Raw genomic sequence first — 144,179 nt, 5'->3', positions numbered from 1 at the left:
TTCTTCATTAACTTCAGATAAATGGAAATCAAAGGAAAGATTTTAGATGTAACAAAGGAATCGTACTAAAGAAAATACGAAGCGAGCGAATAAAACTCCGAAATTCTTCCAGTAAAATAGGGCATTTGCCAGGGATGTGTTTTTATCAACATTCGTATACCAAGTTTGCATTAATAACCTTTTCACAAGAATTACATGAGTCAAAATTATGGCTACTCGTTGCGTCCACTCCATCTGGAAATCTAGCACTAGCCAGTGGATTGAACTGCATACAAACACACCAATCCATTTGCAAAGATGCTTGATATATGTAACAGATACACCCTGAAATTGAACTTCATCTTCAACGTTAATGAAAGCTTTGTATTAGTTTTCAGCCAGAATAGAAAAGCAAGATGGGAGAAGTTTAAGTGGAAAATCGGCTATCATACTAAAACCTATCTTAAATGAGTCAGAACATGATCAAATCCATGTTAGCTCCAGTACGAAATGTTTGACAAAAATAGACAGGCAGAAAATCATTTTATTCTCTTTTAAGGATTGGCAAATATGGAGTTAGAGCCAAACTTCTTGCCTACGTCATAAAAATAACAACATAATTGTAGTTAGTTACATCCCTTGCAAACAGTCCTATCACTGATCGAATTAATACCTCGCAAGCGCTGTGGCTATTGTAACAGAGATGTAATAATCCATGCATTTATTTGCCGTCTAAACATTATACGACAAAGATAAATATTTAGCACACATTTTAAAAATACATTTTAAAAATAATTTTGACATACGTCTTTTTGTGTTTCTTAATAATAGATGAGGAATTTATTCGACATCTCCTGGGTATGGGGAATTTCCCAACGGTATCGGCTTAGACGAGTTCAAAATACTACGAATTTTATAGTGTCTGCTTCTGTGTTCTCTACATCTTTATGACTTTGATTCTTTTCTTAGTACTAAGATCAATTTTTAAGTTATCAAGATTTGGAAGAGACGTGATTGTAAGAAAACTAAAAATCGTATTTCCCTGCACGCTATTTATGACATGACATAAAAAAAATATTATGTGCTGTACAAAATTAATGATAGTGTGTACTATAATTATTAGAAGGTTTTGCAGCGGTACACCTTACGTTATGATAAATATAGTGTTTTCATATGAGAATCCAGAAGGGAAGCTGTGCTTCTAAGAGATTTCTCTCGTGTTCATCTGTGTAAATTATATATAACCAACGCTTTTTTCCAGTTACTTTTTCCTTTGTTTTTATCTTTCCTGTGTTTTTATCATTATCTTTGTTTTTATCATTATCTTTGAAAAGAGGAAATAAAAATTGACGATGATGATAGCCCGATGATCTTAATTTCATTTGCAACGAGCCCCTGTGAGATAAACTGGTCATATTCAGACAGAAATAACTTTTTTTTTCCAATGTCCCTATCAGGTGAAAAGATGGCCGCCAAGTTAATGGTAGAAAAACTAAAACTAGGTTCCAGAAGGTAGGGAAAAGATAATTTAAACGGTTACATCAAATCAGTAGTTATAATACATGCAAAAAAGTTGAAATAAGTAAATTGAAGAGTTTTATGTCCAGTAAATACAAATATAAAACAATATGTTCTTTGTTCTCTTGTGTATTATTATCCATCCTCTTGACTTTAATTAATACCTTGAAGGATTTTGACGCGGGCTTGTATTTAGTCTTTTGCACTTTTATTACTACCCCTGGTCGAAATCTCTCTGTTGGTTATAAAGAAGCTATTTGGAAAAACTGTTTTAGTTGATGTCAACATCGACATCAGAAAATTAAAACAGTTATTGTTATGGGGAAATTTTCCTTAAAAATTCTCTCCTTTTCAAAGCTTTGCATGCTTTCTTATGAGCTAAGTTCATAATGGAAACAGAACCTTTATGAAAGCCTGGACCTTGACCGCCAACAATTTGAAGACTGGACAAGACAAGTCTCATAGACAAGTGAAACACATTAAAGCCTTATGTCCTTTTTAAGATAATAGGTGACGTTGTACCAGCTTCTGAAAACTGGCAATTTTTAAAAAAAAGAATTTTCCTTAGTAATTAAAAAAAATTATTTCAAAAAACATAATTTTTCACAAATTTGTCACTGAATGTCAATACAAATTCCATTCCCATAATGCTTTGCTCAGGCCCAAATAAAATACGAAATCTTTAAAAGGTCCAATAGTGTGCTCTCACAACTTACGTTTATATGATAAATTTAATCTTCTAGATGACTTTTTAAAAGATATTATGTCAAACACCTCATCATTAATGAAAATAATGACCACAAAACAACGATTTTGTATCGCACAAGGAAAAACTCCCCGATGCCGATTGCACGATCGGCAATTTCCGTTAAGACAAAGCGGAAGTGACGTGCTGTAGGGAACTGTGCATTTCTACTTTCGTTGTTAGTTGTATTCAGTAGATGGTACCATGCATTATCTGACCAGTGACAGGCGAGGTAGTCTGCAGTGACCATTTGAGAGACGACAATTTCGATAGAGTCAGTAAAATTAAAGAGTCACGTGATATTACGACCATTAGACGAATCCTGCCAAATGCAATACCAAGCGTGTTTTCTCGCCAGATAACCGAGTCCGTGAACACCAGATCAACAAAAACCAAGGGTTAAGGCAGAGCTAACAACATGTAGACCGTGTAAAGCTTGTACAGAAGCGAGGGTAAAAAATTTATACATCTTTATCTTGCTATATTATTGGTTGTCAGCTCCTACTCTCGCCACAAACATACCTAGCAAAAAGAATGATCAATGCGAGAGGGAGATTTAGTGGGAGGGTTTTTGCAAACCATAATAGCCCCACCCCTACCCCCCAAAAATGAATCCTGCTTTACCATGACGAGAGTATATGTGTGTGACCCATGAATGTTAGGGTTTCCCGCTCCCCCATTATTATTCTCTGACGTATATTTGAGTTAATTTATTTTTGATTTAATTTAATTGTCTGTGAGTTTTAAATTTTTTATTTTTAATTTCATTACATGTCAGTGTAATGTAATTTTTGTTACTAGGAACTTGATATCTTTTTCAGAAAATAGTTTGACCTTGACTCTTCATAAGTCAACACCTAAAGCTGACCTAGTTCCCGACCTTGATTTCAGAAATCACTGAGACAAGTAGACAACTTTTTATCTTATTCTTAGAGTAAAATGATTGGTTTTTGTCACGGTCATACTGGGACTACGTGCTTTTAGATGTAAATATTTCCTGAAAATTCTGGAGAGATGACCCTCATCCGGGAATCTGTTTTGCGTTTCAAGCTACTGTATCATCTTTGTTTATCGAGATATTTCTCAGTCGGAACTTTTTTTTTACGCTAGAAAGTGTCAGTTGGAGTTAGAATTTAATTTTTATTCGAATTATTTGGATTCTAAAGCATAATTCTTTTCCTGGAGAAATTTGAGTGCTCATACAGAATTCTTGGACAAAGACATTTCCTTACATTTTATTGGGAAATTCAAACACCGGATTATTGTTTGTAAATAACACAGAACTGTGGACACAACATCACAATAATAGCTACAGTCTACGTCATCACCTTCCATCTTGGATTCTTCATCGGGACTCGAATCTGAATTCATTAGAACATTTCATTATTAGGACATCTAAAATTTAATTCGTCGATTATTCTTGGATTATTTTTGGATTTGATTCTTAAAACCGTAAGTTTTTATTTTTTCATTTTTTACAGGGTTTTTTCTTCAGGGAAATACGTTATTTGTTAAATCTTTCAAAGCTTGTTGCTTTCACTCTTTCTTTTGTTACTGTTTATTCGAGCCTATACACGTAACATAAGAATTCCCCCCTCCCGAAAAAATCACTTGTATTTCCATGCTTATTTCATGCCTGTTCAGCAATAATAATAAAGACAAGTTTTCTGCTAGAGCCAAAATGTTGCGAATGCTTGATTCATTGATTGTGTTTAATTGTAGAGGCTAATTACCCCTTTGTGTTGAGGCACTGGGTGTAAACTACCTTGTTTGCCAGAATATACACAACTGTATCAATGGATAACGGTCTAGGTCAGAGTCAAACCAGCAACCCATTGCTTGTGAGTGTGAAATCTAATGTCCGTTCAATGTGGAGAGTATAGTATTATTATTCACAATATAAACAAAACCAAAGTTAAAAGGAATTTTTTTAAAAATACTTTAATGCTATCGGTGTAAAGATTTTACCTTCTAATGCTGATCTCTCTCTCTCTCTCTCTCTCTCTCTCTCTCTCTCTCTCTCTCTCTCTCTCTCTCTATATATATATATATATATATATATATATATATATATATATATATATATATATATATATATATATATATAGGTACTGAATGAGAATTTTGAGAACCAATGGTGTGACATATCATGTGGTACATTTTGATGTCGCAGTGAACTTTCCATTCATTTCCTGTTTACATGGTTTGTATAGCTTCATAGTTGATATGGATTCATAAGTTACATCAGCATATGAGTCAATAATTAAGTTATGTAATTTTTTTATTGCGGAAAAACTATGATATATTGGTAATATGTCAAACTTTATGGTCAACCTTTAGTTGTAAAAGTAAGCAAAAAGGTTTGGTGTATTTGTCAATTATTATTCAGACATGCAAAAGACTTCATGTGTGACTGTCATATCTACTGCTTGAAACATATTTTTCATACTCTTATTACAGGGACTACACACACCGTCATGCAGTATTGCTGTTCAATGTCAGACTGACAGGATACTTAAGAAAAAACAAACAAACAAATAAACGAAATATATAACATTGTATTAACTAAACTCAGTATGATTATGTAAGCATTTGACTCGGTAAACCAAGTACTTGTGAACTAATTATTATTTAGCCATGATGCACTTTAAATGATACACATATTCATGAGGAATCCTCATCTGTGTGAAAACTAATATCATCAGAATACACCTCTAAAATTTCACCTACTACACAGGTTGTAAAGTAAATGTCCAGCAAGTAAAGAGAAGGGGCAAAGGCATTGCAAATTTTCATGTTCCTGTCAGCATTCATACATGATGATCATACAAGAAAATGAGTTTGCTTTCTCGATGTTACTTATGCATAAGTCCATTTTTAAAATGTTGGTAAACACCTTTAAGTGTAAAGATGATATCACATTTCAAGAAACAGAAGTATTGTTAATTTTGCTCAACTTGTTTTTTTCTCTTTTCTTCAGATCAGTGAAGTGAAGAGTAGCTACCACATTGAAAAGAGGGACTTTCTAGAGCCATACAAAACTGCAGAACCACAGTGTGGAGGTGACACTATTATTACAGACAGGCATGTTCAGGTACAGTGTGGAGTAGGACACTATTATTACAGACAGGCATGTTCAGATACAGTGTGGAGTTGGACACTGTTATTACAGACAGGCATGTTCACATACAGAACTACAGTGTGGAGGTGGACACTATTATTACAGACAGGCATGTTCAGATACAGTGTGGAGTAGGACACTATTATTACAGACAGGCATGTTCAGATACAGTGTGGAGTTGGACACTGTTATTACAGACAGGCATGTTCACATACAGAACTACAGTGTGGAGGTGGACACTATTATTACAGACAGGCATATTCAGATACAGTGTAGAGATGGACACTATTATTACAGACAGGCATGTTCAGATACAGTGTGGAGGTGGACACTATTATTACAGACAGGCATGTTCAGATACAGTGTGGAGTAGGACACTATTATTACAGACAGGCATGTTCAGATACAGTGTGGAGTAGGACACTATTATTACAGACAGGCATGTTCAGATACAGAACCACAGTGTGGAGGTGGACACTATTATTACAGACAGGCATGTTCAGATACAGAACCACAGTGTGGAGTAGGACACTATTATTACAGACAGGCATGTTCAGATACAGAACCACAGTGTGGAGGTGGACACTATTATTACAGACAGGCATGTTCAGATACAGAACCACAGTGTGGAGGTGGACACTATTATTACAGACAGGCATATTCAGATACAGTGTAGAGATGGACACTATTATTACAGACAGGCATGTTCAGATACAGAACCACAGTGTGGAGGTGACACTATTATTACAGACAGGCATGTTCAGATACAGAACCACAGTGTGGAGGTGCACACTATTATTACAGACAGGCATGTTCAGATACAGAACCACAGTGTGGAGGTGCACACTATTATTACAGACAGGCATGTTCAGATACAGTGTGGAGTAGGACACTATACAGACAGGCATGTTCAGATACAGTGTGGAGTTGGACACTATTATTACAGACAGGCATGTTCACATACAGAACCACAGTGTGGAGATGGACAATATTGTTACAGACAGACATGTTTAAATACAGAACCACAGTGTGGAGGTGACACTATTATTACAGACAGGCATGTTCAGATACAGAACCACAGTGTGGAGGTGGACACTATTATTACAGACAGGCATGTTCAGATACAGTGTGGAGTAGGACACTATTATTACAGACAGGCATGTTCAGGTACAGAACCACAGTGTGGAGGTGACAATATTATTACAGACAGGCATGTTCAGATACAGTGTGGAGTAGGACACTATTATTACAGACAGGCATGTTCAGGTACAGAACCACAGTGTGGAGGTGACACTATTATTACAGACAGGCATGTTCAGATACAGAACCACAGTGTGGAGGTACACACTATTATTACAGACAGGCATGTTCAGATAGTGTGGAGTAGGACACTATTATTACAGACAGGCATGTTCAGATACAGAACCACAGTGTGGAGGTGGACACTATTATTGCAGACAGGCATGTTCAGATACAGAACCACAGTGTGGAGGTGACACTATTATTACAGACAGGCATGTTCAGATACAGAACCACAGTGTGGAGGTGACACTATTATTACAGACAGGCATGTTCAGATACAGAACCACAGTGTGGAGGTGACACTATTATTACAGACAGGCATGTTCAGATACAGAACCACAGTGTGGAGGTGGACACTATTATTGCAGACAGGCATGTTCAGATACAGTGTGGAGTTGGACACTATTATTACAGACAGGCATGTTCACATACAGAACTACAGTGTGGAGGTGGACACTATTATTACAGACAGGCATGTTCACATACAGAACCAGTGTGGAGATGGACACTGTTATTACAGACAGGCATGTTCACATACAGAACCACAGTATGGACGTGGACACTGTTATTACAGACAGGCATGTTCAGATACAGAACCACAGTGTGGAGATGGACACTATTATTACATACAGGCATGTTCAGATACAGAACCACAGTGTGGAGGTGACACTATTATTACAGACAGGCATGTTCAGATACAGTGTGGAGTAGGACACTATTATTACAGACAGGCATGTTCAGGTACAGAACCACAGTGTGGAGGTGACACTATTATTACAGACAGGCATGTTCAGATACAGAACCACAGTGTGGAGGTACACACTATTATTACAGACAGGCATGTTCAGATAGTGTGGAGTAGGACACTATTATTACAGACAGGCATGTTCAGATACAGAACCACAGTGTGGAGGTGGACACTATTATTGCAGACAGGCATGTTCAGATACAGAACCACAGTGTGGAGGTGACACTATTATTACAGACAGGCATGTTCAGATACAGAACCACAGTGTGGAGGTGACACTATTATTACAGACAGGCATGTTCAGATACAGAACCACAGTGTGGAGGTGACACTATTATTACAGACAGGCATGTTCAGATACAGAACCACAGTGTGGAGGTGGACACTATTATTGCAGACAGGCGTGTTCAGATACAGTGTGGAGTTGGACACTATTATTACAGACAGGCATGTTCACATACAGAACTACAGTGTGGAGGTGGACACTATTATTACAGACAGGCATGTTCACATACAGAACCAGTGTGGAGATGGACACTGTTATTACAGACAGGCATGTTCACATACAGAACCACAGTATGGACGTGGACACTGTTATTACAGACAGGCATGTTCAGATACAGAACCACAGTGTGGAGATGGACACTATTATTACAGACAGGCATGTTCAGATACAGAACCACACTGTGGAGATGGACACTATTATTACAGACAGGCATGTTCAGGTACAGAACCACACTGTGGAGGTGTACACCATTATTACAGACAGGCATTTTCAGGTACAGAACCAAAGTGTGGAGATGGACACTATTATTACAGACAGGCATGTTCAGATACAGAACCACAGTGTGGAGGTGGACACTTATTACAGACAGGCATGTTCACATACAGAATCACAGTATGGAGGTGGACACTATTATTACAGACAGGCATGTTCAGATACAGAACCACAGTGTGGAGATGGACACTATTATTACAGACAGGCATGTTCAGGTACAGAACCACACTGTGGAGGTGGACACCATTATTACAGACAGGCATTTTCAGGTACAGAACCACAGTGTGGAGATGGACACTATTATTACAGACAGGCATGTTCAGATACAGAACCACAGTGTGGAGGTGGACACTTATTACAGACAGGCATGTTCACATACAGAACCACAGTATGGACGTGGACACTGTTATTACAGACAGGCATGTTCAGATACAGAACCACAGTGTGGAGATGGACACTATTATTACAGACAGGCATGTTCAGATACAGAACCACACTGTGGAGATGGACACTATTATTACAGACAGGCATGTTCAGGTACAGAACCACACTGTGGAGGTGTACACCATTATTACAGACAGGCATTTTCAGGTACAGAACCAAAGTGTGGAGATGGACACTATTATTACAGACAGGCATGTTCAGATACAGAACCACAGTGTGGAGGTGGACACTTATTACAGACAGGCATGTTCACATACAGAATCACAGTATGGAGGTGGACACTATTATTACAGACAGGCATGTTCAGATACAGAACCACAGTGTGGAGATGGACACTATTATTACAGACAGGCATGTTCAGGTACAGAACCACACTGTGGAGGTGGACACCATTATTACAGACAGGCATTTTCAGGTACAGAACCACAGTGTGGAGATGGACACTATTATTACAGACAGGCATGTTCAGATACAGAACCACAGTGTGGAGGTGGACACTTATTACAGACAGGCATGTTCACATACAGAACCACAGTGTGGAGTTGGACAATATTGTTACAGACAGACATGTTTAAATACAGAACCACAGTGTGGAGGTGACACTATTATTACAGAGAGGCATGTTCAGATACAGAACCACAGTGTGGAGGTGGACACTATTATTACAGACAGGCATGTTCGGATACAGTGTGGAGTAGGACACTATTATTACAGACAGGCATGTTCAGATACAGTGTGGAGTTGGACACTGTTATTACAGACAGGCATGTTCAGATACAGAAAAGGATCAGAGAGAATATTATGATGTGTGACATGTAGCCAAGGGTATGTTGCAATTTTTACTACATTGAATAATTAAATTTGATAAAACTCGTATACAAGCACATTTAGTAATATAACAGTTCTATGTTTAAAGTTATATTAAAGGTGGAGTGAAATGTTACTAGGAATACAGTCAGCCCCCTCTTCCCCGGCCCTGTACATACACATACAAAGGGGAGAAACTAAAGAAAAGCAACTCGAACTTGAAAGATTTCAATCAAAACAAAGCTAACACAGATTCTTTTTTGTAGCTTCATATTCAAAATCATATATCGCAACAAAAATTATTATTATTATTATTATTCATTCATTCATTCATTCATTCACCAATAGTTTATATGTATGTTAAATTGAATACTAATTAAGTCTTGTTTCCTATTACATTAGTTCTCTTTGGTAAATTGACAGCATGAATATAAGCAGTGGATGACATTTTTGAGTTTCTTGAATTACTAGGGTAAAAAAAAATTCTTCAGACTAAGTTCAAGAATTGATGGCAGTGCTGGAGGACGTGGTCAGTTGATAGACAGTTATTACCACTTCTATGCAGCCATGTATCTATTCTGAAAATAAAATATACAGCAAATTTTTAAACTTGGATAAAGTTATGTTATTTCAGTATCCCGGTTTTCTGTTACTTATTTCATGCTTTCAGAGTCAATGCCTTTAGCATAAAATTAGATTTTACTACAACCAGTGTTAGGAAGCTAAATGAATCAAACGTGAACATGAACAGACAGTGTTTTTAATGTCATAGTACAGAATCGGTTCAAGAAATAAAATTACAGAAGATTAAAGAATTTTTCATGAGAATTTTGAAGATAATGAATGAATGACTTTAGCACGATCTATTATCAAAATAAAAGGTTTGGGTAAGAATTCCACACTCAAATAAAGTGATAGTACTGATACATTTTCTCAATAAAGGAAGGTATTTATGAAAAGGAATTTTAAGCATACTTTTTACATGCATATAAAGCAATCACTTGTCCCAAAAATGACCCTAATAGTGGTACCATAACTACTGTAAGAATATTTTGCCTACAAGTGTTCGTGTACAGGATTCCTTGCAATTTCCATATCGCTGAATGTTGGCACAGTATGCTGCTTCCAGGACATATTCATCCAAGCAAACTGTACAAAATCTTGGATGATCAATGATACAATCCACCCTGACCTCCTCAGTCTTATTCAAAATTATAATCTCTTCTCATATATTTATTTACTGCTGTAATTTCCACGGGTACATCAATATACATGGTAAATACCATCCATCATTCATTATTTTGTTAGAGAGCAAACTTGGAGGTTAGTGTTATGACTGGTCGGCCTGGTGTCAGGATAATGTGACTGGGTGGGACATGATGCTACATGTCTGCGGCATGATGCCCCGGTGCTAGACATCACTATAAACTGTCACACTGCAGACATCGTAGCGATATGACTGGAAAATTGTTAAAGCTACGTTAAAAATCTAAATCACACACTTTATTATTATTATTATTATTATTATTATTATTATTATTATCAAATTATTATTATTATTATTATTATCAAATTATTATTATTATTATTATTATTATTATTATTATCAAATTATTATTATTATTATTATTATTATCAAATTATTATTATTATTATTATTATTATTATCAAATTATTATTATTATTATTATTATTATCAAATTATTATTATTATTATTATTATTATTATTATCAAATTATTATTATTATTATTATTATTATTATTATTCACAAGATTTGTTTCCCCATAAATCTGTATACTTCCTTTGCCACTAGTATGATACACCGAGATCCACAGAGAAAATATATGCTTGCTAAACATCTGGATACACCAGGTCTATGCATCCATTTTTTAATATAAAAAATTCTTCAATTTTGCTATCTGTGGAGGGTATTATATAATCACACCCAAAGTACATTCGTGGTCTGCATTTCATCACCGTTTAAAAGAACCAACTTGAGTCATAAAGTTAGCAAAGTATTTATTTCTACACCTCTCACAGTCTGAGTCTTAAGTGTTTAACTTTTAACACCACTAGTTACCGATGAATCACGCCCACATGGCAATCTGCTCTGAAGACATGCAAGTTTCGCCCAAATTCGTGCCCTTCTCTTTTCATTATGAAATTGAAATAACATTAACGAAAGAAAAATAATAATAATTGCCATAATGATAGTAGTAATTACCAGAATGAATAACCCAGGCGTTGCTCAGCCTAATTATGCCCTGTGTCCTCTTTAGGGTCCTCGTCCACGTTCTCGCTTCGTTCGGGCTTAAATTGGTAAGGTCTAACCTCAGCGAGTAGAATTTTCTTAAGATTCGTTCTAGGAGTTCACCTTCCTCACACTACTATTATGAGCATGACAAATTTGCCGTAAACTCGCTTGAATCATCACTAAATTCAGCCATCATATACGCTAAATTTGAGGAACTTCCCAATAGTACGTCACTTCCAGAAATCCTATTATCACCGGAAGTATACAAATATTTCCGGAGCTTTTTTCCGTAAAACATCGATAAATGCACACATTATCTTTATGTTCTTCTCTGTGAGTTAAAATATGAATGTTTAATGCACATTTCTGAGTTATTTAGCGAAAATGAACATTCTGATATATAATGTGTATTACACTTTAGTAGACCTTTAAATGAAACCCCGACCTCAGCTATATATAATGTTCCCGTACTGACTTATTTCGGGTTTCAGTGGTTAAATAAAAAAAAAAATGCCTTGTTCAGTTAGTAACAAAAGCGTATCCAGAATCTGCAAGCACAAAGATAATTTATTTAAGTAATACGTGTAGCTTGCCGCACGCTTTAAGAGCAGCAGTACTAATGTTGGGCAGTTGCATGACATACAGGAATTAACATTAGCCCCCGTTATAACGACACACGGGAGTTACTAATATCAATACGTTCAACAATCCGATGATGAGTTTGATATGAACGATGGAAAAGCCACTCTTCACATGATCTGCTTTTAACCTCACAGAGATATCAGAATTGGACTGATCTGGCGAGCCCAGCGCTCACAGGCACCCTCCCCCCCCCCCCCCCCGCGTTAGTATTTTTTTTTATTATAAAAATATATATAGAGAGAAAGTAATTTTAAAGCAATGGAAGAAAATTTTAAGTTCAATATCATATGAAACTTGTTTAAAAGTTTATTTCCAAATGCCGTACTTGGGGGGCGGGGGGGGGGGCCGTGCGTAAATCTAGGGAGCCCCGCCAAAATGATCCAAATTGGGTCCGGCTTTTGCTACGACCGGTGCTGTTTGTGATCCAAGTGTATGGACAGGTCTAATTTGATTCGAATGTGCTAATGTGCCAGTAATCTGAAATGTGGAGATGTGTCAACAGTCTTTTGATGTATTACAATAATATAATCCAAAATGCCCTCTGCTGAGCTCACTTTAATTCCATCTTAATGTTCCAGTCCAAGAATATTTTTTTTACAAAAAATCAAAACACACTTTATTTAAATAATATAGGCCTCCGACCCATAATACAAAATTCTGTTTATAATATACACAATTGGAACGCCACATTTTCTTTACTACAGGTAAGGTTTAAATTCTTGAATAACTTCTACACTTAGTTCTAACATCTTCACATGATTTTATTCAGACGGAAATAACACAGCCTCTCTTACAGCAAATTATCAGTACAAGTACAAGTAGTGTGATAAATTATACAACGTCACGACATCACTGCTAGACATAAGCGAGATGAATTTTTCAACGCTTGGTTGTACATAGTATACATTTTGTTTTACATATTGTCTTCTAATAAAATCATATTATGGTCAAATGCAAACAAAATGAAATTCATGCTCTGTCATATAAATATTTCTTCTCCTGCACAATTCAAAAAATCTAAATGTTTTATGATTTTTTTCCGTTCTTCCTTTTTCAATCATTAGTATATAGCTTAAACATCCAAGTTGCACTCAAAGTTTTCTTAAATCAAAAGGTATATTGCATGAAAAGGTATTTCTCACATTGTTGTGGAGATTCAAATTTGACTATGGTCGTAATATTTTGAGGAATTAGTAATATGCTCTGACCAATTTTGAAATTCCATGTCTCTAATCCTCTGTGTAAACTCCGAAATAAATACCCTTTCATCGCCAACCTCTTGTGTTATCCATGCATATCCAAAACAACATGGCTAGAGCATATTTTTAATCTTCGTAGCACATCCATGTGACTCGACCATATCTGTCTAACATTTTCAACATAATACAACTCACTGATGTGGATAGCTATCATCCGATAATAGCATAATTTCAATCCAGTATTTTATACGTATTGCCATATATGAGGAAAAGAGAGGGGACCTAATGCATACCCCTATAGACACCCAATTATTGCAGTATTTGAAACAGACAGATACCTATTACAAAGCTGCATTTTCCTCAATACCTTTCGAGTATTCAGATCCGTAAAATAATATTTGTTTAATCACTGAGTCAAATATTTGTTTCAAGCATACCTGTTACATGAAATTGCACGAACCGCCTTTGAAGGCAATAAAATCTTGTCTTTTAATTTTGGATAACTACTTTTCCACTGAGGTTTGTAAATTAAACATGTTATCAATAGTGTTTTATGTTTTTCTAAAACCCGCTTGTAACTTATCGATGAGACTATTTTCCTCTGCCCATGAGTAATTCTTTAGATTAAAACATTTGTAAAAACCTTGCAAGAATATTATTGAGCACTTTGTAATTCCGGTGAATAAAAATTTTAATAGATAAATCAACCCAAATTAAAAACTGAATACAACAATTAGACTGACTCCTCTTCGGATGTTAAGGCAAAAATGAAGAATCCTTAAGTACACAAATTTCCATACCCCTCCACTTGAACTAAGTCGCAATTTTCATTTATTGTAAGTACTCTATCAACTTAATGGAAAGATAACGAAGTGTATAAATGACCGATCGTTTGCATTTGGACATGCGGTTGCAAAATGTTGTTAAATGGAACGGATGTATACTTGCGACTGAATCGAAGTAGCAAAGTGTTCTATTGGATGGTCTATGCTAACGAGTACAAAACGAACATCAAGAAGTCAGACTTTACGTGCGCCATGAGGAAATCCTGCCTTGAACGGGAAATGACATAAGTAAAATAATGATCAGAACGACAGTCAAATAACATCTACGAATGAAGTGAAAACCTTCACTATTGCATCTGGAATCCGACACAAGATAGAAGACATTTCTTTTCGAGGACAGCTGCCAAAACGTTTGCTCACTGGCATTAGCAGAAATGCGAACCTTCAGGGACCCATCGATCAAAATCTTTTAGAGTTCCAGCGCTCTAACGTGCTATAGATAGCAGTCACCCGAGATGGCCAGTCGTTGTGTCCCAGATCCTTTGAACCTAACTTTGCCCTGAAAAAGATTAGGCCTACGCAAGATCTTACATGACACTGTTTGGAGCCAGAGGACGATTAGGTACCAATAGCAGTCCGGCATTTCGTACAACCATTTTGCAGGAGGGTCTCTTATTTCACTCCAGACCCAGGCAATCAACGAGGGAAGTTTCAATTAACAGTAGTTCTTGCAAACGCTGTGAACGTTATCTTGTTTTCAGAATTTCAAAATACTCTGGAAATCAATTTGAGAGTAGTGATACTGGCCTGATAAAAGATGGAACACGAAGAATCCATGGCGATAGGCGATGGCGTTTTTAATACAGCACAAGAACAACTGTCACAAATCACAAGTGAAGAAGAAACATATAAAATCATGATGTTATGATGGCCAGAACAAGAAGTACATTTTAGTAACCTCTTTTACTGGTGTCTTGGCTGAAAGAGTCAAAACCAAATAGGAAACATTGTTATGGATGTCAAATTGACCATCATAGGCATAAGCATCACGAAAAATGTTGGATTATGAGACCAGAAGAAAAGTTTGAAGAGTATATAGAAGAAGCGACAACAACAACAAGGAAGAGAAAATGTGGAGCAGTGGAGGACGGAGACCGAGACCTTACTGTTCTCCTTCTTACTGAGACGCTCCTCTGTCATATTGAGGCCTACGGCAAGAGGTAACCTTGCTGAAAATAACCGTTAAAATTCAAAACCACCAACAAGCAACCAGATTCAGATCCAATCAGATCTGCTATAAAGAAAAAACGATTCACCCATTGTAAATTGTAAATTTGTATGTTTATGTGTTCCCTTATAAAATGTTTATTTGTGTGCATAGAGTGTTTTGAAGTAGTGTGTGTGTGTGTGTGTGTGTGTGTGTGTTAAAACACGAAAAGAGCCTAATTTTTAGTTGTGCCTCCTTAAATAAACTTGGCTTAAAACTTCTGAGGTAAGTGGTGCTCGACCGAGATGGTGTATTGGCCATCAAAGGAGAATTGTGGAAGAAAAAGCAGTGGGGCATTTCAGGCTATACATATCTTTGGATAAGAGATACTTCTCAACGTTACTGCCTTTTTTATGTTTTTGTATGTTTTATGCATGCCTATGTAAATGTTTATAACTTAAACTTAAAACCCTCACCCCTTCTCGCTTATGTTTGACAACATGTTTGCTAAACACTGCTACCCTTGTTGGACAGTACATTATGTTTATGTCAGAATGTGTGTATAAATCATGCTTCGTCTTTTGCATCCTACCCTCCCCCCTCTGGTGTGATCGTATCTTGGTGTGCTTGTAAGTATAACGTGTGCTTGTGTATAAACACTCCTTTCATTTACGTTAGATAGTACGGGTGTTGGATTGTAACCAAACAGCAGGCTATTCAATAGTCGGATGGGTGTTGAATTGTATAATAAAAAATTTAATATTACATTTCCCGTACGACCACATTCAAGTTTCAGTATGAAAACAGCATATAACTAAATATTTTAACACACGATTTCCCTAAGTCTCGTAATTACGCCCTGGATAATTTTAACACACGATTTCTCGTCTGTCCCGATAAAGGTCCATCTATCCCTACATTTCTGGATCAGTTTGAGGACAATATATATCCTAATTTTAATCTCCCTTTTCCCTTTAGAAGCCCATCATAGTTAATACTTGAGCGTCCCAACACCGTTCCGATGGCCTAGTGGTTACAGCATCCGCCTCGGATGCGGGACTTCGTGGGTTCGATCCCCGGCCGAGTCATACCAAAGACTTACAAAAATGGTACTAACAGCTGCCTCGCTTGGCGTTCAGCATTAATACGTTAGTGTTATGACTAGTCGGCTTGGTGTCAGGATAATGTAACTGGGTGGGACACCATGTTACATGTCTGCGGTATGATGCCCTGGTGCTAGACATCACTATAAACTGCCACTCTGCAGACATCGTAGCGATATGACTGAAAAATTGGTAAAGCTACTTTAAAAATCCAAGTCACACACACACACATATATGAGCGTCCCCAATGCGCCCATTACTACTGCTAACAAAGCGTCAGACATTGTACGTAAAGACAAATGGACAAGGTAGGAGTCTGTATAGTGAGTGATACGTAATATATCGTCACTCCTGTATCGAAATACGTATTGCATCACCTTCTAATCTAACTGAATGATAACTGTTGTTACTCTAGTATGGTGACCAAGCTGGAGATGCCCAGCTCTAGAAGATAGGAAGGTATCAAATTAAACAGAGAGCCAAACATCACAAATACGTAGAGTTCCATTCCTTAAGACATTTTTAAATTAATATCATTATTAATTATTTTGTTTCCATCGATAAAACAAATTCAAAATGAAACTATACATAAGTGTAAAGAACGTTTTGAGATTGTCACAAGATTTTTTTTTTAAAAAAACAAATCACATGTAACATGCTATTTGACAACACTTCTGTGATTCTTCGTTGAAAGAAAGTTAGAACGAGCCAAAGTACCTAATTCTTGGTATGTAAAAGAAAACATTGGTTTTAGTGGTTCATCTTTGGGCTGTCCAAATACTGCGTTTGGATTTGTTAATATGATCTTTTAACAACCTGCCGATGTATATTCCTTTTATCTCGTCCATCAACAACTTGCTGGTGTATATTACTTTTATCTCATCCATCAACAACTTGCTGGTGTATGTTCCTTTTATCTCATCCATCAACCACTTGCTGGTGTATCTTCTTTTTATCTCATCCATCAACAACTTGCTGGTGTATGTTCCTTTTATCTCATCCATCAACAACTTGCTGGTGTATGTTAACATTTTTGCATCCGCACGAACGGATTTAGGACTCATTAACTCATTGCTGGGAAATGTTAATGCCTTCATTTCAGTCTCATATTAATCATCGTTGTCGTTCATCATTATAATCATCGTCATCGTTCATGTCATCGTCGTCATCTTCATCATCGCCTTGATGGCAATAACGATTATTGTGGTGATGATGTTAGTAAAGTAAATAGCCTTGTTAGATTAATTAACACGCATTTCGACCAATGAAATCTTTTAACTAATTCTCAGATTTGCCAAGATATTTACCTTGAGTCCAACTTGATGTTAAAAGCTGAAAATAAATGTATGCTTTTTATTTGATTGGATTTAATGATATTTTGCTTTTAAGTCATTTCAGTAGAAAACAATGAAGCATTGTAGTGCAACGTTCCTAAAGTGCCATAGGTCAACCTAGTTAAGAGAACTAAGTGATATTACTACAAACATAGAAGAACACATTCTGTCATTGTCAAATTTAATACAATCATACAATCAGCCCGGAAATAACCAGATAGGAACTGCTTATAGACAGTGATATTACATATCATATGCAAATTCAATTAGTTCTAGTATATTTTTATTTATAAAAAAAAAAGATTTTCATGAAATTTCCAGTGTTGTTTAAAATAATTAAACTAATTCACATAAAGTAACCAACAACATAACATTATTTTATTTTATATGATGTTTTAAGCCAGTGTGTATTGCGTGGCTGTCACTATTCTGGTGATAGGTTAAAAAAAATGGGATGGGGAGGGGGGAGGGAGACTAATTCCTTTTTGCTGTATAAAAAATGCAGATTATACAACTGTGTAAAACAAATGATGATAGGGTTTAATTTTCTTCTATTTTGGGATCATTGGAATTAATAATCAGTTTTACTTGCAATTACAATGTTCTCCCACAACAAATATTGCTTGAACCATAACTTTGTTTATAAGAAACGTTCGAATACACGACACATATTTTAAGAATAAACTTAGCGTATATTTCCACTTTGCATCTCGGATGAAAAATATTAGTACTTCAATAAAGAAAACTCTCTGGGCAACAAATACATCAAGGAATTTAAACTGTACGGAAAGGAAGAAAAGTATATGTAAAGGTTAGATAGCGACACTGGTAATAGATTTTACTAGGTTATTGACGTAACTTGCAGGAAATTAAGTATGTGTTGCAGTAACGGGTTAGAAACATCCACTAGGAGACAGACACAGAAAGACAAAGAGAGACAAAGAGACAGAGACAGAGAAAAAAGTGCAACTGTGCTTGCGAAAGGCTTAGTATGTATGTATGTATGTATGTATGTATGTATGTATGTAAAAAAAACGCCTGCTTTTCTGTAACTTTGCATCATTTTCATTGTTGAATTTTTAATACAGGATGATATTTTATGTTTTATATATGTTAATGTTTTCTCAGATGCCTGTGTATATGTTCCATGCTTGATACTTTAATTTTTAAAATCACTTAATTATCTAGTGTCAAGCCAGGTTCTTCACATCATGTTGTATATACTCTTGATATTGTACATAACATATAGAAGGCCTCAAGGTAGATTAGTTCTTTAACTAACTGAGTTACCTTCTCTAAATAATAAAGTTTTTATTATGTACGTACTTACCGACGGACGGATATATCAGTGCGTGCGTGCATATATATACTTTCCATTGGAATGGTTTATCATGGTTGATATTTCATATTGCATATTTAAAAACAAAACACATAACACACAATTATTCCTATCTCAAATTACCTAACACATATACTTGAGAATGACCAAAAAAGTCCTTTATGTTAAGTAGTTTTATATGTGACCAATTATAAGCGACTAATCCAAGCAACCATAAAGTCCCGTGAGACAGGTTCGGTGTGAATGAGGTACATACGTACTAACTGGCTAATTATTCGGTTTGAGAATTATCTTCCCCATACTTATTCCTCACAATCAACAATTATTCACTAAAATCTAATTTATTAACGGAGACGAAAGTACAAATATCATGTACCCCATGTCTGTTACATAAAACACTGGAAGAACGGTTGATTCAGTTTTAGTAGATTGTACCATTAGTGTTTAGAATTTACAAGACTTTTTCACCGCTCCGGTGGCCTAGTGGTTAGAGCGTCCGCCTAGGATGCGGCAGGTCGCGGGTTTGAACCCTGTCCGATTCATACCAAGACTTATAAAAATGGTACTAGCAGCATTAAGAGGTTAGTGGTAGGACTGGTCGGTCTGGTGTCAGGATAATGTGACTGGGTGGGGCATGGTGCTTAATGTCTGCGGCATGATACCCCAGTGCAAGAAATCACTATAAACTGTCACACTGCAGATATCGAAGCGATATGACTGAAAAATTGTTAAAAAATAGGAGTTATCCTATAATTTCTTTGAAATTTAAAATTAAAGGACATTTGGCGTCTTTTGTGATGATGGTTTCCTCCTGGAGTGGCGTCGAGAAGAGTTATCTCCCTTTCATTCCAACTTTATCATCAGGAGCACTCGCGGTGCTATTTGTATGGAAAAATAGGAACCAGTCTGGAAATGGGTGAAGATAAAATAGAGAATAGATGTATTTTTTTCTGGCCATGATTGGTTGATAATGAAAGTTAGGTTTTAGTAAAAATCCTTTATTATTCGAATGGTATAATAACTCTCGTAGCGCGCGCGCGCGTGTGTGTGTGTGTGTGTGTGTGTGTGTGTCTGTGTGTGTGTGCGTGCGTGTGTGTGATTTGGAATATTAATGTAGCTTTAAAAAAAATTCAGTCATATCGCCATGATGTTTGCAGGCAGTTTATTGTCATGTCAAGTACTGGGGCATCATGCCGCGGACGTGTAACATCATGTCCCACCCAGCCACATTATCCTGACACCAGACCGACCACTCCTAACACTAACCTCTTAATGTTTAGCACAAAATGAGGCAGCTGCAAGTTTTACATAGCGACTGACGAAAGAACAATTTATGAAACCAAATTGTTAAAGATCATTAACTAATATGCAAGCTCTGTTTCAATGGTTTACAAGGTCTTGTGCATTAAAAGCAAAAATTCCAAAGTCATCACTACTATTAGAAAGAAGATATCTACCCCCACCCCAACACTTACCGCCACAACTACCACTTTATACAAATTAATATCACAACAACATGTGCATGTATTTTCAACATACACCTACAGTAACAAATTACTTTAAATTATATATATATATATATATATATATATATATATATATATATATATATATATATATATATATATATATATATATATATATATATATATATATATATATATATGTGTGTGTGTGTGTGTGTGTGTGTGTGTGTGTGTGTGTACAAAATAAGATCATCCATATTGGCTATGGTTTTGTATCAATACACCCGATGGTAAATACTCCATGCATAATCCCCCTTTCCAGTCCCATCCTTTGCAATACTGGAACAGGAGCTTCATACCTTGAGTTTATGCTGGCTCGACCAGCATGATGTATCAAATATTGTTTTTTTTACGAGTCCAACGGTACGCTAATACTTATTAATGGACTAATGGCAAAAGAACACTCTGATAACTGTTGGGAGACCTGACCTCCTACATTATGAATGTATTAATAGTCCGAAAGGAATAAAACGCTTGATAACAGAAATCTAATTAGGGCCTGATGTACAGAATTGGCAATCGTTGGTAACCTTATTATCAAAGGCAAAATTTAACCATTTTTTAAAAGGAGACCTACATATAGAAAAGTAATTATTACTGTTACCTAAGAATCAGTATTTAAGACAGATACAGTTTAGGACTTCTAATCACAGGTTTCCGGTTTAAACCGGTCATTGAGACAAAACACTGTGTCAGGAACGGAAATGTAATCATCGTGGAAAAAAATTCCGTTATTTGTTTAGCTGTCCCAAATTTCGCAAAGAAGGGAGTGTTTCTAAAACCGTTCTATTACTGCAAACCATATTTGAGAAAGTTATAAACCATATTTGCCGCCAATAATATTCCAAGATCTTGCCAAGTTTGTTACTGTAATAATGAAAATAATAAACTTTGTGATGTATGTGGAAGCGTAAATTTTTAATACTTCACAATAATATAATATTTTCCCTCTCTTATAACCTTTGTATACCTCAACTCTACAATTTACCCAAATGATCTCGCATTACGTCCGAATGTTTATTCTTGTTATGATTGTCAATTTTGACCAGTGATGAGATTTGTATCTCCATATGTTAGTGACGTCGCCTTATCATATTGCAGCAGTAGAGGAAATCTGGCTAATCAACGTAAATAGCAAAATATCGGAATATTTTTCATTTCTTAATAGCGAGCACTGCTACTTTTTGGCGTGAAGTGAGATCTGTACCACATATAAATATACAAATTTTGAACAGTTTCTTGTGTGAAAACTTTTAACCGAAAATTTTGTAGTAATGTCGCAACTGAGTTAAGCATTGGAGTTAAGCCGAAGATCTTGAATCATATAAAGTAGACTGATCCCGATCTGTGATCATTAAGACGCTCTATCATGTTGTATTAGTGACAAACCAGTCAAACGGGAATTTAATGGGAGTAGGAGTACAATAATTGAAGAGTAAAAAAAAGATGTATATAACGTTAAATGTAGTAACGGTACTTTTATTCAGACTAAGAAAGCTCTTCAACCACCATACACATGTCAACATGAAAGGAAGGTCAGCTGCTAAGCGTAAGAAACCAGCTTTATTTCCAGCAGTTTGGTTTCTAATAATTTTACCAAGCTGAAATTGTCCAAAAACGATTCTGAAAATACGCATGTGGAAGATTCCCTCCGCCTCAGAAAAGTACATCACCTTGCAAACCGTACGTCTCGTTCTACCAGCGGAACCTTCAAACATGCTCATACTAGTTCCAGTTTCCTGCCCCCCCCCCCCGGAAGTGGAATAAATAGCTCGTTCTAATAAACATACATGTAAATCTAGTGACAGTAGGACAAAAATACCTGGGTTTTTTTCCACCGCACATGCCGTTTTATAATTGAAATCTATCACTTTTGAAAATTAAGAGACATTTGTTTTGAAAACAAAAGCTATTTTTAAGTGCCACATCCAAGCACTACATGAACGAGCCACAACCGTCTACAGGGGACTGGAAATACCCTAACAATGGTGCGTGCTGAATAATCCGATTAAGAACCGTTACACAACGACTGACGTGTATACGATAACCTTTATTGTTGTGTCAATTTGCAGAGTTTAAGTAAAAGTCGAAATATTTATTGAAGTGTTATATATATATATAATAACGTGACCAAAGATGGTCAACAGCAGATTGTGAATCTTTGATTAAAAATCGGCTCAGAGGTGAGATAAAAAGAAGAAACTGTCCAAAATTTATTTTTTATCAGAAATACTTCCGTATTGTATCTTTTGCTATTGTTTAATTGTTATCGTGGGTTTTTTTCCAGAATGTTTTCACAGGATTATTTAAAGGTACCTCTAATCTTTTATGGTCGATTCATGTCAAAAAATGCTTAAATGATAAAATAGCACCAACTAAGAACTGCAACGTGAACAACTTCAACAGTTCTTGGAAATCAGAGTTTAGATTTTTGCAGGATTGTAGCAAAGGTCGTGCGTTTGTATACCGTGTTTCATGAAAAGTGGATTTTAAGACCGTATATGGGGGGAAAAAATGATGTCACCAACATATGTAGACGCGATATCATGAGAGTCCATTAACTGTGAAGCTTAATAATTACCATGAATGTGATCAGCGACCACGGGGCAGGGAACTTATAAAGGAGACTAAAAATACCTGTAGATTTTATACAAATAAAATCTTTCTACTGAACTATGAGATATTCAGTTATTTCTTATTTCTTCATGTAATTGACAATATCCTGACTCATGTTGTTTAATTATTATTGTAACTTTCCCAGCAGTATCCGACTAATGTTCAAAAATTGCTGTTCTTTTATAATAAGAGGAGAATACATTAAATACACATTATTTTTTATCCACTCAAAATCTGTACCATTTATCTCGATTAAAAAAATATAGCTGATTTAGAAACCAATCTACTGATAACTATTTTGAAATCTACTGATCTGATGTCCTGGTTCTGTCACATATATGAATAAAATTAACTTTAATTTTACGATACTCATCCGGATAATACCATAAATTGATTTTCGTCCTTAATGCTGCTTAAATGGGCATATTCAATATTAAGTTTATTAAAGGTTTGCCATGTAAGTATGTCTAATTTTATGTAAGAACTCAACTTCCCATCAAATAAGCTTACATACATCATGGAATCTAATATTTTTTTTGGAAATCAATATTTAATTAAGAATAATTTTGTAAGCGATTTTTAATTTGATACTTATGAAAATTATATATATATATATATATATATATATATATATATATATATATATATATATATATATATATATATATATATATATATATATATATAATGTAGTATCGAGTCCAAGAAAGCATTGATTTTCGCCACGCATAGTTTCCATCCTTTGTACTCAACTTGGAAATAGATGAAGACAAGTTGAATTCTCCTCTCCGTACGATAAACATGTAATTACATAGACCGTCCCACCTTTGATCATTGTTATAAAATTGTTCAAATCTGACAAAAACACAAAATAGATATGTACTTTGCTCATTGTAACGCCGTTTTCAGCTGTTTCTATTTGTTTTCCCGTCTATTATTTAAATCTTCTTTTAGTTAAGTTTTGTTCTCGACTTTTTTGTTTAGTGTATGTTTGTAGATGTAAGTAGTTTCTTTTCTCGAGGAAGACTTTGTTTTGTTCAAAAAGTTGGGAAACGGTTTTGTATTGCGCTCTTAAATATACTACATGATAAACATCATTTGAACGCAAGGCATGATTTTTCTTTTATTTCATATAATCCCTGATAACTGACCCTGAAAATACGCTTTGCTGCGCTCCTTTAATAAACTTCTCTAATTTTTATATAACCTTTGCGTCCAATGTTTCTCAGTGTAGAGGTTAATACGGCAGGTTTATTAATATAGTGGTCAATACGGCAAGGTTTATCAATGTAGTGGTCAATACGGCAAGGTTTACCAATGTAGTGGTCAATACGGCAAGGTTTATCAATGTAGTGGTTAATACGGCAAGGTTTATCAATGTAGTGGTCAATACGGCAAGGTTTACCAATGTAGTGGTCAATACGGCAAGGTTTACCAATGTAGTGGTCAATACGGCAAGGTTTACCAATGTAGTGGTCAATACGGCAAGGTTTATTAATATAGTGGTCAATACGGCAAGGTTTATCAATGTAGTGGTTAATACGGCAAGGTTTATCAATGTAGTGGTCAATACGGCAAGGTTTACCAATGTAGTGGTCAATACGGCAAGGTTTACCAATGTAGTGGTCAATACGGCAAGGTTTATCAATGTAGTGGTTAATACGGCAAGGTTTATTAATATAGTGGTCAATACGGCAAGGTTTATCAATGTAGTGGTTAATACGGCAGGGTTTATCAATGTAGTGGTCAATACGGCAAGGTTTAACAATGTAGTGGTCAATACGGCAAGGTTTATTAATATAGTGGTCAATACGGCAAGGTTTATCAATGTAGTGGTCAATACGGCAAGGTTTACCAATGTAGTAGTCAATACGGCAAGGTTTATCAATGTAGTGGTTAATACGGCAAGGTTTATCAATGTAGTGGTCAATACGGCAAGGTTTATCAATGTAGTGGTCAATACGGCAAGGTTTACCAATGTAGTGGTCAATACGGCAAGGTTTATCAATGTAGTGGTTAATACGGCAAGGTTTACCAATGTAGTGGTCAATACGGCAAGGTTTATCAATGTAGTGGTCAATACGGCAAGGTTTACCAATGTAGTGGTCAATACGGCAAGGTTTATCAATGTAGTGGTTAATACGGCAAGGTTTATCAATGTAGTGGTTAATACGGCAAGGTTTACCAATGTAGTGGTCAATACGGCAAGGTTTACCAATGTAGTGGTCAATACGGCAGGTTTATTAATATAGTGGTCAATACGGCAAGGTTTATCAATGTAGTGGTCAATACGGCAAGGTTTATCAATGTAGTGGTTAATACGGCAAGGTTTATCAATGTAGTGGTCAATACGGCAAGGTTTATCAATGTAGTGGTTAATACGGCAAGGTTTATCAATGTAGTGGTTAATACGGCAAGGTTTACCAATGTAGTGGTTAATACGGCATGGTTTATCAATGTAGTGGTTAATACGGCAAGGTTTATCAATGTAGTGGTTAATACGGCACGGTTTATCAATGTAGTGGTTAATACGGCAAGGTTTATCAATGTAGTGGTTAATACGGCAAGGTTTACCAATGTAGTGGTTAATACGGCAAGGTTTACCAATGTAGTGGTTAATACGGCATGGTTTATCAATGTAGTGGTTAATACGGCATGGTTTATCAATGTAGTGGTTAATACGGCATGGTTTATCAATGTAGTGGTCAATACGGCAAGGTTTATCAATGTAGTGGTCAATATTCCAAATTATTATATTGAAATTTACGTGCAACAGCAACATCATTGCTGTGAATGTAGTGGTCAATACGGCAGGGTTTATCAATGTAGTGGTCAATACGGCAAGGTTTATCAATGTAGTGGTTAATACGGCATGGTTTATCAATGTAGTGGTTAATACGGCAAGGTTTACCAATGTAGTGGTCAATACGGCAAGGTTTATCAATGTAGTGGTCAATACGGCAGGTTTATTAATATAGTGGTCAATACGGCAAGGTTTATCAATGTAGTGGTCAATACGGCAAGGTTTATCAATGTAGTGGTTAATACGGCAAGGTTTATCAATGTAGTGGTTAATACGGCATGGTTTATCAATGTAGTGGTCAATACGGCAAGGTTTATCAATGTAGTGGTCAATACGGCAAGGTTTATCAATGTAGTGGTTAATACGGCAAGGTTTACCAATGTAGTGGTTAATACGGCATGGTTTATCAATGTAGTGGTCAATACGGCAAGGTTTATCAATGTAGTGGTCAATATTCCAAATTATTATATTGAAATTTACGTGCAACAGCAACATCATTGCTGTGAATATAGTGGTCAATACGGCAAGGTTTATCAATGTAGTGGTCAATACGGCAAGGTTTACCAATGTAGTGGTCAATACGGCAAGGTTTATCAATGTAGTGGTCAATACGGCAAGGTGTATAAATGTAGTGGTCAATACGGCAAGGTTTACCAATGTAGTGGTCAATACGGCAAGGTTTATCAATGTAGTGGTCAATACGGCAAGGTTTACCAATGTAGTGGTCAATACGGCAAGGTTTATCAATGTAGTGGTTAATACGGCAAGGTTTATCAATGTAGTGGTTAATACGGCAAGGTTTACCAATGTAGTGGTTAATACGGCAAGGTTTACCAATGTAGTGGTTAATACGGCAAGGTTTACCGATGTAGTGGTTAATAAGGCAAGGTTTATCAATGTAGTGGTTAATACGGCAAGGTTTATCAATGCAGTGGTCAATACGGCAAGGTTTACCAATGTAGTGGTTAATACGGCAAGGTTTATCAATGTAGTGGTTAGTACGGCAAGGTTTATCAATGTAGTGGTCAATACGGCAAGGTTTATCAATGTAGTGGTCAATACGGCAAGGTTTACCAATGTAGTGGTCAATACGGCATGGTTTATTAATATAGTGGTCAATACGGCAAGGTTTATCAGTGTAGTGGTCAATACGGCAGGTTTATTAATATAGTGGTCAATACGGCAAGGTTTATCAATCTAGTGGTCAATACGGCAAGGTTTATCAATGTAGTGGTCAATACGGCAAGGTTTAACAATGTAGTGGTCAATACGGCAAGGTTTATCAATGTAGTGGTCAATACGGCAAGGTTTATCAGTGTAGTGGTCAATACGGCAGGTTTATTAATATAGTGGTCAATACGGCAAGGTTTATCAATGTAGTGGTCAATACGGCAAGGTTTATCAATGTAGTGGTTAATACGGCAAGGTTTGCCAATGTAGTGGTTAATACGGCAAGGTTTATCAATGTAGTGGTCAATACGGCAAGGTTTATCAATGTAGTGGTCAATATTCCAAATTATTATATTGAAATTTACGTGCAACAGCAACATCATTGCTGTGTTCCATCATGGTACAAAGAGGTCATTCTTTAATGTGCAAACTCCAATTATCGCATCCATCCATCCATCTATACATACATACTCACGTAGATACCTCCATCCATGCATCCAAACATACATATCTTCATGTATGTAAACATATAAAACGTACCTTCGTTTGCAAGTACATTTACAAAAATCATATTTAACTAATGTATTTTCATTCCGTACCAGATAAATGTTTTAAATTCTTCCATCCATATATATATCCAATATCAACTCTATCAGATATTGCTCGTATGTTCTTTCTTTGAATTAATTATTTGATGTGATATGCAACTGTGGTTTTGATATTCTAGCAGGAAACCATTTCAGATCAATATTAATATGGTATTTCACGTACCCAGGAGTTAACTCAAATAACATGTTTCTTTCAATATTGTACGCATGGATGAGTTCCATCCTAAGTCCACTTGTCATTTTGTAGCTGTAATAGCTTGTCTATTTGAAGAGCCTGTTTTATCATCCAGCCTAAATCTGGCAACCAGCTTATAGTAATGTATGTCCTAAACGATCCAGGTAATTTAGTGTATGATAACTGAGTTGCATAGATGCTCACTACTTGTAGTGCTAATATTGACAAATTGCGCTCAACTATGCTATAATTATCATTCTCTCGTATTGATTCCGACGCTTCGGTGTTTAAGAGTTAAGGATGAATCATCCATCGACAATCTAGCAGTATTTATAAACAAGTCAGGCGGATTGATACAAATTGCCAGCTTCTTTTGATTGACCGATTCCACCCCCGCCAAAATTCTATTTGCCAATATTGGCGCCCTGCGCATGGATCTCGAACACGTGGTTCTGCACTACCATAAAAGGCCTTTAAACTTTAATACGGCATTCTGTTCATCAATTTGTATAGGGATCTTAAAGTTTTAGGTTGAAGCAATAATTATTTTGTAAAACTTATTCCACAAGAAAGGCATTTGTAAACAGATTTTTCAATTTTAGTCATTGGGTTTCCATATAAGAGGACGCGTTGAAAATTCCGTTATTTTCAATCAAAATGAAAACAAATAAAACTTGTGAAAGTCACTAAGACACCATCTCCAGATGCAAACAAGGAGACTACTCTGGATTATCATATCAAATTCTGGAAAACCTGCCCAACGTTTAAAGGTAAGCATATATTTTTGTTTGACTAATAAATCTTTAATTGCATATTTAAATAATTTGCATGCCAAATTAAAACAATATGTTTTCTTATAGTTATTATAAAAAATCGCAAATAGGTAAACGATAATTTCTCTAAATTATATTACTTACACTGGTAATTGCTACGAGTTTAATATATAAAAAAATATTTTTTTAAAAGAGCGGCATGACACGGATTTTAGTTTTGGTTGCCTTTATTATACTGTATACTTTTCAGCGCAGCGATTCTCTCTCTCTCTCTCTCTCTCTCTCTCTCTTTCATATACAACTTCAGGCATTTCCAACTAACACTGTGATAGATAAATATTTTGCAGTGTTAACTCGTATATGATGTTTGTGCAAGATATACATAAAGTCGATGGACCGCTTCCAATCTCACGAGAAACGTGAGAAATATTTTAAATGCCTGCTCCACTTTCCCAGTTAATGATGGCGGCGTTATTAATAAACCAGTATATTACATACTTGCGAGATCACGACGTTATTAAAACATTCATAAAAGAAAAGAGGAGTATCCAAATGGTGATGACTCGTTCAACGTATGCTATACTTTTGTGTAATTTAATCATTTTTGTGATTTAAATTCGTTGAATCAAGAAATTATTGAACAGTTGTCGAGCTGGACAAACTGCTTAGCGCGTGGTACCCATTCATTGCGAAATGGCCATTGACCTTTCAGCAGTGTCATCGCCAATAGCATCCCTATCCATGCCATAAGTTCTTAGGACAGTATGTGTATCTTGGCATGAAATATTATAGATGTAGCACAGTACATGTATGTATATCCATAGCAAAGGAGCGGCCAAGTGGTTTGATGCGCTCTCCTTTGCAGCTCACTTACAATTCACCTCTGTCCCTGTGGGATCGAGTCATGCATGGTTCGACCAGCGTGGGTAAATGAGAAAGCTTGAATATAGCTTCCCGTTGGTCGGTGTTACTTCCCGAACTCATCCTTCACCAAATACACTATGCTACCGTTGTGCTGAAAAATGGCGTTAAACCCAACACTACCAAAGATCCCATTGAACTCTTGTGATCTCTGTGTGGCATTTTTTCCCCTCAATCTATCATCAAATAACAGGGATTCCAATGGAACGCTAACCAATCTATCATCAAATAATAGGGATTCCAATGAAACGCTAACCAATTTTATCATCAAATAATAGGGATTCCAATGAAACGCTAACCAATCTATCATCAAATAATAGGGATTCTAATGAAACGCTAACCAATTTTATCATCAAATAACAGGGATTCCAATGAAACGCTAACCAATTTTATCATCAAATAATAGGGATTCCAATGGAACGCTAACCAATCTATCATCAAATAACAGGGATTCCAATGGAACGCTAACCAATCTATCATCAAATAACAGGGATTCCAATGGAACGCTAACCAATTTTATCATCAAATAATAGGGATTCCAATGAAACGCTAACCAATCTATCATCAATAGGCGGGAATCTGTGAAGTCAGTAGCCCGAAAAAAACACAAATTAAACAATCAAATAGGGCAAATGGAAATAACGTACCCAATCGGGCACGGCAAACAGAAATATTGTATTAACAACATATACAAATTCAACTGTATATAACTTCTTCATAATTCAATTTTCATTTAATTTATGGAAGGTAATTAAGAGTCGGGCATCAATTACTCCCATCATTTTCAAAATGGAAAACTCACGTTTTTAAGAAATTGCTATGGAACTAAGTAGGCAGATCATTTTCTGTTTTGCAGAGGGAGAAATTACCATTGCAAGTTTATGTGTGTCTCGTAGTATTTGATTTGTTGTTCATTTGCCGAGTAGCGTCCTTGAGAATAGACCAATACGTACGGGAGTCTGGTGCATAGCTTGCAATACTATATTATTGTCCAAAATATGAATATACGTGCCAACTACAATTACTGACTGTACGACACCAGGCGCCTATATCAAAGACTAACTTCACGTATACAATATATCATCTATTTATGACACTGCACTGAAATTACTAATGGTACCACGAAGCAATATAAGACCAATTTATTGGCCATATAAGCGCTATCGGGCTTGTATATTGGTCTGATGGGAACTGTGGGCGTGTTGGTATTCTTGGAAAATACAATTTACCGTATCTTCCTGTTGTGATTACTGGTCTGCTATTTATTCTCCATATATTTTTTTCAATTTCTAGTTCTTAAGATGTATTAGTCTTTAATTTTTTGGGAAAGCAAAGAGATTATTAACGCTAGTAATACTTTGCACAGAAGCTACTTTCTGCAACTTTTAAAGTATCATACGACTTTTAATATATTCCCTATGAGTCGATTTATCTATTTATTATTTCATTTAATTCTTTCTTTAACGGAACTTTCAACGCAATTATTGGTTTCATTCTGTGGAGGAAATAGGAGAAAAGTGCCTTTTTCAAGGATATACAGCAGCTGCCGACCTGAGCTGACCTGGGTGGGTATCGAACAAGTAACCATTGGTTTACGAGTCTGACACCCTACTAAGTTATCGCTCATTACTTCTTCTGGGTTGAACATGAATGCCAAGATATAGCACCCATTTGTAGTGAAATGATCCCATAATGTACTAATGGTACCGCGAAGCAACACAAGACCAATTTATTGGCCGTATACGCGCTATCGGGCTTGTTTATTGGTCTGATGGGATCTGTGGGCGTGTTGGTATTCTTGGAAAAGAATAGACATTCGTTTGACCGCTAGATCTGATGTCACTGGTTTCTTCAGATAGGCAAAATGAGGAAACCGTCGAGAACATGTTATAAAATCTCGAAAATAAACTGCGGATTTTTTCGATAGATGACGATTGGAATATATATATATATATATATATATATATATATATATATATATATATATATATATATATATATATATATATATATATATATATAGTATTATTGTTTAAACTCATACTTTTCAATTCAAGTTTAATAAACAATGTGCTACATCTATCGACAATGATGCAATGTTTTACAGTTAGATTTTTGCATACAGAATATCTGTGTTTCTTCGATGAAGATCTCCACGTGTAAACGTATATGCATACACAATACGCATGAACGATGTTATGTTTATTTTCGTGGTCAAAACGTAATTATTAATTAGATAGCTTATTTTCTGACAACATTTGGATTGTGTTGAATATTGGCCTCATCTACATCCAGGTATTATTGAATTATAATTTTACTAAAATCAGTACTTTTACGACATCAAGAAGTTAGTGCTACCTTACAATCAGAATCGTTCTCTGCAAGAACTGGTCAGGTTAAGGATAGATGGGAAATCGGGCTTGTAAAACGAGCTTAATTCCCATTAAACCATTCATTTCATTCACCGTTCTAAATCGGTGCACTTTATCTTCTAGTTTTGTCTTTATATTTGGTTTTTGGTTTTGTTTTACTCTGCTTTAATACAATTGACCGTATCTTCCTGTTGTGATTACTGGTCTGCTATTTATTCTCCATATATTTTTTTCAATTTCTATTTCTTAAGATGTATTAGTCTTTAATTTTTTGGGATAACAAAGGGATCATTAACGCTAGTAATACTTTGCACAGAAGCGACTTTCTGCAACTTTGAAGGTATCATACGACTTTTAATATATTCCCTATGGGTCGATTTATCTATGTATTATTTCATTTAATTCTTTCTTTAACGGAACTTTCAACGGAATTATTGGTTTTATTATATGGAGGAAATGGGAGAAAGCGCCTTCTCCAAGGACATACAGAGGCTGCCGACCTGAGCTGACCTGGGTGGGTATCGAACAAGTGACCATTGGTTTACGAATCTGATACCCTACTGAGTTATCGCTCTTTACTTCTTCTGGGTTGAACATGAATGCCAAGATATAGCACCCATTTGTAGTGAAATGATTCCAAAATGTACCTTTACAATTTAGATGAAATTTGTCTACATATTTGTATAGATCCATAAATGTTACTAAAATGATATATAAGACTTGACTGATGTCAGATCTGGTGAATGAATACATGTCAGGTTCAAAGTTTTTCCAGCACTTCCGGAACCAAGCATGAAGTTTTCACTGTGCTTCACTTCAAAATGATCTACACTCTTATCACTGAGTGAACGTATATTATTAACTACCTTTTTGTTTGCTATGGATGCGTCCACAACCAGAAGTTTGTCTCGTATTCTTTGAATCAGTGCATATATTTAAAATGATCATATATAGCCAAACATAGCAAAATAATAATCGAAGGTATCTCGGCTGCCATCATGGGAAGCAGTTTAGGTCACGGAAAGAATCAGTTACTTCCCTTTGGGATTGAATTGTGTTAATGTGTTTTTCCTCTTTTTCCCATAATTAAATCGATTTTTTTCAACAATAAAATTAAAAGATCCAACTTTCAATATGCGCTCAATAAAAGATCTGTAAAAGTGACCTACATATTCAATGAAACTTACGATGTTTTCTAACGTTTTTTTTTTCCCAACGAGTAGCAATGACTTTTTGACGTGACTTTGCTTAACACTCCTTTCCGAATTTAATACCCGGCCCGACTTTCACATACCGAACATAAGTTTATACTTAAGCTTAAGTTTAGAATCTAGCGATCCTATTTGCTGAAATTTAAGTTTCACTTAAAACTGACCGAGAAAATATTAAAAGGCGAGAGTTAACATTTTGACTTATGCTGGTGAAATTTGGACAACCGTTTTTTCTAAAATATATGTTGGTATACATTGAAGCTAAGAAATACAATATCAGTCAAAATTTCGAGAGAAAGAAGGACCGGACAGCTTATCGTCAACGTCATTCGGAAAATGTCATTGATTAACTACGTATTTACGATGATGTCTCTTGCCAAAAGGAATTTTTAAATAACGGTGGCGTTTAGTTATTTAGGATTTTCATTCTCGAGGCCCTGGATTTCACCAACAGAATTTGAACTGAACTAAAGCTTACATAACAAAAAAAATCTGAGAGGTTGAAAATTTAAGTCTGAGTTAAGACTGGCTTAGGATTAAAGGTAATGACATATTGGTGATAATAGGAATTTGTTTCAAAGCGTTAACACGGCAACAAAAGATCTTTTCTTACACATCAGATCATTTATAGATTAACATTGTCAGTTATTTTCTATGGTGTGCTTGCATGTCTCGTGTTGCTTAAAATATGGTATATAATTATGTCTCATGTTGCCCAAAACTATGGTGTATTGTCATGTATCGTGTTGCTTAAATATGATGTATTTGCATGTTTCATGCTGCTTAAACTATGGTATATACTGATATTTTATGTTGCTTAAACTAGGGTATATTGGCATGTCTCGTGTTGTTTAATATTGATATGTTTCTCCTTGCTTAGAATATGGTTTATTGGCAAGCAAGTCTCGCGTTGCTTAGAATATGGTATATTGACAGTCTCATGTTGCTTAAACTATGGTATATTGACATTTTTCGTGTTGCTTAGAATATGGTATACTGGCATTTCTCATGTTATTTGGAAAAGGGTATGATTAGAAATGTCTCACGTCGCTTAGGCAATAGAATCATGGGTGCACCAATAGTGTCTATGAATCAACTATTCGAGTTTAATTTCCTGGCAATTATTGCTACTGTCTCAGATAAAGGGAATAATGGGCTTCTGTTTGATTAATGAGATTTCACCTTGTGTTATGTATTTGTTAATGTATAAATGAGAGAGAGAGAGAGAGTACTTATTTTTAGGAAGGGTGTCTTTCACTGGTTATTCAACAAAAAAAAAAATTTCTGACATCAAAATTACGAATGATGACCCACGTAGGCATTTTTATCAAGAATAGTGTTTTGAAATGTATTGTTACTGACATATTTTGAAGATGGGTTTTTTTTTTGTAACTCAAAAGGTGTTTTTTTATCCTAAAGTTAATTACCATTTTGAGCCGTGCTATGTATTGATAAGTTATAAAGGAATGACTAGTAAACAAACAGCAATAGATACAGGAAAATATTGTAATTACTCGTATATTTCGAGCTGTACACTGTACAAAGTTCAAGGCTGAATGCCAATACATTAGTCCTCTCACAAGAACCGTTACTCTAGCATGGCTTTTAGCTGAATTGATTTTACGACATAGGATCCAGAGCAAGAGTATCCGAATAAGAGCAGTATTAGACTCGAACTATTCACAGTTTGCAGTTGTTGTACCAATGAAAAGTGTGCTATCTGTTGTGGTTTTGTTTGTTGCATTATCTTATTGCTCTTTGCAAATATATTAAAGTTTTAGTTATATGTTCCTAAAACCTTTAAAATACGCAGTACCAGGGCCCTTAGTCACGAGTTATGTGCTAGAGAAGTCTGTAGAATAGAGTACCATATGTCTTTGTCACGATCAAGCCTTATAGTCACAAAACTGTCTAAAATATAGTACCGGACACTTAGTCACCAAACTGCATAGAATACAGCGTCAGGCCCATTAATCACCAAACTGTTTCGAATACAGCACCAGGCCCAATAGTCACCAAACTGTTTCGAATACAGCACCAGCCCCATTAGTCACCAAATTCTATAGAATACAGCACCAGGCCATTGGTCATCAAACTTCTAGAATACAGCACTAGGCCCATTAGTCACCAATATCTATCAAATACAGCACCAGGCCCATTAGTCACCAAATTCTATAAAATACAGCACCAGGCCCATTATTCACCAAATTCTATAAAATACAGCACCAGGCCATTAGTCATCAAACTTCTAGAATACAGCACCAGGCCCATTAGTCACCAAACTATATAAAATAAAGCACAAGTCCCGTTAGTCACCAAAACTGTCTAGAATACACCACCGGGCCCATTAGTCACCAAAATTGTATAGAATACAGCACCAAGCCCATTAGTCACCAAATTCTATAAAATACAGCACCAGGCCCATTAGTAAAACAAATATATAGAATACAGCACCAGGTCCATTAGTCACCAAACTATATAAAATAAAGCACAAGTCCTATTAGTCACTAAACCTTTCTAGAATACACCACCAAGCCCATCAGTCACCAAATTCTATAAAATACAGCACCAGGCCCATCACATTAGCCACCAAATTGTATAGAATACAGCACCAAGTCCATTAGTCACCAAATTATATTGAATACAGCACAAGGCCCATTAGTCACCAAACTGTTTCGAATACAGCACCGGGCTTATCAGTCAACAAATTCTATAGAATACAGCACCAGGTCCATTAGTCACCAAACTATATAAAATAAAGTACAAGCCCCATTAGTCACCAAATTGTATAGAATACAGCGCCAGTCCCATGAGTCACTAAACTGCCTACGGATCAAAATTAAACAGCCTCAAAGATTTAAAAAAATCACACTCTGAGTTTAAGCCTACTTGAAGTTTTTGTTATGTAGTGATGCCAATAATTAGAGACTCTTGAAATATGTGTGAGTCTAGGTTATGTCAGACTAAAGTAATAGAAAATCAAAATAATTGAACATTTAGCAGAAGCTAAATTCTGTGTTAATCGGATTGATTGTTTAATCTTGCAAGAGAATTGGGAATAATCATTCAAGCCTCTGTATCGACGATACTTTATGTTTATAAGTTTATGCAAGTTATATATCTGACCAATGACGATCAGTCACATCATGCAGATCATACTGGAAGCCGATTGGTAGTTGACTTGTCTCAGTTTTGAGGGGGTTCTTTTTAAGTGGTTTGTTAAACTAACCATTTTGATACACAGAAGACATACATTTGTTCGACATATTTTCATTTTCCTACAAAATGTGAATAAGTGGCTAGGAATATTTGAAGATGAGCCCCTCATTCCTTGTTATCTGACGCTATTTAATTTTCCATGTTTATAGCGCATGAGCAGATACGCTTAACTTTGATAAAATGGATTTTATTCTTTCAATTTGATTGTTAGTAAATAATTCCCAGATTGAAAACTATGAAACATATTCATTTCTGACTAGAAAAACTATATATCTACTTTTTTATGAGGACCTTTGAATATTCCAAAGAGATCATAGCCGAAACTATTACAGTTACAAAGTAGTTCCCCATTGAGTTTATACAGAAATAAAGAGAAAATGGGTTCATCAACTTTTTCTTGATCATGTAGCAACATGCTATTAGTGAATGATTATGGAGCTTTTAAAAATACAGCTTTCGGTATACGATCACGGTGCACGATTGACTGAGATGTAAAATATGCACACAGTACACACATTTGCTCATAAATACCAATTTTCCTTTTTAATTGACTTTTGACTGAACACGTATAATTAATTATCTTATATAATGATATCAAGCTAAGTAAATATATTTAAAATGTGAAAAAGATCAGTCATTGAAAACAATAAACATTAACCTTTGGAGGGTGGTAGTAATTGGTTTTAAATCTCCAATTTGGCTATTAATTGATTCATTTAGCAACTCTCACTTTATTCGTGCTTTCACGACTTTGAGGAAAGTGGTGAAAATTGAAAAATGTACGCATAAAGAAGTGTCAGCTTTAATAGGTTTTACAAGTACGGTGTACGCGATTGAATACTCTTCACTGTTTGAGTCATTTTTCGTGCAGTCTTTCACCGAAAACAGAAGCAATATAAAAATACATTATGCTATTCTTAAAGTTATTGTTAACATTGACATGCAGTCAATTGTTTCCGATTGCATGGAAATATTTTCTACCATCTTTATCAATATTGTATACTCCGTGTTGCCTATACATTCTGACACGAACGGCAGCAATAACTCACAGTTAAAACATATAAATAAATTAATAAAGCTGCTAGCAGCAAAGACACTAATGGATTACGGAAACTTTAAAAACCTCTTGACAAACTGAATTCCATGTATTCATTTGTTAAACATCACGCGCCAGATGACTCCATATGGATTAGACAATTATTGCCGGTGATGATGGTGTTGGTGGTGGGTTAAATATACATAATTCTGCGGTTGGCATCGTGTGATAATATATATTTTCCAAGCAAAAATTACTGCGCCAAAATTGGCCATTTTTTCATTTTTTATTTTAGTTTGCTGATGGTTGAACTATAACATTTCAAAGCGGTTTCTTGCTAACCATCCATTTATTTGTCTGGTGTGTGTGTGTGTGTGTGTGTGTGTGTGTGTGATACGTTTTCCAAAGCCCAACTATTTCCGATATCTCTTCATATACAAGTGCTGTAAAATGAATCTTCTGCGCAAACAATTTGTACATTAAACGGTCACTGAATAACTCTTCAGACTTGAAGTATATTGTTTACCAGTTTATATACATGTATTTGCACTGCCAGTAATTTACACACCATTTTAGTGACGCTCTTTTCTCATAAGGGATCGGTTACTATATTCCGGGTGGTGGCGGGCGTTGTAAATTAGGGGAAAGGATGTTGAGGCGCAAAATGTCACCTAACGCAAATTTATAACCAGCTGCAAGAAATGTAATAACCAACGTAAAAAGTAAATTCGTACCAGAAAATTTAACAGAATACATTTTGTTTTCGCTCAAAGTGAAATTCATAATGAGACGCAAATTGGAGATATTTATGCAAAGTACTAACACCTTCAGCAAAATATACTGTGACATGTTAGAGGGTGTGCGTAAATAAATATTTATAACCTTGGAAGCGAATCTTCCCCCTTGCTGTTTGTGCTCTGTTTTGACTAACAGATTGGTATCGGCGCCTGAAAAATCTTCTCGAGCCCTGGGGCTATTCTTATTTAATACTGCACTTCCCCTATAGCCTATTTATAGCAATAATTACCTCACGCTTATCTTCCTTAACTACTTCCTCCCCATTCTTCTTTCACTGAATACGATACACGTAAGAATCCATAATTCAGGTCACTGCCGGTCTTTATATACACTGTTACCACGTAACCGATCACGTTACCCGACAAGTCTATTCCTAACTAGACCATCCCATTCTCAATACGGGGATACCTATACGGCCGACTTATGATGCAAAAAGAAACTCGATGCAATAGATGTGCACATGTAATATGTGCATCAGTATTTTTATTATTTGACTATCCCATAATTTGATACATCTAAAGAGTCAAAATGTAAGGCATGAGTAATTTTATTACTACCAGTTGGTAAACGTCTGGTCTACTGAGGTACCTCATAGAATATTGTGTAAGAGACCAACCAGACGTTAGAAATATCAATATCATTGCATATAATCGGAAGGTCCTAAAGTAGTTCAAAATGGTCAAGCATGTACATCCTTCTAGTTTTATTAGAAATTGCTTCAACAAGTTTAATAACTGAAACTTTGATAACAAGAAGGTTCAGTTTATTTTGAGTAAAGGAATTCAATTTTAAGTCAAAAGTGCGACATTTAACAAACGACGGCCATCCCAGAAAGTCCAGGTCAAATTGCCGCCATCTTTACAGATCATGAGAGTAATTTTCTTTAATATATTATGGATATGGCCGGTATCATTTTCAGAAATTTTAATTGATGAAAGAGTGAACTAGTTAAAACATAATATTATACCATTTTTGCCCACAATGCCTCATGGACAATTACTCAGTATGAATTGCAAAAATGGCCGTACTGGAATTCATTCGTCTGCTGTTGTCTGTTACAAATCAGCCTTATAAACGAAGTTGAAATTCATTCCCCTGCCCATAATCATTTAGCTCTTGTGTTATCAAGGTTTCTAGTTTTCACGAATAATTTGGTAAATTTCTTTTCCCAGAAACTGAAAGAGTATACCCAGCTGACATTGTAAATATAGATTTTAGATTTCTTCTAGCTAAACCAGAGAAAGAATTCGAACCTTAACTTTAGTCAAAGCGAAATGTCAAGCGCTTCGCAGCTCTGCGGGTCTAGTGCTGTCAAGTATAATTTGCCATTCGTGGATAACTCATCTTTGTCTCTGAGCGCTTTTGTTTCTTTACGCATACTTAGTGCTTACACTTTTCACTTTAATAAAAGATAAAACTTATCATAGTCACTGTCATTATTATTATCATTATTATTATTATTATTATTATTATTAATTATTTGCATCAAATCTGCCGCAAAATAAAGGAAACTTCATAGTAATGGCCTTATTTCAGTCTTGACATTCGCGTTCTTGTTAAATCTTGCATCACTCTGATCTTATCTCAGCAGCTTTTTTCCACTTTAAATTGACAGATGCAAAAGTTAACTCATATGTATGTATGTATGTACGTACGTACGTACGTATGTATGTATGTATGTATGTATGTATGTATGTATGTATGTATGTATGTACGTACGTACGTACGTATGTATGTACGTACATACGTATGTATATACGTACGTACGTGTGTATGTGTGTATGTATGTATGTATGTATGTATGTATGTATGTACGTACGTATGTATGTATGTATGTATGTATGTATGTATGTATGTATGTATGTATGTATGTACAGACATACAGTATTATGCACGTGAAATTAAAACATTTCCTATTGAAGAACATCAATGCCTTCAAACAAGAAAGGTGTGCTTTAACATGATATTTGCAAAAAAAACACAGAGATTACATTTTGATAACAAGGAAGGACACATGAATTTTATAAAAGCTATTCAGATGATTTCAGACAGAATTTTTTTTTTTAAATCGCAGATTTTATTCAGACTCATTTTGACAACCTTAAGCCTATTCGTCACGACGACCAATCATAATAATATACATACAGTTCTGTTACATATGAGTTTGGTATGAAAACGCTTAAATAATCTTCAGGCGTGTTGAATAGAAAGCGTTTAAAAAATAACGACGATGACGACAGTTAACAAAGACAACAAAGAAACCTGTAGCGAGCAACTCATCGCACTGCAAAACGTGTCTTAAACGACTTCTAATTTCCAAAATAGATGTTCGTTCTTATATTCAGTATGCGTACAACGACAAAGTTCAATATAAAGTTCAGGTTCATTTGCCTTTTCGCGATAGAAAATTACTTTTACTTCAACGTTCCTTTGATGAGATTTAATTCCCCCTACGCTCTAGTTACTGCCATTTTATCAAATTTACATAGATAATGTGCGTTTTAGCATGATAAATCTGTCGCGAACATTTCTTAACATGGTTCAAAAGAAGTTAACCCGTGCTTCAACAAGTAGAGTAATTTTGTGTAAATAACGATTTTAATGTACCTCTTATTTATTCGATAAAATAATTAGTCCAATTCTGTGTATTTGATGATTTTAATGTACCTGTATTTATCCAAAGAAATCATTACCTGCTTAATAATAAACCAGCTCCGTTTTTCAAAATGATGAAAAATATTTACGATGGCTGTTTGATAATAGGCCCAGTTCCTAATTTTTGACAAATTTAATGGACTGGTTCTCTGGTCTTATTTCGGGAATAATATTGTAAATGAAGGACGTTATGTAATCTCTAACAGAAAATACAAACGTTGAATTTCACGAGAAAATATTGTAATATATGCATGTTTGTCGTAATATCAGAGTAGCAGAGAGTGTTTTCATAAAATATTAAATGTATATTTACCTGCAACTGTTGTTTCAAATAGGCTTCGAGCGCTTAAGTCGTCACTGATTAACGTAGAACACATGTTTGAGCTTTTCTTGCACAAATTTCTAAGAAAGGACGTCATTTTCAGTGAATCTGTTTGTATATAAAGCAAAGTTTATTTCCTTCTTATTTAAGACCAAGCCAAGAACAAAAGCTTCATAAAGTTAGCATTTTAATTAACAATTTTTACTGGTGTTTAACTGTATTTAAAAAAAAGATCTTAGCTATTTGATTTAATGTTTTTAAAAACAGTTTAACGGAAAAATTACCTTGCATGTTAGGCTGATTAGGGAATCGTTTCGTACTGGGTAATGTGCGTCAGTAGTTATTGATTGACTGAGGCTTTTTGTCACATTGCTCCAAAAGGGCCAAAAATGGATGTGTAACCTGCCCAATGGGAGTTTCATCAAAGTCTTGGCTACATCAGTAATTGAGAGTTGGCTAAATATACCGTTACAGATAGCATAAAATATGTTATACTGAACGAAGGTATCGAAAGTCACAAATAATTTACGCGATTGTTTTGTCGCTTTATGTCTGCATGCTTTTAAAGCACGGTGTACGCTAATTTAAAGACGATATATATCTTTCAGATCTAACTCATTGGCAGATATACTGCTAGTGGGTATTCGTGTTTTATTCCGAATGTGAGGATGTTTTAGAATGTAATAATGTAATAACGACGCAAACAAAACCATCAACGCATTAGAGTTAATTGTTAAGAAATTATTTCCATTCGCAAACTCAAGATGCGGTGGAATTTTGATCAGCTCCATGGTTTATTGGGGGAGGGGATGTATCTGAATCACAAGTCTGAAACGTTCAAGTTTAGCACTTAATGGTCATGTAGAGATCTACCGAGCACAAACTGATTGTGTGTAATAAAAGGGTCAGCAAATTCCATGATTTCCATAGCTTTACCGGTTTCTAAGGAACTCGCTTAGAGAATCATTAAATTTTCTCGCGCAGGATTTTGATATAAATATTTAACGGTTATCCTTAATTACATGTTGACAAACTTTGTATTTAATTTATGTTCTATAAAACACCAGAATCTTATTAGAATATATGTCTCACAAATAACCACGTTATCATAAATAGATCTCAGACATAACCACGTTATCACAAGTAGAACTTTGACATAACCACGTTATCAGAAGTAGATCTCGCATATAACCACGTTATCATAAGTAGATCTCCGACATTACCACGTTATCACAAATAGAACTTTGACATTACCACGTTATCACAAATAGAACTTTGACATAACCACGTTATCAGAAGTAGATCTCACATATAACCACGTTATCATAAGTAGAACCCAGACATATTCACGTCATCATAAACAGATCTCACATATAACCACGTTATCATAAGTAGAACCCAGACATATTCACGTTATCATAAGTAGATCTCACATATAACCACGTTATCATAAGTAGAACCCAGACAAAGCCACATTATCATAAGTAGATCTCACATATAACCACGTTATCATAAGTAGAACTCAGACATAACCACGTTATCACAAGTAGAAATCAGACAGTCACGTTATCATAAGTAGATCTCACATATAACCACGTCACCACAAGTAGAACTCAGCCATAACCACTTTATCATAAGTAGATCTCACATATAACCATGTTATGACAAGTAGAACTCAGACATAACCACGTTATCATCAGTAGATCTCACATATAACCACTTTATCACAAGTAGAACCCAGACAAAGCCACGTTAGCGTAAGTCGATCTCACATATAAGCACGTTATCACAAGTAGAACTCAGACATAACCACGTTTTCACAAGTAGAACTCAGATATATCCACGTTATCATAAGTAGATCTCACATATAACCATGTTATCACAAGTAGAACTCAGACATAACCACGTTATGACAAGTAGAACTCAGAAATAGCCACGTTATCACAAGTAGATCTCAGACATAGCCACGTTATCACAAGTAGAACTCAGACATAACCACGTCATTGTAAGTAGATCCCAATTTTAATCAGATTGTAAAAGAGTTAAACATTGTTTAACAGAAATGAATATCGTTTCAAATCATTATGAGAATGATATAGAAAGATGAAAAGCTATGACATCCTTCATTTGAGTTCCTTTCGAGCTTCTTTCTTGCTATTCGTTTAAATATAGCGGATCGTTAAACCCCTTTTTAATGCCTTTATTGAGGGAAATAAACTTGTGTACCTCCATTACTGCTATTTAAAGACACATGTCTTCTGAGTTATTCTAATGTGTGACATAATCCTGATACAGGTGTAAAAAATTTATAAGGCTATCCGCGTAATAATTTTCAGAAAGTTTCCTATCATGACAGACATAAAGGGTTTTTGTTGGGAATCTGACTGAGTATTGAAAGGTTCCCGTCTGACTCGTTATTTTGAAGTGTATATGACGAACGTTCCAGTCTGCTACGCTAAAATACATAGTACAGACAGTATATGCACATTAACCTGATTATTATACACTCTGAGTTATAATTAACATCAGTTAGTAGACCTCTCAACATCTATATAAGGAAACAAAAAAAGAATATTCAAATAAATAAGCTATTTTTTTTCATTTACTTAATTCCTAATATTTTTAATTTCAATTATGATGCTCATGAATATATCAGGCAAAAAGTATGACCACAATAATGAAAAAGGTTGCATAACGTCATAATGACATAACGCGCGTCGTTTTCAACGTCAAAAAGCGCATGATGAGATATATGGGAACGTATTGCATATTGTTCACTTAAGAGAATATAGAACATAACTGGAATATGTAATAATAAATATTACAGTGGGACGATGACACACACATACACTATATATATATATATATATATATATATATATATATATATATATATATATATATATATATATATATATATATATATATATATATATATATATATATATATATATATATATACCGTGGCAAACATGGTACGATTACTTAAAGCTATATACTTAAATTGTCAAAATCATATAGGAAATGTTACCATAGTTATGAATTTTAACATTTTTTCGTGTCCAGTGGCATCCTGTGTCCGCCTCGAGTGGCATCCAGTATCCATGTTGAGTGACAACCGCTGTCATGGCCAATACAAGTTTCAAAGTCAATATAAGTTTTGTAAAGACACAATAAATGATACAGAAACCAATAAATTTATGTAAAACCATACAATATTTTTTCTCATTTAAGCATCAGATATTATATTTATGAATGTGCAAAGAACTACACATTCCACACATTCCATGCATTCTACACATTCCATGCATTCTACACATTCCACACATTCCATGCATTCTACACATTCCACACATTCCATGCATTCTACACATTCCACACATTCCATGCATTCTACACATTCCACACATCGGATACTGTGATTACCGTAAGATCTTATGCAGATATTCCTTGAACAATAAAATGCACCGACATTGATACCTTTCTCTTTCCATCGCTTTGAGCATCATTCCATCCTAACACACACACACGCACGCACGCACGCATGCACACACAGATACACATGCATACATACATACATACATACATACATACATACATACATACGCTGTATAATGCATACACTGTATAATGTACACAGCTGTTATAATAAGCGTGTTGTCAGATTCCTTATTGGCCGAGGTTTGGATTTGTGTTACAACGAACTCGCGCAGGAAGAAGAGAGAGTCTAACGGAACTTACAAAACTGTATTTATCTGGTTTTGTTTCATTAACCAGACAAATGTCTTATTATGAAATATGAATCATCCAGACTATTCAAAACCAAAACAAACAAGAAGATGAGCAATTGGAAAAGTTTAATCGATCACCAAGCCTTTGTCGGCCTTTGAAGAATCCCGGTAGTGTTAACAGAGATCAAACATTGCCCAAACTTCACGTCATATCCCATTAAGAATCAGCTGATATTAAATAAACCACCGTTATGGAAGGCGACTCACTGTTCTTTTTATTAGCCAACCCGGTCAAAGTAGTATTGTGGAACATCAAAGTTCCGAAATTCCGTTTAAATACCATTATAAGAATAGCTGTTGTTATTGAATCAGCATCGATTCCGCCCATTAGAGTGAGTGTTCATCAATTTCGTTTGTCAAGCTTTTAAAAACTCTGAGTGCGTTCCCGGTGATATTGTGATACATGTATGGGGCTCGTTGCATTTAGTGGCTTCAAAGGCCTTTTCAAGCACAATTTCGGATTGGGATGAATCAAGGATTTAAATGTGTTTCTGTCCACGCATACCGTGCTTTTTTGTGGGTTTTTTGTTTTGTTTTTTGTTTTTGTTTTTGTTCTCACTCCTATATTCAGTACACTGATGTGTGACGAGGGGAAAAGTGACGACGACTTTATGGTTAAATCCAAACTGAGTTTGAATCTAAATAATTTTACAATACAACTAATGTTGGTCACAATGTTTTGGAAGAAACATGCTTGACCTAACCTGTAAAATATGAATGCATAAACGGCTTCAATTTATGTCACAACTGACCGCTAAATCCTGGTTCTCTTCCTGCGTTCACTTTTACATTGGTTTATTGGACCTATATAGGTAGTTAGGTTGATATGTGCATGCATAAATGTATGTATGTATGTATGTATGTATGTATGTATGTATGTATGTGTGTGTGTGTGTGTGTGTGTGTGTGTGTGTATGTATGTATGTATGTGTGCGTGTGTGTGTCTGTGTCTGTGTGTTCGTATGTGTGTTTTTATGTATATATATATATATATATATATATATATATATATATATATATATATATATATGTATGTATGTATGTATGTATGTATGCCAAAGTCTTTTTAAACTCTGGCATTGAATTCAATAAAAATTCGTTCGGGTATTGACTAAGTAATATTCTGCATATCACCGTGCTGTATAATTGTTTTCTTCAACATTTGTTTTTAACCATTACCCGAAATATAAAAAATTTACAGTATACTCTTCGATTTACACTTCTGCTCTGGGGAAAAAAATTCTCTATCTAAAATAAGAAAGAAACTGCGTTCATAATATCGTTGTTTTGAGTGGCCATTTGACCGCTAAAAATGCTTGCTGAATTAACTATAAAGTTAGCGAATAATGATAAACAGTTGATCCATTGTTATTTTTATGTGATAAGCCGATTCAATACAGTACCACTTTTTAATTTGGGAAGTGTGGGATATTACAAAATATAACTGTTTACAATTATGCACCAAACTTAAAGATTTCTTATTGTTAATAGTAATAACAATGTTAATTAAAAACAAACTACTTAAATAGTAGTGGCCGAGTGGTCTAAAGCGCTCTCCGTTACGGATCACTGCCATCTCACCTCTGTCTGCGTGGGTTCGAGTCTCGGTTTCGGCCAATGTGGGTATGTGAGAAAGCTTGCCAGTAGCTTATCGAGGGTCGGTGGTTCTTTCCGGGGATTTCCCGGGTTCTTCCTCCACCATTAATACTGGCCGCCATGTATAGCCTATCGTGTGCTGAAAAATGGCGTTAAACCCTACAACAACAACAACAATAACTTAAATAGTAAGCACGGAAGAGCAGGAAAGGTTTTCACGTTAAATGGTTGTGTGGATCAGAAATCTGTCTTTATCAACTGTTATTTGCATGTGTTACGACTCTATGATCTTAAAATAAGTAACAAGAAAGAGCGAAAACCAAATTTTGTATAATTGAAAATGTAATTTATTTCCTTAAAATACAATGTGAATAAGCAGAAATAACTTACAGTGAGGTGAATGAAATCCTAACGGTCTTAAATGGAGTAATCCGAATGAGTTTCAATGGTATTCCGATATGATATTCACTAGTGTACTGATGTATAAACAGTACAAAAGATTCCGTATGATATAATCCCAAAATTTCTCTAAATGAATTCACAGCAATTCCGTAACAGCTATTAAATATCCAAATAGTCTCTAGATGAATTTAAAGTATTGCCGTGGCAGCATTTTTCCAAAAAATCCCAATTCTTCGAGGACTGTAATTCCTACGAATAGTTAAATAAAATAAATAAATTCTCTCAATAACTGAATAACTTCCAAGACTGGTGTTTACTTCTAAGAGTGCCTAATTCTACACAATAATTATCTTATATACAAAGCTAAGACGCAATACTGATTCAAACAAAAGACCTATATTCTTTCCAGATAGTTCAGAACTAGCAAACAATATCAAATGTTAACCAATCAGAAACTCGGTGAACCTGAACTTTCTGAACTCATGTCCTGAAATCGGATCACGTGATGGTTAGCTTGACTCAATAGCACTACTCAGCCTTGAAACCAGTGAATGGAGTTTACGCACTTAGCACACGAATGACCTCTTCTAAGAGTAGAGATCCAATCATAAAGAAAAGTAGTATATAAAATACTATTAACTACATAAGCAGGGATTTAATGCTGTGGGAACGCGTCGAAACGACGTTACCTTACTTTTTATTGTGCGTTCCATCACTTTTTTTTTTACTCCTCCTCTGCCGGCATCTGAGTAAAATGCGTTCCTCGCTTCTTTATTGCGTTCTCTCACTTCTTTGCTTAGCACTAAACCACTGTAAATAACCCTAACTAACTATAATCATGATTGATAGTACACATTATATAGATATAAACAACATATGTACATATTTGTATTCATCAAAGAGCATCTAAATATTGTAGTTGTACAAAATATACGCAGTTGTCATCTGTTAGTTTAAATAATGCGCGGTCCATTGAAATTTGTAGGAGAAAAACGATTTTCTGGCAGCTGGTGTTAGATAGGTGGAGTCTGACGCTAAATCGATTGAAAGGTATAGTATGCAGAAAGTACAATTCTACTGAACGGCATAGTATGCAGAAAGTACAATTCTACTGAACGGCATAATATGCAGAAAGTACAATTCTAATGTTGCCAGCATTAAATTGGCATACAAATGCATTTGTTATTTTTAGGCTCTGAAAACATATGTATGTATGTATGTATGTATGTATGTATGTATGTATGGATGGATGGATGGATGGATGGATGGATAGATGGACGGATGTGTGTGTGTGTGTGTATGTATGCATGCATGCATGCATGCCTGCATGCATGCATGCATGTATGTATGCATGTATGTATGTATGTATGTTAATGATGGATCTTGGAGGCATCATGGGAAGGAATGAAGGAAAATCTTATTCCATATTTTTCTGTTCAACAAGGAATATCTACAATTCCATATAATTAGTGGCATGGGGTGTGTCGGTCTTGGCACTTATATTACGATACCTATTGATTTGAAAATGTGAAAAGATTAAACAGCTGCACGTACATTGACATGTTTCTGCATGAATCTTTATTTATACTGAACGGTAAGTTTTCAACACTTATGGTATATTCTCTGGACTAATTTGATGTGGATTTATGTGAGACCTAGCAACGCGGGAAGCCGGGGAAAATCTAAGAAAAGCTATCGATCTCCGGCCCCAGCACCTGCGAGGGGAAAGTAGTAACACACCCAATGCGGGCATTTTTGTGGATTCCGTGGAAGTATAGAGCTGGTGTCGTCATGTTGAAGTATTTCTCAAAGACGACTTTGTGGTTGCAGCGCGTTGACACGATGATGTAGACATAATGATAGATTGATATTATGTTATCTTATATGGAAAGAATTACTGCAATAATTTTATATTAATACGATGCATGATCTGTTTGGCATTATTCCATAGTTACATTTTTAATGCATGATACACACGCTGAATCGCAGCTTTATCTCGCCGCGTTTTCAATCGATGTGTTTGATATTAGCATACTGTAATTATCAAATTCCGTTACAATCAATCTGTGCACATTTTGATGTTGCATATGTAAACAGTATAAACTGCATAATCCCATCTCTAGATTTAATCTGTGCATTCCAACAATTCATCAGACTGTGTATGTTAAGTACCATAAGAGTAAAACATAAAATCATGGAAGTTACAATTGGAGCACGGTGCAAGCGGCAAGAAGATTCTAGTATCGTGTAAGTCTGAACAGTGCATACGTCCGGTCTGTTGGTGGGATATTAGGATATTGGCGTATTGCGATAACAAATGGCGCTGTTATATCTCTCAATGAAAACTAAATGCCGCCAGGTCGGTCCATTACTTACTGTATGCATGGAAGACATAACAACGGATTCCTGATTTGACCCATAAATATATCAAAATCGCTTAAATTGTCAACGACTGAAAGTAAATAAACGGAGAATTGAGCGAGGAGTATGTTACAGTGTACAAATTACTACGACTTTAGATAAAATGGACATAATGATTTAGCCTTCGTGAAAATTTATATATGTTATACCCTCCGTCGTTGCTATGTCTGACTGAAACCCCAAAGACAGATTATTTTGTGTCTGACTTGTGTAAAATGTTTAGTGAAGGGCTGAATTCTCACTAGAAAGCTTCTTTAGTAAATCAACATTGATTATTGAACTTATTGTTTCAGATAAATCAACTTTTAAAACTTGATAATTGAAGAAAATTTGTGTAAGGTTATAAGTCTGTATGGTTGTCAAATCACCGAGTAAAATTTTGTTTAGTTTAATTTATTACATTTTGATGTTAGATCTAAGACACAAAATGAAAAATATACGAATAATATTACCTGTCAATTTACTTGTGTCATACATGTTTACCAAATGTTTGCTTATGAACTTAACAAAGTAATCAGCACAGTTGTTCTTTTCACGAGAGAGAGAGAGAGAGAGAGAGAGATCATTAGAAAGGGTGTTCAACGTTTGATAAAGTTTTAATCATTTTCAGTTCCCTGATAACTAATTTTCAGTTTGATCGTCAATTCGAAAGATTAGTGTTAAAACAAAGAATAAAAATGATTACGATGTAGCAATTCTAGAGCTATTGAGGAATCACGTATTCACTCACTTCTTAGTGCCACAACTTGTTTGATTACTGAAACAGCGCTTTTCATCTGTTTATGTTGGCAGACTGTGGGTTTAGACAGAAAAGAACAACGTCCCATTGTAGAACACCATTTTAGGCGGAATATCTTTTTCCAGGATGTCCTCAGCCACGTGTAGCTTGTTTGAGGGATGTTCTTTCGCTTCCAGATGTTTCTGAGTTCACCGAAAGCAACATCTGCTATTTCAGTTTTAACGATGAGATCTTTTTCATCTGACCCATTGTTGGTGCTGTAACGGCGCAGATAGAGGAAACAGGAACTATTTTCATCTACTTCATTATACAAGGATACTAACTGGGGTGATGAGCCTTCACCTGGCATGACTTTTGCCGTTAGTCTGCTGATACTGAGCTCAGCTCGTCACTGGGGTTTGTTCACTTTATATATAGGACACTATAGTTCCCATCCATTGTTTTCCAATTTTGCGAGGTCATCACGAAAGGCAAGGTTGGGTAGTAACTACTTCTTCTTGGCGATAGGATTAGTCAATAAACTGTCTTGTTTAATGCATTGGCATTACCCAGTGTCAGCATTGAAATAGTTTTTATTCTTACGCTCAATTCTCAAACAGTAAAAGAACCATCACGCATTTTTCTTATCATGAAATATTCGTATGGTATGCCATATTTTTCATGATACATAAAATACATTTTCTATTAACTATCAGACGCAGCTTTGAAATAAATACAACTTTGACGACATAGAGTGGTGGGTCGTTGATTGTGTACTTTTCAGTTATTGATATAGTGAAAATATTTTGGTGGTCGGTCCATGATCTACCTGGGCGGAATGTAGTCTGGTTCTCTCACAGTTGTTCGCGTATACGAACGGGCAAATCGTTATAGAAGACGTTGCCGCCAGTTGATAACAATGTGACGTATCCCTTGTTCTTATAGTATGAAGCGCCTCCATTTGAGGGAGGTGCAGCATTTCACCATTCCACAAATTATGTGGTGGATTGTGCATCAGCCGCTTGAGAATGGGGTATTTCTGTTGTGATGATGTCCATTCAATGTGCTTTACCTCTTTTAAGGCGTCATGCTGCTGTTTCTAAATCTTCCAATGTTGGTTGTTTCAAATCAGTTTCAATATTTTTGGTTGTTCTTCAAATGGATCGTCTGGTGCATCTCCGTATAGTAATTCATATAAATATTATGCCCTTCTTTTCAGCCTGCCTTCTTCATTTGCTATCAGTTTTGTCTTCTTCTCTTATGCAGATGGCGTTTAATATCCATTTTCTTGATATCCTCAGTTTGATTCTGTTTATTTCTTTTTAATAGCCGTTTCTCTTGCTGCTTCTTCTAAGATGGTAACCTGCTCATCCATCCAATCTAACAATTCTTGGTGAAGTTTCTTTTCACTTCTTTGCCTAGCACCTTGCAGCCCTTTTTTCACAGGCAGGAAATTAATCTTTTACACTCATGATTTGCTTTAACAGCTCATTAGTCCGACATGACGCCCACAAGTCAACCTTTGACCTTATACAGCCCAGTACGTTTACACAGTCGTTTTATTTTTCTACTTCTTTAAATTTATTTCACTTAACCTTTGTATTATTTTCACTATCAATGTCTTCCGGCTTAATTTCAAATTGAATCCCGACTGCATTGTTAGCACCTTTAGGAGACTTGGTCTTCACTTTGCGAATAACTAGCTTGCGGTCACTACATACGTCCGCGGTTCTATATAATCTAACGTCTTGCAGTTTGCGGCTCTACTTCTCTTGATAATGATGTAATGTATTTGTTTATGGATGGTTCTATTTCGGGAGTGCCATATTGTTTATATAGATGTTCTTGAGAGGAAATATGGTACCTCTAATAATAAATTCATGTCTCTCGTAGCTTTGTGCCACTTATTTCTGTGTTTAATCCAATACTGTACCGGCAGCAACTCTGGGCTACTGCTCTGTCTTATTGGCTACGTTTGTACTGAAATCTCCTGACATGAGATTGACACAGTGCGACTGTACAATTGATAATATAGCATCCAGTTTGGTGCAAATATTCATATTATCTTCTTCTGGTGTATCTTTGGTTCATGCGTACACAACAATGGCCATGAGTTTGGCATGAAGAAGGAAGAGGGCTTTAATAATTCTGTATTCAACAAAACCACGAACAATTGTATCCTTAAATGCAGGGAGGACAAGCCTTACACGTCTTGTGTGTCAGCTATCCGTTTGTTCTGACAAGATTATATTGCATCCCTTTTCCTCATATTTCTCTTCACCCGGAATCCTAGTCTACTGTTAGTCAGCACCATAATTGTATACTTCCAAGTGATGTTAAAAGTTATTTCGTTTTCTCTTGTCTATTGTAATAGTTTTAGAGCATACATACATCCCAGATGCGAACCCAATATGTGCTTTTGATATAGCTATGGTCTTTAACCTTAGACGTTGCTCTGGACTTGTTGATTAACTGCTTCATTACTTTCCCCCCCTTGGGGTCTGACTGGTGGCTGTTATGGTAGCTCCATGGGGCCGTGGTCTTTGCTTGGTCTCATTGTTTCAAGATTTTGATTGTTTAGTTTTCCGAACTGGATCTTTTTCTGTGATTTTTGAGCTTCATGGTCTCAGGGGTAGGGTTATTTGCCCTACTCGTAACCCTCTTCTTCTTTCTGCTAATGAATGGTGAAGAAAACAAAATCGTCTCTTCTCCTCAAGAGGTACATATTCATTAATAAATGAATTTCTGGAAGAAAGAATCATTGATATTTTCGAATTTGAAAGTGAATTTGTTATTTTTTTTATTATATTCTACGATCTTAACGAGAAGCAGATCTACGATTCTCATGCACTTCTGATCATATCCATAGATCAGTGCTACATTTTGCATATAAGTAATTGTCATCGACACGAAGAGATGTTTCTATCGCAGGTGATCATTACGACGTCTTGTACTTCAACAGAACGATTTACCGATTGCAATTTGTTGACGTGATGTCAAACTGGAATATCGCTGTTGTCAATACCGTTATGTTGATAGCAGCGTAATCTTACAATATGCATGCCATCAAATAAATTATGTTACGTACTATCAGGTAAATTATGTTATGTGCAAAGAGGAATATTAGAGTTGGAAAGTTGCAGATGAGAATGCTGGTGTGTATAAAAATGTATAATAAAAATATGCACACTGTATCGCACACACGGAATTTGAAGACATTAAAGTGTAGCATATGTATTCCAGGATCACTTCTATTAAATTTAGTCTGAAATATTTGCAAATGTAAATATGAAACTCAGAATATGAATCCAACATAAACAGAAAGTACAAACGTGAAAAAATGCAAATTAGAATATATGGGGAATGCTTATTTTTAATTGAAAACTTGAAAACCCCACCCTAATTCGCTGCACACATGGCAATAATATGTTTGAACCAAGAATATGTATCATTAATATCAAATACATGCAAATAATTAACGCGGTCATTAGCTTCTTTAGTTTTACTGCAGGGAAGCTGGCACGCTGCCACATTAAAACTAGCCAAGTTTCTTGCATGACGGCGACTGTCGTGTTTGATCTATTTTCGTGTACAACATTCTGATATCCCACCGCAAGGTCGCGCTCCTAGTTTACCTGGTATTCCACGGACGAGTGTTACTAAACCTGATATTCATTAAAGCGGCAGACGTTGTCTCCAGGCTCGTATCAAATAAATCAAGAGCGACAAAGAGGTACAAAAGAGGGTGAGTTAATTTTCGAACCTTAACGTAGCTAAAATAATTTTAAAAAAATAATATTAAAGGTTGATCATACTCATCATGCCATCCTGTACATAAATTATGTAAGAAAACATAAAACTGCAAAAAATAAAGATTAAAAGGACAACACAACAACAACAACCCTACCCACCCTATCTGATCACTGCAATGCAAAATCTTGATTATAAAACTTACCAAGAAATTAAACCAATGAACTACTTCCAGGCAATTTGATTGTAACAACGTTTTGCGTTTTCAAGGCAGTTTTCCTTCAGCAGCGGTAATTATCAAAACTTTGTAACAAATCCATGTCAATCTGACCGAAAATTATTCTTAGATACAACGAGAACTTAAATTACATTCCTTCCTTAGATACGACGTGGACTTCCAGTACGTCCCTTCCTTAGATACGGCATGCACTTCCAGTATGTCACTTCCTTGATACGACGTGCACTTCCAGTATGTCCCTTCCTTAGATAAAACGTGCACTTCCAGTATGTTGGTTCTTTAGATACGACGTGCATTTCCAGCATGTTAGTTCCTTAGATACGACGTGCACTTCCATTACGTCCCTTCCTAAAACGATATACACTTCCATTATGTCGATTCCTTATATACGACGTACACTTCCAGTCTGCCCCTACCTTAGATACGGTGTGCACTTCCAGTATGCTGGTACCTTAGATATGACTTACATTTCCAGTATGTTGGTTTCTTAGATACGGCGTGCACTTCCAGTCTGTCCCTTATGTCTTCTTAAGTACATCCAGAGGAACGAGATAACTACTAAGAAAATCTAGAACTAATCTATTAACATATGCATAAACAAATGAAATTTGTGATAAAATGCATAAATATCTGTTTTAAGAGCTTATCCTGGTAAATACCACTACACAGAGATTGGATATGTGCCCTTAATCGAGGCTACTGGATCTCCGAAACTCGTCTGACCGACAAATTTTATATAGATTAAATTGCATGTAACTTTTGTTTTATCGAATACCTTATTGTTTTCTTAAAATTTATGTAACAACTTCTTCAGTTGATAGCACAATGAAAATAGAGGGTGCGTCAAGTAAAACATTTTAAAGGTCCCAGTCACTGGATGCACACATTTGTGACATTCATCATTAAAACAAAATGTTAGGAAAAATACAATCGAAATAGTTGCTTATATATCTTGACCAGATATTACGTGTAAGCGAACTGTGTATGCGGAAGTGAACTGTGTATGCGGAATTGAACTGTGTATGTGGAAGTGAACTGTGTATGTGTAAGTGAACTGTGTATGCGAAAGTGAACTGTGTATGTGGAAGTGGAAGTGAACTGTGTATGTAGAAGTGAACTGTGTATGTGGAAGTGAATTGTGTATGTGGAAGTGAACTGTGTATGTGGAAGTGAATTGCGTATGTGAAAGCGAACTGTGTATGTGGAAGTGAACTGTGTATGGGGAAGTGAACTGTGTATGTGAAAGTGAACTGTGTATGTGGAAATGAACTGTGTATAGGGAAGTGAACTGTGTATGTGAAAGTGAGCTGTGTATGTGTAAGTGAACTGTGTATGTGTAAGTGAACTGTGTTTGTGCAAGTGAACTGTGTATGTGGAAGTGGAAGTGAACTGTGTATGTGGAAGTGGAAGTCAACTGTGTATGCGTAAGTGAACTGTGTATGTGGAAGTGAACTGTGTATGCGTAAGTGAACTGTGTATGTGGAAGTCAACTGTTTATGCGTAAGTGAACTGTGTATGTGGAAGTGAACTGTGTATGTGGAAGTGAACTGTGTATGTGTAAGTGAATTGTGTATGTGGAAGTGAACTGTGTATGTGGAAGTGAAATGTGTATGTGGAAGTGAATTGTGTATGTGTAAGTGAACTGTGTATGTGTAAGTGAACTGTGTATGTGGAAGTGAACTGTGTATGTGGAAGTGAATTGTGTATGTGGAAGTGAATTGTGTATGGGTAAGTGAACTGTGTATGTGGAAGTGAATTGTGTATGCGAAAGTGAATGTGCAAGAACACTGATAATGAAATTGGTGATGTTTGATTTTGGCGTTAATATGGAAAATATAGATAAATTATTTGAGAGTCGAAAATGATCCAAGTGAAAAACAAATGATATCTTTGACTGACCTGTAATTAAAAAGAAATGAAACTGCTTGCAATAAACCGGTTTTTATTAAAAGTAAGGTCTTAATATATTTACCGAAGGTTTGCTTTGTAGAACTTTTCAAGGAGTAATTTGTCACTTCATTTTCCGCGCTCGGCGAAATTCCTCATGCATAGGATGCTGCCATATTTTATTATAGCTCTTCGCCTGTGAAATTATGGATGGACCGTAACGCACCGTTGGTTGGTCAATTCCTGCTATCTTACAAGTTGTCGGTCATTAGAATGTGAAGTAATGCTTTGGCGGATGTTAATTAGTTTGGAGATCATTTGAAAACTACTTTACTTTGGTACCATAATATACAAGCCTTTTTGTGCCATAACGTAAGTGTCTTGGAAATATTTTAGAAGTATCTTGAGAAATAGGTTTTCGTAACGAATCAAATACAGTTATCTCAGTGCAATGAAAAGTAATACGGTAACTTCAGGGGGTAGTTTGTACATTTGACAGACATATTAACTGATTAGTCGTAGATCAACATGGTTGGTATAGTTGTTTTCTGATATTGGTTTGCAGGAGTTCCCATATAAACTTTATAGCAAAAGCAAATAGGCAGATCTATGTATCGGCCATAGACCGTATATGACATTTTGGCATCACAACGATATCTATTTTGGCGAATTTCGTAGCCCAAACTATTCACGCAAATGCTTCAAATTAATCGGCAACATCTTTTAAACAGGTTGCTGAATTTAAATAAGATTAAGGTATGCAATGAAAATTCATGTTTTCTTTAAGCGTAAGTGAATATTTTAGTTTAATATCCTGTTGTGATACATAATGGTGTCACCATTGACGTAAACATTGCATTTTAAAAATTCCGTTTACAACGAGCACTCTTGTTAAATTCCAGTTCTATGTATTCTCAAATTTTGTGGAAAAAATTATATACCGAAAGGTTTAGCTGCAATATGACGTCCCCCTGATGATTCGTGTGTAGCGGAGCCATTCAAATCCTATTTCACTGAGTGACTAAAGCAGACACAACTGACAGATAAGTGTTTATCGCATTAAAAAGAGCATCCCATCCTCAAATTTACTTTTATGAAGTCATTACCTGATATAGCGAACAAAAATACTTAAAGAAAATATTTAGCTTTGTTCGTTGGTTTTTAACGGCACTCTCGCCACTTTACTGATCATCGGCATGGGAGCTTCGTCCTTTTACAAGGGTTTACCGAGATTATAATCGGTTGATGCCACATCCAGATATTATCTTTATTAATGTTACAGCACGGTATATGTTACTTTCTTCCCCATGTGAACACATTTAGGCAATGGAAAAGTGTGTTGTTATATTTAATCCCGCATAATAAAATGATGTGTCTTTTTCTGTTTTATAATCACATTTTTACTGTGTCATTGGCCTAAATGCTTGTGTTTTACTGCGCGTTTTGTATGATTTTATCAAATCTCTGGCCATGTTTCATAATGGTATTTAGGTGAGTGGTATACATTGTAGCCATGTAACACACACACACACACACACACACACACACACACACACACACACATTTTAACTTCGTGGTGGCGACTCAAGCTGCGGTTTTCTTTTTCGTGGCTGTCAGACTGATCTCGTTGATATCAAATAGAAAAATAAGAAATCTAGATCACGTGGTCTGTAATGGAAAGGAGGGATATGGTATTTCTATTAAACAAACTGCGGTGATGAATCCATAGTCAATAACGATACACCCACCCACCCACGCCAAAGCAAGAGAGAATAGATTGAAACCATTAATCCCAATCCAGTACATTTTCCGCTCTGTCGATATCATTTTGGACTGAATATTATTAAACAGAAGCCTTTACAAATATAATTAGGGAAGTAATCTTAACATGGTGATAACCTTTACAGATTTGTGTATATCTCTTCTGTAAGCTTCATAAAGCTTTCAGCTTAAGTAATGACATGTGTATTAATATTATCAGAAGGAAATGCGTTACATTTAAATACGACGCTGATCGGGACGCACATAATTCCACAGGGATGAGATATTTAAATTGTAAACCAAGTCTAATCTTTGTATTGATTCAGTATTAACCCTAGGGCCGCTGACGGGGTGGGACAACTTAGACAAAATTCAGGGAGCCCACAACGATCAGGAGGCCACCTACCGTCACATTTCATAGGGGCCTAATCGATAAGTTTGTCCTAGGACCCACAATTCCTGTCTTCTAGTATTATTGTGTATATATCGAAAACGTCTTCATACGTGATAGACCTTAGTGCTGTCTTTAGGGTTAATGCTTTTGTGTAATGCTTTGACAAATATCCTATATTCGTCAAATAAATGGGGGAGAGGGGTAGCAACCCACAACATTGAATTGCTATATTTTGTTTTATTGTAGTGACCTCCCTCCCCGAGAGAAACGGTTTTGTCCTCTAAAAAGGAAGGAAACACGATGAAAAGTTGTTGTGTTTTTTTTTTTTTTTTTTTTTTTTCACAGCAAAATAACATATTGTAGTTAATGTTCAGGCATACTATATTATCTCGATTCGGATAACCTTTGTGTCCATGCAACGATTAGAAATGTTGCGACTAAGATGTGGAGTAGTAGATCAGCGTAAAAGAATAATCTGCAAGTTAAATGGGTCTGAGAAGAGCAGGCTACTATCTATGATGTTGAAAGCAACAGAGAGAACTAAATCGATCACGAGTACACTCTTTGACATAGTTCTGAGATACCGTAATATTTGTAAAAGGTTTGCTCGTAAATTCATGACAGAAGACGCACGCGACGTGAAATAAATCATGTGGTTTGATCTGCATCATTTGCATTTGTAGAAGTATCGTATAATAAATTGCAATTTGTTTTATAAATTTATGTACGGCTAAGTTAACACTGCTTTTAAAATTCAAATGATAATTGCGGTTTTTCTAACACAGAGATACTATTTAATCTTATTTGTATAATGCAATATCACAAGAATTATTCGGATTGACAGCGAACCGAACGACATTTCACAATATAAAGATTCCAGAAGCAATATGACGAGATATAATTAACTACATCTCTACAGATGGTTTCCTTCACTTCATTTCTTACTAAGTTTTAATTTAACTGTAAACATATTGTAGACACGTACAATTGTCATCTCTTTGAAGAATGCGCACAAAATGATATCACATGGCAGCAGTCTCGAGTGGGCATTCATTTTGTACCAAACTACTCATTATCCCACGCACCAACATACTAACTTACTTATGAATGAGCTAAAGTCCCTCATCTTCACAAATGTGCTAATTATACACTTATATTCTGCAAAATGCAAACTCTTTAGGTGTTTCATTAGGATCCATGTTTTGCTTTTCGTATGAAATCAATAGTCCCATTCTTAGCATCGACAGCCGTTCCAGTGAATAAACTTAAACTTGTCGCAGTGGCAGCCATATTGAATTTCATTTGTAAAAGCAAATCCTTCATGTGACAAGATACAATGCCACTGCGTATATGAAAACTAAATTATAGATATAATCTATTAAATATTTACATCGATGATGTGTTTATGCAGTAAGGATACTGCAATGTTGGCCTTTTCTGTCAAGCCAGAAGAAACTTCTGACATATAAGGCGGATTAATTTCCCCATCCATAGGGAAAAATAAAACGAAACAGCACACAATTCTTGCACAAGAGAGTGGTACACAGTCTACAACTTATTTCATGAAATATATGGTTTAAAAAGCCCGTCAGTTAGGCATACTCAAGTCAATAGCAGCTTTGGAATCATGTTTCATTTAATCAATGCTTCAGTTTCCATACACACTGTTCCGATACGCTAAATGAATGGATTTATCTATGAATGTATACATTCCTGCTCGTCTATGCGATATTATACCTGGCAAGGTCATTACACCTGCTTCCAGTCGGCTCCTTTGCCAGGTGTCGACGTCATATTTAGAAGATATCTCCGCCTTGTTTAGTAGATATACACGATTGAAGTGGAAACAGTGTATCGCCATGAGTCTCGAAGCCACAAGTGATAATACAAATTGTTTTCACTTCAGGAATGAAATAATTCCGTATGTCTAATATATTTTCTATTAGTTATATATTTTGAAGTATTTTCAAAATGTATCATTCTTTAATGAAGTACTTATGCGCAGCAAATCATGAAAGAAACTGGAAATAGAAAACTGGAAACAGATTTTTTTTTTCTTAGGTAAGAATACTCTATCTTTTAAAATATGATGTTTAGGCTTCGAAGAACCCTACAGTGATCCACTTTCCAAAATTATAAATCTTAACCAGTGAATAGACTTACAAAAAAGCAAATTTAATATAAAAAGATGAAAGAAGTGACTATATACATCGGTGAAGAGATGTGCCATTTTAAAACCGTGAGACCAATTTTTGCTGATTGGGAGCATTTAGTAAATACAGTATACCCCTTGAATAGTTTCTTGGTTAAACATCAGCATTTAGCCTAGTGATATAAAGCAGGTGGATGAACAACCGAGTAGTAGGCAAAAGACGAGGGTAAAGATATAAAAGGTTAAAAGGACAACTTGTCAATTAAAATATGTCAAATACTGTGTAGAAACATGAGAAAAAAGAGAGAAAATAACGGGGAGGGGGGACATAAATAAATAAGCGAGATTAAATGTGAACAGTGCTTCTTTCTAGAGCGAGTCGTTGCGGAGGCGATTGCAAATCATTTGGGAAAATACGATAAATGGCTGTTTCCAGTTGTCCATGACCAGTGGACGCATGCTTGATAGTAGCATGTGCTCTTAAGTAAATCTTTTTGACTTTTAGAGTATATTGTTGAGGAGGCGATTGCGAATCATTCGTAAAAATAGGATCAGTTGTTTCTTGCAGCTGTTCATGACCCGTGTAAGCGCATGCGTGATAGTAACATGTGAGCATAAGTAAATACTTTCTACTTTTCTATAAATTTATGAACGACATCGACAATACGAATGTTTACTTCATACGGAAGCATTGTATGACCACAGAAAATGTATTTCAAGTTAAATTACCATATGTTGTGAAAGACTGAAACAGTTCGATGCGTTGTTCTTGGCAACAAACATAAGAAAAGAGGCAATGTTTACTTTCAACAAATCCACATCTACAAAGCAGTGATCAGATTATATTCTTTGTAAGAAATTTTGATCAAGTGAATTGAAATTTTGTTCTAAGTCTGGTATGAAGAATTTAAAATTTTCTTCTACCCAGATAAAATTATACGGGATTTAAAGTGTCGCGAGCATTTAACGTGTTTTTGAAGCTGTCAACGGGGCCTGTTTTACGAATCTGAATAGATACTGGATCCCATTCTCCAATGTGGAAGAAAGAAAAGAGTTGTAATAAAGACTGGTTCTAGCCTGCACTAATTAGAAACTGTTTACATTTTTCATAAGTCAAAGCCAAAAATATAACTAACAGGTGGTAGAATCAGAGATGTGAGAGCGGGAGGTCTTGAACCAGTTGTAATTTCATAACAGAGTGTAATTTCGTGGTATTGTCGTCTGGATTCAAGACTTTTCCATCCCATTGCTCAGTGCAGCGCGTCAACAGTTACTAATTTTGTTGCACCAGTCACAATTCTGTCGGCGTCATTTTGGATTTTTTCGAGTTCTTTTCTCTAGAGTAATGCACAGTTGTCGCAAACCACTCTACCATATTCCGGAATGGGTCCTATAACAAATGTGAACATAATTTCTAAAGATTTCCTGTCAGGATGGAATCTGAGTTTACGCATTACGTTAATTCTTGATCATGTTTTTTCCTTTTCATAGTCTATTTGTGCCAAGAGCAGTTATTTGAGAGAAAAACTCCAATATTTTTGTGAATCCTTTGGTTCAGCATGTATAGTAGTGGTTGAAAGGGTTTAATAATTTTCCTAGAAATTATCAGGGATTCGGTTTTAGGTTTTTGAAAGATACAAGCCAATTATTGACCCACTGAGAATTGAATTCTAAATCGCAGTTTATGTTATGATCGGTTGCATAGGGATTATCTATGATTAGAAAGAGACTTTTATCATCTACTAATAAATTTATAATGGATTGTATATCATACACAATATAATTCATGTAGATCAAGAAAAATAAAGAAACCTTGGGGCACACCAGATCAAACACACTTTCACTCTGAAAGTCCTCCCCGAAGTATCACTCATTGTCTTCTGCTTCTGACATAGTTAGAGAACCATTTTATAAGGCTTTCAGTGATACCAGTAGCTTTTATCTTTGTAAACAAGTCATTTATACCACACCCAATCAAAAGTATCGACAACTCTAATTTCCTTACCGAATATATTGCTTTGAGAAAGTGTGTGTGTGTGTGTGTGTGTGTGTGTGATTTTTTTTAAAAAGTAGCTTTAACAATTTTCAGTCATATCCTTACAATGTCTGCAGCGTGACATTTTATAATGAGGTCTAGCATTAGGGCATCATGACGCAGACATGTAGCATGATGTCCCACCTAGTCACATTATCCTGACACCAGGCCGACCAGTTCTAACTCTGACCTCTTAATGCTGAGTGCCAAGCGAGGCAGCTGTTAGTACCATTTTTATGTCTTTGGTATGACTCGGCTGGGGGCTTTGCAGAAAGTATCAAAGATGTATATTAATAGATTAACTGTAGAATCACCAGGAATAAAACCGGACTGGAAAGGTGTAATAATGTTATTTCCATTGAAGTAATTACATATTTCTGTTTAAACCTGTCTTTCAAAACCTTTTCCAATATTATTAGGAAGCGACATTGGTTTGTAATTGTATACGATGGAAGGGTATCCCTTCTTTACAAGACCTTACCAAGAGGAGGGCTTTTGAGAACATTTTGTCTTTCGTCGAGCGTTTGTCCAATAGAATGTAAGCTTACATGCGTATGTAAAGGTATATCTAGAATATTAACGTATGTTTCGTCTAAAACATTGTTAAATAATTCAGCTTCGTTAACTTGATACGTAACTATAGAACCCTTTTGTTAAAGGCTTGGAATAGAATGTACATACTCGTGGCTGATGAATACCTTAAGGAGTGACCACTAGCCCTTGGATGACGTAGTCTATAATTTCATTTTTTTAGTGCTAATTTGTCAATATATAACTATTTGTCTGCATAGAGATTGTTTTGTTTCACAGGAAACGAAAATGAGTCCAATGAGAAGATAGGTTAGATTGATTGGATTTTCGATAGACTCTCTTACGTTGCATATTGACTTTTTGATTAGCGATGTGATCCATGTAGGTTCTGGTTTAGCTTTAACAGTTTTCTTTGGAATACATTGGCCAGATATTAATTTTTTTATCAGGTGCTGGTGATTTTCACTAATTCGGTTAAACGGATCGCGTTAATTTAGAACACGTATACTACAAATTCATTTGGTCGAAGTACATTTTCGAAAATGATCAGATTTTCTTTCTGGTCTATATAGTTTTTGACATTCCATTCTTCAAAAAAGTACTTACTATCGAACATTGTTTTCTGGCAGCTTGAAGTAGTCAAAACGAATATTTCCATATTTCATATTATTGGGAAACCGAAAGATAACAAGTATCAAATCCTCACTAATTTCATCAGTAGCAGAGTGCAATAACTGGTGTTAGCAACGATGAAAAATCTGTAAATCAGCCCAGTGATAGATTTTAAGTATGTAGGATCTGACGGGCTACCAACACAAGATGATATAGTTGCTTCTGATATTCAAACTGGGTGAGACAAAAGAGTACTTCTGGGCGAGGAAGGGATAAGCATTTTACAAAAGAGACGAAACTTTTATGAAAATGCTCTTTAAGACAAAGAAAGAGCTTCACGGAAAACTCATCGCTATTTTGGAGCAAGAGGAAAACAGAAACATGAACAGTCCGACGATCTCGAAATTATTGATACATCGTGAAAGAAACTATCAACACCATCTTGATGGATCGTGAAAAAGGGCTATATTCATTATATACATGATAATCCTCAATCCTTATTTCTGTAGCTAACACGACGGAATAGGTAAGTTTGTAAGGACCCTCATGTGCGTCTTGATGACTTAAAATTAGGAGATCCGCCTTCTATCACAGTTTTCATGGGCGTCCACATACATACATACATACATACATACGTACATACATACATACATACATACGTACATACGTACATACATACATACGTACTTACATACATACATACGTACATACATACATACGTACATACATACATACATACGTACATACATACATACATACATACGTACTTACATACATACATACATACATGCATACATCATACATACGTACTTACATACGTATTTACATACATACATACATACATGCATACATCATACATACATACATACATACATACATACGTACATACATACATACATACATACATACATACATACGTACGTACGTACATACGTACACGCACACACACATACATACATACATCAGTACATGCATACACACATACATACATACATACACGCACACACGCATTAAAATTAGGAGATCCGCCTTCTATCACAATTTTCATGGGCGTCCACATACATACATACATACATACGTACATACATACATACATACATACATACGTACATACGTACATACGTACTTACATACATACATACATACGTACATACATACATACGTACATACATACATACATACATACGTACATACATACATACATACATACGTACATACGTACATACATACATACATACGTACTTACATACATACATACGTACATACGTACATACATACATACATACATACGTACTTACTTACATACATACATACATACATACGTACATACATACATACGTACATACATACATACATACATACATACATACATACATACATGCATCATACATACATACATACATACGTACTTACATTCGTACATACATACATGCATACATACATACATACATACATACATACGTACACGCACACATACATACATACATATATACATACATCAGTACATGCATACACACATACATACATACATACATACATACATACATACACACACACACACATACATACATACATCAGTACATGCATACATACATGCATACATGCATACATACATACATATACAGAGCCGATTTCATTCGTATACTGTACACGTACTGTGTTATTTTCTATTATTCTCCGTTCCTATCAGACAAACCAATACTTATTTTACGTGACTAGTGTTTTACTGTAAGAATGAATCAATGAATATTAAACGGACACACACAAACGCACACGCATGCACACAAACGCACACGCATACGCACATATGCATACACATCACCATTCCTTACTGCAAATGTTGTAAGATGACTACATTAAACCTAGATATTTTCCAACTGAATATCTATAACTCATGGAATAACTATTATCTATTTTGGGATAATAATTTAAAAATTATGCCAATTCATCCGCCTGTTTTATTCTTGCATGTCTTTATAACGATATGTAAGCCAAGGCCTTTGAATATAATCTTCGACCGTCAACTTTGCTTCTGAGCCAAATATCTCTGACCATGTCAGCTCTATTGACCTTGAAATGGGTATTTTTTATAATCCATTTGAATAGTTTGGTAGGTACGTAATTAGTTTGATTATATCGAAAGGAATTAATGATTTCCATAGTATAATGTTAAGAAAATCACACATCAGCTCTGATATGCCCTGTGCTGACGTGATCATAATTGATGATAACAGAAACAAATTCAACAAGAGATGAATAGATATGAAATTATGGCCAAAATTTAAAAGAAAAATATATACATTAACGGTTCTGATCGTATATGGAGATGTTAAAGTTACGTGTTTAAATATCGGTTAAGTAAAGATGTTTTCTTTTCGCAAGAACTTACTGCTCCCTCTGAGAAAACCACGCATTTTAGGACAGTGTAGAAAGGCTGTATATGTGAATGAAAATATTATTCTTAGTTGCTCAAATGAGAACCAGCTCGATAACCATCTGAATGGCATATTAGCCATAAATATTATGCAAAGTATGCTTAGGAAATAGTCTTTGATCCTATAATAGTTTAAGATCCCCTTAGAGTTTAATAGTCTGGGGAATTAACTGTTGGTGAGGATATTAGTCACGATAGTACGACTTACATACTGAATGAAATGGAATTATTTAATTCAGACGAAAGGTCCATGAAGCAATATATTCAAGACTGCAGAGACCAAATGCACAACTATGTTAAGTAAAGGCATGATATTAAACTACAATTCCTAAGTGCAATTAACTTTTTCGTCAAAAATGAAACAGCTGACGATACCAATAATAAAATAAATCTCGACTCCCAGTATACACCGAACCCATAAAATTGCCTCCCTGCACGCCTCATACATTAATTTTACTCCCGGTATGGCCCTAACATATCAAAATGGACCCACACCCACCCCAAGTATGATCCAAGTACATTAAACTGACTCCATGTATACCCCTAGCACATCAAATTGATTTCCTGTATGCCCATAGCACATCAAGGTGACTCCAGGTATGCCCCTATAACATCAAAATTGACTTCCTGTAAGCCCATAGTAAATTAAATTGACTCCAGGTATGCCCCTATAACATCAAAATTGACTTCCTGTATGCCCATAGTAAAAGAAATTGACTCCAGGTATGCCCCTATAACATCAAAATTGACTTCCTGTATGCCCATAGTAAATGAAATTGACTCCAGGTATGCCCCTATAACATCAAAATTGACTTCCTGTATGCCCATAGTAAATGAAATAGACTCCAGGTATGCCCCTATAACATCAAAATTGACTTCCTGTATGCCCATAGTAAAAGAAATTGACTCCAGGTATGCCCCTTGTACATCAAGTTGACTTCATGTATACCCCTAGTGCATCAACTTGACTACTGATATACCAATAACACGTACAATTGCGAAAGTATAGATTTACAGGTTTGTGCTTAAGATCGAAACTTATGCATATTATCTGAATATACAGGGCCAGATTAGGGGGTGGGGGTCCAAACCCCAACCGCCAGGGAAAACCCCCAACATACACACAAATACAAATGTACAGTCACTTGTCACTTTAAATTTGACCGTGGTTGTATTCTTGTACACATTTATTGCATATTATGCACACTTTGAGTAAATAAACACACAGACTTTGCTTGGGTGCCCTTTCGAGGAAAGTCATGGCCCTTTTGAAATTTTAACCCACCCACGCCTAAACACTTGACCTGGTCCAGCTGTGAATATAAGTAACCGACGCCAAGACGATTCCGATGACTCGTTACTAGGCCACCCCTACGGCCAATAATAGACGCGTTGTTTACCAAGAAATCTTAAACATGTGGTAGTGCGTGCGCGATATGAGTGTACGGGTGGTACATCAAGACTACTTCTGGTAATATTCATCGGGATGTTGATATCAAGCGTGCTTTGAACGGTCTCATATTCATCGGGATGTTGATATCAAGCGTGCTTTAAACGGTCTCATATTCATCGGGATGTTGAAATCAAGCGTGCTTTGAACGGTCTCATATTCATGGGGATGTTGATATCAAGGGTGCTTTGAACGGTCTCATATTCATCGGGATGTTGATATCAAGCGTGCTTTAAACGGTCTCATATTCGTCGGGATGTTGAAATCAAGCGTGCTTTGAACGGTCTCATATTAATCGGTATGTTGATATCAAGCGTGCTTTGAACGGTCTCATATTCATCGGGATTTTGATATCAAGCGTGCTTTGAACGGTCTAATATTCATCGGGATGTTGATATCAAGCGTGCTTTGAACGGTCTAATATTCATCGGGATGTTGATATCAAGCGTGCTTTGAACGGTCTCATCATCCGTGTGTTACTGATTTTGTTAGACGATAACCATGGTTTTCGCTCTGAGCTTCAAAACAGCTCTCATAATAGGAGTGAATAAAGCAGTTAAAGGATGGGCTTTTTGTAATCCGACGAGTTTAAACCGATTTACTATCGGATTTTTTAAACATTGATTAAATGTACTCAAATCCCCGAATAATATACTTTTTGGTCCTTCTTTGGCTACTACCGTTTATAACCGGTTGTGACCAAAACGAACCGGAATCAGTCTTTTGCATAAAATTCGCAATTAAAAAATACTAAAAAAGAACTGTCTAGCACCTGCTTATAAAATTTATAATGTTCGTTATATAGCTTGTTTATTTGTTAGCGTTTTTTGAACCACAATCTGATCGAACCGATTATGTCCGAATTGTAGGTTGCCGCTCGACCGTTGTCTTCTGTACAAGCTGGCGCTCTATCGTTGTGTTCTGTACATGCTGTAGGTTATCACTCTATCGTTGTGTTCTGTACGAGCTTTCGGTTGCCGCTCCACTGTTGTGTTCTGTACAAGCTGACACTCTACTGTTGTGTTCCGTACAAGCTGTATGTTATCACTATATCGTTGTGTCCTGTACAAGCTTTCGGTTGCTTCTCTACTGTTGTGTTCTGTACAAGCTGACGCTCTACCGTTGTATTCTGTACAAGCTGTATGTTGACACTCTATCGTTGTGTTTATACAAACTGTAGGTTGCCGCTCTACCGTTGTGTTCTTTACAAGTTGACGCTCTACCGTTGTGTTCTTTACAAGTTGACGCTCTACCGTTGTGTTCTGTACAAACTGTAGGTTGTCACTCTATCGTTGCGTTCTGTACAAGCTTTCGGTTGCAGCCCTACCATTGTCCTGTACAAGTTGTAGGTTGCCTCTCAAACGCTGTGTTCTGAGCATGCTGTAGCTTGCAGCTCTACCGTTGTCTTCTGTACAAGCTGACGCTCTACCTTTGTGTTCTGTACAAGCTTTAGGTTGCCGCTCTACCATTGTGTTCTGTACAAGCTGTAGCTTGCCATTCTGTCGTTGTGTTCTGTACTGTTTTATTAACATGTTTTGGAAGTTGTAGTGGGTTCTTCTCTTCTGTCACTTCGTGGCTCTGGTATTGTCTTCAATTTTGATATCATGTACCCAACAGCACATAAGCAGCAAAATGTTGGATATAGGCAAATAATCAAGTAATACCTTTCCATCTTTTAGCTATTTATCATCTAAATCGATGTTTTTCATTTCGTTTAAGTCCTCCATTTGTTCAAGGTCTTCCTCTATTTATTCCCATTCTTTATCCTTGATTTCCTGTAACATCATAAACATGTTTAAAATTTCTTCTATCTCTCCTAGTTTATTTAATAAACTGTTAGTTTCCTCTCTGAAATTCAAACTTCTCTGTTAGCAGATCAATGCTTTTTCTGGCTGGGTTTTCAAAGCTTTCTTCGACATTTTTTTTCTTCTTCTTTCCATTTGTCAACTACTTCTCAAGCGGCGTGAATTGGTCATAATCTTATTAGTAGATTTGTATCCCTATAGGGCAGTGCTGTCCAACCCACGGGCTGGTTTTAAATGGCCGGCCAGAGCTCGAGCAACTATATAGTCGTTGCTTTTTAGTTTTCTGCTGCGGACCTCGGTTTCAAGAAAAACATTTTTCAGTGGCCCATGGTGTCAAAAAGGTTGGACAGCACTGCTATAGGGCGTTACGCTGTTGGCAATGAGTGCTAAATATATTTCTTTACGTCGTTGCTTTTGAGACGTTGTGTTGAATTTCACATTTCGAATAGGGACGATAACGGCACTGTTTAGGCATAAGACATTACTGTGTTTTAGTTTAAAGGTAACTAACTGAAAGTCACCAAAAATAACCGAGAATCACTAATAGTAACTAATTATGAAAACAATAACTAATTTTCGTTACAATTAACTAATACTTTAATTTATGCATATCAAATATCAGCAAAAATGTAGGAAGTACGGTATGTTAAAAGATGTTGGTGAAATTTAGAACAGAACCAATGGAAAGATTGTGCGTCTAATGCACTGATATCGCCAAATGTAAAAAAAATATCGCATTGAGAACATTTTACGCGTCATAAATCAATATTTTCCAACATGAAACAAAAATGCGTTGAAAAAGTTTACTCCTTAAATCAATATTTCGTAATGTTAAATAAATCGCGAAAAATAACGCATTGAAATATATTAACTTAATAAATAACTACTTTCAACGCCGAAAAATATCGTGCAAAAGAATCACATTAAAATCGTTCACACCTAATAAATCAAAGTCTTTCGGCGTTAAAAATTTAATACCATTAGATCTACCCCTGGGAGTCATTTCACGCAATTATGCTTGTTATTTATTTTTAACCCCATGAGGATTGCGATAGAAAAGGACGGGACTTTTGAGATGAAACTGGAAGAGGAAGTGTTATGCAGCAAGGTCGATGCGACAGATTTCATTGTTTGTAATGATACTGATAATGTGGATAAGCAAATAAAAGCTATAGAGATGAAAACTTAATAATCATTGAAACCATTCCAAAAAGTGGCATAGGAAACAGGGAAATCAACAAGATGACAAATATGACAAATAAATTATACCTAAAAATATATATATGTATAAGACAAGGAAAATTGGAGGAAGTTGTATTGATATGATGATATATATGAACGGTAAAAAGGCCTGAGCGACTATAATAGACACAATCGATTGAAAGTATTTTCACTACCTGTAATGCACATGTTTATCCTTAACCATAAGTTAGACAGGTAAGTCATTGGGTTAATAAATGCCCGATGTATCGATTGCAATAAAAGAAAAATTAGAATGACTATGACACATCGATTAGTAAAATCATGGAAAACTTATTTTCCTAGATATTAAACGTCCAAACAGGAGAATTAGAAAAACAAAATAATACAAAGACAGATATGTGAACATACTAAAAAGTTCAAACATTTGTAGCTATGAGGTAGTAAATAGCCATTATGCTAGAATACAAAATATCCAACGACTGAGGTGTAGATACAAAATATCCAACGACTGAGGTGTAGATGTAAGAACACATCCTGGAGGTGAAGATACTGGCGGAAAGAAGGAGTTCGATATGGCGTATGGATATTTCGATGCCCGTTAAACCGAGACGTATTCATACACAAAAGCAAATATAGGGATACTTCTATGTCCATCAAACCGAGAAGTATTCATACGTCATAGCAAATGACCTTTTTTCCCCTAATACGGGTTTGTATTTATTTCATTCCCTTTATTTTACGCTTTCTACATATTGATAGCTATACAGTACGAAATAAATTCTGAACGAATTGGATTTAATAAAAAGCACGAATATCTACATGCGCTCGTCAGAGAAGACACTAAAATAGTTCCAAACACGTGAGACTTAATGTGCATGTAATGAGTGTCTGGACTATTCTAGATCATTATATGCTTTTAATTTACGCATTAGACCTTTGAAACAGTGGAGTGGATGCTATCGACGTCATACTGTCTGAAATAATTAAATGTGTAAACTTGAAACAAAAGAGAAAATTTGACGTTGTTGCCTACCATGATTTCGAGGTATTAATTGTTCGTATTGATGAGGAACGAAATGTATTATATGTACTCAAAGAAAAGGTTAAAGCAAGCAGAATCAGTTAAGTACATAACAGTCACGCTACAGACCCATATAAATGAGATATGTCCATTAATGGACACCTAGCATCATTTTACAAACATCAATGCAAAAATTTAAGTGATTAATTGAAAACTTCATTTGATGACATTGATAAATATGAACATCAATCAAAATTGAGCAATGTAAAACTGGAGGATCTCATGCCATTTTGATCCTAATTTTGTTGAAAAGAACTAAATTTAATTCTTTCGAAAAATGATGGGAGCTAACTAATGACAGGAATTACAGTTGACAAGGAAAAACACACAGTGATACAGAAAATTGAACAAAAAGCTTGAAAAATTATTTTGCATTTATTTCTTATTATATCATTTGCAAGACAAATAGTTAACAAATCATGCAGAAATGTTTTGTGCAAAACACATAATTCCACATCCCCATCTCTGTTATTTTAATGGTCATTTCTTCTGTGAAAATGTGACGCAATTTAATTACAGACAAATATATAGCTAAAAGAATCAACTATTTTTTTCATTTATTGTTTATCTTCTTTTTTCTTTTGTATTCCTAAAGATTTAACCGGACCTACGTATTGCAAACTATTTCAAAATGGAATATTGAACAATTCACTCCGATCAGATTGTTATCCATTAATTTATTTTTCTCATAAGTAATTTATTCTAGAACAAATCGTCCATAACCGGTTCGATCATGTTTTGGCACAGACAACGCTAATAAATATGCGCACTATCAAAGCGGATGTATAATTTTGGAAAATAAGTACCAGACACTAATTGTTTTATTTTTTCTCTAATTCATTTTTTCTTTTCTTTTTCTATCCAACAATATATCGATTCTGGTTCGATATGGGTAGAAAAAAAGGACCGTTATTCCCATGCTGAAATCGATGCACGTAAATCACGGACAAGAAAAGACTTTTTATTACGGCATCTACTAGTAGGGAAAGGTGGACAAGCCAGCCAAGACATTTTATTGCTTAGAAACTTGGTTTTAGATTAATCTGATCACAAGCCTCCGTCTGCTACAAACAACTTAATAAAAAGGAGCATTGTGCGTGTCATTGTGAGTGTGTCACTGCGCGTGTGTCGCTGTGAGTGTGTCGCTGTGCATGTGTCATTTTGCATGTGCACCGTGCGTGTGTCGCTGTGAGTGTGTCGCTGTGCATGTGTCATTTTGCATGTGCACCGTGCGTGTGCACCGTGCGTGTGTCACTATGAATGCATATACTGCTGAAGATATATATCAAGATACACAATCATTCATCACGGTCTAGCTGAAAATACAGATTTTTTTAAAGTAATGTCAGCTATGGATTTTCCAAATTATTTTCTGATTGTACATGTCCCATATATTAACTCTGCAATTTGCCGTACACATTTTATCTAATGAGCCAAATAGCACTGTACATTGTAACCTGTTTGACCAATGCCTAATATTACGGTTCCCTAAATTTACTACTTACAGAATATAATGGCAAACAAACAGACTGTCAATCATGTTTGACTGACACAATTTCGACTTTTCTTCCACCTCTTTCTTCCATCATTCTACGATACATTATAGATTCTTGCCGACTTATATAAAGATGTTTTAATGTTGTTACGTACACAGGGCCGGCTTATGCTGATTGGACCGATCGGGCCCCGATCTCACAAAGGCCCCGCACGTTAGTAATTTTTAAAAATATATCTGTATAGAGAGCAGCAGGGGGGGCGAATCGGACATTTTGTCCAATCGTTATTTTGCTTAATTAATACTTTCTGCACTCAACGATCTAGTGTCGTCAGCGCCTGGTAAAAAAAAAACGACGACGGTCCATCCTACACGATGGTGACGTCATTTGGTTTAATTAACACCTTCTGCGCGCCGATCCCCAGTGTCGTCAGCGTCCGGTAAGCACATCGACGACCGCGTCGATGTCATCGCCCCCTCTGCTGCTAAGTGGTTATTTACAATGATCTTACAAACAGAGTGATCACTAACTCCTCCTCTTGTAGATCAATTAGGTTATTTGACTGATCGGTGAGTTTAAAATTAATTCTCGTTAAAAACCGATCATGGCATCGCATATAGACCGGATTAATCGGATTCTCAACGATTAAAAATCCCGGAGGGGCTGTTGGTGAAAATGAATAAAGGATATATCCCTGTTGAGCTTGATTTGATTGATTGGTATCTACCTGGTAACTCCCTTCGATAACATCACACACTAGATTGATTGCTATCACCGATGCGATATTTACGTTGTATGGAGCAATATGCCTACCATCATCCCCGTTATCGTGTCTGAGGATATAAGTTGATGGACCGATAAAATCATTAAGAGACTTTCTTAGTTCTGGCGTGTTGTATCTTGGAAACTTAAAATCGGGTAAATCGGCTTCTGCGATATTATACTCGGTTAGAAATTTTTGTTTATTATCAATTCTGCTAGTGGATATTACCCCGATGATTCTTTCATTGATATATTCCATGTCTAATATAAGTTGATTTAACACCTCAACGTGTTTTTGTGCTTTTGTTTCCCGTAGCTGTTCTAGTTGTGATTGGTAAATACGATTAATCTCGATAAAAAACCTATCGATATCATTTAAATTAACTTCGACCTCGACGACCGATCCAGGAGTTTTCTCGTACCTAAAATACCAATACATGGTATTCCTGTCTTGAAATGTAAACCAGTCGGGGGGTGACGAGTTTTTCATAACAAACAAAACATCTCGATAATTGGGATTAATCTCATGATACGATTGTTTGCCCTCGGGGTTTTCATAAGGTGGATTCTTAGGCCATCCTAGTATGGTTCTTATTGAACTGTTATAAATATCAACCATATACCCCGGTGTGCTTATTTCAATCGTCGACGATAACGTCGGTTCATGAACCGTAATAGCGATTTTTGATTCCTTTCCTGTGATCGATTTTATCCTGCGTTGAAATTCTTTATTGATTTGTTCTATTTGGTATGACCCAGTTGGTATTGTAACCTCCTCCCAGTTTGGGGTTCCATCGGGTTTATTTTTCCGTGCAAAAACCAGCGAGTTATTAGGTTGTTGTCCGTTAAATGCGTCCGCTCGAATATTAGGCCAACTGTGATATACTCGCAATTTTGCCAGCGCTATTTCCTTCACTGGAACCGGTGATGGAAAGTTTACACTGAATTCGGGTTTCGTTGATGTTATCGATATCATATTTGTTTGTACCGGAGTGGTGTTCTCCGCGATCCGCTGAAGTAATTGAAACCCTTCGGGGTTCAGTGACATTATTATTATTTGTTGTCTTTAGTGTTTAATATTAATAACCAGAGCCCATTGAGGTGGTTCCGGCTTCCAGTTGAAAATCCTCGATTTTTGACATCGCGGAGCTATACAACTGGACCATCGTGGAGAATTCAACATCGGATACGAACAAATTATCAATCGATAACGAGATCAACCCGGATAATTTCGAGTATGCGTCGGATACTATTTGATGTTTTACTGTATACTCGTTGAGTTTTTTCTGAAAACACGATGATATCTTTTTAGTGATTGCGTTGGCGACTCCAGCAACTGTTGTCATTGCGGAGACAGCGATTGGAACAGCGATCGGGGCTATCGTGGTTACCGTGGATAAAATAACACCGGTACCGGCTATTATACCCGACACCGAGTACACGACCGCGTCGATGGCGGTTATTTTACGACGGTATTTTTTTATTTTTACACGGTATTGTTCGGAAAGCGTTTTCAAGTTCGCGGAAAATTCTTTTGCGGTATCGAATCGATATTGATGTGACGTCGGTGATACCTCTGATTCAATTTCCTTGGTGGTCATTTTTATTTTAAAAGAGCTAGTGTTTTTAATTACTTAGATCCACTACAAATTCCGCATACCATGTGATGTTTGCCCTAAATAGACTGCTATCAACGGCTTTAATTATAAACCGTTCGATTGTATCCTTGTCGATGATTGTTGATATTGTATTGTTAAACCCGGATGAACTCGGCGATGATATACTGAACTGCATCGCCGAAATCAATGTCAATCGATAAATGCCCTTAACAATTGCGGTGACATCTATTGCATTACGCGTAGGAGTCCAATCGAATGATCCGTATTGAACCGTGTATACGCCACTGCCGATGATCCCATGAGGTGTTTTCATTTTTTCGAGTTGCTCTGTCATTCTAGGTAGTTTGTCCTTAATCGCTTCAACATCAGTTTTGATTGTTTTTATTTCCCCTCCATACGCGTCTACATTTTTTTTGTTCGCTTCAATATTAGTTTCGAGTTGCTCTGTTATTCTCGGTAGTCCGTCTTTAATCGCTTCAACATCAGTTTTGATTATTTCTATTCTACGCAAATTCGCGTCTATATTATTCTTGTTCGTTGCAACATTAGTTTTGATTGTTTCTATTTCCCGTGTATTCTCGGTCATACTTTTTTTGTTCGCTGCAACATCAAGTTTGATTGTTCCTATTTCATATGTATGTACGTCTATACCTTTTTTGTTCGCTGCAACATCAGTTTTGATTAATCCTATTCCCCGCCAATACGCGTCTACATTTTTTTTGTTCGCTTCGACATCAGTTTTGATTGTTCCTATTTCCTGTGTATGCGCGTCCACACCCTTTTTGTTCGCTTCAATATCAGTTTTGATTGTTCCTATTTCCTGTGTATGCGTGTCCATATTATTTATGATCGTTGTAACATCAGTTTTGATTGTTTCTATTTTCCGTCCATGCGAGTCTACATTATTTATGATCGTTGCAACATTAGCGCCGATTATTTCTATTTCCCGTTCATGCGCGTCTACACTCCTTTTGTTTGTTGCAACATCAGTTTTGATTGTTTTTATTTCCTGTCCATACGCAGTGATATCATTTATAGTTATTGTGATTTCATCCGGTTTGGCATTTTTTTTACCAAGGAATTTATCAAAGTTGTCATCGATCCTGTTAACATTTTTTCGTAACGAGGTAAATTGGCCCGACAGCGTCGTAAACTCCAAAATAGTATTTTTTATTGTTGCAAGATTCGGTTCGGTTACCGTCGGGGTTCCAAAAAAACTAGCGGTAGTGAGTTGTATATCGGTGACAGATTTTTTCACCTCGGCGACAGATTTTTTCACCTGCGCGTCAAGTTCGGTCACCGATCTATCTAACCTTGTAAAACCGTCCTGGACTAATGTTACCCTATCCGTCACCGCTGATATATGTCCACCCGGTTTGAGTCGTCCGTCGCTGGTATACAGCGCGATAGTGTCCTCGGCGGCATCACGCTGTCGTATTAAAACGTCATTCAGTGACACATTACCGGATTTCAATTTACCCTGGCGGTCTTGAAATACAACTATTTCGTCCGGGTCAACACTGGTTAAATTCAACGTATCAGCGATTTCATCCTCAATTAGTTTTTTTATGTCATCGGTGGCGGGCGTTTCCGTGGGTTTTTTCAGCGCCGAAACCGGTCGTCCCCAAATATCAATCATTATTATTGTAAATGTTATTCTCTAAAATCCGTTGAGCTTCTACGACCCCACTAGTGTATTCGTTTACAACCACATGAGGTGGTTTTCGCGATGATGAAATCGCCGCAAGTACGTTCAATACCTCGCGGCCACATATCGGTGGGTCACTTAACTGCTGTGTTGGCAGCGTGGAATAAAAAACCCGGGCCGAACACGCCCGGGCTGAACACGCCCGGATATACCGCATGAACTCTTTCGGCGGGGCTAACCCGTATGAATCAAAATAGACGATCGCACGCGGATCAATCGCGTATGCAACCCAATGAGTTCCCGCTCCGGAGGACCCATCGAGGTTAATTATGCCTGTTTCAATATTCCTTGGTGCCGCCGGTAATTGATCCCTCATAAAAACACCTCTGAAGTTTTTTATCGCTAGCGCGTTCGCGGCGTCTATTAAATCAAAATTAGACATAGGAGTCATTGACTCAGGAGTCATTGACTCCTGCGTTAATAAACGGTTCCCGGTAGTCTTAGACCCTTTCCCGAGTACCATGAATACGGGGTTCCCGGTAGTCTTAGACCCTTTCCGGCCACGGGTCGTTTTTTTTTGTAGCCTTTCCCGGTTGCCTTCTTCAATGCCATCCCCGCCGCGGTACCAACGGCTCCTAACGCCGCCGCCTTAGCCACTGCTGGTGCGGCCGCGGCAATCAATGCCGGAATCGCGGCTAACAACGGAAATATCCCACCGGTCTTTTCCATGTCTTTGATCGCTGCGGCCGAGAAATCTATTTGAACACCCTTTTTATTCTTCATCGCATCATTGAAATGTTTTATTTGACGCGCCGTCAACGATATCTTATGATTACCACCCGCCATCTGTGACGGCTTCAGCGTTATTGTGGTTCCGCATTGTTTAGCCGACTTTGATCGTAATTTCTTGACTTGACCATCAGTCAACTCTACACTGACGACACTATACGACATTTTATTGTAAACGCGTTTGTGTTTTCAATTACATGTTTTCCACTGGTGCATCAACGATTCTCATTCGTCCACCAACGCCTTCCAACAGCATTGATTTATCGCTGAGAATGACAGCAACCGCTCTATAATTAACACCACCCGGGGCTATACGAGCTCGGAAGTGTATATCAACGACGGATTGTCTCGTTAAATCAAGATGTTCCAACGAAAAGTAATAAATCGGATACAGGTTTTTAAAATCAAGTTGTGATATTTGCAAACCAGTGTCGACGTTTTGATCACGACCCATATATGACAGCAATCGATGATACACACGTGCGATATGGTTGTCGCCGTAATTAAGCTGTATATCCTCGGATGGTTCCTGTTGTCCGTTTATTCTCAGCGAAACATCCCTGACTCCTAATTGATCAAATATCATATGGCTGTGTTCTTGACTACCCAATCGATTCCTATTCTGCAGCGCTATGAATATATGACGCGGGGCTGAAACACCCTGTTTTGACGCCAGGTGCCATGTAAACGTATCGGCGACGTTATCCTCTTTAGCATCAGTTGTTACCGCTAGCCAACTCAACAGCGATTTCCCTCCCTGTTCCATAAATGCTAACAATCGTGCTTCCGTGGTAACTGATGGTGTCAGCACCGGCATCCACAATGCCATTTTAGTTAAAATGACTTTACCGGCGGCGACACCAGCAGCACGCCATATTGCATTGTTATCATCGCCCCTTCGCGTCAGCGCGATTGTATGCTTAGCCCCATAGACAACTTTTCTGACATTTCTGCAGAATCCAAATATGTGATGGAGTGGAATCGCGCATGAAAACTGTCGGCGTGGTCCTTGCAACATTCCTACTCGTGCTGCGAATCCTAGATTGTAATCATTGTTGGTGCTTTTTATAATATTAAAATTAGCACCTGGTCTTGCTCTGCGGTCTGGATTGGCTGCTTCAGCCTGTGGGTCAGTTGCGGTATCTCTTTCCGCCAGCACGTTGATGTACTGAATATGGTCAGCGTTATTGGTGGTGTCCTTCGCAAACATCATAGATGGGCCCGCCGATCTTGTATAATCATCCGAGTATCTCGCCAACCCAATTATCGTCGTTGCAACATCAACCTCGCGTTCTATTGATTCAATTTCTCGCCCGTCAATAAGATATCTGGCGCTCTCAAATAACGCCATGATACCGTTGTTGACGAAGCCAACTCGAACACGATGGTCATCTGCGTATGGTGTATTATCGGCGGCATTTGTCACGAGTTCTCCCTCAATTTCGATAAACGCTTCACACGGCAGAAAGTATTTACTGGTATCTTGGACCTGAAGTTCAATTCGCGATCGTAGGTCGGGTTGCGCTGCATAATAAGAATAATATTGATAATCACGGACAGAATCATCCCTGCGCACTGGGGCATCCATATCAAACGCGGGATCAGCGGTACGCGCAAACATTCTATTATTTATCATGTTGATGTTTTCAATTGCGATTTTTTCGTCGTAAATTCTTTGAATTTAAACCACTCCCCGCTATCGCGTTCATGAGTGCGTTGGTTGCCGCATCGGCGGATGGCGAAGTCGTCGCCAACGACTCTAATTTTTCTTCCACGGCGTTATTTATTACTTTACTGACATTTGCAGGCATCACTGTCGTTGATGGCATTACCGGTGGTTTCTGTTTTTTTCTCCTGAATTTCACCAATGACATTAGTTTGTCCCGCGCGGCTGAAAACGCCCTTCCGGCAACATCTCCAATGGCACTAATACCCTTATCACGAATAACATCAATAGCCTTCATTCCTAATTGTTTGGCTAACGGCGCTACTTTTGGAGCCATTCTTGTAAATAACCCCGCAATGGTGCTACCGAGACCATCTCCATAGTACGCGCGGTAAACAGGCAATCGCGAGTTTACCAAGTAGACGAGTACTGGTTTATCATGGTTGTAGTGTATGATCATCCTTATTAAAAACACCAGTTTTCCAATTAATCATCCACGAGTTCGTCTATGAGCGTTCGATATGCATTAATGTCCATAATACCGCCTGCAAATAACCGCTTGCAAATATCAGCGGCCTCATTGATTATTTCCGTAGAGTTATTTCCGGCTCGTTTTCCTCCGATTAGTACTTCCAGCCGTGATATATCACTGAGAACACTATTAGGACAGGTAACGCCGTAGGATTCTTTACCAACAGAGTATCCTTTTCCTTTTTTTGGTGTTATACTCTTAACTTCCTTGTGGAATGCGTCGTAATCGGATTTACTACGATGTGGTAATGCATCTTTATGTTTACTTGCTAAATACACTATTCTTGCCCAGTCCTTTAACGACTTTATATTTTTCTCGTAACCGCTATTGATATGCTTCTTATCTCGTATGTTCTTAGCAAAATTGTTGGCAGTAAAATTAATTAATTCTTCCCTGTTACTGAAGCCTCTAATTTGATCTATTGTGCTCTTCTTGAGTACAATACGGGGTATATTCCCCTCTTTTTCTTCCGGTATTTCTTCTTCTGGTATTTCTTCTTCTGGTATTTCTTCTTCTGGTTCTTTCGCAGTAGCGCCTAGTTCTTCCTCGTCGGCCATTGTAACATAAGGTTCTTGTGGTTCGGTTATAGCGAGTGGTGGTGGCCTCCGTGTTGTAGCAGCCGCTATTTTTGCAGGGAGTGTTTCTAAAGACCTTTTTGTTTGTTCGGTCTGAGCCGCTATCTTTTCAAGCACATCGAGGACGGGCACAGTTGCCGCCGTAACATCTTTGGTCGCTTTAGTTACCGGGGCAAAGAGTTGTTCGCTTCCAACAGTAAAATCAGTTTGCATTTGCTGCCGCGTTTGAAGTTGCTCTCGGACCCTGTCTCGTAACGGTATGAACTTTCTAAGCGCTGCTAGCCGCTCTCTGGCTAGCCGAGTAGTGAGTGATTCACCTATCATTATTGCAATTGCGAAGCAATTTCTAATTTCTCGCCGGAGTTTTCGTCTATAATCCTTCTAATGTTTTTGATCTTGCTAGAAATCTCCCGGCGTCGTTCATAAACACGTCCGAGTTTTTTTCGTATTATTTCAACGGCAGTAAATAGTCCAATGAATGCATTTGCGTCATTGTGGTACAGGTTCTCATTAATCGTATGTTGTAATCGTTTTATAAAAAAATACTCGCGGGCCAGGGTAAAACGCCCCCGTTTCGACTGTTCGTTAATAATCTCATAATCGGATAATATTTTTTCACTGTCGAGACCATCAGATAATTCAATTCCTTGATTTTTTAATTTTGAAATCTCAGTTAATATATTATTGATGTCTTCGATATTCATTATTCTTATAAAACATCTTATTTCTAATATCAAAAATTTTAATAAAATTATTGGGGCCATTTTTGACCCCGTTTTTTGTATGGACAGTACAATGCCGTAGATCTCCACTCGAGTGTTGTGGCAGATTGCAGGCATACATGGACGGTACAATGCCGTAGATCTCCACTCGAGTGTTGTGGCAGATTACAGGCATACATGGACAGTACAATGCCGTAGATCTCCACTCGAGTGTTGTGGCAGATTGCAGGCATATACATATACTTAATTAAGGACATTCACATCTTGGAACCCCAAAGCATACATCTCCGGGAGGGAGGCCTAGGGTGACAAACGTCATCGTAGACCGCCCAGAAGATATGCTTGGGGGACATCACTACATGTACTTAATTAAGGATGAATATATTTACAATGAAATGATTGATGGATGATGGGACGGCACAAGACAGCACAAACATAAAACGGCGGGGCGGAACTCTACGGCCAATTCAACCAATCAAAAGCAACCCAATTAAATTAACCCGGTTGCATGATTGTGAACAAAAGACAACCACACGCCCGGGTCAAGAGCGTGGGTTAGTTTTGATTAGTTGAATTGGCTTTCGAAAGCCCCAGGCTTATAACGAGTCATCTTGTATATAAAGTGACTAATACAGCGGCGTCAGTCACAAGGTGTGTGTTAATTTGAATTCCCTTGAATCGTTTGAATCCTTAAATACTTATTAATGGTGTTTCACGGCATTTAAATGAAACCAAATACTCAAATAAAACATTAAAAAAAAGAATACAGCTGTTAGATAACAGCGTGTATTTCATTAGTTTTCATTGTAAAATGATTAATTAATCGCAACATTAATTGGACTTCAAGGGACGCAACATTAATTGGACTTCAAGGGACATAACTCTTGTCATGAGACGCTATCACAAAACGAGTTATCTCCCTTTGATGTTATATATGAAAATCGAATTCTGTGACCCGTCTTTTTTGAGATCGCTGTTTTAGTTATATTCTCCGCAACATCTAGAACTGATTTACTACAAATATCGAAGTATTTACCAGCCGCATTCATAGAGCGAAATATTTTTTCCTCGTGCGTTATTGTATCAAATGACTTTACGGGTTTTGCCTTTCTCATCCCTCCTGTTTTTCCAAATTTGGAATTTTGACTCGGTGTAACAGCTCTTAGATTACACAGTCTGTTATTTTGAGGACATCCATCAATGTGATCAATAACGAGACCGTCGTTGATCAGTCCGTTAAACGCTTCATACACCATCCTGTGAATAAGACAGATTTTTTTCCCAGCATTAAATCGCAAGTATCCGTGATTATTTACGGTACCAACCGGCTTCTTCAGTCTGCGGTTTCTAACAATACCGTCGCGAGATGCCTCGTAATTAACAAACACAGGGTGAGGTCTGAACTCTTGGTCCATTTGTATAATAATACTACTTGTCTAATTTATTATTTGGTTTAATTATAAACCTTGCAATGTAGTCCTGAGGAGTTTTGATGACGAAGTCTGCGGTGGGGTCAATGACGGCGTTTTTAATTCGCTTGTCATAATAGCGTTTTAGTTCCCTGTATCGCTTTCCGCCACAATTGATACACAACTGCGATTTTCCTCTTACACCGACGTGGCAAACCAAGCACGGTAGGGGGCCAAGAGAGCCATTACGAACGCTTTGTAAATGATATCCGCAGAATTCACCTCTACATGATTTATTGCACGGGGTTGTCGACCCAATCATCAACCATTTGCATTTATTCATTATACTATATTCTTTCATTTAAATACTTGTTTTAATTATATGGATGAGTTCGAGAGATTAGCAGTAATTAAGCCCCGGAAAAATATTAAGTTCAATCTCGATAGAGTCCTCAATGACACACCAAAAGCGTTAATAAACGATAGAACCCTGTTGAATAAAATACGCGATTGTATCAATGAATTCAAACGTGATGGTGCATCTCATAGTTGGTCAACATTTCGAATTGATGGCGTTGTTGATGCTACCATGAACGATAACCGCGCAGCAATGATAATATCACAACTTGACGGTAAAAAGTATTTCTTCAGAGTAAAATTCATTGTCCGGGTGGAATCAGGCGATTGGATCATACGTGATAAATTTGAACCAGTTCTCAGCGACAAGAAAACAGTCACTGTCAGCCGCGACTCCAAGCCGGGGTTGTTAACCGGAATTGACAAACCATACTATGAACGAGCGTATCCTGAAACAGCAGTTGTTTATGGAATATACCCGTTAAATAAGAAACCTGATATCGGAAAACTGAAACCGATGAAACAGTCAACTGGGATAAATTGTGTAGCAGAACGAATAATAGAGCATTTTACAAATGCATGTCGAGGAAACAAATTGACTGATTTACGACGTAGCAAAATCAACCAGTGGGAACTAACCGTAAAAGAGCGTGGAGCAACCATCAGCGACATAGCGAGATTAGAAACATCGCTGAGATTTCCAATAACCGTTACAACGATAACCGGTGAAGTATTATACGAATCGAAGTATAAATCGAAGGGAGCCCCAATCAAAATTATTGATCATAACGAACACGCATGGACGCCCGTGATCACAATATTTCCACGGGATAGAACAGTAAAGTATATACCCGAAGAATTCCTGGGAGAACAATTCTCCAAGGACGGTTTTCTCGCGGAGAGAAAACTATTTGATGCTATTGCTTGCTTGTGTAAAAATGACCCTGTATCAGTGTGGTTACTTCGCAGCGCTGAAAACGACATGGATACCTTTGATCAGTTTGTAAGACCAAACGGCGAATTATATCGCACTGAAGCATTTCACAACAGGATGAAAAAAACTGCCATGGAATTTGAAGAGCATGATGAACAACTGCTAACAAATTGTTTTACGATTCCATCGGTTGTAGCTCATGTTGCAGCAAGGAAAAATGCGTGGAGACCAACGCGCAGGGAATTTCTACCGGATGTACAATCCAGTTGTTTGGAATACTATCACGGTGGACTATGGAACACTGAATACAACCGCGACGCTATGATCTCGGTTGATATGGTTGCCTGTTATCCAGCGAGTTTTCTCGGGTATGGATCCGCCGCTGAGTACTTTAGACGATTTGGACACCCCAGTCATGAAATGACTCGTGTTGCTATTAATGGACCACTGCCTGATTTTGATTTAACCGGATTCGCTCGCATAGTATCATTTGAATTCGCGGCAGGACTCCATCGCTGTTGCTATATTTGGATCGGTAAACACATGGCTGAAAAGAGATGGCTGCCAATAGCGCTGCTACGGTATATGATTGATTGTAGCATGCTAGTTTCGTTGATTGTCAGTGACGCGATTATATCATACCGGGCACAGACTGAAGTCTGGTTACCAGAACCGGAGCGTCTAGATAGCATAATTGACGAGTCCAGAAAAAACATTGATGCCGACGAGGAATATATCATCGAATGGTCCAGGAGGATATTTAACCAACGAAACCGCGAGGCAAAAGATCTCGGTAGAAGAATAATTGGTAAGTTCACACAAGGTGGAAAAAACCACGACTACAAACGATATTGCTCACGGCTGATTATAGATGACGCAGAATATGATTTCGTAATCAAGGACACAGTGGCAAAAAATAGATACGTGAACTGCAAAACAGCTTTCTTGTCCAATGGAACGAGGTTGGGTACAGTTGTTACCTACAGCGATGGAGACAGCCCGGCGTATCCACATTTGAGGGCGTCTATGCTGGGATATGCCGCTATCAATTTATTCTCGATGATAAATAGATTCCCCGATACCGCGGTTAGAGTAGCCGTTGATTCGTTTTATGTTGACGTAGCGTATAAGGGAAACGTAGCCGAGTTTACTAGTCCGGACGAGAGTTGGGGTACATGGAGAATTAAAAATGAAATACGACGCGATTATTCCCCGTCAGCAGATGTCACCGTTGAGAACAACTACTTACGCGGTGATAAATTGTCAGAATGGTCTAATGCACCATCGTGTTCTGATCCAATTTGTAGACACAAGACGGTTTATTTAAGCGGCTGTGGCGGGTCAGGAAAGACGACTCGGGCAATTGAATTATTTCGAACGCGGGCAAGTATAATCGTGCTTACACCGACTCATAGACTAGCGCGAGAGATAAAACAACGAAATGTTGACGCCGTTACTTATCACAGCTTCTTTCGATACAGCGGCGGTGAGTGGACTCCTGATCGAATGGGTGAAAAATTTATTCCCGACATTATCATCTGGGATGAGATATGTACTGTTTCGTTAGATACTTTACAAATGTTTCTTGAGTGGTTGCTGCGCGCGAATACAGCGGTAATCATGTGTGGAGACCATGGCCAACCACCACCATTTGTCGGCGAGGGTCCACATGATTGGTTAAGGGGTTTTGTGGACTATTATGAAGAAACCGATACTGATTACCGAGCACTTGATGAACAACTGCGCGAGGTTAAGAAATTAATCAGATTACAGCCGGATAGAATTCAATGTGAAATAATTCGCGAGGTGATTCCGGAAACGCCGTTAAATGAATTCTGGGAAACATGGAGACCAAACGATTTGATTGTAGCGAGTAGAAAGATAGTCAGAGACACACTTCAGCGGAAGTTGTTTACGTTGCATAAGGAAAAGTTTCCAACGCGTCCAGTGCCGTTATGTTATAGACCCGCGGACACACGGCGGCAGAACATTGAAGTTGAAATTCCAGGCCGGACAGAAAAACAAATTCTCGTGCTGAATGATATCGTGCTCGTTGATATCAGCGTCGTCGAGGACGCGCTACGTGCTGATAAATCCCCGTGGACGCTAGGATACGCAACAACAATACATTCCTCGCAGGGACTAACCATCACGGACACAATTGTTTGGATAGTTGATAATCGCATCGAATGGTCGAATCTAGTCTATCTTGCAGTGTCCAGAGTACGAAGGATAAATCAGCTTCGAAGAATTGTTATTGACGAAGCCACCGACGAAGCCGGCGACAAAGTCACCATCGATGCAAGCGTCATTGATAGAAAACTCTCGGGTTACCGCCAACAGGATAAAAAAAAACAGCGGCGTTTTGATATTGATGCCGAATTAATAATCTCGCTACGACAACAACAGAATAATCACTGCGCGAGTTGCAATTGTATAATGAGTTGGCGTTATTCGGATAAAGACACTCGCCAATTTACCGTGGATAGGATCGATAACAGTCTCGGTCATGTCAAAAACAATGTGAGGTTGACCTGTCTTGAGTGTAATAGACGCAACGGCGCTAGTTAAGACCACGCGGGGGTAATTGAGTATCGTTAGGTATCACTTGTAGTTGCTCGCGTGTAAATCCGCGCTGAGGAGCAATTGAATCCAGTCTATAGATCGGTGGTCTACCAGTTGATCGTGTTATCGTTGATATGTTATGTGTGGTAACACTCCAAATAGGATCGGTAGCCCTTTTTTTACCGCCTTCAAGCTCTCCTGGTTCATATAGATATCTAACAGTGACATCGCCAAGAATCGGCTTAGAAACGCTATTTATTTTTAATTTTCCGGGTATATACTCGTATTTAATCGCGTCGCTGGGCTTCATGTTGATTACTCGGGTAATCTCGTTATTTAACGCTGCAATTACACCTGGCAACCTTTTAACCCATTCACGAGATCGTTTTTCTTGGATGAATTCCTTCGCGTATTGATATCCAAATAACCGTTCAGCGAGAGTCCGATTGAATCGTTCAACAATTGCCTGATCACGATGTAGCGCAGTATGACCTCGTCGTATCGCGACGCTATGATGTTTCAGCGTTGATAAAACAGCGCCGCGAAATTCACTACCAGGATCAACTTGTAATAGATTTGGCCAGCGCAGAGGACCTCTTCGATAAATCCGCTCAAACGCATCGGCTACTTCAGTTGCTGACTTTGTTTTCAATGGTTCCGCTTGTTTGTATCGACTCGCAACATCAACTACGGTTAGCGCGTATTTGTAACCGTTGTCATGCGGCAGAAATAGTATATCAGCCTGATGAACTTCATTAGGTACGCTGACATCAAAGCGCGAGAAGTTGATTTGTTTAGGCGGTGGTAGATAGATTTGCCATATAGCCTGTTTGGATAACCAATTAGCCGCAGTGGTCTTTGTTACCTTTGCAGCGCTTGCAAGCTTACCAATTGCGGCCTTCCCCTTCCAGTATCCTCTCGGAGAATAATAGATGGATTCCATCGTTTTTCTTGGATGATTGTTATTAATTACCAGCGCCAATCATTAATTTACCTTTCATAGCCGATTTTACCAACCATGAGGCCAATTTTTCTTTGACGGATTTATCAGGAATAGCATTTAGCGCGTGAATTAATTTTACATCCGCGATATGACGCTGTTGCAGATCGCTACTTTTGTAAGCAACATCATGAGCATGACACGCCTTATCGATAGCGTTTATTGGATACTCACCGGGTTTGGGCTGATTTTGATCATCGAGTCTAATATCTAATCGTGTTCCGGGGCCACAGTAGTTATATCCTGGGAGGTGTTTTTCTCCTGGATACTTTGCCCACGGTGTTCCGGGGAGTTTTGCCAATTTGGCTGCGATGTCACCTCCTCGCTTTTTTTTAAAACATCTCCGGGTCTAATAGAAATAAATCTAAATTTCTTTGTACCGCATTGTACACACTTACCAGTAAGCGCCGATCTGTTATTTCTTGTCGTAACGGTTGTCATATCATTTGTGCCAGTACGCACTCTACACTTCACACAATATAGATCCATAATTTATGTATAGAGATATGAATATAATTGATTTTTCGGCGACTAAAACAAGAGAACCAGTTAAGCATGTTGCAGCGTTACCAAACTCGATCCGGATGATTATCATCGGACCATCTGGATCCGGCAAGACGCAATTGTTACTCAATTTAATAATGAGATGGATGAAGTGGGATAAGTTGTATTTGGTTGCTCCTAGCGTAGATGATCAACGATGCTACGAGGTGTTGAAAGATTTCAACGAGAATGCATCAGCGATCGCTAAAAAGAATGTTATTGAGTTTATTACGGATATCAATGATGCACCGGGTATTGATGATATTGATGGCGACGTTAACAATCTAGTCGTGTACGATGATGTTATGTTAGACAATCAAAAGAACCCAGCTAGGATATTTTCCAGAGGCAGGCATAAAAACACTGACGTGATATATGTCACTCAACGATACACTCAGATTCCAAAAGTAATCAGAGATAACTGCAATATTCTTGCTGTATTCAACGGCGTTGATACACACACGCTACGAAATATCTGGCAAACTTGGTGTGGCGGTGACATGGACTTTAATGGTTTTCGAAACTTTTTTAGTCATGCTCAGTCGACCCCACATGGATTTGTAACGATAAATTTACATGATCCTCGGACACGATATCGTATCGGACTTGACCAAATATTCGGTTAGTTGTAAATAATTTTCATTGTAAATAACCACTTAGCAGCAGAGGGGGCGATGACATCGACGCGGTCGTCGATGTGCTTACCGGACGCTGACGACACTGGGGATCGGCGCGCAGAAGGTGTTAATTAAACCAAATGACGTCACCATCGTGTAGGATGGACCGTCGTCGTTTTTTTTTTACCAGGCGCTGACGACACTAGATCGTTGAGTGCAGAAAGTATTAATTAAGCAAAATAACGATTGGACAAAATGTCCGATTCGCCCCCCCTGCTGCTTAGAGAGAGTAATAAAGCGATGAAAGAAAATTAAGTTCAGTATCATATAAGCTTGTTTAAAAGTTTATTTTCAAATGCTACGCTCACATGGGGATCCACGCGTAAATCCGAGGGGGGGGGGGAGGCGCCAAATGATTCAAATCGGGCACCGCGTTTGCTAAAGCCGTTCCTTCACTTACATATCTTCCCCAAGTTTGCTGTCTACATGAAGACCTTTTTGACGATGGTGCAAAAATATTTAATCAGAATGAAAGTGAAACTTAAACCCAATACGCAAACACTTTTATTTTGCGAGCAGGAGATTTTAATAACTGGCCTAAACATTTTTGAAGATTTTCGTACCTGATGATGCAATTAATTATATTATTATGTGCTCAATTTTTCCCCCGTTAACTTTACATTGACAGAATCGTTCAATATTCCCCGATACTGAACGCGCGCGATAATACACATATAGCATTCACGTGAATAAACGAACTACTTTATGTTGTAAATAAACAATGGACTCAGACGCCAGCACTTTTGATTTGTAAACAAATCATGTACACTCGCGTAAGAGGCTCTTTACGTTGTGGTTGTTTATTTGTTTCTGAATGAACTAAAACATGTTTCGTGGACTGCAAAAAAACCCAGATGTCTTGACATTTTGCGTTGATACAATGTTACGGATTTAGGCTAGCTACCTTGTATAAATGACGGATTTGGTCCTTACAAATAACAAGGCATATACTGTTTTCTTTAGCTGGTGATAAGAATGGCAAAATAAAATATACTTAACAGTTTTACATCCTGAATTTCCTCAAACTGTTTTTTCTTAATTCTGCAAATCCGAATTACATGAGCCATGTCATAGGTTTTCAATCTGGATCACACATTTCGAAAGTGTGCTGTAATTTCGATGATAAGTGCAATTGCATCCTCCTTACTGCACTCAAAATGAAATACACATTAAATTCCATAGCGTCTTTTTGAAAATTGCAATTGAAAGACTTCATATTTTCCCCAAGTTATGTTTTCAAACATTCAGTGATAGAAACAAAAACACATTTGCAGACGTAAACACGCTTCTCCCGCGCCACTTCAATCCGATGTATTTCATGTATAATTTGCACAGATGAATCCAGTCCAAAATCACAAACTTTAGTCGAATCGAAACAAAATACCAAAATATATTCACTCCAGATCAAATGGAAAAGTCGCTGCAATGTGCATTCATTCACAGTATGACTGCAAATTTCAATTTTAACTGGACACGCCATTTTCTTTCGAAAGTTTTGTCGACCGCGCGACTAAGTTCAAATTTATCTGGGCGGAGCTATGCGCGCAATAATAATGATGTCATTTTGTAATGTCAAATATGCGCTTGTGTATTTAGTTTGGAATACGGCATTCATTCATTTATGTTGTTTCTTGTAGTGTATTTTGTGTATATAATTAAACCTTAGGTTGAATAAAAAAATGAGCATATAATAAAAAGGTTACTGCATTTGTATGGGAAAATAGAAACTCGTTTTGTCGGAAGGATATACTGCACTCACCAGTTCGTGCAGTATTCATTCCGAAAAACTCGTTCCTATTTTCCCATACAAATGCAGTAACCTATAATTAATTGCTTTAATGTTGAGTTTAATAATGACATTTTCTCGATGCAAAAGAAAACAGAGGATGATATGGTTGCTTGACACTTGTAGTCTTATCATAAATTGTAATATTCATACCTCAAATGGACGGCTATTTGAGGAACAGGATGACCAGTTTAAATGCACTGCTCATTATGGTTGCAACATGGTAGATTATGTGACACCTTTTATGATTTATTTATATGTATTACAGTTTTGGAGTTGGTGATACGAATGAGTCTACACATATCGCATCTAGCATCTAGTGTGAATCATTAGCGCCCACACAAAGGGAAAAAAACGGGGGAGGGGGCTTGCCCCCTACCAGCGGATTTCACCTCTAAAGATGTTTTGGCCTACATCCGTAAAACTTAATAGTTGACCACCACATGCTTGCCCCCCCCCCCGCCCCGAAAATAATTTTGCGGGCGCCCCTGATTTGAATTTGAACACTTTTAACATTTAAACATTATCCAGGTACCATATTACAGAATGGAAACAAAGATTTTGATTCTAATGATAATGTTGATGAAGATAATGGTTGATGAAGATAATGTTGATGAAGATAATGGTTGATGGACATATTGTAGACATGAACTCGACCATGATGTGAAATATGGTTATGGCATCATATTACAAAATGGAACCAATATTTCTGATCCTAATGATAATGTTCATTTGATAAATGAGGATAATGATGTTCATATTGTAAACTTGATCTCTGCCCTGATATACAATATGGAATAGGTACCTCATTACAGATTATAAATAAAGATGTTGATTCTAATGAGAATATTTTATTTGGTTGATGACGATAACGGTGGCCATATTGTGAACTTGAACTCGACCCTGATACGAGACACGATTCAGGCACCACATTCAAGAATAGAAATAAGGATGTTGATTGTAATGATAGTGTAAGACATTATCCAAGTGCAACTTAATATAATAGAAATACCGATATTATTTATAATGTTTTTCGGATGATGAAGCTAACTGGCAACTAATGAATTGCGTAAATTGGAATTTTCTACTCTCACAAAGGACTAAAGATCAAATTTCCTCCACATTTTTTCTGATATTTGTTATGATACAAGGGAAGACCTGTTTATATGCTTGAAACAGAGGGGCCGTAGGTTGGCCCGGTGGTTTAAATCTATTGCCCTTACAGATCACTGACATCATACATGCCTCTGTCCGAATTTGTTCGAGTCTCGGTTCAGGAACGTGGATATACGAGAAAGCTTTCCAGTAGCTTCCCGTGGGTCGTTGGTCCTCCACCAAATATGCTGGCTGCCATGTATTGCCGGTGATATACTGAAAAATGGCGTTAAACCCACACTACATCTTGTGTTACAACTATATGGTCTTAAACTATATAACAGAAAGAAGAAAAACCAACAAGTTTAGCAAACTAAACAATTAATTTATTTATCTAAATTACAAATTGAAAATATAAGAGGAGAGTAGAATATTGTGAATTAAATCCCAAATAATACTAAATGTTCTATCGCATTTCCAAAAGTTCAGAATGTTCCGAATTAATTCCAATATTGAATGTGCTTATGTATCAATAGTCTTGAATGTCCTGATGTACCAATCTTATCAAAGCAATATGATATTGAGTGTCTTTGAATGAATTCACAACAATCCCAAAGTTGTATTTTAGTCGAAAATGAGAATGAGCACTTTGTAATTCTAATGAATAATTTAATAAGCGATTCATGTCAAATTGTATCTAACCACAACAGAAATCAAGTCGACAGACTGAACGTAAAACAGGAATGAATAATTGTTTACTCCATCCTATATATACTAATTTCACTTGACTTAAGACACGACAGAATGCCCGGGAAGTGGGTCAATTTAAATGGAAAACTCAAACTGTAAACAAGTTCGCTTCCAGAACATTCTAAGTTCGTAGATTAGGTTAGGCCTTGAACTCAGATCAAAGTAAACATCGTTTTAAAAAAAAACAAAAAAAGCCAGGTAGGTCAAAACTCTACCCTCAAATCACGGACAAATGCCAATCACGCAATATAAATTAAATATACATACCACTTAAAACAGATTTATATTACTCAGTTTGACATATGTATTTCGTTACTTCAAGACTTAAGTTCAGCTTTGCAGACTAGACATGTTAATATGTTAACCAAGAGAACTTAAAAATCTTGGTGGGATAAAGAGAGCGATAAATCAAAACATGAAAAGGACTATTGTTTAAGGTGATTTAGACTCACAAACACTGTTCCAGTCCTTGAATCATGCAGAGAATGTAAATTACCCTTTAAGTCTATTATTGAACTCAAGGAAAAGTACTAAAGTGAATTTCAAAAGATAAATTAAATCATGCAAGAAAATATCCGATATATTTTTGGAAACTGTTGGAAAAATAGACTTATCAGAGTGAAACTGAAGCAATAATTACTTCTTCTCAGAGTGGTCGGCTTGATGGCGATAAACGGTTCGATAATGAACAAAAAATCCCAGATGGGGAAAATATACGAGATGTTCCGATTTCAATGATTAAATTTTACTCCGTTCGCGCAGACTCAAAGACAAAACACCTGCACCCGATATAATATCAATAACACTTTATCAACACACGTCCATACGTAGGCCCCTATTTCTCCCATCGTAAATGCAGCTTGTGATGCCATTCTTAACTAGTGAAATTTTTCCTAAAGAGTGGGCAAATTATGTCCCATTTATAAATGTGGCGCAAAATGATTCGGATAACGTAAGAGGTATTTCCGTCCTTAATAGACTATAACATCTTGATGCATACTTTAATCGACGATAATACATTACTTAATAGTCGAGGCACAGTCTGGATTTGGAATCAAAGATACTCAACATAAAATAGCACATTTTCTCTTCAAAATTTGCTCAGATTCGGCGAGGATTGCGAACTACGCAATTTAGTCGCCCTATAGTACTTGTGAGAACTGGGGTGAGTGTTATCATTAATTTTTCTTTTTTACTGACAGAAATGCCTGTGCAACGTTTATGCAATAAATAATGCGTGTACCTTTTGAAAATACTTGCAAAGGTCATTTCTCGAGTTATATAATTATTGCGGGCAGTGATTCAAAGTGACTTAATAGGTAATGGGGAAACAGTAAGTATGGTTATTTTAAGCACTGGAATTTAAACTTCTGGGTTAATACAAATTGAGTATGCTCTGTGTGCTTTAAGTATATGAAAAGCAGCGTCACAAAATCGCTGTGCTTTATTGTAACTGAAAAGCAGCGTCACAAAATCGTTGTGCTTTATTGTATATGAAAAGCAGCGTCACAAAATTGCTGCGCTTTATTGTATATGAAAAGCAGCGTCACAAAATAAATCTTGCAAGTCAGCATTACAGGTGATTATATCGTACCTGTGAAATGATGTGCAAGCAGACCCAAGTTTACGTTGTTCTACAAATAAGTGCAAACCATCAGCATAGACCCTAATATGTTGACTCATTTGATGGAGCGCTGTGTAACTTAAATACATACATGTTTGTGCATGTGTGAGTGTGAATTTTTGATTTATAGGCTATTTTCTCATCAATACAATTGTCACTACGTCACTCGTCCATGTAATCCTCATTATGAAAGATTCGATGGATTTTTTTAAATAAAAAAACACAACAATGAATCACAGAAAAGAAAAATTAAATTTAAATTAACAAACATGACGTATCCTATAAGCATCATCTGAGGTACAAGAGACTAGGTATATCAAGGTGGTAACTATATCAATCCAAGTAATTTCGATACATACTGATACATACATATATATGTAACATTGGATTCGCAAATAATATTATGAAAAGCAAAAACGACAAATACTGGTAATTAACCAGTGAGCAGTTCTATATGAATTTAATAAATATTTACAATAATCAGAGAGAGAGAGAGAGAGAGGGAGGGAGGGAGGGAGGGAGGGAGAGAAGGAGATAGAGAAAGGTTCTGATATATATATATATATATATATATATATATATATATATATATATATATATATATATATCAGAGCCTTTCTCTACTCAATTTATGCTAGACCTTTTACCCCAGGAGAATTCTGTCTACTCGTGTAGTCTCGCCTTCCTCAAGAAAAACCCCACGAAAAACACCCCAAAAAACAAAAATAAACTTCTCATCAGTATACGTAATTTAGCTCCAAGAGAAACAATAATCATAAAAGAAACGCCTAACTTGTAAAAATGTGCACGCTAAAATCATATAAAACGTTCAAGTTCAGCCTTTCTAATGTGTGCCATGTCTATTTTTGAGGACCGCTCAGGTGGCCTGGTGGTCAGAATCTTAGAATAATCTTCAAAGTGAAAGAATGTATTAACTAATAGTCCAGATCTACGCAGTTCAGTGTTTTTTTTATATATTATTTCTATTTAAACAATTATATTTTTTAATCCTGTTTTTACATTCGTGATGTCTGTTTTTACATCCGATGATCAGAAATGGTTGCGAAAAAAATCGCTCTTTCATAATCATACATACCGTTGGTCGTTTTGATGTAAACGTATATATATATATATATATATATATATATATATATATATATATATATATATATATATATATATATATATATATATATATATATGTTCTCGTTTGATGTAATAGCCAAACCGTCTGGAAAAATGAAAATTCTATTTCGAAACGAAGGGATAGCTAGTTTATAATAGTTGCAGTATAAATAGCAATCAGATTTTGGCAATCAAAGTAGCTGCAACATTTGCACAAATAATTTAAGCAGTACTAATAGTTGCAAAAGTACCTGCATTAGAGCAGTTGCTGTAGAAGCAACAACAACATTAGTGGAAGTAATATCTACAAATTATGTACAGAAGAGTAGAACAGAAGACGAATATGTGGTAATAGCAAATAGTAGTAGAACTAGTAGTCAGGGCCGGATTGGGGGGGGGGGGGGCAGGGTTTCAACCCCCTCCCCCGCTAAAAAGATCAACGAAAACACGTACTCACACAATCGTACAATTACTGGTCACTTCCAATTTGAATATCGTTTTATTCTTGCGCACGTGTACTGGGCATTATGCACACTTTGAGTAAATATACACATATACTTTTGTTTTGGTGCCCTTTCGAAGAAATTCAAGGCCCTTTTGAAATTTTGGAGAGAAAAAAAAAAAACCTTAACATTTGACCTGATTTGGCCCTGGTAATTTTACAGTTTTTATTACTGTTGATGAAGATACTATGCGCTGTATATGAGTTTCTTTTTTTTGTCTTTTTGTAACCGTTGTTTCTAACAAATACCTTATTAATACTGTGAATCTGTATATTAGTGTTACTATTGGTAAACATGGAAACGATGTGTTTGAATCTCACGCTCTTATCCATTCTCGTCTGTGATTCTGATATTTCGTTTGTTATATATATAAAATTTCCATACAACTATGTACGATTTGCTTATAGTAGATTTAAGTATTGAATGAATGTTTTTTTTTTATAGTCGCCTAATTGATTAGACCTTGGTGACCCACCTTTACTCACCTTGAATGAGTAATACCTGCACTTGGATAGGCACTGACAGAAACAACGCATTCCTTTTAATAATCCGGTGGTTTCGATAGATTTTTCGATAAAACGATTCTTATTGCCAGAAGTTCCTACCTTGCTAACCTAAATGCCAGGAGAAAAAAGAATAATAACAACTGCACACGATACGGAATTAAGGCATTGCTCATTCAAACGTCTTAGTCACTCCACTTCTCCATCCTTTCAATTTTAATCATACTCGATATAAATAAATGCTCACAGAGACATTCGATCACAATCGTCTCCAAGGTTTTGACTTTCCTCGACATACAAGATTCATTTACTAGGAATTTAAATGAATGCAGAAGCTTTGGTACTCTTTTCTTAGTCCTCCCGAAAAGAAGGTAAGCTATTTTGTTTTTGTTTATTTTTTTTTCTGTTCATGAAAACGTAAGAAACTGTGTCAGTTTTACATTTTCTGGACAATACACAAGCTTCAAAAACATTAAAATGAAATATTGTTCAGTTAAAACTGTTGTCATTACCATTTTCTTCTCAATTCATTTGAATAACGTGGATTTAAATGATGCGAATGTCACTTTACTATAAGGGGCCCCGAGTGGCCGAGTGGTCTAAAGCGCTCTCCGTTACGGATCACTGCCATCTCACCTCCGTCTGCGTGGGTTCGAGTCTCAGATTCAGCCAATGTGGGTATGTGAGAAAGCTTGCCAGTAGCTTCTCATGGGTCGGTGGTTCTTTCCGGGGTTTTCCCGGGTTCTTCCTTCACCATTAATACTGGCCGCCATGTATAGCCTATCTTGTGCTGAAAAATGGCGTTAAACCCTACAACAACAACAACACTTTACTATACAATAATTAAAGTTTGGATCTTAAGAATAAAATTCTACTTTTTAATCAAGGTGAAATCAGTTCAGGATGAAACATGAAAGGCAGCCATCCATTACCAAGCTGACTGATTGGCTGATTGGAGGTTATTGTCTGGCGACAATTTTAAATATAACATGTTACATCTTGCCAAAGCAATCGAAGTAAAGTTTCTTTGCCCTGAGATACACAATGCCGGTAGACACGCCTTGGTCTGGTGAAGATTCGAGCCCATTTGGAACATCTTCGTCTCTTTCCGAGGCGAGTCGATTGGCATGGTTTTGGCAGAGGAACATTCTTCTTGATGTGTGAAGAAGATATTCTTATAAAATAATCGATGTTTAAAATAACACACGATAATGATCAATGACGTATCTATAATTTGCATTGTTAACAAATATTCCAGCAATTCTGCAATTAAAACATTGAAAAAATCGTTCGGTTTCAATCGTCCTAATCAATTGATTACGTTGCTGTCAGTGGTGATAATTCATGTCGTCACTGCGACTTCAGTTAAGTTCTTATCATGTAATAACAAGCACCGATTTGATGACAGTTCAAAACAGTCACTATTTCTATTCGAGATTTTTGTAGCATTCGATGGGATAGGCTGAGAACGGTTCGACTGGATTTCGAGCGCTCAGCTTTCGGTCGCAAGTCCGGCATGCTAGTCACAACGCCTACCCATGATGATAGTACAATGGTATGGCGTGCCATCATATTTGAACAGAAGAACCTGGATAGAGCCTGAAAACTAGTTTACAGGAAATACTAGTATATATTTTTTGCAATTAAATGCAAACAACGTAAACCCAGATTTGCCACGAGAGATGATATTTTCATGTTCGCTTCAAATTATAAGTAGTATTATCACATAGTCGGTACACTTTGCCTATAGCGTGTGCAGTTTCATATTTTCGATATTATAGCATATGAACATATTACTTTATGTGATTCTGATTGTACAGTATACCATTTTCTGATTGGCTACGACCGCGGGAAACTTTTTTTTAAATCCCGCCTTCTGGAACTTTTTGTTTTCAATGAAAATTTTGATTGCCGTTATTCGATTCGAGTCACGAAAGGAATTGGGGAAAATGGTATCGTCTGTCTGAATATGACCAATTCACCATCACAGGGGCTTGTTATGTCATGTGTAACATATCAAAATCATAGAAATGGCTAAAACTCCAAGACAAAAACAACAACAACAGTAACAAATAAAACAGGGAATTTCTCATTTGATAGCAGGTGTATGGGTTGGAGTGGATGCGGGCAGTGAAACTGTAGCATGGAATCAACCCTATATACAAGCGTGGTTTAAATTTGAACTTTCATAAGTAAATAAACTCACCTATGTTCACAGAAGAATGTGGACATAAACCGGCCTCAAACTGACAGTAGCTTATCCAACCACTGCATATTTATGTGGTAAATATGTGATGCAATTCCGACTCAAAATGAAATTTGTTTACATGTTCTGTAGTCTGCTGTTCCAAATCAAACACTGCAAATATCCGGTCAGAAATACATTACAGTACATATGGGAATTTCTGCATCCATTAAAACTTCTTTCAAATGAATAGTGTTACCGTGTAACGTTTAGTTGTGAAAGTGACATGTTAGGTTACGTAAACATGGATCGTCTACCGCACTCTAGCGGGTAATGCATCAAACAACGGGACATCACGCTCATTGGACATTCCGTGTTAAAAAATGATTTTGTCTGTGCAAAAAGTTCTGTTTATTTGAAAGGACGCTTGTTCTTTGACTTAGAGTTTGTAAGAAAAGTATAATCTACTTTTATACGTTAATACTAGTTCCATTTCGTTCGGGACTGTTTTTAACGCACAACAAAGGAAAGGAGCAACGTCTGTCAGAACGAACAAAATTATTCCTTCTTCTTTCTATCTAAAAAATATCCAATGAAATAAAAACTATGTAATATAAAGAGTCTCAAATGGGTAATTATTTAATATTGAATTTATGAAACACGTCGAATAGTGTCCAGCTTTTGTGAGCCTTGGCTCGCAAAAGCTGGACATTATTCAACTCGTTACCCATTTGAGATCCTATATTTAAAAGATCGTACTTCTTACGACGACCACAGCTATGAGTCTACACTGTTCACAGTTGGGTGAGAGATCTGAACGAGTATATATGCTAACTCCTCTGTTGATCACCGTATACCATTTTAAACCGGTATACCATTCTTAACAGGGGATTCGGGTGGTCGAGTGGTCTAAAGAGCTCGTCTTTTCCGACTACTGCCATCTCACGTCTGTGTGTGAGGGTTGGAGTCTCAGGCTTGGCTCATGTGGGTATACGAGAAGCTGGTCAGTAGCTTCCAGTTGGTCAATGGTTCTTACCTGGGTTTTACTGGATTCTTCCTCTACCAGTTACACTGGCCGCAATGTACAGCATGTCTTGTGCTGAGAGAAGGCGTTGAACCCAAAAGAACAAAAACCACAACATTCGTAACCGTTTTTCCCTTTCTCATTGTTGAGTTGTTTGCCAGTGAGCGATCTATCACTTGTAAGGTTGCAACGTTTACACGTGTAAACGGAATAATAAAGTTTACCGCCTGTATACATGCATTTGGCTATCTGTAATCCAGGAACTAAATTATATATTTCGACATCTCTGCTTAAGAAAATAATTTAAGCCACTGTATCGTTTTGGAGACATGATAGATCCTACGAAAGCATCCATGTAGTACACCCGGTTCCATTATCGATTTTTTTCGTCAGGCACATACGTTGGAAACAATATCACGACGATTGATTTACTGGAATCATCAGAAGACGTGTCTTACAAAGTGAATCATGGCATAATGAGGAGTTAAGACCTGCAACAAATAAAACACCAGCATCAAAGTTTTTGTGAACCGATTATATATTTATAAATTTCTGTAAACTTTGAAGCTTTGAAAATTATCTATACCATACTGGCAAAGTAATCTCTATATGGGGCTTTATATTGGACATGTACGATTCTTGTTTTAAATGGAGAGTAGTACTCTGTGCCATATTCGCAAATTAAGCGACTCGGCTATGGTCTCACTGGACAGTTTATCTGGTGAATTTTCATCCGACAATGACCTATTGGAGAAAAACGAGAATAATTTTACGCTGAAGATACAAATAAAAACAAACTATGAGTTTTGTTGAAAGCATGCATGTGAGATTTTGACTGCGGCAATCAGGTTAATTTCTTATACAACTAGTGGCTTTTATACTGAACCAACACTACCACCAACCCCTCCTTTTTACATTCATTTTTGACAGCAAAGAGCTATTTTGAGTATTTTCTGTGACAAGGCAGCTAAAAGAATCAGTATGTGCCTTATGCATGAATAAAGTTCACTAGTACTATAACAAATTAGCATACTTTTCATTACCCTTCAACCATCTCGAAGTTTAGATATTTACTTCTGTAGCAGACATACGTAAATACGTACGCCAAGTCGGCTGTTCATTTGCAGCCCAAGTTACGCATTTGATCTCCAGTGATAGTCTAACTGTGACAGGCAGTCACCAAACAAGCCAACCCATCTTCAAGCCTAATTCAAAGTAAATCTTAACCACATTATAGATTTAGCTTCTGAGTGAACTTATAAAGGCTAGGCTTATCATAATTATGTTCATGGCTTCTACCTTAAAAAATAGGGGGGTGTCAAAATACGAAACTATTCAGTGAGACCTAAATGGCAATTCACTATCCGATTTCGGATATCGTTCTTAAGCTGACCGGCTCAGAGTACACGTCTGTATGTTAAGAGTAACAAAGTAGTTCCAAACACTTGGCTCCACTACTTTGTTTCTTTTCATGACTTGCTAAAGTCATTCTAATCCATGCCATAATTATAATTTAAACTAAGTAAAATTCTTCGTAAAAATGTGTTAATTACGTGTTTTTGCAAAACGTAATATTGCTCATGCTTTCAGAGAACGTCCGTTGTCAAAGCTTTCGTTTCGGAGATGCGTAGAATAATATGTTGTTAAGCTCTTCAATTTCGGAGGCAAGTAAATCTTGCCTACAGACTGCAATTCAATAACGCCAAGATAGAAATTATCGGCTTTCAGAAGAAGAAAATAAAAGAACTTGCGAAGTTTGCGGAGTGTAGATAGAACCGTTAAAGGCCCTATAAATAAAGTCACTCATGAAGTTGTTTTTATCTTCCATTCATTACACGAGTGATACATTGTTTCATTTACTGGACAAAAATGGAATTGAATTTTCAAACATTTGTACAAAATTTACAAATAAGAATTCCATGAAATGGGTGTGTTACGTTTGATTGTTGTTCCCAAACATTATTACTTACTCCATTTATAGACTTGTTTGATATATGATATGGTGATTTAATATGCATATCAATACTGCAGTTCACATCAATAAGTTTAACTTTACAACGATGATCTTGCTCTATTTTCCTAAACGGTAAAATACAGTAATTCACTAGTTACATGAAATATGTATGTTAGTTTATATGCTGTATACGGAACTGACTACATTGGCACAGCATAGTTGGATAATAACAATTTTATGAATTGCGTGTTTTCGCATAGGCCTTGTTATATGCATTAGGTTAGTCACAGTGGCCTAAGTTCTCGCGCATTTGATCAGCACGGCTAGATTTGTTCCAATATGACTGATTTTGGATCTATAACGAGGCCAGTATGAAATCACGCAGTTAAGAACACGATAGTTTTATGCAATAAATCCGTTCTCTCAGACGATACGCAATATAACCGATTGCGTGACTCTAAAATGGACTCACTCTAATTCCGTGTGTGTGTGTGTGTGAAAACATCAACAAGAATCAATTACTCAGAGTCTCGCAGTGTTCTACTCCGTGTTCCAAACGTGTCAAAACCGTTTACTGTGCCTTTTTTGTTTCAACGGAATACGCGCCTTTTTAATTATTCTAACGCTTGTTTTAGGCATTCTTGGCAAAATATGTGGAATGAAAACTCTACAAATGAGCTTCGGAACATTAAACTGATCACTGGAGAGCTGGAACCCTCATACAGAATAAATTGCAGAGATGAGGTGGTGCTGTGTCCCTCGCGTATAGGGACATACATACCTTGCCATTGAATACTTCCTAAAGGCTGAACCTCGACGAGACGACATGTTTGGTCAATGTCCATACATAACTTGCCCTTGAATACTTCCGGATGGTTGAACCTAGGCGAGAGGTCATGTCTTGTCAATGTCCACACATACCTTGCCCATGAATACTTCCGGAAGGTTAAACCTCGACGAGAGGGCATGTCTTGTCAGTGTTCATTCATAACTTGCCCTTGAATACTTTCGGATGGCTGAACCTAGGCGAGAGGTCATGTCTTGTCAATGTCCACACATACCTTGCCATTGAATACTTCCGGAAGGCTAAACATCGACGAGAGGGCATGTCATGTCAATGTCCATTCATAAATTGCCCTTGAATACTTCCTGAAACATTAACCTAGACGAGAGGGAATGTCTTGTCACTGTACACTGACAACGGAAAACATTCTAATCGAGTGTATCGGCTTTCAACCTGTGAGACAGTTATCTTGATGTTAACTCAGTTAAGAAGATTTTTAATGATACAGCATCAAAGAAGAACTTGAAATGTTTAAAATAATGTGGTTTGCATAACATACTTTTACTTTATTTATAAGATATTTTTACTCTAAATTTATATTTTATGTCCTTCAAAGAATTTTTATATTTTACCGTTTTATTTATTTTCTTACAGCACTGTATTTTTTACGTTTATTTGAAATTGTATTTTCTTCATAAAGTTTATCTTAATTTTACCCCTATAGTTTGGGAACAGAATCATTTACCTCCACTATATCGATAGAACTGTGCTGAAATTCAATTAAACCATATACATACAAACTAATGTTTAGGTACAATGAAACTTTGTTACAGTTAGTAATAAGTACAATCGTACATAGCAATATCTGCCGATCCACGAATTTAATTCAAAGAAAAGCACAAGGTAATATTTTTTATTTTTAGTTATGTTTAAGACGTTATTTATTATTCTTGTTCTATCGAAGTGACAGTGTCGGACATCTGTTGATAATGCCTCATAATTCTCAATTATTTACAGGCTATTTCTGTTTTAAGGTCCAAAATAGGTTAGTTTGTTTTAGAACAAGGAAAATCTCAGCCAGCCCAAAGTAAAATAAAATTTCACATATTTTTTCTTTTGCAAAAAACAATTTTGTTATCTGGGTTGTCATCAATTTGTAATTTTGGAGACATAATTAGAAACTTTAAGATACGATCATTACAGAATTAACTAAAATTCCTGTTTCTTACCAGGAAATAGTCTAGAAATACCGTATATTACAATTTCTTTCCAAATATTGTTTTGCATATTTCCAGTTTTCGGAAAAAGCTTGGTGTTTTATTTTTCGGGAAAACATTATTTTCTGTTTCTTATTAATAAAATCTAGCCAATTGAAATTTGTGAGCTTTAAAAATAGATAGTTAAAAACAAAACTTTTTCAGCGTAACGGTGAATCAAAGCGTATTGGATGAATCAACAGAGTCTGTGTTAGAATCATCAATAACATTGATTGTTATCACTACAATAACTTCCGCATCTGGTGGAAGGTTTGGCTTGGTGTTTGGTTATACGAATTTGTAGCGGGCCGTTACTGATAAAAATCTGGCGCTCATACAGGCCCAAATTTTCGAAGGATTTGATGGATTCAAGAGATAACAGCTGATGGTGAAGGTTATAGTAACCATTACACTTTCTGACTTGTGCCTACGCAAGAAAGATCACTGAAGTAATTATAAGGCTTTTTTTATTTTTATGGGCGCGATAATTCATGATTATTGGTTCCTTCCCTAGAAAATTTCATGACAAAATAATGTCATTAGAATGAATAACTTAATTACAATATAAAAACTGTCATAAGGTAAAACAAAAGACATAATACAAGTATAAAAAATAATTAAAAATAGAAGCAAAACAGAAAGAAAGACAGATTATTTAAAGCTGTAATTGTACATGACTACATGAATAATATTCCCCCCGATAAAATGATGATTGTATATATATATATATATATATATATATATATATATATATATATATATATATATATATAAACGCGATCAAAATCGTGTCTGGGAATACTATATATATATATATATATATATATATATATATATATATATATATATATATATATATATATATATATGCTGGTGCGCTTAAAATAATATAGTAATATATATTTATGTGATCATATTGTTTGATATACATGATGTTTTGAAAAGTGCACTTCGAATTTTTCTGCATAAGTAAAGTGGTATAAGACAAAACTACAAAAAAAGTATGACGCTATTTGGCGCTCTTTGGCAAAATACGTAAATGTATTTCATGAAAATAGGATGACAATTGTAATCCTAAAGGCATAACGCATTTTCTTTTCTTGTCGGCTTCTTGTAAGACAACATGAGTAAAGAAAGGAAATACAGTAAATAAACAGCAGCCAGACTGTTTAAAAGCGACCGCTGTTTCTGACTGACCGGTTCTACCATGATTTTTTAAGGTGTGAACAGTATAACCCTGATACCAATAATATAAAAACGCACAATTTCACAATGCTCAGCTTACCTGGAAGCATACAACTTTGTACCAAAATGGATGTGTATTGTTTCTGTTTCAGCCATCTATTCTAAGTTAGAAAAGTGACTTTCGACCAAGTCTGTAATAAAAAAGAATCTTGCAGCTAAATTTTGACAGACTTTTCCAATTCTTGAACGACTGAGCATATAACTTCATGTTGGTCATATATCTTTTTTCTGAAATTTGCTAGATTCTTAGGCAGAGTTGTCAATGTCAATGTTATTTAATATGAATGTTATGATTTTGCCATGTTCAATATATCTCTATGTACTATTGTTGATAAGTACTATTGCTAATCATCCCCATGATATTATCCATGTAAAAAGATGTTGATGGGAGATATCCTTATAGTTATACATTTTCTTTAGTGATAGTACACTAAAAAGACAGGATGACTTAGATAGAAATATACCATATCGTGTTTACAGATGGATAAAAGAACTTATTGAGAATCGAGAGTTTTTTTTTATTTTTCTTTCTCCTGTTGTCTACCCTACACTATGACTCCAAAATTTAAATAAAAATTGAATTTAGATTCAATTATTCCTTAAAATTCGATCACTAAACTTAGTTTAATTGGTGAGAAAAAAGTCACTAAATTTATTTTTAAATTTTAAACAAATCATCTAGATAATGTGTTTATTTGCTTAATAAATATATTTGGCTTATTTTTCACTACCATATATCCATATAGAGAAGGAAGCAACAAATAGCTTGTATATAATGGCTTCAAATTTTTTCTTGAAGCTAAATAGATAATAGCTGAGCAAAATGTGTTTTTAGCGCACCTGTAAAGTCGTTACAATGTAATAACCATAGCAACACTCCAATGTAGAACAAATCTCACGTATTTATTTACTGGCTAACATTATATATGTAACGAGTGGTGTACAACGTTGTACTTACACGCATATATTTTAATCATCTTACGCGCGCGCGCGCGTATGTGTGTGTGTGTGTGTGTGTGTGTGTGTGTGTGTGTGAGAGAGAGAGAGAGTATCCGAAGGTGTATGTGAATATAATTTTTGCAATGGATGCCCAGAGTCAAACAGAAAAATACCTCTATTATGTTGAGAGACTGAGTGGGGTTATAAGTTTTCTGTTTCTGTTTAGAAATAATTTTAATTTTATTATTCACAGAGACAAAAGCGATTGTCGGGGAAAATTGATTTTCTCTTCGATACATTAGATGATATGCAGAGATTTACGCTAATCAATTTATACGGTCGTAATTATGATGAGGGTTTCTTTTGAAATTTAAAATAGTACTTTGTAAACTTGGACAATTACTCTGTTATTATTTGTGGCGACTGTTGTTCGAGGCATGGAGCTTGACGTTGGTAATATTGTTTATGATAAACACTCCAAACAGCAGTCCAGGACATCAAGAATTAACAGGAGTTACTAGATCCAAGAAGAACCTGACAGTAGAATATGTACTCTAAAGCAGGCAAACTCCGTGAAACATTAGACTGGACTATTTCCATTCTCTGAGGACATGTTTTAGAAGTGTATGATCTCATATATCATCCTTGGCTATGAAGCAGCTCATTCGAAGATAACACTAAAATTGTCTCTATCTGTATTACCTAGAGGTTCTGGTTACTGTAAATGCAATTCCAAGTCATTTAAGCAAAATGAATATATTTATTTTGCAAGCAAATTGTAGAGCCATCTCAGTAGAAGAATACTATTGTGAAAGTGATAAGAAAGCCCCACTACCGATGGAACTAATACGTAATGATCAATTGATTTTTGTAATCCTTAATATGATTATAAGAGTAGAATCATTCACAAGCGAAGCAAAACAGGAGAAACAAATTTTCAAGCAAATTGAAGATGGAATACATACCTTAAACAATTTAGTGAATAAAAATAATAACCCCACTATTATGAAAGAAATGAACAAAACAAGCAGATGGAGAAGAAATGGGGAAAAGGATAGAATGTTTAATGTTAAGATCAAAAGAAATGCGGCATGTGTCTGGCGAAAAAATTCAAAATATTTCCTTAATCTTGTAAAGAGAAATTATACAAACAAAGCTATAAAACAATTAATTACGGAAGATGGAACAAGGGTAATAAGTCAAAACTATATAGTAGATCAACAGAAATATATTTTTTTAAAAAGTATACAAAGGTAAAAACAATTTTAATATGTTAACACAGTTTTTTTTAACCATGATATAAATCTGTATAAACGCATGTATGAAAATTGAAAATAGCTCTGATTACAAATGGATTTACAGTTGAATTCTAAAAATTCTTTTGACAGATCTGTGCATTTTTTCTTTAGGTCTCTAAATGCTGGATACGATATGCAACACGTTTTAGAATTTCATATTTATAAAAATGAAGATCAATCGCACCACTTAATCAGGATTACAAGATTGTTTTGGCACATATTGGTAATAAGGTCAAGAAAGTATTCTCTTTTGTCATTAGTGACTGTCAAAAGGAATCTTAGGAACGGAGATTTACTGACGAAAATGCAAGAATTATTTATGATCTGATTAATTACTTTGACGAAAAATACGAAACTTGGTCTTCTTCTATAGGTAAACTTTGAAAAAGATTTCGTTTCGATTGCATGAGACATTTTAGAAACTGCTATTTAATCTTTTAGCTTTGGAGAATCCATGTGTCACTGAATTAGGGTATTTTGCAATCAATAAAAATGTTTGTGTCATTAAGATGTATCGCTAATAATTGACGTTTATAACCATATTTTAATTTGGAGAGAAGTTGCCGACAGGGAGACCCTTCAGCACCATATTTATTTATAATAGGAAATGAACTTCTTGCAATATAACAAAACAAGAACACAAATATTTCAGGCATTTTATAGACTGACATATAATTCAAGTTAGGTCGGTACGCTGTTGATGTTTTTTTTGATCATTATATAATTCTAAATTGTTCTTGAAGACTACTATCCAGATTTTGAATGAATTGCCTAGCTATCAGGTCCGTACTGTAATGTTTTTGAATCAAACGCTATTTATAATTTTAAAAAAAAATCATACTAAAATATATGTCTAGAAATTGATATTAGTTGGTCATCATCCCCATTTCGATTAGTGGGAGTAGATTTATCTTTGGACTTGGAGGATACGGAAAAATTAATTATTTAACTAAATTATAAGAAGTAAAGAAACTACTGTACGGCAGAATTACACCAAAATATCTCCATATAGGAATAACAACCATGCTATTTATTTTCTAATTTGCTTGCAAAATTTATTGTATACTGATTGTGATCATCAATAATCCTATATTCCACATATTATAAAAATGTGTTGCATCATATATAAACGCCATAAAAATATGTCGCCAATGTGAATAGCAGAACAGACAATTTTAAGAAAAAGTGGACCGTATTGTTAACTTTTGTTACGTGATTGTTGTTTTAAAAGCTGTTATATATTTTGTATTACTTTCGTTGTTTTTCTAACAACAAAACATTATTACATTTAAAAAAAGCAAGACAAGAAAATAGCAAAAAACAAATAGGTAATTTAATTACACCTTGGGGGATGTATATGAGTGTGTCGCTTTGTACACTATTTGTGAATGTGTGTGTTTGCATGAGTGTGTGGTGTTTAAGTACAAGAAAATTATAACTGAAAAGAGATGAAATTTAGAATCAGTATTAATAACGATGTCCCATATACCAGTTCACGTGGTGATGTAGAAGAACATGGAAAATTCTGACAACTTATGTACAATAACAAAAGAAAATAAGAACTGAATGGGGATGAAATTTAGAATCAGGATTGATAACGATTATGAAACAGTTTGTCATAAGTCTTTCAGTCTTAAATTCACAGTACACGCTAAAAGACAAAATGTTTAAACTTTGTTTATAAAAACAAATAGAAGGAAAGATTTCCGACCCTTCGAATGTGAGACATAATCACTTGAAGGATAGGTAAATGCAGCCATTTATTGCTAATGGACAAACTTGGTATCCTCGTTGGTTTACTTAGAAATATATATCGATTTTAAAGAAAATAGTATGTTCTATACTCGTACACCGGTGGAATAAGTCCTGCTTCTTGTTAGATGGTCTGCTACCATGATTGCTGAATTCCATCCACTTAAAGTTTGAGATAGGCACAAGGATTCAAAACAACTTCGAAATGACTGTCTGGATGCCTCTAAGAATATTACGATGTGTTATTATTGATTTATATTAGTTGTGTTAGCTATTAATCTGTCTGAATTAAGGTTTTAAGATGAAGTCTATGTTAAATGTAATTTTAAGTTGTAATTTATTGAATGACACTGTTTTTGTGCAATTCTTTTTATACATAATCTACTGAAGAATTTGTGTAGATGTTTAGCATGTACGTATTATGCGACCAGTAAATCAAAAGCTTTTGAACCAATCACGAATGTGTTTGATTTAAAAGCTCATTTTCTGATTGGCTGATGGTGGGAACTAAAATTTCAAACTCAGGCTCAAAGGTTTTGTGATCCACAAGTTGGTGTTCCATGCTTCTTAAATATTTATATTTGCGTCAGCGCTACATCTTAGTCAAGTTCACATGAGGTATTCGAGTGCTTCTGGATGTGACAAGATTTGAACTGCTACCTGTCACATGAATTTACAACGGGGACAGAGGATCGAACGTGAGAGATTAGACATTGATGTTCCTGCTCATTCAAAATTGATTGCTCCTGCTCATTCGTTTCTCCCATTATCATTGCATCTTGTGGGAAAGTAAGCTAAGAAAAATGGACATCTCTCCATTTCCTTGTTTGTTTGTGACATAAGCCCCTGTTTAATCGATCATTTCCGAATCTTAAAATTAATGCGATTTCACATATGCTCACATCCATCGCTGAAGCTCCTTTATCAATTTTCTTTGTGACAGTCGTTGTAACACATATGAAGTTCAGTTCACACAAATTAATTCTATTTCTTCCTCACAAAACTCCTTTAGAAAGTATGACCGATCAATATGATACGGAAGACAGTTTGCCATATATATATATATATATATATATATATATATATATATATATATATATATATATATATATATATATATATATATATATATATATATATATACACATACATACATACATATATATATATATATATATATATATATATATATATATATATATATATATATATATATATATATATATATATATATATATATATATATATATATATATATATATATATATATATGTATATATATATGTATATATATATATATATATATATATATATATATATATATATATATATATATATATATATATATATATATATATATATATATATATATATATATGTATGTATGTATGTATGTGTATATATATATATATATGTATGTATGTATGTGTATATATATATATGGCAAACTGTCTTCCGTAACAACTGCTCGTGTTCTTTTCAGATATGCACAAGACTGTACTTTTTTATTGGCTGTACGTCTTTCTGTCGTCCGTCTTGGCCGTATCGGGATATTATCCGCCAATAATGAATACTTTGAGAGGTGTCAGAAGTTCCTTGCCTTTTAGTGATTTACAAGATTCTGTATCAGGTACGTTACACTTTCTTATATATATTTATTTATTCCAGTTTTAATGAGGCTGTACAGTTGGCATTCTGACATTCTCACACGAAGACCTGTACAGTAGGCATTCTGCCATTCTCACACGAAGGCCTGTACAGTTGGCATTCTGCCATTCTCACACGAAGGCCTGTACAGTTAGCATTCTGACATTCTCACATGAAGGCGTGTACAGTTGGCATTCTGCCATTCTCACACGAAGGCCTGTACAGTTAGCATTCTGACATTCTCACATGAAGGCGTGTACATCTGACTTTCTGCCATTCTCACACGAAGGCCTGTACAGTTGGCATTCTGCCATTCTCACACGAAGGCCTGTACATTTGGCATTCTGACATTCTCACATGAAGGTATGTACAGTTGGCATTCTGACATTCTCACATGAAGGCGTGTACATCTGACTTTCTGCCATTTTCACATGAGAGCCTGTACATTTTGGCGTTCTGCCATTCTCGCATAAAGACCTCAACATGTATCATATTAAAACAAAAGCGAAACAACTTTAATAGATACAAAATTAATGATGCAAAAGAGATATTAAATTACGAAAAACAAAACATATTAATTGCTATATCCTTTAACAGGGATATTATTTTAAGCACACATCCACCCACCTCCCACACATAAACACACACTTCGTCACACGATTACGCGCTTTTCAACATAACAAGCCAAGTAATTATACTATGCATCATTTCAACCAAAGCTAGATTCTAAAAGCAGTTTTAAATGAATAAAGAATTATCTACATATAAGAGTTCCATACAACAGCACTAAATTACTGTCACAAATAATTTATGCTGAAAATCAGTATGGTTACGACTTGATTCTTATGTCGGTATTTCGAAACAATTGAATGAAATTAATTTCTAGTTAACTGAGTCTGGTTAACTAAGTGTATGTTTATACCCTCTTGTCCATGATAATATCTGAAATGTAATTTAATATAATGTTAATGTTATAATAATGTTTGTAAGTGTATGTCATTTATGAGCGCATGGAGATTTTTGTTTGTTTTGTATTTTTCGCGTTACTGTTGTTGGCATTCCCTAGGTAGAAAAATGTAATATTATGTGGAACAATATTTAACACAAGCCATTTAAACTGATCTGGAATTCGATACGGATATTTAATCTTGGTTTCCGTATCACACACACATACCGGATATTTAATCTTGGTTTCCGTATCACACACACATACCGGATATTTAATCTTGGTTTCCGTATCACACACACATACCGGATAGTATTATGCGGCGTTTCATTAGGCCTCAACTTCGAGTTATCCACTCAAAAGAAAACATATATGAACTTTTCAAGAAAGCATTAGCATTCGTGTGACAATTGCAAAATGTATGGAAAAAGGGGTATTTACCGAATTTTGCTTTTTAGCATTTTCGGAATTGATATTGTTGTCATATTTGTAAGCTCCTCACTTGTGAAAGCAATAATCGGTTTGAATTGTGACGTTGATCTTTCATTTTGGTTATACGATATGATGGCGGTCAGATGAAAGTGAGTCGAAAGTTTGGTAAATATCAATAAGTTCGATTTAATTTTAATATAATTTAATTTCATGTTTTTAAAAAGCAATTATTTAGTGATTTTGCCGTAGTGAAAGCGGTACGTCCTAGAGTATGTGGAACAAATTTGAAATTGATATAAACTTGTTCTTTGTGTATCGCCATAATTTGAATTCATCTTAATTATATATTATCTATTCTAATATTGCTGTTCTGTGTAATTTTTGATTTTCAATGTACCAAAGGAAACTTTACTGTAATTTTGATCGGAGGACCCTTGTAGTGGCGAAAGGCGAAATGTGATCGAGCGGCGTAACAACTAGATCCTTCACGGGAACTATCGTAGCTAAAACAATCGACACCAATGTTTGAAATTAGTAGGCAATATGTTTAAAACTGTTCAGTGGAGTTAAATAAAACATTGGTATATATTTCCATTCACCATAATCATTGAAAGCACATTTTAAAATTAGAGTTCGTTTTTCCTTTAATGCATCGCGTTCATTAGCACGTGTCTCCAACAGTCGTACTACAGACAAAAGCATATCCTCCACCCCACCACTGAAAACCGAATCCAGTGAATGTCTTGTCGTTCGACATTATGCAAGATATATCGCTGAAAAATATGCCACAAAACGCACCCCAGACAAACTTTACAGTCATTAATCCTCTGTTTACAAATTCTTTTGACCACTTTTAACAGATGTCAAATGTCATCGGGATATTTGGAAATGGAAGAATATTGATTGCGTACTCTAACGTGAAATTTTATTACCCACCAAATAGCCAGGTCCTAGCTATTATTAGCTTCGGCCAGTAAAGAATTCATTGCATGCTCTAACGCACCACAAAATGTCAGGATCCTATAATGATGTTTTTGTCACTTTTATTCTCAACGAACTTTAAATTATTCCGAATAGTGGAATAAGTCAATGAGATACTCGTAAAAAGTGGCATAATTACATCAGATACCCGGACGTTCGTTTCCAGCCAAAACACCAATCAAGCCCCGCGCTTCTCGTCCGGGGTCGACGTTTGTATGTTAATGGAATATTAAATGACTATTCCCATTAAGCGAATCATCAAAACACTTGCTTTAAAACGATTTATGCCATGTAACCTCTGGTATCAGGAAATGCTGTTGAATTTGATCGTCCTGAAAGGAATCGGAAGCGTGGGATGTAATGATTTTACATTGGAAATTGAGAAACGATCTGCAATAAAAGTTATTTTCAAAGTATACCCTTTCCACGTAATCCATTCCCATGTCTGCTGTGAAGTATCGGAAACGTGTCAAATTGTTCGGGAATAAACTTAAACAAGCTAGAGATATCACTCGCTCGAATACACGCGAAGCACTTTGCTTTTGTTTTCTTTTTTATACAACACTTTTTTCTGTCTTTATAAAACGTTTGAAATTTCGTTTGTTTTACATGTGCTACAGTTCATTGTAGTCGAAGTCGGAAAACAAGTGTATTGGTTATAACATCGATACGAGCGTGTAACAAAATTAATCTTTGCATCTAAATATTGTAATATCTATCACACTGTATGATGGAAAAATATAAGAAATAGGCAATGCAAGAACAATCAGCGTACTCAACCAATCACGAAGCAAAGTAAACAACGATGAGAACGAAGACATATTAAAATGTAACAAAATCAGTCACGAAGAAGTCATCAATAAACAGTATAATCATTTTCAAATACGTAGTTGGTACTTATTAAGATTCGTACATGCTTTAACCAGGTGGAGACTCATGCAAATACAGTTATTACACGTATACAACAAAACACAATATGAATACAATTCCAATTAATCTAAAAACCTGATTGACACAGTTGAAATGACCAGACACAGGTATAGAGCAATACGAAAAAACTAGACTTTTACACAGCAAGTTTAGATCTACAGTGAAGCAATTTTGAACCCTACAGTGTTGAATGTTCCGTCTGATGATCTTGTAATTCAATTCGATCCAAAACTCAAAACCAACAAAGTGAGATTTTAACAGAACTGAAACTGTAATGCGTATGAATAAATACAAAACTTTAAACAATAGACCATATATATATAATTATCAGAATGTGTTAGGAAATACGAAATTGAATAATTGTTTAAAACATACAAAGACTACTGTTTTATGCGTTGGAATACATTTCTTAAACGAAATTAAAAGGACATCAAAGTACAATTTTAAAAATACGCCAGTTGGTAATAATAATAATAATAATAATAATCTTAGAAGGATAACACATGTGGTCATGACTGACCCATATACCATGCGGTCCTCAATTTATTTAAATGGTTATGATAAAAAATACATACAAAATGCAAATCGAAGACATATGCAAATGAAAGTTTGGGATTTATTGGGTTTAACATACATAGCGACCAGTATATTTTGTTCGATCAGAACCCGGAAGGACACTGGGAAGGACCACCGACAAACGTGAGAGTACTGTCAAGCTTTCTCACAAACCCACTTTGACTGAACCGAGATTCGATCTCACGCGGACCAAAGTGAGATGTGCGAGTGATCTACACAGACGAGTGCCTTACACCGCTCTGTCTACCTCAAGTCATTTGTAACGACTTATGAGCCAAATGTTTGCAGAGATATACAGAGTACATTCAGAAACTTTGTATCGTTTAGAAAGGATTGAGAGACTTGAGTATAACGAATAAAACACACAAATGCTAAAGCAATGAATTTCACGGAGGAGAATAAGAGTCATTTTAAACCAAGAAACATTTGCCACGTTTGAGAGAAAGCTAACGACTGCATCATAAACATCAAATATGCAAACTCCATCATCTTTGTCATTCATAATTTTTCAGGTTTTAATTCGCAACTGTTTATCGACGAGCTGCTGGCAAATCCAAACCCTGACAATCATGTTAAACTTATCACAGATTCAAAGTACCTAAATTTGACAAGGTCTACGTAGATAACATGTTCAAACAGAAAGGAAATAAATTACCGTAAAAGAATGATGAAATTCAATGATAATTATCGTTTCATAAGTCAACCTCTTTTAAGCTAGCAGAATTTCTATGAAGACAAACGTTGCATATACAGACAGTTGCCCACACGGGTTTATCAAAAGCTCTCATTGGTTTAACGAGAGTCATACCACTGATACAAAAGTTTTACTGTTGGTATATCAAATTGCCGTTACTAATACGATAGAAAACAACTGCTAAAACATTAAGTCGGTAAATAATACGCATAATACTAAAAGCATTGCAAACAGTTGACCAATAATTGGTACAAATTAAACATGAGAAATAAAATTATTAACTTCACAAAACCGATATATGGTGGATTTTCAGTGTTTGAGGTATTTAAGTGGTTGACTCAAAAAAAAAAATGTCGACGATCGATCAAAATGTATTTGTTATGAATCAGTGTTGAAACAGTTAAGTTCAAAGACATGACGCACAAAGTATCAGTTACTCCATACGAGTGACTATGCCAAGAATAACATTCATAGAATTCCTCAAATATGCAAAAGAAATACATGGTTTATTCAAGGACGAATTAAACAGTGCTTGAGTTAAAGAGATTGCACAACCTAGATAAACAAAGCCACATTAATTAATTTTAAACATAGACAATGATGAGACAAGATAAGTTAGGAATACATACAAAATACATGAACAAAATAATTTATGATTCGAGATGAAGAAAGATTGTTTGCTTGGCCATGAAGATAACTATAAACACATATCATTGATTAGATCGTTCAATCACAACGCGCTACAAATTAAACCTGTAGCAAACGGGTTTGGTTGATTACGTCAACACAGTACCTATTGGGTATACGGAAAAGGATTGTTAACGAACTAAAATTTTAAATTGGACAAATGCCAACTACATACAATTCAACAAGAAATTCAATCTCCCGTAATGGCGTTTATTCCGTTTATAATCCAGATAACTTTCCCCAATATCGTTGTTGATTTTCTGAGTTTGCACGGAGCTCGAGAAGAATAGAAATGCTAGTATGTTGGATGGTTTACTAATGTCTCAGTGGACACTTATTAAAAGTTCATGCGAGAATTTAGTATACCCATACAATTAAAATGTTACAAAATTAGTCATTCGACATTCAGAAGACGTTAAAACAATGAACGTATATTCATCGATCGATCGATCGATCGATCGAGAGAGAGAGAATTACACTTTACTTTCATTCCGCAAGAAAAGGCAAGAGAAGTTATTAGAGAAAACACGAAAATTATTTCTTGATATATACCGAGAAATGCATGAAGAAAATCAAATCCTCTTGGGAATGCCAAAATTTAATAGCTGAACATAATCATCTCTTTTGCTATGCAAATTAAGAAAAATGATAGCGAGGAGCTTTGTATGGTTCATCGTCGTTGTCCCTAAGGTACTAGCCTTCATCGTTATTCAAGGACAGAACTTTATGCATATCTTCGTTCTCCTAAAGAGAATAACCTTCCTGACGATCAACGACAACATCTTTCATGTAAAAATTAGAATTACCCATAGCTTTTCTTGCGCTTGTTACTGAGGAACTGGTTATGTGTGTATGTATGTATGTATGTATGTATGTATGCATGTATGTATGTATGTATGTATGTATGTATGTATGTATGTATGTATGTATGTATGTATGCATGTACGTATGTATGCATCTATGTATGTATGTATGTATGTATGTATGTATGTATGTATGTATGTGTGTGTGTGTCGGTGTGTGTGTGTATGTATGTACGCATGTATGTATGTATGTATGTATGTATGTATGTATGTATGTATGTATGTATGTATGTATGTATGTATGTATGTATAAGAGAGAGGTGAGGGAGGGAAAGAAACCCGATTCCAGACTATTCAAAACTTCTAAAATTACATTTTTGTTTTTATGTTTTCGTTTTAAGAAAAAGAATAGTAAAATCACATGTAATGGGGAAATTAAATATATTCGTTTTTGAATAGTTAACGGAGACACTTATGTACCAGTGATGGTAGCACACTAAACCTTTATAAAAAGCTAAAATTTACCTCCATCCATCATTTGCTTTTGCTGATCAGGATGTTTCTGTTCAATTACGAGATAGGTTACAAAACTCTGACGAGAATAGGAGAACTAAGTCTTATGTCAAGAATCGAACACTATACATATGCCACTAAATGCAGATACACGTACCAGTAGATGGGAAGGTTTCTATTAAACACATATCACCAGACTTATTTTAAATGAGTAAAATGATGAAACTGGTACAATAAAACCGTACAAATTTATAAAAAGAAAATAATTTTTTAATATGCTTGTAGGAACTTTTTATTAATCTGAAATTTTGAACAAGTCCAATATATTGTTTGTATTACTCTAAAATGTAGAACATGTATTTGTTTTTAAATATTACTTTCCTAGATTGCAGATACAATGATCGATAGAGGTATGCATTTTGACATTGTTGTAATTTTCCGTCAGTCCATCTATCTTATACCCTAAAAGAATAAACAGTACATTTTGTTATATCTCAGTTTATTACCCTTTCAGATCCTGATGACGTCACATGGCGGAAACGAAGTAACGGGTATAATGACTTTACAAAAATGTTGTCAATACATGCCGTGAAGCATAAAAACGATATAGCTTTTGTTGAAAGGATGTTTCGTTTATTCGATTTAAACGGTAAGTTCCATTGAACTTCATGTTTCAGAAAATAACATTTACTTGTTACTTGCCTGAAACAAGTATTTGATCAATTTTAATTTGTGAATTTATCTATCACACAGTTTGCCTCTGTAGAATTTTTATTGTCATAACAAGAAAGATATTGCTGATACTTTCATACTGCTCTAGTATCAGAGATACTATTCTTACTTTCATATAGTTCCAGGATTAGGAATAGTATTCATACTTTCATACAACTCTAGTATCATAGATACTATTCTTACTTTCATATAGTTCCAGGATTAGGAATAGTATTCATACTTTCATACAACTCTGGTATCATAGATACTATTCTTACTTTCATACAGTTCCAGCATGAGGAATATTATTCATACTTTCATACTGCTCTAGTATCAGAGATTATATTCTTACTTTCATACAGTTCCAGCATTAGGAATATTATTCATACTTTCATACTGCTCTAGTATCAGAGATTATATTCTTACTTTCATACAGTTCCAGCATTAGGAATAGTATTCATACTTTCATACAACTCTAGTATCATAGATACTATTCTTACTTTCATACAGTTCCAGCATTAGGAATAGTATTCATACTTTCATACAACTCTAGTATCATAGATACTATTCTTACTTTCATACTGTTCCAGCATTAGGAATATTATTCATACTTTCATACTGCTCAAGTGCTCGAGCTTGTGTTCATACTTTCATACTGCTGTAGTACTAAAGACAATATTTGTGCTATCATACTGCTCCAGTACTAAATATTGTATTCCTGGTTTCGTACTGCTCTGGTATAACAAACAGTATTTGTACTAATAAACTGCTATATTTATAGAGATTGTATTTATGTTTCATACTGCTCTAGTATTAAAGACAATATTTATACTATCATAATGCTCTAATATTATATATTGCATTCTTACTGTCGTAATGTTTTAGCACTAGAGATATTATGCTTTCACACTGTTCTATTACTAGAAATATTAAAACATTCATACTGCTCTAGTACTAGAGATTTTATTCATACTGTCATAGTGTTTTTGTATTTAAAATGGCATTCATTTTTCATACTGCCATAGGACTAGAGATCATATTCAACAGTTCATACTCTCTAATATTATCTTCTTCACACCGTCAGCACATTTTAGTATTTAAATTTTATTAATATCACTAAATATAACTTAATAAATTTTCTTCTCACGACAAGACGATAACAAAGTCGTTGCGTACATCTTAAAAGAACTCTACAAGTTTCTCTCATTGACAAAATGTACAACTCCTCCCAGTTCTCTGTGTGCATGTGTGTGTGTTTGAGAGAGAGAGAGAGAGAGAGAGAGAGAGAGAGAGAGAGCTTCTTTGATACCCTTATGTCTACCAATCTATCTGTCTGGTTCTCTGTCACTAACGCAATGTTTCAAAATTATTGCAACAACAGTTCCAAAACAAACTATAGAGAACCGCCTGATACCGATTGCAAATGTTCCATACTTTCATCCTTTCTGAAATATACTGATCCTCTCATTAAAACAATAATTATTTTAAGCATGACTATCAAATGTCAAGGTCATATTCCCTCATGCTCTTCTTGGCAAGCTAACAAACAGACGACCTCGTCAGACAAATATAACTGACAAAGTGGACATGCAGAGCATCCGTCACTTGAATTTAGTGTTTTGAAGCTAGAAAATGACTTGCATTCTTCAAAATGCAGTGTAAATAATCAGGGACGAAATATACGAAGTTTCAGGAGAAAGGTTTGATTTTCAATTAATTATACCGTTTTCCAATGTATATAAATTAACAAAATTCAATTTGTCAAAATAAGTTAAATATCAATAGGCATTTAAAGTATTTGAAGAAAATGTATCGTTGAATGAAAGAAAGGCTTAATCGCCATTAGAAAGAAGAAAACTAATACTTTGATACTGATTGAAAAAAAACGATGTTGACTTAATTATAAAGTATACAGTTAAATGTATGTATATGCATAAAATTATCATAACAAGGAACAACCATCGAATATCAGGCATATCAGGTCTACATAAAAACATTATAGGACATACGGTACTAATTTATGGAAAAGTGGCAACCAGTCTGGAAATGGGTGAGCATACTATAGAGTGTATATGGGATTGGCTGGCCAGGATTGGTTGATAATATAAGTTACTGTTTTAGGAAAAAGAATCCTTTGAGAGCATATCCTTGTTGTAAGTGAAAAATATAGAGACACTGTTATATTGATGGCATTTCAGTCCTTTAACAGTCTTATGTTTTGAACGCTCATTACTAAAATTAGCACCTGACTCTTTTATGCAGATTTGAAAACATGTTTCAAACACATTTAAGTCAAGAAAATGTAACAGCTCATATCCATTTGTCTACACTGAAGCTGTCATCCAGGTTTCACATATAAGGATTGATCATGAACACTCAGAAATATAAATTTTTAATATTATGGTGTTTGCATAGGTTTCCTATGGGAACTGAATTAGTACCGTGAGTCCTATAGCCGACTCATCTAGTCTAGACTGTTTGTTATTGAAAAAAGTTATCCCTAGTAGGTCACGTTGCTATCACGTGTTGAGCAGCTAACGCTGTCTTGTTATGGCGGTTAGAGTTGATTTGTCCAATCAGAATAGTTAGAAAGGATTGTATGAGGACTAAATGATTGGACAAAAATGAGAATTGGTGAAATAGAGGTTCCTTTCGTGGTATGTATCTTTGTTTCATTTTACAATTGATAATGAGAGTATTTATACAAATGTAATTAGCGTAGACCAGTGTAAAGAAATGTGGTCATGCAAACTCGAGCTTCTGACACGGTGCTGCGAGAAATATGGCGTCAAAAGAAAAAAGGAAACGGGATGATACATGCAACACATATCATATAAATTATAATAGCTCTCAAAACTCTGATTGAAATTTGTTATAGATTTAGCTTTCTTTTCTGTCGATATTGTCAAGTCAGTAGCTATGTGATACGATGCCTAATATTAAACGTCTTCCATTTTCAGGAGATAATGTGATAGAACGAGTGGAATTCAAAGCTGTACTCCAGTTATTAGGAATCGTTAGTCATAACATTTAATCCTCCATTAAGACCTTCCATATATTTTATCTTCCACGTCGAACGCTTGCATACAGATCACGTTATTAAACTCCAGAACCTGACCTTGTAAGCAAATCTAAATTTAAATAGCCGCCGTATTAATGAGGTCAAGTGACTCCACAAAAAACAAGAAGAGATGGCCGATGGACGCTTACATAAGAAATGAACAATGGATGTGCCTGGGAGTTAGATTCACTAGAAAGCCATCTGGGAACTAGAGACGGGATATATGTTTTATTTATGGTGCTCTTATGTTTCATAATAGCGCATTTGGCAACCGTTAGCTTTAAAATTTCATTTTACGTTTTAAGTAAAATGAACTGGTACAATAGTATATAGGGCGGGTAATGGTTACTTAGTGATTACTCTTTTGCAGTCTTTTAACATTATTCTTTCATACTTTTCTTCTTGTTAAAGGAACTCAGTTTAATTCTTCTGGAAAGATTGTACCAATTAATGCACCGAGTCTATTGCCGTACAATTTTGTATGTGTTTGGATGTTGTACTCAGTTCCCTCCTGTTATGGAAAGGGAACCGCTCATGACAAGATAAATAGAAAGTTATAATTTTCTAGGATTTTAACGCTTAATTGACAGTTTTGGTTTGTATGTATCCCAAAGTAAACGACAAATAAGCACTGACCCCACCACACCCAGTTTAGTTCATTCTTAGCCGATTCCGCGGGTCAAGCATTTTTGCAATAATATTTCAAGAGATACAAAAATAAGTAGAATATTTGGAAAAAAGATTCACTAAAGTATTGCTTTTAAGTAATTGTATGTTTTGTAAGACTACATACAAGTATCTGTTTTCTTGGAAATACAGTCTTTTAATTATGCGGAAACTGCTGAAGTCGCTCTAGGGGAGAAATCACTTTAAATACCTCAACATGGATTTTGGGGTCAATGACGGATCTTAATTTCTTAATTAATCGTTGAACAGACATAATACTCTATCTTCATTCCGTTTTTTTTAAAAATATCTTTTTTATTTAAAAAGGGTCCAATTTATAATTATAGCATACATATACACAAAACGAGGACCCAATGGTCCAGAAATTATTCTCAGCACGTTTAAAAGCTTTTTCACAATGCAGATAAGACGCAATCGCCAACAAACTCGCATCATGCGATTTTCGATTCAGATTGGAACGAGAGAGAGAGAGAGAGAGGTCACTCTTTTTATTGAAAAGAGCAGCGGTGTAGTCTGCAAAATGTAATACTCTTTTATTGAAAATATCAGTGGTGAAAACTACTGCTGAGCTTTGGCAACATTCCTGAACAATATATTTTTAGCGGAAAAAATTCAGGAACCTAGAAGTTAAAGTAATAAAGTCGAGTAAAATGTATACTTGACTGGTTCTTCTTGCAGAAATTAAAAGAAGAAAAGACAAAAATACGATTTGCGAAATAAAATACTGACTTTCGTCGGTTTGAATTGTCAGTTGACATATATATGTGTATGTATATATATATATATATATATATATATATATATATATATATATATATATATATATATATATATATATATATATATATATATATATATATATATATATATATATATGTTATCTGTGGTTCATCGTGATGAATTACTATTCATATATTCATGGTGTTTCCTATTTATGAAGAATTCACTAATTGTTTTCTTACATTCATTTCAGTTCTCGTTTTCTATAATTAGGCCTGAAATATGACTAAATCTTAAATCTGGGCAAAGTTGTCTGTTGCTGTTAATATTTCGAGTTAAAGAAAAACAGTTTATATAACAATTCGTCACGATGTGCATATCACAATTTACCACGTATAGTTAAAAAATTTAGCCAAGCCTTTGTACCAAGCTTTTAGATTGATTAGACTTGCACCATGCAACGCAGAAAACAATACGTTATTAAGTTTATTACACCAGAAAGGAACTACTTTTGTATTCATGAGCTTCTCTTGTGTTCTTTTACAATATTTTTAAAGAATTCGTAAAATATGGTTTTTGGGTTTTCTTTGAATTATTTCTTGTGATTCGTTTTTTTTTTTTTAATTATGGCTATTGGTAATTATAAGAATTAAACCAGGTATTTTACAGCATAAAGTCATAAAGTTTTAAATTTGATTACATATTGTGTATGAACAGTCATCGCTTCGCTATTGCCTTTCGCTCGTAGTGTAATTCATTTCCAGGCCTCGTGACTTAATGAATAATAATACTACATTCATTTTTTTTTAGATAAAATTTCCAGAGAAGACAATAATTGATAAAGGAGAAATAAAGATGCTGTGAAACTATATTCCTTGTTAGGCTGATCATCGCAGTCTTTATTTGAAAGATATGCAGAATTATTTTCACATTCTTTCGTTAAAACTCTGCTCTTATTTGCACATTCATAAACTGTGAGAGAGGATGATGAGTTACGTGTGGTAATACTGTATGAAGTGGCAGTGGCATAGAAAAATGTGATATATTGTACAAAAAAATGCTATAAATATCATAATTACTTATCTAATACTATTTTCTTCAAAATAAAACATTGCAAAAATGTAAACATGTTGCATAATATTTACATTTCTTTGTTATATTTCCACTGTTGTTGTTTATGCTTTAATTTTTTATTTCAAATATTAAATTTTATGAATTTGTATTTTTATTAAAAGATATGCTCTCTTTAGTTATATATATATATATATATATATATATATATATATATATATATATATATATATATATATATATATATATATATATATATATAATATATACACTTACTTCTAAATGGTCAAATATATTTATTGTACTGCTTTTATCTATATAGTATAGTCAGTGTTAGCATTTAGAAATCTAGTAAATTGATTGAAAACACTATCAAATAATGTAGCATTTACATTTTATATTTTTATCACATCATTTGTGTGCTTTTTAATTTATTTTGTTCGTTCTATATGCAACACATACAGTAACACTTCTTTCGTCACAAATGACGCATTGACGTCATACATGGCAAATGGGTAACGAACGAGGCATTCGAATGTACTTCGGTCATTTTACCACACAATTCTGCGGCTTCGTCAAATAAATTCAGTACTTTTCGTCATCTCATAATAAAATCTTTCATCTGAGTTTGTTTGACGTGGGATTACTCAAACTCATGAAATTAATTGCTCGCCAAGACTGGAATACGACATCCACTATTTGACTCGTCGCACAAATGTCGTTTAACATGAGACCCATGTGAGATCCGGTATGTTTGCAAATAAAAATGCCCATTACCTTATCAATGACTGAAGACATTATGCTAATAAGTACAAATCTATGAAACGTCCGCGAAAACATTGTCGATTTTTCGTTTTTCTCGAAATGAAAAGAAACAAATGAAAAAAAGAATATAGTATCGTCATAGAAACAATATGGGTAAAATTATGTAATTTATGTGCAAATGGGTTTTAAAGCTTGGAAAGGGACAGGAAAATTAAAAATGGCCTTTTCCCCAAAAATATGCGCATTATATTCGAAACTTCGGCAGATATACCTGAAACTCATATGCGACAAAAGTTAAAACTATGTTGTTCATTTGTATTAGTTCTGATTCAGAAAAGAAAAGCATTTAGAAAGATTCTTAAATCGTTCTGGTTCAAATTGCGATCTTGACCTTTTTGACACGAACAGATTAAACGTTAACGGCCAAATCCGTTATAGTTATTAGAACAGAGTAAAAGTTAATGGACAAATCCATTCTAGTCTTTAGAACAGAGTAAAAGTTAACGGACACATCCCTTCTAGTCTTTAGAACAGAGTAATAGTTAACGGACACATCCCTTCTACTTACTAGAACAGGCTAAGGGTTAACGGACAAATCCCATCTACTTACTAGAACAGGCCAAGGGTTAACGGACAAATCCCTTAGAGTTCCTAGAACAGCATAAGATTTAACGGACAACTCCCTTTTAACCACTAGAATAGGGTAACAGTTCACGGACAGATCCCTTTTAGTCTTAAGACGAGAGTAAACATTCACTGACAAAACCCATCTAGTTATTTGAACAGGGTAAACGTTAACGGTCAAATCCCTTCTAGTCTTTAGAACAGAGTAAAAGTTAACGGACACATCCCTTCTACTTACTAGAACAGCATAAGATTTAACGGACAAATCCCTTTTAACCACTAGAATGGGGTAACAGTTCACGGACATATCCCTTTTAGTCTTAAGACGAGAGTAAACATTCACAGACAAAACCCATCTAGTTATTTGAACAGGGTAAAAGTTAACGGACAAATCCCTTCTAATCACTATAACAGGGTAAAAATTAGAGGACAAATCCTTTCTAGTCACTAAACAGAGTAAATGTTAATGGACAAATCCCTTTTAGTTACTTGAACAGGTAAGAGTTAGCGGATAAATCCCTGCTAGTCACTAGAATAGATTCATGTTTAACCAATTTCGGACCAATACCCGGTGAATGTATTCTCCAATAATAATATAACATGCATACATACATACATACATACATACATACATACATACATACATGCATGCATGCATACATACATATATTCATACATATATACATATACCCATTTATCTGTCCGTTCATGCATTCACTCATGCCGCGATCTATCTATCTGTACATTTATCTATTTATCTATCTATCTACCTATCTATCTAACTGTCTGTCTGTATATCTGTCTGTCAGTCTGTCTATCTATCTATCTATCTATCTATCTAAGTAATGAACAAACTAATCAACTAACAGTACATTATCTATCTATCTATCTAAGTAATAAACAAACTAATCAACTAACAGTACATTATTTATTATTTATAAAAGTCAACTAATACTGCAGATGTGGCAAAGTAGGAATTTTGTGACTGTGGCCCCTTTGGGTCCCTGACCCCCAAACTCTACCTCCGTGGCTTTCTTAGATCATATGCGACCCATGGATGTTTAATAATTAAATCAACCACGCACGTGAACAGGTGTGGTTCCATACGGTACCGATCGATACACTGCAGACCCAGTCTACAAACGCACAATTTCAGTAGCTAGTGATTCGATCGATAGCCAGAACTCTGCGTCGAGATTTGGTTTTACTCTACATTTACTTTTTCTAAACCAGCGATGTTTCGGATTGCATTGAGACTGCTTTGTGCCGCTGCAAGTAATTCTGAATAGGCGCGTACTCGTGCATGCAGTTGCGTCGAAATTAAGTTACTAACACCACGAGAGGCACCGGTTATCATCGATATATGTCCTACAATAATTAAGATTGGTGCATATAAATTTTTACTTTACACTTAACAAGAATATATTTAGGCGCATATATTCACTGACATAGGAACGATAGCACCATCTATGTTTACATCCTTGGTTAGGTTATCCAATACCCCCGTAGGGAAATTCTGTAACCATATTGCCGCTGTCAGATTCCATTACTTATATACAATGACAAAACTATAAGCTTAAACACAAACGCCAAAGATAGTTAAGAGCCTTTTAGGATACATGTTGATTCCTTCGAACTGAATTTCATCGCGGGCAGCTAATGATGCTGTCTTGTTGCAATATTGGCTGTATCAGCATAGTCTCAGATAAACGTGTCCGACAAGCCTCTGTCTCTGATTACACTTTTGTCCGTGAGTTCAACCAGATTATTTACAGCATAATCGCCTTTGAACTTGACAATATTGTCTTGAATGTCAACGCTAGACGTTTTTAGTTTACCAGTTTGACCTTCAAAAATCACAAGTTCACCAGGATCGACACCGACAACAACACGACTAGTAAGCTCAGACAAATCCTCTTTGGTGGCAAATCTGCTTAGATCCACAACAGAGCAGTGTCCTCGAGCTGGGTAACGTTCGTTAACGTCAATAGACATTTTGGGTAATATTAAACATACTTTAACGTGAAATCAATAAGTGCTTGAGGTGTTGGTGAACGTTCCAGTGTGTGAAACGCTTCAGTGAGAAAATGACCGCATATGGGCCCATCCAACCGTGTTTGTACTGGTATAGTCGAATAAACCAGTGAGTATTGTCCAGGTTTACTGCACCTGGTTAAATAGTTAACAACTTCAACAGTCGGTGCAAATCAATACGCTGAAAATACAAAGGATCTTGAGGTGTTACCACCTATGCGACCCAGTGATGCAGATCCTGTTGTCAGATCCATGTTGAGAGTGCCGGTTACAATATCGATGCAAGTTTATTTTGCATAAAACACAACAAAAATGTTTTATTGCTTTTGCCATCATGTATAAATCAAGATTGGTCATTTGACGGGTCATCGACGTGATCTTGTGAGACCGGGTAATCGAAGATCTCTTGAATAGAGCCATGGTTAAACAATATATTATTAATTTTGTTTAATACGACTCATGTCCTTAACCGTAATCTACTCTCCATTGCCAGATTTGCAATCACTGAACGGTTGTTGAGCGGATTCATTAATGACTTTACTAACTGCATGGGTCGTAGTTTTAATTAATGGTAGCGTAACCGGTATTGTTTCTGCTCATTTCACTAATCGTCTTAGTTGATCTCGAAGTGATTGATCCCCCTGCAATCCCAATTGTTTCATCTGATCTACAGTAGCACTTTTGATGCTATCAACATCTCTCATTCTAACTTGTTTGGCGATTGGTTCAGCGCGCGATGATATGGCTGTGAGCATCTTTGGTGCACCAGTAAACAATACAAGATCAACAACCGAGACCATTTCGGTAATATGTCGCAAAAATGGGGTTTCTCGCGTTAACAACGCGCACTGGTCTGATATGTCAACGCACCACCGCCTTTATTATATTTAAATGTCAGGTCGATCTCTAAGGTGCCGATGTATCATTAATGTTTCCCAGCTCAGATCTACAATGTGCCTAACTTGATCCACCAGAGTAAAATGGACATTGTGTGAATCATTATGACATGGAAGATACACGGGTGCTGCAGGAGTAATCGATATCAAATCACCTGGTTTCATAGGTTGGTGAAAACCCAAGCAGTATATAATCCTGAATAGCCTTGTGACTTCGGACTTGCTTTCATAATTCACAGCGTCATAAATTATTTAATCTGCGTCGTTGAAGTAATCCTCACAATGTCAGAAAAGTTTCATGATATCCAGTCCCTTTAGGTCAAGCACTTAGAATTTGTTTATTTTCGCGATGATGTTTGGGCCAATCAAGAACTGTTCTCAGTTACGAATGTCGAATGTTAACTAAATAATGCGGAAATTTAATGGCGACAACAAACGTGAGTGTAGGCTCATGTTCCCGTTCACGTTTATAAATTATGGAGATCTTTCCAGCAAACACAGAAAATCTTCGGACTTCCTCATTGAACGAGGTAATGTCGTACTCACCTGTAGGAATCTCTACAATATCTTAAGTTGTTCAAAGATCTGATGAAAACATAAATGTGTTCGCTAACAGACCACCAAACGTTTGGGGTCGGATGTTAGGCGAACTGTAATACGCGACGCCAATACCATCTCATGTAGGCGTGATTTACAAGCAGTAACATAAGCAGAAAAAGTCACACTCAGTTCTGATTTCGTTGATGAGATTGTTATCATGGAGCTAACGCTCTGTGCTGTATTTAGAACAGTCTATTGCATCGCAACATATATTTCGTGTAAAACGCGCACCGTCTCAGTTGTTTCAGAACTGATCATATATCGTATATCGTCATATATCATGAATACATTGAACACTTTCATGCAGCAACGCATGATACGTGTCTTTGTCCATGATGTCAATAGTGACCAACCGCTGTCGAATCAATGCCTCTTCATTGATAACGTCGGATGCATTGTTTCCCGCCCAACTGATCCCACAAGTGTTTCTAATTTATCAATAAGGTCGTTAGAGTCAATAAGTTCACCAATGCTCTCTTCTTTCTTTTATTCTTCTGTGGGTGCAGGTGTGGATTGAGGTGCAGGTGATACACGTCTCTGTCGCATTCGCTGTCGCCTTAGTTCTTTATCAGGTAAGGCTGTAAAAGACCCCTCTTCAACCCGTGATATAGAAGACTTTTCAACCTGGGTTGCTATGTGTCTTGGTGATGGTGGTTGGTTATTATAATAACTCTGCCGTACAGCTTCAAAATGTTTCTAATCATACTGGCCAAATAATATGTTGTTTGCACTGGTGTTTTCCATTTCGCAGGTTTGGTTAGAGTGTTTTTCCTTTCCTTGTCACTGTCCTTCCTTCTGTATTGTATATATTGTCCCTCTTCCTCTGTCACATATTCAGTGTTAGGGTTGGGGTCCTCAGGAAGTTGTTGTAGATGTCGTTACATCACTGGTTGAGATACCAAATGCTCAATAAAATCTCTCCATAACGCTTCACTTTCTCCAATCAAAACCGCATTGTGTTTCTACAAAATGAGACGACTGAGCACTGGTACATTGTTTCGTTCCAGTCAACTCCCTGAATACCATTCGTTCTCCATGTATGTACCATGTGTCTTTGATGGCATTTTTACCATCAACTTTTCCAGATGGGATGTCGTGCAACGCGTTTACGTTTCGTAAGATCGCCTGGCGAACGGTTTCGTTAAACATTTACCACACCAACGGCTTCTCCAATGTAACTAACGTCTTCTTTGACTTCCAAAATCGCATGTGGCGAACGCGTGATAGACTCCGCAGTTACTCTTGCGACTTTTTATTGCCTTGGTGCGTTTGGTTATTATGAACTGGGTCAGTTAGCGCTGCCATCTCTTCCACTGTTGTTCTGCTTGTCTTTTAATATTCTCGGTACTTTCAGCAATTTCCTTTGTTGGTTTAATCAGTTGTGCAAATATCTTGTTTAAACCCGGCCAAGAGGTCTTTTCGTGCAGTCTGTCTCAACTATAACATAGCGTTTTGCTACTGTCGATCACGTTTTCAATCATTTCCTGTTGTTTTTGAGCGGCTTTACGGCGTCGGTTCTCATACTCTTCTATTATTCATATGTGTCAAATCAATGGTGAGAAACTATACAGGTTCTAGGTGATCCCTGCAAACATGTTACGAAATTCATCCCAGGCGTGGTCAGCGCACACCATGTCCAATAAATATTTCCAAGACCAAGAACGTCAATACCACGAAATTTCCTCAACTGGTTACAGTTGTCACGGATTACTCTAACCACATGTGCATATCTTTGAGTCATATAAATCACTTCAGTGTTTTTGTGCAGACCTTGTGAGAATATGTGTGCGGGATTCACTTGGTTCTCAAGCATCACATCGTCGTATACGATACGATTGTTTTGGTCTCCATACAAAAAATCACTGGTAGGCTCTTCATCGATGGTGGAAAGGATAACGAGGGTGGTCACACCACCGTTTCTCAAGGATCTTTTCTAACTTAATACCTTTTGAAAGCCTTTAAAGAGATCATAACACGGCTGGTCATAAACCAATGGAGCAATCACGTACAACTGATCATATTTAAACCATCGCAAAACGAGATTTCATATCAGTTTAGTTTTTTTGTGATCCAGCTAGAACAATGATCAGTGGACGAACTGAGTTAGGGAATACGGTTCCATCACCATGCTTCAACGGTGTTACTTGTTTTTACCGAAAACATTTGCGAAGTTTCTTTGTCGTTATCCGATCATGTCTTCCGATTGTGTGCTGTAAACTGGTGCTGCAAATCCAACTGGAGTTCTGCATTCGATGTGGAGCAAATACGTTTACTTTAATTTTTTTTAAAAAACAGTCGGCTGCGGTGATATCGCGGCTGAATTAACAAAGTTACCAGGGACACCATGGAGTAAAATCCCTGGCATGGGACATCTTCCTAGATGTAGTTACTGTGGGTTGGTGCATGACTTGATAAACGACTCGATGCTAACAACCAAACAAAGCCTGGTGAAGCATCTTTTAACCGCGTTGATGCTGCTTGGTACCAATATGACCTTGCGCACCTAGCAGCAAAAGATATCCCTGCATGTTAACACGCCATTGTGGATATGATTCATGACTTTTATGCGATTAATCGTTAGAATGAATCGCAAGATGGGTCGTTAAATGGAGGTATGAAAGCCAAAATTGCGCTTGGAGGACAAAGTCCACATAGAAGAAGTCCACTCATTAAAAGTAAATTATACTGATATAAACAAACAATGGACACAAAAAGCCGGACATTATCCAAAATATAACACAGTCCTCGTGAATGTTGGAATGTCGAAGGCGCCATAGAAAAACTTGCTACTGCGGCAAAGGTCACTCATGGGTTTGCCCTAACATGGTTGGCCAAACAAGTGTTGTGGGAAATCTACGTACTGGTATCAAGAAAGATTTCAAGTGGTTGCTTTTGACGTCCAAATAACTAATGAATTCTATCAGGCTGCTTTGTTGTTTCTTCCATGAAATCGTGTCCGTGATAGACAGGGTCGTTTACGCATTTACAAGTACACGTTGACTATTGTTGATGTTGCCGGAAGAGATAAAGACGCTGAGCCACTGACGTCAAAAGATTCTGCAAGTGTCACGCGTGCATTTGGACGTATTTATACACTCGGACCGCTTATATGACCACGAGTGTTACATGTGGATCCTGTTAATGAATTTATCTGTTGATGCGTCGTTAACCAAACACAGTGTATGTGTTGGACATGTCAATGTATATCGTGACCAAGGTATTGTGAAACGATTTAATCGTACTCCTGCAGAACGGTTATTCGATATGAGTACGCGCAGGAATTGCTAATGAGACCAGAGCGGTCTCAGGAATGGGTAACACGTCTTCCATTGGTCATAGCAGGGATGAGTAACACGTCTTGCATTGGTCATAACAGGGATGGGTAACACGTCTTCCATTGTTCACAGCGGTCTCAGGGATGGGTAACACGTCTGCCATTGGTCATAGCAGCATTGAACAGTTAAGTCACTCACACAACGGGGTTAAAACGATCTAATGCGATTCGGCAAAAGACTGTCACTCTTACTCAGAAAATGATCTCACAACCAGCACCGTCACAACCACTCTTAGACAAGTTTGTTCGGTATCTGCATGCACCTATAGAGTCAGAAGGTGAACACCGCCGTGCAAATGACCCACTATGGTAAGTGAATGTGTTTACGATCTCGAAACGGATTGATACTCCAAGACAACTAACGCGTTACCGATTGGGACCGTCACTGGGTGAACGAAAGTTTCACAACCGAGCACTTGTGGGAGAAAAATTGCAAATAGTTCCAGCAAATAGGGATTTGTTTTGACACGTTGATGCACTAACCAGTATCAATCGTAAGTTGGTTGCCAACAGCACGATGACCAAACGCTAAAGTGATGATTCGAGCGGGGAGTATCCATCACTTGGTATCAAGCGGGGACAAACTTACATTGGTGCATCCCTAAACACACATGTGATGTTTTTTGACATCGTATTATATTGCCATGTGCGCAAAGTCACGTCGATTTCGATGATATTCCACGTACAGATCGTGTCTGAGATATTTTCGCACAATCACCTGTGGAACACCTTTGTTCTTGTTGGTGTATTTTGATCCACCAAGTACAACTGAGTACATTTTGGATCACAGTCCTACATATCTTTTGATTTGTTTACCCGAGCATTCCACTCTAAACTTACCAACGATCTTTCTCTTGGCGTTATTAAACAACGGATGTTCTTTCGAGTCCTCGCTGGTATCAAATTCGTTGACCAAACATGGTTGTGTCATGTCCTCGTAGACATCATCGGTGGCGATATGCATTAGCAGCGAGTCACTATGTACAGCATCTTGAAACGATCAAGAATAAACGGCTGATCATGTCATAGTAGAACTCAAGCATGAGCAGAATCGACAAGTCCAGCAAGGAGGATGCAGCGCACGGAGTAGCTTCAGTACCCAATGAAAACTATATGTGTTATTTGCCCGATATATTCAAACATCGTCCAAATATTTACTAAAAGAAACTTATCTGAATATCACTATGAATTGAAGTCTCTTTTTCCAAGAATGTTAGTTTTGAACACTTTATATTTCCAGAGAAGAATCAGTTGAAATAAACATCTAAATAAATAAATTCCAGCTCAAATGAAATATTGGACACAATAATATGACAACTGATCCAGCTCAGATCTTAAAGCTCGAATAAATAATTAATTTGGAAAAACAACATTTATCTAGTCCTCTATTTTACCACAGATCACCAAAAACATTTTTTTTTTATAAAAAAGAACAAACTCTTACCTAGTGGGAAAATTCATTCACAAAGGTTCCCAATGTTTGCAAATTAAATTTTAGTTATAACTAGACAGTCTGTTACTAAAATTATAATATAGGCCAGATATATTTATAGGGGAATTCCTATAACCTAGACCCTGACCAAAATAAGTATGTGTACTTCTATTAATAATGATCCTAATAGTAAATCCACACAAAGAGAAAATATTGGCTAAGTATTAGTTGTTTACAGAATAACAAAAATCAATGAGTCAGGTCAGTTAGAAAATGACCTTGAATTTGGACAAAGTCAAGTCCAAAATACAGTTAACCATAGCATATAATAAAATAAAAAAATAAAAAACCTAATTAAACATTGGAAATTAAATATGCATAGCAACATACACATACAATATACATTGGCAAAGACCGTTTTTTCTGTATAGATTCCTTCACCATTCCTGTGTCAAAGCTATTGCTATTAGCTGCTGTATTACTGTATCGGTAAAAAGAATTTCCGAAATTTACAATAATTCAAACTTTAGCAAACCTTACTTGCTCAGAATTGCATTAAATTGTGTATTTTATCAAATTAATGTGTAAATTGTGCATTTTGTCAATTGAATGACTGCTTTCAAAGAAGAATGAATACATTTTTATTTTCGTGAATGCATTTCTTGCACTGGTTATGTTAGTGACCATATATGGGGTTGGGATATTAAATATACATTTCAGAGCGGTCACATGAGAAATGTCAGAGCGTAACATCTTTAAACAAAAGACATTAGTGATCCTGAGTTTTCTTGTATGGAATTTGGTTCTTTATTATGTTCATTTCTGCATTTAAACGAAAATATTTGGTCTTTGCAGGCCTGTAGTCTAGTTCGGACACTACGATCATCACTTAATTTCGGTTTCATCCATGCCCGAGTTTTCGGATATGATAAAGAATGTGTAGTAAGCTAGAATAGCTACTTCGACAATTTTGTTTCCTTTTTTAACCAAACGTTTCAGAGCATAAAATTCTATAAAATATTTAAGGCACAGTGTAATCCATTATTTAAAAATGCCTCACTTTTCTGTTAATAGCGAAGTCTTCTTGTGTGTAAAATCAATCAATGTAAATATATATAAAAAAAATTACAGCTTGTACGCTGCACGTGTAAAATGCCTGTGAACTTCAACAATTCTGTATTTGTAAGCTAAGATTTCTGTGCATGCATTTACTTGTATGATTTAATACAAATATTTGTTTCAGCTGCCTGGTTTACAATGTAGAGTGTAATTTGTCATATGCTATAAAATGTCACAGCAATAAGCCCGTTTCATGTTGCCACCAAATATAACATTATTTATAATTTACAAATATAGAAGCACTAACTACTATTTTGTTTTGTGATTCATCTTGAAAAGGGCAGTTGTAGTTGGGCTGTCATTAATTCTACATATATTGCTATTGACGATAATATATACCACGCAGAGATGTATTGGAGTAGAAATTATATTTTTCTTGTTTTCAATAATAGCATTTAGTCTAGTCCCAAATATAAATGAAATTATGATCTTAAAAAAAGGATTTATAACAACATAAAGACACTTAACGCACATGCTTTTAACCTATCTAACTAAACTAATCGTTTTGGAATTCCACCTGCATTATACAAAATATGTATGTATGTATGTATGTATGTATGTATGTATGTATGTATGTATGTATGTATGCATGCATGCATACATGCATCTATATATATATATATGAATGTATATATATGTGTGTATATATATGTGCATATTTATGTATGTGTATATATATATGTATGTGTATATATATATATATATATATGTATGTATATATATATATATATATATATATATATATATATATATATATATATATATATATATATATATATATATATATATATATATATATATATATATATATATATATATATATATATATATATATATATATATATATATATATATATATATATATATATATATATATATATATATATATATATATATGGGATAGGATACCGGCAATGAAAGAATACAATACAAACCCAGCCCGGGATCGATAAGCGACAAGACGTTTCAGATCGACCTGGAAACGTTTTTTCAGGGCCACTCACCTATCTCGAAAAGAGATATCATTCATTAATACTCAATATCCCTTTTTTCTCCATGATGTACGTGTGTGAATGCGTAAGTGTAGGTCCATACTTTAAAAAAATCATAACAGAGAGACACTTACGTTTTCTGTCTGGTCTATTCTGTTCAAATGTTACAATCCAATTCACAACACAACACTTTAAAAAGTTCATAGACTTCTTACTTGTCTGAGCTCTTCCCTTTGGGAGGACACCTCTTCTTCCTGTTCAGAACCCTCTCTTCCTCTTGCTCCTGTTGCTTTTTAGGGCATTCTGATGAACGCTGTCCTTTCTCTAGACAATGATAACAGATATCTTGACTGTTGTCTCTTCTGACACCTGTCTTGCTTTCTTGACGGTCTGGACACTCTGTAGCCCAATGCCCTTTCTTCTTACAGATAAAGCAAGTATCTACACCTTTATCTCGAAAGGAGGGAGAGTAGTTCGTCGGTTTTTCTGAAGAAAACATTTGTATGGCAACTCGAAAAGCTCTGATCAGAAGTTCGATCTGTGTGGGCTGTTCGATTGTTCTGGTCGGTTTGAGAGTGAAATGACTAATGGGAGGGAAAACACTGACCCTTTATATAGGGAAGAAATTGGTTTGACATTGATATACGGGACCATGGCGCTTAAAATGTAGTTATTTGACATTTTGCAGTCAAGATGAAACAATCGAATCGTTTCGTGCAGAAAAGAAAATAAAGTCAGAGGCAGAAACGTGGTTTATCGCCTAGCACAGTAGTTGAAGTCTTGGCTACAATTCATGCCAGTGTGTGAGCCAGAATCCAGACCCAGAGCGTCTACACCCAAGCAAAGTCCACTATTAACTCCTCAAAAGTACTACCACATTCGAGAGACGGAAAAGCGCCCCTCTAGAAAATTTAGAACTACAGCTTACACCTACACGGTGAAGTTTAAAGATTTCAAGTGCGAAGTACCGTTGGAGAAAGCAGTGGGGTTCATCAACGAGGTGTGGGATTCTTTTTTAACCACACTGAAACGACAATGTGGAGCCAAAGAAGATGATCGTTTGAGACTTTCCATTCATCACGACAGTCTGTGGTCCCCCGTTTGGATCGAGTTTAGCAGCCCGGCAGAATTGACACCGTCCAAGGACATCAATAAGATTCAACACGTGCAACAAGTTTCACATCACCGATGGGAAAGCAACACTGTTCATAGGCCACGTTTCTCTTCCCCAAGGGACAGGACGCAAAAAGGTGTTATTGGTGGACAAACTACGCAGCACAAAAATGAGCCTGGTTCAAATTAGTAACACTCAAGACTAGATGTGTTTAGCCCGTGCCATCGTCGTAGGACGAACATATGCCGACAAGAACGACACGGTAGAATGAACAAGAGCCTGGAAAACTATTCAGCGATCGGACAGAGCCAAACAACGAAGAGAAGCAGAACTCCTGTTACATCAAGCGGGGCAATCAAAAGGCACGCCCTGTGGCATTCCTGAAATACAAAATTTGCAAGACGTCTTGGCTCCACGCTACACCTTGAAAGTACACCCTCAAGAAGTGCGTGGACGTCTACTGTATCGAGACAAATACATTAACGTCTATTACCACGATGAACATTTCGATGCCTGTACCAGTATCATTGCATTCCTGGCATACGGATTTTTCTGTAAGAAAAGTGACTATGGCTATGAAAATCGAGAGAAACACAAGCATTGTGGATCGAAATGTGATGGATGTTTTGGCCCTCAACCGTGTCTGGACGAAGGACAAGAACGGGTGCAGCGCTCAGCGAACTTTTGTCAGCCCTGCATGTTACCAACAACATATAAAGACGCAAGGTTCACAGAAGAAAAGTGTTTGTCAACTGCTGGGATTGTGCCTTACTTGTGAACAAGGTATACGTACCAAAAGTGTCAAGTTACACGTTTGTCGAGGAAAGAAACTAGGTCGCATTAGTCGCCAAATCGTGGATTTTTGAACACGAAAGATACGTTCAAAAATATCATTCCAAACAAGAGGAGGAAGATGACGACAAATAAGGGAATTTCATCTTTTTCGCTTTCGAATGCGTGCAAGAGACTGGCATTCACATTCCTAATCTCTGCGTGGCTCACCGAGTGTGCGAGAAGTGCACACAAGAACCTATCTTTAGTCATTGCCCTCACTCTAGCAAGATTCCTGAAGGATGTGAAGAAATCTTTCGCAGACTAAACACACTGGTCAATTTCGCCCGATGGCTCTTAGACTCCATCAACGAGACGTAATGCCAAGATGACATCGAACGTTACGGAGATTGCCATCGCCACGCAAGGGTGATGGCTCACAAATTATCTGGATACGATGAACAGTTTCTTTTGAGATAATATACGGAACAAAGTATCGAACGTCCTCAAGTGACTTTGAACAGAGGAAAAATCATTTCCATGCAATTGGGACAAGTACAATTTAAAGATCCGTTTGAAATGAGAGAAATGGCCAATGGTTATTTGCTAGTAGTGAATAGGGATAGTATAGGGTCTATGGGACTTACCATTAAAAACACCCCTGGGACAATATAGGGTCTATGTAAATTTAACATGGACAAATACCCTGGGACAATATAGGGTCTATGGGAATTAACATGGACAAAAACCCCTGGGACTGTATAGGGTCTATGTAAATTTAACATGGACAAAAACCCCTGGGACTGTATAGGGTCTATGTAAAATTGAAACAGGGAGGGGTCTCTATTTTTAAAAAAAATAAAAAAGAGGTAGGAAATTGAAAGTCTATCTCTTTTCGAGAGACTGGAGTGGCCCTGAAAAGGGCCTTTGGTTTTCTTCTTCTAATTTCTTCTATTTCTCCACCAGCTTCTTATTTTCTGTCCTACACTTTTTCTTTTCTTTTCTTCCTCCTTTTTCTTCTTTTTCTCTTCTTTCTGCTTCTCCTCCTCTTCTTTCTTCCTCTTCTCATTTTCTTCATCTTTTTCAATTTTTTGGTTCCATGCTCTCATCCTTATCCTTTCCTCTTCATCCTCCTTCTCCTCCTTTATTTCTTTTAACAGATCACTGATGATGTCCTTTAGTTTTCCTAAATTGTTGATCTCCATCTTCACTCGATGGGGACTACAAGAATAGTGATCCTCGTTTAGGTTAACCAACATTTGCTCCATCATGTCCAAATTGTCCAGGACGTCTTGCAATTTTTTCATTTTATCAAGGTGGTTCGACGCCATCTTCTTTTTATTCTTTGTAGAATGGTGTGAACGACGAATACTATGGGTTCTTATAGTTAAAGCGCGGACGTGATGGAAAACATACCCCTAAAGCCCAAAAATTATATTACCTAGATCATCACTTAAAATGCGAGGACGTGAAGGAAAACATCCCCTACTTTTCTCATCTCATATTATCTACTATCCACATACGTGAAGCAGCAATAAACAAACCCAAAATCTAGTATTCACACACGCAAAGCAATAAAATGAAACCCAAATCTACTATTCACACAAACCAACTTAAGCGCTTACAAAACCCAATAATCTACTATCCACACAAACGTACTTGAGCGCTTACAATCACAAACACATACAATCACACCAGGAAAAAAAGAGTCAGTGTTTATATTCACACTACTCTACATACACACATTGGCAAATCGATTGTTATTTCTTTTCTAAAGGTTTGGGTAGCCCTGAAAAGGGCTGTTTGTTTTGAACTCCAGGGCACCTGGTTAATGGTTGCACCTTCCAGGCCTGGCACCACACACACATCTCCTACTCCAATCTCCTTTCACTCTTTTTTGGGAGAGAGCAGAGGCGGAATGAGTGGCTTCAGAATCCCAATCTTCTGTCTCTGGGATTCTGAAATTTCCTTCTTGTGGCTGTGGTACAGCCATTCCTCTCTCCTTTTCCTCCTCTTCTGTTTTTCTTCTCTCCTCCTCTTCTTTGTTTCTTCTCTTCTCCTCTTTCATCCTTCCCTCTTCGACGATGGCCTCCGCGGCCAGTTCATTTAGTATGAGCCTGGCATATTCCAGGTGCACATGAAGTTCCAACAGTTTCGCTAGCCTTCTGCTCATTCTCTAGTGTTGATTAATCAACAAGGGTAGCTAGACTGCCGAGCGATTTTCAATTTATAGTTAAAGCGCGGACGTGAAGGAAAACATCCCCCTAAGACTCAAAACTTATCTTACCTAGATCATGACCAAACAACGCGCGGACCTAAAAGAAACACTCACTCACTTTTTTAGTACCCATTACTATTTTAAAAATTTTCATTAATCACTTCAATATACTATCCACATACGCAAAGCAATCAAATCAAACCCCAAATCTACTCTCCACGCACGTCAAACACCAAAAAAACATTATCATTATCTACTATTCACACAAACACATACACTCACACCACAAAAGAGTCAGTGTTTATATTCACACTACTCTACATACATACATTGGCAAATCGATTGTTATTTCTTTTCTAAAGGTTTGGGTAGCCCTGAAAAGGGCTGTTTTTGTGTGCGAAGTTGAAGCTAGGGCGAACTTTTAGTTTCTAAGAATGCGGCGTCCTCTGACGATAGATTTTCTGACGATAGGTCTGCTTCTTCGGAAAGAGAAGAAGAACTCTTTGGTGTCAATACGACAGTCGACAAAGCCTCTGTCAGGTTCAGGTTTCTGTTGCTGTTGCTGCTCTCTCTGCTGTTTCTGAAGTCTGTACTTCTCTGTCCATTCTTCTTTCTCCCTGTTAATTTCTTCTATGAAGAGCTCTTCTATCAGGTCTTCAGTGACTTTTAACATTCTCACATTCTCTGTCTCTTCAGGCTTCGGTATCAGACTGTGTCTGACCCTATGCAAATTCCCGTAGGCTTCGTTTAGCTTAGCTAGTTTGGAGCACATCTTCGTAGGAGGATGAGTCGACAATGGATGGTTAGACTGGAAACTATCCCGGTTTTTAAAGTCAAAGCGCGGACGTGAAGGAAAACATCCCCACACGGTTTTCGAGTCGGACCGTTCAATGAGTGTCATGAGAGGGATAGTAAGAAGTCAAAGAGCATGAATCAAGATTCCTATAGCCAAACAAAAGACAAAGGCATTTTTTTCTTCAAAACACAACATTTTTTATTCAAAATCACTCAAAATCATTCAAAAACTCTAACATTTTATAACAATAATCCAACAATATAACATCAAATATTTTTTCAAATCACAAACATTTTTTAACTAACACTTTATTTTGGACAGGGCTGACAACGTTGTGAATGAAATTGTGATTTCCACTGCTGGAAGTCATTAGGCCATTGAGGGACACTACGTTTCCTAGCTTGAGACAAAAGACCAGTATAATGGTCACAAAACCATCGATCTACTTTCACATCGTTTCTTGAAGAAGAACGAGGATCAACATGAGTCACTAAATGTTCTAAAGAATAGCCCCGACTGCGATGATGCAGAAAATCCACACAATATTGTCCACACACCAAGGAATCTGTGCCTTGTAATTTCACATTATTGAATCGGTTGGTCTGAGTATTTCTTCTCATAAAGTTAATGATATCGTCTTCCAAAGGGGGCAATCCATACGAATCGAAATATTCCACACATCCTTCTTGAGGAAAGTAAACTGCTACCCAGTGGGTTCCTGGGAGATGACTGTCGTCCGTGTTGATCATATAAGCTTGATGGTCTTGAGGTTTGCGATGAGGAAGTTCATCTTTAGCACAGACGACAGGATTCCAAGGAGCCGTGTACGAGCTGTGGCTCAAAAGGTAATAAAGTTCCCTGATATCCATTTTTTGTTTTTTTTTTTTTTTGTTTTTTTTTTCTTCACAGGTAATAATAAGTGATCAATTCGGTCCTGACTTTTTGCTTGAAAATGTCTGACAAGTAACCGTTTCTTCGCTTCGTCTCCCCACTCTGATTCAGGAGAGCTTCGATACGATGGATCTCTTGAGTGGTTAATGGTGGACAAGAATGTTCACGCAAGTCTTTATACCACTGATGCAACACGACTTCGTCCGAGATGAGACTCCAAGCTTCGTCCAGATACTCGTCCAATTTTTCTTCTTGACTCAGCATCAGGCATTTGTCGTGCTGAATTTGACTGGGATGATCATTTTGACATCCATAGCAATCTTTCCTGATCAATTCCGTCATTTTTTCGACCAAGTGTTTGGCAAAACAGGAGACTAAATGGGCTTCTTGTTCTGGCCATCTCGACTTCATCATGATAACTTCTTCTTCCACAGTCTTCTCAGATTCCAAAGTTTCTCCACTAGGTAAAGAGGGATGACAGTCTTCCATGGCTTCTAAGAATCTAGAATGACTTCTCTCAAGCTGTTGATTTCTATGGTATTGTCGAATTCTGCATACAGGATGACGTTCACCGTCTCTGTTAGATTTGTAGTAAACTGAAGTTCCACACGAATCTGGCCTGATTTTATAGGGTGGAAATGTCCCTCGTCGCTGCCTTGGTCTGGAGTGAAATCAAAAGCCCACAAAGCATAGCCTCCTGCATAATCCTCGTACGTAATGCCGTGACTGGTGTTGGTTCCTAACTGACCAGTGGCTTCGTACAAGGACAAGTACGATCTCAAGTAATTCTTCTTTTCAAAGTCAGGTTCGAAAGGTCGGGTACACAAGGTCTTGCCATCGCGACTGACTTCGATCTTGGACACTTTAAAGGGTTGAAAGTGGAAAGGATTTTTAGTGACAGCTCCGTTGAAAGTTGCATTCTCGACGATACCAAGGATTAAATGTTTGGGTAACTGTCCTTGGAACAGATGATCTTCGATCATGGATCGCTGCCCCGTGGGAATGGTGAAGGTTTTCACTTCCACGCGACGTATGGGATACTTGGCGGTCGTTCTGCTCAACGTATGACTGACGTAGTTACCCACTTTAGGTAAGACTTCCACGCGTCGTACGTAGAGCCTGGCTTCCTCGATGACAGTTTTGCAAGTGGCATTAGCTATCAAATCGAAAGCGGCACTGATGCGATTCAGTCTCAGGCGAACATTCACCCCATTCAGCAAATATTTCTCTTGCAACCACATGTCAAAATGTAAACGATCCATCAGTTCTAAACTACGACTTAGTTCAATTTTCTTTCTTCGTTCTACAAATCCCTCATTGTATTTTTTAACTTTATCAGTTGTAATAATTTCGAATGTTTCAAATTCGCCCGCATCGTCAGCTTCCCATACCACACAGGCATTGAGATGAGTGTTCTTGGCGTCTATTCCATACGTCAAGAGATTTTCCAGGTAGGCACGATAAGGGTAAGTATCCATGCTGCTACTGACTAGTTTGTTATTCAAGTCCACTCCTCTGAACAAGGAATGCATGAAATTGTTGACGGGGGCTATTACCTCATCACTTTCTATGTCTGAATTGTCATCTTCGATAACTTTGACTTTCAGGTACAAGTAACTGCTATTCAGATCGATGTAATCTTCGGGCTGTCCTTTGATTTCAAACTCGATGGGAGCGGAGGCTGTCAAAGAGGAGATGGGGTGAAATTCCACCCACTGGGATTCTTGCATGGTCATCATGGTGGGGGGCAGATCCAGTTCCGACTTGGAACAAGCGCAAGACTATCGGTGCATCAATTTTTTTCTGTTTCTCAATAATCGAAAACGTCTCGAACGGTTCTTCGTTTTTCTCGATGTGATCTAAAGTGATGCCTTCTTGTGCCCAGTATTTCTCTTTGAATGTCTTTTGGTCTTCGGGAGTGTGACACCAGGACGGATAGCCACTGGCTTCTTGCTTCAGTTTCAAAAGGCATCCACGTAGTCTGCGAAAATGCCTTTCTGTGTGGGGTCACCCTTGTGGCACTGTTGTGTCTTGGGAAAGTGACAAATTTCGTACACTTCTAACAGTTGGTATCCCATGACCAAAGCTTTCAACAATTCTACGCTGACCCACGTCCCCGTCAAGGCCCGTTCTTCCTGGGTGTGATGACAAGGTTGATCTTGATTGTACGTTTCGGCACAAGTACGGCACAAAGGAAACATCAGTTTGCCTTGACAATGGTGAGGTAAGACGGGATGGTACAAGTCCGTGGGAGGCAAAACTTCGCACTTGATCAAGCCTTCGTATTGTCGAATGTTTTTCGGGTCGATGTGTTCCGTGAACAATTGTGGGTGCCCTGCAGGAAAGTGACAATATTTGCACACGTAGGGATACAGCGAACACACGTCCAAGTATTTGATTTCTTCTCCTTTCTCTTCGTCGGCTTGGTACAGCAAACAGGTGGCATTGGTCCTTCCTCCGTACAAACTATCCCTCGGGTTCAGGGGGTCCATGAACTGGTAGCTTTCCACGAGGCATTTAAACTCGGGATCGGTTTTCAAATGGTGGTCGTATTCGTGTTCCCACATTTCCACCACTTGGTATCCTTCCTGTTCTAACTTTAGGCGTCGCTGACAAGTGGCCTGGTACAAGTCTTCCATGGTTCGTTGTAAAAACTGATTTTTAGTGCCGCGGTCAGGGTAACAGACGGGATATCCGTGAAATAAGCAACCGTGAAACTCGTACACGATCTTGGGGTTTTCTAAGTCCCAGCCATCGACCGAATGCGTTCCGATGGTCTTTTCGCCTCCTCCGTTGCGGGCATGCTGAATCCATTTGTCTTCCTTGTCGCACAAGTAATGTAACCAGCGTAGGGCTTTGACCTAGTATTGAGGTTTGACATAGTTGGTCATTTGAGGAATGATGACAGCCACGGTATTTTCAGGCATGAATCGTTGGCGGTACACTAAGGAACACACTTTGGCAATGGTGCAAGCTTCTTTCAAAGGATCGACCCCTCCGTGTTCCATGAACAGTTCTCGAAATTTTCCACAGCATCGGCGTTAAATGTCCACGTCGGAACGATAATACTTTAACATTTCTTCCTGAAAGTCGAAAGGGTCGGAGGCTTGGACCTGGTACAAAGCGTAGATAGCTTCTCGTTGTTCGGTACGCATGTTGTTGGGGTCGTAATAGTGAGCCTCAGGCAAATGGGGTAGAACGGCGTGTTGATTGGCTTCCGTATTGAAAAAGTGTGGAAAGTACC

At 36.4% G+C, this 144,179-nt stretch overlaps 1 protein-coding gene across 1 annotated transcript; it reads left to right on the top strand.

The window, feature by feature from the left end:
* Positions 1 to 28,603: 28,603 nt before the first annotated feature.
* Positions 28,604 to 122,324, top strand: LOC149784909 (uncharacterized). Its single transcript, XM_089931157.1, has 4 exons — positions 28,604 to 28,975; positions 110,374 to 110,520; positions 117,614 to 117,748; positions 120,771 to 122,324. The coding sequence occupies exons 2-4, from the start codon at positions 110,376 to 110,378 to the stop codon at positions 120,842 to 120,844; spliced, it is 354 nt and encodes a 117-aa protein (XP_089787283.1). The 5' UTR covers positions 28,604 to 28,975; positions 110,374 to 110,375; the 3' UTR covers positions 120,845 to 122,324.
* Positions 122,325 to 144,179: the final 21,855 nt, after the last annotated feature.

The sequence above is a fragment of the Sinohyriopsis cumingii genome, chromosome 13 (genome assembly GCF_028554795.1).
Source record: "Sinohyriopsis cumingii isolate HCF-2022 chromosome 13, ASM2855479v2, whole genome shotgun sequence".
NCBI classification, from domain to species: domain Eukaryota; kingdom Metazoa; phylum Mollusca; class Bivalvia; order Unionida; family Unionidae; genus Sinohyriopsis; species Sinohyriopsis cumingii.
Note: the sequence above shows the minus strand (reverse complement) of the source record. Positions and strands in the feature narration are given on the sequence as shown.

Coding starts and splice junctions, on each gene's coding strand:
- LOC149784909 (XM_089931157.1), top strand. CDS start 110,376: ATGCACAAGACTGTACTTTTTTATTGGCTGTACGTCTTTCTGTCGTCC. Junction 110,521..117,613: donor TTTACAAGATTCTGTATCAG/GTACGTTACACT, acceptor TTACCCTTTCAG/ATCCTGATGACGTCACATGG. Junction 117,749..120,770: donor TCGTTTATTCGATTTAAACG/GTAAGTTCCATT, acceptor TTCCATTTTCAG/GAGATAATGTGATAGAACGA.